A 137391-nucleotide genomic window follows, 5' to 3' on the forward strand; every position below is an offset into this window, starting at 1 on the left:
GAACCTCCTGGGCAGGCTGGGCGCCAGCCGCCTGTGTCTGAGAAAGTGACATGCGTGCCTGCACACACCACGTCCCCTGCAGCGAGGAAGCGAGCTTAACAACACATTTCTTTAACAATGAAACATCAGATAGAGAATGTAAAAAAAAAAAAAAAATCCTTTTAAAAGATTGCAACCAAAAAAGTTAAAATACTTGGGCATAAACCTGACCAAGGAGGTGAAAGACTTGCGTGCCGAGAACCAGAAAGATTAGTGAAGGAAACTGGGGATGACTGAGAGCAGTGGGAAGACACCCACCTTGCTCTCGGGTGGAAGAATACTGTTAAACAGCCGCACCACCCAAAGTAAGCTACAGGTTTCATTTGAGGCCTATCAAATTACCCATGACATTTTTCATAAAGCGAGAACAAATAACCCTAAAGTTTATATAGAGCCATAAAAGATCCAGAATTGCCAAAACAAACCTGAAGGAAAAGAACAGAGCTGAAGGCATGACTCTCCCAGACTTCAGACAATACTACAAAGCTGCAGTCATCACAAGAGCACGGCGCTGGCACAAAAACAGCTGCACGGGTCAGTGGGGCAGACAAGAGAGCCCGGGAATGACCCTCACAGCTACAGCCACTGCACCTTCAGCACAGGAGGCAAGACCATACGGAGCGGAAAAGAGCAAGTGGAGTCGGGAGCGCTGGACAGCTGCATGGAAATCAACACAGCCTCACACCACACACACACAGAGACCCAAAATGTCCTAAAGGCTTAAACTTAAGACATGACACCATAAAGCTCCTAGGAGACCGCACAGACAAATCATTCCCTGACATAAACCATCCCAATGTTTTCTTAGGTCAGTCTCCCAACATGAGAGAGAGAAAATAAAAGTAAACCACTGGGACCTAATCAAACTCATAAGCTTTTGCTCAGCAAAGGAAACCATAAGCAAAACAAAAAGACAATCTGCAGACTGGGAGAAAATATTTACATGACGTGACTGACAAGGCACTAATTCCCCAAATATACAAACAACTCATACAACCCCAGAACAATAAAGCAAAAAACCCAAGAAAAAAAAATGGGCAGAAGACCGTGATAGACATTTCTCCAAAGAAGACATACAGATGGTCAACAAGCACATGAAAAGACATTCAACATCAATAATTACTAAAGAAATGAAAATCAAAACCACAATGAGGTGTCTGTCACCTCACACTGGTCAGAATGGCTATCATTCTCCAAATGAACTTTACTGGTCTTCCAGTGGTTAAGAATCCGCCTGCCAATGCGGGGCACACAGCTTTGACTCCTGGTCTGGGAAGATTCCACAGGCTGCCAGACAACCAAGCCCGCACGCGTAGAGTCTGTGCCGCACAGCAAGAGAGGGCACTGCGGTGGGAAGCCCACTCGCCACGACGAAGAACGGCCTCTGCTCCCACAGCTGGAGAAAACAATGATGACCCGGTGCAGCAAAACGTTTAAAAATAAAATAAAGGAGAAAAAAATTTTTTTGTAAAAGTGTACAAACAGCAAATGCTGGAGAGGGTGTGGAAAGAAGGGACCCCTCCTCCGCTGTTGGCTGGAATATACACTGACGCAGCCAGTAAGGAGGACAGTGCGGAGGTCCCTCAAAAACTAAACTGGAGCTAATATACGGTCCAGCAGTCCTGCTTCCGGGCAAATGTTTGAGAAAAACGGAACTCAGAACGATACATGCACCCCAGTGCTCACTGCAGATTTCACAACAGCCAGGACATGGAGACAATCTAGACGCCCACGGGCAGATGAACGGATAAAGAAGATGTGGTGCCTATATATACGGCGGAATATTACTCAGCCACAAAAAGCAAAATAACACCATTTGCAGAACATGGATGGACCTAAAGATGATCACACTAAGTGAAGTAAGTCAGAGAAAGGCAGACACCGTTGTGACTCCACTTATATTTGGGGTGTAAAACACAGCACAGCTGAACCCATCTATGAACAGACTCACAGACACACAGAGCAGACTTGGGGTTGCCAAGGGGAGGGGAGCGCAGAGGGAGGGCCTGGGGGCTTGGAGTTGGCAGACACAAACCAGCATACACGTGCGGGTAAACAGGCCCTCCTGTGCCGCACCGGGACCCGTGCAGCACCTGTGATAAACCCTAACGGGAAGGGCTCTAACACACGCGCGTGTGAGCTGAATCACTGCTGTACAGCCAAGATCAACACAACCCTGCGCATCAAGTGTGCACTTCAATTATAAAGAAGAAGAAAACAAGCAACATGACCCAGCGTGGCTGTGGCTAGAGGCCAGCTGGGGTGCTAGAGAGCAATCTTTGGGGTCGACAGACCCAGGCCTGGAGGAGGCCAGCTGCGAGTGGGGCTCTGCGCACTCATCCCAGCCCCAGCCTCAGACATGGAGGATTTCCGTGGGAAGGAACGCAACGGCACGTAAAGTACTGACAGACAGGACACAAGAAGGCTGGCGTTCCCTCTGCCGGGGCACAGGGGCCGCTGTCGCCCGCCCTGCAGGCCCCCACCAGCAACCACCGCTGCTCCTGCCCTGGGACGGCGGCCCTTCACCCACTCTTCCCTGTGGGAGAGTGCCTGACTTTGCGGCCTTCACTCTGCTCCTCACAGCCTGAGATCCACGACTCTGAGCGGGCTTCTGCCGACAAAAGAGCTGCTTCTCTCTCCTCCACCTGCCTGCCTGCCTGTCTTGTTTGTCTGTCTGTCTCCGCAGGCCCCAAAGCCACGGGAAGGAATTACCCAAACACATGAACCCTGGCTCCAATCCTCCTGGTTTGCCAACCTCTGTGGCTTTTCAATTAAATCACCTGACGGACAGCATGTTACACATATATCTACAAACCATGGAGATCCTCAGTTCAGAGTTTCTCCCTAAAAGCAGACAGGCCTCGTCCCCATTGTTCAGAATTAAGTATAATAAATCCACTAAGACAATCCAGTTCTCCCTGAGCCTCTCAAAAATGTGAAACAGGAACACCCTGTGACTGGGAAGGATGGAAGGACATTTTGGTGCCACATATAATATCTTTAATAAAGGACAAAAGTGAGTAAGTGACAAATAGCACACTGGCACGCTTCTGGTGGGAAAAGGGACTGACCGGAGGAAACTCTCCTTACCTGGGGAACGTCGTCGAATAGCCGCTGAGCAAAGTGCGGAAGGACATCATCCACTGACTTCCCGCTGCCAAACTGGATTGCCGCGCCCGTGGCCTCGATGACGGCCACGCGCACCTTCCAGTGCTGGTGGGAGATGGACTGCATCAGGGGGCCGATCAGGGACTCCGACTGCATGTGGAAGTGGTCTGTGGGGCGGGGAGGCCACCAGTCACCAGGGGAGCCTGTGGGCCTCCGCTCTGGCCTGGCTCTGCTGGGAGCTTTGCACCCTCAGCACTGGGAGAGGCACAGGGACAGGACGAGCGACTCAAACAGCACCTCTCTCGGAGGACTGGGGCTGGACCTCATGTCAGCTGAACACAGCAGCTGGGAGGGGAGAGCCTGAAGCTGCCAGTGGCTGCGACAGGTGCCCGAAAGGGACGCCGAGTGGGGAGAGACCGCGCCTTCCCAGGTCCTGCAGAGCCAGACACGCAGCACGGGAAACCGCACCAGCATCGCCTCAGGCAAAGCCACCCCGCTTCTACGGGCCTCACAGAAAGTCAGGACCGGGGGGGTCTTCGTGGGACCCAGATGGACCCTCCGGCTTTGCAGTTCTGCCGCTGCTTAAGACCTGTATGAGGTCGCTATTTCAGTGGTACTTCCAGCGAGTTCTCTCAGCGCTCAAGTCCTAAGATCAAGGCAGGCTCTGGCTCACTGCTGCCCAGGGTGCGGGAGCCCAGAGGAGAGGCCCGGCGCGCAGGAGCGGCGCTGAGACCGGGAGATGTGGCGCTCGCTGCGGGCAGGCGCTGCGCTCGGGCTGGGGCCGCAGGAGGGCGCGGGGAGGGGGCCACCGGGGAGGGGACGGGGGGCTGGCACCTGGCGTGGCGCGCGCCAGGCCGGCGGCGCACTCGCAGCTCTCGCGGCGCACGGCGGCGAAGGGGTCAAGCAGCGTGCAGCGCAGCGCGCGCACCGCGTCGTCCAGGTGCGGCGCGAACGCGGCGCCGGTGAGGCGCACGGCCAGGCCGAGCAGCTGCACGAGCGCCAGGCGCAGCTCCTCACAGGCCTCGGGCGGCGGGCGGCGCGCGGGCTCGGGGCTGGCCAACCGCGCGGCGAGCGCGGGTAGCAGGCGCGGGAGGGCGTCGCGGGGCCGCGCGGCGCGCCGCAGGCCCAGCCCCAGCAGGTGCACGGCCAGCGCGCGGCAGCCCTCGGCCGGGTCAGTCAGGCGGCGCAGCAGGCGCGGCAGCAGCAGGTGCACCCACGGGCCCTGGAAGGCCGCGGCCGCGGCGTCGGGGTCGGCGTCGGGCGCCTCGGGCTGCGCCGCCTCCAGCACCCGCTGCAGCGCCTCCAGAGCGCGCCGCCGACCCAGCTTGCTGTCGGCCTCCAGCCCGGGCAGCAGGCGGCTCAGGGAGCGGCTCAGTTCCGCCGCCTCGGTCGTCTCCCCAGCTTCTGTCGGGCCCTGGGGCGCCGCGGCCTCAGGCGCTACTAGCGCCGCCATCTTCCCCGCGTTGCTAGTCACTAGGGGAGACCGGCGCTTTTACGACGGCCGCGGTGCGGATTACGGCACGTTTTCCGGTCAGCTCCGAGCGCAACTTTATTGGCAGCTCGGGCGTGGGCAGGACACGGCCGGGGGCGGGGCGGGACGCTGGCCAGGGCCGGGGTCCAGGTCTGCTGGCTGCTGCGGACCTGTGTTCGGTGAGGCGTGGTGGTCGTGCCCTTTCGTATTCTCGAGTGACTTCTGTGACCCTCGTCTCCTGCAGGCCCGGGTCGGGCCAGCCTGGTCTTGCCGGCTGGGGTCTTGGTCTAGTGGGTGGCAGGTTAATCAGCGTGAGGGATGAATGGCAAGGAACTTTCTGTAGGCTGGGAAGGCTTCCTGGCGTGACGGCCGTGGTGGTGTTATAAGGGGTGAATAATAGTTAACTCTCATAAAAGTTAACTTTCCTGGTGGCTCAAATGGTAAAGAATCCGCCTGCCGTGCAGGAGACCTGAGTTCGATCCCTGGGTCAGGAAGATCCCCTGGAGAAGGGCATGGCAACCCACCCCAGTATTCTTGCCTGGAGAATCCCATGGACAGAGGAGCCTGGCAGACTACAGTCCACGGGGAGAAAGAGCTGGACACGACTGAGCGACTGAGCACAGAGCACACGATAGTTAACTAGGTGAAGGGGCGGGAAGCAGAGGGAGGGGACAAGATGCAAGAGGCCTGTGGTGGGAGTGTGGCTGCGCAGTTGTGTTGTGCCCCCCAAAGTTCATGTGATGGAGTCCTGACCCTCCCTCCCTGCCCCGGACCTCAAAAGGGTATAGGACCATAGAGACTCATCAAGTTAGGACCACGTCTTTAGGGTGGGCCCTAATCCGTTTGACTGTGTCCTTATGAAAAGGGGAAATGAGACAGACAAGCACACAGGGAGAAGCGCGTGAAGGCAGGGTGGTTGTCTGCAGGCCCAGGAGAGGGCCCGGGACACACGTCCTCACAGCTCTCAGGGGAACCAGGCTCCGACACTGTGATCTTGGACTTGGCTTCCAGGACGTTGAGATAAATTTCTCTTGTTTAAGCTGCCAGGTTTATAGTACTGTGTTTCTGCAGCCACAGGAACAGATACGGGGAGGGGGCCTGACACCGTTCGACCCTGCGACGGGAGCCAGGGCATCCAGGGGGAGCAGGGTCCTCTGGGTCCCAGTGGGGGACGCAAGGGAGGGTTTGAGGGGGGAGGGTTTCACTAGGAGGTTTGTGTTTGTAGGAGACTACTCTGGCTGTCAGAGAATGGGTTGGAAGGGAGCCAGGCAGGCGCCACGTGAGGCTGCTGGGAAGGCCTTGGCTGTCATCGAGATGAGAGCGTCAGCACTGAAGTGAGGGTGCTGGGCTCCCCTGCTCCAGAGGTGGGGCAGACTCACTTTCCTGGCTACTCCCCCGCCCAGTTACAACTGAACACCTTGCAGCTAGTTCAGCAGACAATGGGGAAAGGATCTCAGCTGGAAAGAAGGGGGCAAGCTGATCAGGGACACCACACTAGAGGAACAGCTGTGGGGTGACCCAGGGGTTTCTCTTCTGGCTTCCAGGTTCCTGGAACAGGCACTAGAGGGGGCTGTAACCCAGACCTGCTGGCAGGCCATGGGAGGAGTAGCTGGCCACTGCCAGAGGCCGGATCGCTGCCTCGGCGGCATCTGTTCTCAGTGGCCTGGTGCCTGCGGGGCCTTGAACTGGCAGGAGCCTCTGCAGTGCGTGCCCTAGATGACAGCCTGCAGGGTCACCAGTAAACTGACGTTCCCAACGTGACCCCCCCACCCAACGCCAAGTGAAAATCATAGAACTGGAAAACACAGTAGCCATATAGCATTGTGTCCATCACCGGACACAGGGATCACTGCCCACTACTGGATGGACGTGATGACAAAGCGGAGGTGACAGGAGAGAATCAGGAAGTGCACAGATAAATAGGTAGAGTCTGCGCAATCTAAGCAACAGAGAGAGAAGAGACTGAAAAGAGACACACAGCCTCAGATCTGCAGGAGAGACCCGGAGCAAGAGGAGGGAGCACGTGGGCTGCAAAGTGTTGCAAGGAATGATGGCTGAAAACTTCCTGAATTTGGTGAAAGACAAACTCGTAGATGTAACAGACTAACAAAGCCCTGTGTAGGCCAGTGTGCCGTGTTTGTCGCTCAGTCGTGTCCAACCCTGTGACACCATGGATGTAACCCCCCAGGCTCCTCTATCCATGGGATTCTCCTGGCAAGAATACTGGAGCGGGTAGCTCTTCCCTTCTCCAGGGGATCTTCCCAACCCAGGGATTGAACCCGAGTCTCCTGCATTGCAGGTGGGTTCTTTACCATCTGAGCCACCAGGGAAGAGTTAAGCCCTCTAAAAATCCACACCAAGACACATCACGATTAAATCTCTGAAAAAGAATCACAGAAAAAAAAAAGTGAAAACAGAGATCCGGTGTCACCTCGAGAGGGACACGAGTGTGAATGAGAGATTTCTTCTTGGAAATCACAGCGGCCAGAAGGAAGTGGCACATTTTTTAACATCTGATGGTTGCAGCAAAGCAGGGGGCTCTGCGTGTGTGAGAGAAGTGAGAGGGGTGAGGGAGGACTCTGCGCCACACGATGTGGCGGAACGTCGGTGCCGTGGACTGATTACTGCGTGTGTACACGGGCGTGTGCAGAGCGCAGCTCACAGAAGTCGACAGCGATGCCCTCAGCACACCATCCAGTGGGATTCTGACGGATATCCAGGTACCCGATGCTGTGGCACGAGAGAGGACAAGCACCACTTGAGCACTAATCATCCGTAGTTACTGCAGATGTGAATGGCGTGTACACACCGGTGAGAAGACAAAGATTTGCAGGAGGGATAAAAACCCATGACCCAACTTTAGGTTTTCTGTCATATGCTGAGACTCACTTCAAATGTGATAACGGGGAGGCTGAAACAAAAAGGATGGGAAAAGATCTATCATGTAAAAATTCTTTTTGAAAAAGTAGGATGATGACTATCAGCCAAGGTAGACGTCAGAGCAAGGGGAATTTCCAGGGGAAAAAACAGGTTGATTGTATAACAATAAAAGGGTCAGTCCACCAGGCAGATATATAGCAATCACAAATGTTTATGACCCAAACAGATCTTTAAGATACATAAAGCAAGCACTGGTGGAGCTGAAATGAGAAAGACAAACCCCCCAGTTTTAGGTGAGGACCTCAGCTCCCACTCTTCACAGCTGCTGAAACTATTGGACATTCGGAAAGGACATGGAACAGTGTTGATCGGAGGGATCAGTGGACATTCATGGAACCCTCCACCCAACAGGTGTGGAGTGCACGCTGTTCACAGGTGTCCGGGGACATGCCAGGAGAGACCGTATGTATCCTGGGCCATAAAACAGACCTCGACAAATGTAAAGGAAGTGAAGTTGGAGCATAAAAATCAGTAACAGAAAGACACACTCCAAACGTGGACGCTAACTCAGTTCTACTCAGAAATGAAGGGGAAGGACTGTTGATACAGGCAGAGACTCGGGCGCACCTCCAGGCGTTGTGCCGAGTAAAGGACAGTTGTGACAAGACACTGCGTGAGTCCCTGTAGACAGTCCCGAGATGACATTTACGGGAGTGGAGGACCCGGAAGCGTCTCCGGGGTGGGGGAGGGGCTGGGTGTGACCGCACGGGCGTGGCGGGGGAGCCTCCCGAGTGTCCTGATTGAGGTGGTGGCTCTGTGAGCGCTCGGGGGGTCCGGCCTCCTGTCCCCTGTCCCCAGACACCTTTGCAGACTGAATAAACAGGAGCGTGGGACAGAGAGACCAGTGCTTAGACGGCACCTAGAAAGGAGCAGGAAGCTGCATAAAAGAGCGTGAGAGATGGGGACGGCAGAAGCAGAAATGCTCGAGTCAGGTGAGTAGACATTTGGAAGGACGTGGAGAGTTAGGACCCTGAGTCTCACGGGTGGGAATGTAAGACGGTGCAGCCACTGAGGAGCCCTGTGGTTCCTGAAAAAATTAAGCAGGATTCGCAAGTGACCCGCCAGTTCCACACGCGCGTGCGAGAAGGGGAAGGCGGGGAAGGAGAGGAGGGGAGGGCTCTCGGGTCTGCCCTCCTTGTTCACAGCGGCCGGAAGGTGAGCCTGGGATGTGCTGCGTACACACGTGTGCGTGAGCATGCGCCGTGGCGCAACGCCGACCCCGGCCGGTGTGCACGAGTCGCAGCCGCGCTCCGCGTGGTGAGAGGAGCCCTCGCGCGGGGCCGTGAGTCTGCGTCCTGCTTCCCTGAGGCACTGAGGCTGGCGTGGTGGCTGGGGGCTGGGCATCCTAGCTACCAGAGGCTGTCCTGATGCGATAGGTGGCGAAGCCCAGTTGGCAAGTTTGTGGGGGGTGGCTGCTCGAGGAAGAGGAAGAAAGCCCGGTCCCGGCCTCGGCCCAGCCGGACAAGGAGAAACACTTTAAATCAGGTTGCAGTTGTGACTGTTCCTGAGCACTGGACACTTAAAGTGACTGAGTTGACACTGGGTATATATGTTGACATAACGGTAGAACTTTGAAATTCTATACGTTTGAGCCAAAATGTGATGGAATTGCCCCAATTGTATAGGCAGGAGTCAGGAAGGAACCTCCTCCTCCGAATGGAGTTTAGAGACCCGGCCAGGGTGGGAAGGAGTGACTTCAGGTCTGTTCCAGGAGCCCCCGTTCCGTGTCCTGGTGACGAACGTCGTGAACTGTGTCATTTCAGCAGCACAATAAACCGCCACGAGCCGGTGTGCTTGGTCGGTCTGTTCATTGTCTCCTCTAGCCAGTTCTCGTGGGATGCTCGGGGTCCCGGCATCCACAGCAGCCCCTCCTGACAAAGCTGAGGGCAGAAAGCCTGTGGATGGCAGGGATGGAGAGGAAAGACCCCAGCTGGTGCAGATGAGGGGTGATGGGGCCGGGGCCTGGGGCACTGGGGACAGGCAAGCCTTGCTGCCCGCGGGCGTCACTGCCTTTGTCTTCTGCAGATGTTGTCGGAGTCACCGCAGACGCAGTGCCTCACACTCCCAATCATCTCGCGTCAGTGGGTCAGGAGTCCAGCAGGGCTCGGGTGTGTCCCCTGAAGGCAACCCTGGAGGCCTGGGCAGGTCCTCCACTGGGGGCCCCGCGCCTTGGGTGGGCTGCTGCCTCTCGGAGTCCCGCCCCGACCTACAGGCCGGGTCCCCTGCTTGGGCTCCTCTTCTGCACCCTCACAGGCCCTGATGGCTCTGCTCTGTGCGGGGGGCTTAGCTTGCCCTCCCCGCCGCCCCGCCAGGAGGGTCGTGGCTGGATGAGCTGTAACTGGTAGCCTTTCGGTCACTGGGTCCCTTTGGTTCCCCGTCAGCAGGTGCGAGGAGCCACGCCCACCTCCACGCCCACAGGTGGGAGACTGGAGGGTTTTCCAGGTGAAGCCCCCCCAGCTCCCACGCTGTTGCTGGTTGGGAAGCAGGACCCACCTAGGAGTCCGCCTGCCGAGCCCAGCTCAGCACCCTTGCGTGGGGGGACGGTGCTGAGACCTCCCTCGCCTGGGCAGGTACCCACGTCTGTCTCCTTGCCCCTCAGGGTCTAACGCAGTGTCCATGCTTCCCAGGGCGCTTGGCACAGCAGGGGGCAGAGAAGGGGGCAGGTTCAAAAATCGGCCTCTGGCACGCTTCATACAGAGCCAGGGCTGCAGGGAGACCCCGGAGGCACCCCCAAGGGCCCAAGCTGGCCTGTAGGTGTGAGGGCCCCAGGCAGGGAGGGTTCCTTGCAGAAGCAATGTCCCTGTTGAATCCTGGCTGGTGAACTGGACTTGGCATCGCCAGGAGTCTGGGGCAGGGGAGGGGGTGGTTGGAAAATAAGGTGGTTTTGAAGCTGGACCTTTGCAAGACTTGGAGACTCAGGTTCCAGGGTGGGGTGAGGATCCCGGGCTGTGGCACATGCAGCCCCTCTGTGGGGAAAGCAGGGGGGCTGCGCTGGGGGGCCCTTCCCTGTGGGTGGAGGGGACCTTTGCTTGACAACATGATCCCCGCCTCACGTCTTCAGGACGCCTGGTCAACCAGGGCTTGTCACCGTCCAGCCCAGCGAGGTAAGGGACCTTGACCCAGCTATGCATGGCAACACTGGTCCACACAGCTCCCTGACCCTGCTCCAGGAGGGGCATCCCTGCTGTGCCTCCACGTGAGGCCACTGGCCACCCTCGGTCTACTCTTCCCTGATGGACCCTGTGCTCAGCCCCCGTCTCGGGGAAAGGGGCATAGGTCATGTAATTCAGGGTGGAGTCACTTGGATCAGCTGCCAGGAACCCCTGTGCCATCAATGGGAACATTAACTGGGCTGCCCTGGTGGCTCAGCAATAAAGTTCAGGAGATGTGGGTTCAGTTCCTGGGGTTGGGAAGATCCCCTGAGGGGGAAGTGGCACCCCACTCCGTACTCTTGCCTGGAGAATCCCATGGACAGAGGGGCCTGCCAGCTACAGCCCATGTGGTCGCAAGAGTCGGACATGATTTAGCCTCTAAACAACAACAGCTGGTCTGTGCCGCCCGGTTCTGGACACGGGGAGGCTGGGCCTGGTTTGAGGGCCCCTGGCTCCCTGCCTCAAAGCAGTGAGTGCCTGGATGAATGGGAAGCGTTTCCCTTCCACCCAAACGGCTGGCAAAGGGGGCTGGGGCCCCAGGAGAAATGAGGGGCCTTGCCAGCAGGTTGAACTGTGGGCAGGAGGGCTGGCCCTGCACTGTGGCCGGAGGGGGCGGTTCTTAGGGTGGCCCACCTGCAGGCCCTGGACGTGGGGACCCTGAGATAGGTGCCCGAGGGGCCTGGAAGGGTCTGCAGGGGAAAGGCTGGTGGGAGCTGCCCCCGTGGTGGCTGGAGGACGGGGCTCATTCAGTCCCAACTGAGACGGGCCGGGGAGCAAGGTTCTGGGGGGCTGGGCACCCAGTGACTGCCAGCCACTGCTCCCGGACCTGTCCTTGTCTGCCAGCCACAGTCCAGGGGGCTCTCTGTTAGGGCAAAGCATCCAGCAAGATAAGGGTGTGTGTGTGTGGGGGGGGGTGCTGGGATCCAAAGGCCATTCTCAGAGAGGGTCCCCCTCTCGTGGACCGTGCAGGGGGAGGGCCCCGCACAGATCTCGAGGAGACCCAGGAGACCATGAGAAGAGAAGCCTGCCTTGGAGCGTACACTTCCCCCCCAGAAGTCTGTCACGTGAAACCTGGCCCCCGTTTTTGTCACCCTCGTCACCAGGCCACCCTCCTCCGTCCGTAGGATTCTCAGGCAAGAATACTGAAGTGGGCTGCCTGCTTTCCTCCAAGGGATCTTGCCAACCCAGGGATCGAACCAGCGTCTGTTAGATCTCCTGCATTGGCAGGAGAGTTCTTTACCACTAGCACCATCTGGGAAGCCTCCAGGTAAAGGGTGGGACCCCCCAACTGCCTGAAATGACGTTTCTGCCACTACCCAGGCAGAATGGGGGCAAAATGTGATGGTGGTGGTGGTTTAGTTGCTAAGTTGTGTCCAATTCTTGCAACCCCCTGGCAGGAGTCCCGCCAGGCCCCTCTGTCCATGGGATTCTCCAGGCAAGAACACGGAGTGGGTTGCTATTTCAATCTCCAAAACGTGCTGTTGCTGCTGCTGCTGCTAAGTCGCTTCAGTCGTGTCCGACTCTGTGCGACCCCATAGATGGCAGCCCACCAGGCTCCCCCATCCCTGGGATTCTCTAGGCAAGAACACTGGAGAGGGTTGCCATTTCCTTCTCAAATGCATGAAAGTGAAAAGTGAAAGTGAAGTCGCTCAGTCGTGTCCGACTCTTAGCGAACCCGTGGACTGCAGCCCACCAGGCTCCTCTGTCCCTGGGATTTTCCAGGTGAGAGTACTGGGGTGGGTGCCATTAAACGTGCTGTCAGGCAACTGGAAAACACGGGTAATGGACTCCCATTGCTGCCAGCCTAGCTGGCAGGTTAGGGGCTGTGCTGGCCTCTGACTTCTGGGACCCCTGGGCTGGGGGAAGAATTTAGGGTGATCCTGTGAAGACCTCCCCCCCTCTGCTGGGTATCTGGGTGAAGCTGGTGCCCCTGACTAGTGGCCACCAGTGCAGACCCAGTGGCCCAGAGGTGACACCCAGGTCTGAAGGTTGTGTGGGGGGGTCCTCACCACCACCCCCAAGGCCCCAGGGGGCTGCCACCAGCCAGGTGGGCAATCTGGGGGTGGAGGTGTGCGGCGGGTGCGTGGGGCGGTCGTGGAGGTCCTCCTGGCAGCGCAGCAGCGCACTGATGTGTGTCGGTTTGTCAAACGTGGGGCTAGTCAGCCTGCACGTCTGGGGCGGGGGTGAGGAGGCGGGGACTGGAAGGGGAGGGGGGCAGGGGTAGTCTGCCCAGGCGGGAGATCTGGGCGGCAGGGAGAGGGGGTTGGGGGTGGGCCGGTAGGAGGGTGGACCGCGCGGCGCGGGGGCGGACGGAGGGCGGCGCCGCTGCAGTGCGGGACCGCTCGCCCGCCGTGCCCGCGTCCCCGCGCAGCCGCCTCCGGCCTCAGGCGCCTCGCATCCAGGTACGCGGGGCTGGGAAGGGTCGGCGACGGAGCCCTCGGCTGCCCAGAGGCCCCGGGAAGCGTGGGCCCTGGGGGAGCCCCCGCCCCTTAGCCCGACCCGGGCCGACGTGCCGCGGTGGTCTGGGCGCGGGGGCCGGGGTCGCCGAGCTGCGTGCAGCGCGGGCCGGCAGGCCGGGTTCCGGGCGGGTTCCGAGCTGTCATTGTGACCTAGCCGAGCGCGGGCCGGACGCGCGGCCCTGCCATTGTTTTCCGGGTTCGTCTTCCCGGGAGGCCCGGCTCCAGGCATCGTTCCTTTCCCGTTTCCCTTCCTTTTCCTGCGGATTGTGTAACCGCGCCCCGCCCCCATCATCTCCCCGGGAGCTCGCGGGAGGCCCTCCAGCCAGGAAGGTCCCGGGAGGGGAGGGATGGTCACACGTGAGACCCCTTACCGGCCGGCTGCGCACACAGGCCGTTCGCCCCGCTTCCCTGCTTCCTTCCGGGCCCTGGCGGGACCCCCTGCGCCCCCGCGAGTATCTGCCTAGAGGTGAGCTTTGCCTCGAGGACGAGAGGCCTCTGGCAGGACAGACGCCCCGGTCGCCAGGCCGGGTCGGGCCCCGGCGCTTGCTGGACGCGCGCGGCCCGCGGACTCGCTTCTCTCGCAGGACGCGCCGCGCGTCGCCATGGCCGCGCCGGGGGCACAGCAGCTGGACGAGGACGACGGCCTCAGGGCCTGCGAGCTCTACGTGCAGAGGCGCGGCATCCAGCAGGTGCTCAAGGACTGCATCGTGCAGCTCTGCTTGGCCAAGCCCGAGCGCCCCATGCGGTTCCTGCGCGAGCACTTCGAGAGGCTGGAGAAGGTCAGTGGCTGCGCACCTGGTGCCTGCGGGCAGGGGTGGCGGGGGAGGGGGGGGCGCCCGCCCGGCCTCCCTTCCACCCCAGCGTGCTCAGCTCGGGCGGGCTGGGCGGCTTCACGCCCCCACAGGACCCGGTCTTATCTGGCGGCTCAGGCTCTCAGCGCCTCCCAACCCTGGAAGGCTTGGGGTCGTTTGGGAAGTGGTGGCTGTGACTGTCGCTTGTGGGGTCACCAGCAGTTCTCAACTCAGGGACCGTCAGAGATGCGCTCTGCCCTCAGGGTGGAAGCCAATGGCTTACAGGAGCATGGTGGAGCTGCAAAGGTCCCCCTTAGGAGGGGCCTGAGTCCTGAGACCAGGCCGGTGCGGGCCCCTCAGACCCACGGCTGCCCGCCCCGCTCCCTCCTGCCTGGATGACCCCCTCACCCCTCCTGGTTCCTGGTGTGGGCGGGGGCTGGGAGCAGGAGATGGGCAGGAGCCCCCAGAGGACCCTCAGCCCTCATCCCCCCCACCTTCCCCCTCATCCCCCCCCACCTTCCCCCTCATCCCCCCCACCTTCCCCCTCATCCCCTGTCTCTTCCCCCTCATCCCCCTGCTCATCCCGTCTCTTCCCCCTCATGCCCCTGCTCATCCCCTGTCTCTTCCCCCTCATCCCCTGTCTCTTCCTCCTCATCCCGTCTCTTCCCTCTCATCCCCCTGCTCATCCCCTGTCTCTTCCCCCTCATGCCCCTGCTCATCCCGTCTCTTCCCCCTCATCCCCCTGCTCATCCCGTCTCTTCCCCCTCATCCCGTCTCTTCCCCCTCATCCCCCTGCTCATCCCGTCTCTTCCCCCTCATCCCGTCTCTTCCCCCTCATCCCCCTGCTCATCCCCTGTCTCTTCCCCCTCATCCCCCTGCTCATCCCATCTCTTCCCCCTCATCCCCCTGCTCATCCCCCGTCTCTTCCCCCTCATCCCCCTGCTCATCCCCTGTCCCTTCCCCCTCATGCCCCTGCTCATCCCGTCTCTTCCCCCTCATCCCCCTGCTCATCCCCTGTCTCTTCCCCCTCATCCCCTGTCTCTTCCCCCTCATCCCCCTGCTCATCCCGTCTCTTCCCCCTCATCCCCTTGCTCATCCCGTCTCTTCCCCCTCATCCCCCTGCTCATCCCCTGTCTCTTCCCCCTCATCCCGTCTCTTCCCCCTCATCCCCCTGCTCATCCCGTCTCTTCCCCCTCATCCCCCTGCTCATCCCCTGTCCCTTCCCCCTCATGCCCCTGCTCATCCCGTCTCTTCCCCCTCATCCCCCTGCTCATCCCCTGTCTCTTCCCCCTCATCCCCTGTCTCTTCCCCCTCATCCCCCTGCTCATCCCGTCTCTTCCCCCTCATCCCCTTGCTCATCCCGTCTCTTCCCCCTCATCCCCCTGCTCATCCCCTGTCTCTTCCCCCTCATCCCCTGTCTCTTCCCCCTCATGCCCCTGCTCATCCCCCGTCTCTTCCCCCTCATCCCCCTGCTCATCCCGTCTCTTCCCCCTCATCCCCCTGCTCATCCCCTGTCTCTTCCCCCTCATCCCGTCTCTTCCCCCTCACCCCCCTGCTCATCCCGTCTCTTCCCCCTCACCGCCCACCCCCCGCCCCCGGCACTCCCTCTGGGGTCACCCCGGGCTCCTCCTTGAGGTCCTGTGTCAGGACCTGATCTGCCCGCCCCTCTTGGGGACTGAACGGGACCTCAGTTGGGGCCCAGCTCTGTTTTAAGCACCTCTGTGTCCCTGAGCCCCGCAGTGTTTAACTTCTGATGGGGGCTGGATTTATTTCTTCCCTTTGAAACAACCCGATAAAGCACATTTTTAAGTAATACATGCCTTTTAAAGAAAATCTGGAAAGTTCAAAAGTGGAAAGAAGTAGAAATCACCTGGAGCCCTTCCCCCCATCCCTACCCCCGCCATTGTGGTTTTGAAACAAAGCTGGAATCGTGTTGTGGACGCAGCTTCACGTTCTGCATTTATTACACATTCCTCGTAGTCCTCTCTGTGAATGGTTGTGTAGTGTTGTGTGGAGAAGATTCACCAGTTTTCTCAACATTTTCCTCACGATTGGACAGTTGTTTCCAGTTTTTTTTTTTTTGGAAAGTAATGCCATATGAACATACTCATACATAGATTTTTTTTTCTTTCTGCATGTAGCATTGTTTAGAGGTGGAATTACTGAAATTCCAGGTGGACTTACCGGGTTACAGAGATCTTGTTGGTGTGGGTGGTCAGGGTCTCTCCAAAGGCAGCATCAGTTCAAGACCCACCAGCAGATGGTGTGGTTGTGGCCACCCGCTCTAGCCAGCTTTCACCGTGCTTGCCTGCCTGCACACGCGTGCGAGCAAAGTCGCTTAGTCGTGTCCGACTCTTTTGACGCCATAGACTCTAGCCCGCCAGGCTTCTCTGTCCGAGGGATTCTCCAGGCGAGAACACTGCAGTGGGTTGCTATGCCCTTCTCCATGGCTTTGGCTGATTTAATGTGAAGAGCTGTTTTTCAGTTGATAGCTGAACATGGGCATGTGGCTTTCATCTGTTTTTCTTTGGTCCCTTTCAAGATCACTGTGTAGGAGAGGCATCTGGTGTCCAGCCGGTGCCCAGCTGGTGCCCAGAGGACGGGCCAGGGCCGTGCCCATCTTCCTGCATGTGTGAGGGGGGAGAGTCAGGCGCTGACAGTGCGTCTTGACTCAACTTGTTCACGACAACCCCAGCCAGGTGACACGTCCCATGGGATGTGAGCTCTCAGCAGGATGGACGCAGGCAGCCTGCTTGGAGGCCAGAGGCAGGGTCCGGCCAGACCTGAGGCCTCAGAGTGAGACCTGAACAGAGGGTCCTGGCGGGGGGGTGGGGTGCCCTCTTGCCCCCAGGGGACATCTGCAGTGGCTGGAGACGCTTGAGGTTGTTACACCTGGCAGGAGAGGGGGTGCTTCTGTCCCCTGGGGGGAGTGGACGTGGAGTGAGAGGCTCGGGGGGCCTTCCCGGTCCTGCTGGGGGATGGGGGTAGGGTGAGGAGTGAGGCCTGGCCCATGACTCCTAGGACTGGCCCGAGTCCCTAGTGAAGGGGTGCCTCTCGCCAAGAAGGGAGTGGTGGGGAGAGGCAGTGTTGGACAGAAAGACAAGAGAAGTGCCTTGGAGGGTCTGAGTCATCAAAGAGACTGTGGGTTCAGAGCCTGCGGGGGAGAGGCCAGGGCGGGCACAGAGGTTTAGGAGGATTAATTGATGGTTCTCGCCTGGAGGGGTAGTTTCCTACCTGCCTTTGACAGGTGAGGACTGAGGTTTGGAGAAGGTGGGTGACCTGAAGGCCGGGTTCCTGGCTTCAGGCTGACTGGGTGGAGTCTCTGAAATCGCCTGTGAGCTTTTATAAGTGGGTACGTTTTCCTGGGGAGAGTCCCCAAGATTTGCAGTGGGCGCTCAGATGGACCCGAGATCCCCAAACGAGAAGCGCCCTGAGGTGTCCTCAAACCCACGAGTGTCTCACTCCCTGCTGCACCTGCAGACCAGGGTGACGGGGGGCAGGAGAGGCTCTTGCTTTGGGGCCTGGTCCCGGGCCCTTTCCGCAGGAGGCCGGCAGGCCGGAAGCCTGGGGAGGAACACGTTTCTCCCCTCGTGTGGTGAGGCGGAAGCATATGTCCATGGCCTTGATAAGCGCAGAGGTGGCAGCTGTCCACACAGGCCTGCGGAGATGGCCTAGCTCCTGGGGTGCTGCCCTGGCTGGGGTGCGGTGTCCTGCGCCCAGGCCTCAGTGAGGGAGCCAGTGAGGAGGCAGACTTGTTCTCAGGTGGAGTCTTGAGAAAGCAGAATAGTCCATGCTACTGCTGCTGCTAAGTCGCTTCAGTCGTGTCCGACTCTGTGAGACCCCACAGACGGCAGCCCACCAGGCTCCCCCGTCCCTGGGATTCTCCAGGCAAGAACACTGGCGTGGGTTGCCATTTCCTTCTCCAATGCATGAAAGTGAAAAGTGAAAGTGAAGTCGCTCAGTCGTGTCCGACTCTTCGGGACCCCATGGACTGCAGCCCACCAGGCTCCTCCGTCCATGGGATTTTCCAGGCATGAGTACTGGAGTGGGGTGCCATTGCCTTCTCCGAGAATAGTCCGTATCCCCCAGCAAAGCGCAGCCTCGGAGCCGCTCAGGGATTCGTTGCGTTTAAATAGAGCAGGAGAGATTGTGGAGTCGCACCCGTGTGCCAACCCGACGTTTCCCCCGGGACTTCCCTTGCTTGCAGGACGCACTTACATACAGATGTGGATAATTGTGTGTGTGTGCACTTTTGTTTGATTTTTCTTTTTTTTTTCAAACTTGTCATTTATTTATCTCTGGCTGTGCCGTGTCCTTGTTTTGTGCGCGGGCTTCCTGCGGGGGCGGCGGCAGGCTGCCCTCTAGGCGGTGCGCACGTAGACTCTTTCCGGGTCAGGGATCGAACCCACGTCCCCCGCGCCAGCAGGAGGATCCCTCACCATCGGCCACCACGGAAGGCCCTGATGTTTTTCTTCCTAGTGGCGCTTTTTATTGTGGTAAATCACGCATGACGTAGAATCCACCGTCCTGGCCCTTCTCAGCTAGCGTCTCGGTGGCTTCTCGCGGTTCCGTCTTCCGTCCTGTGGGTGTGTCCCTGCTCTACTTTCTTTCCAGCATTTCCTGTTTGATGGCTTTCAGTTGTTTTTTTTTTTCCCCTCCAGAAAGCACCTTTATGCCCAGGAAATGATTTCAGAGAAATAAGCAGCTTTGTAGCAGGCTTATCAGGGAGGACTCGGGGCTGCCCGTCTGCTCCCGGAGGGCCGGGTCAGCCTGTGGGCAGAGCCCGCACCCTCTCCCGAGCCCTCGCTGCCACTGCTCTGCGTTGCCTTGCGGGCCTGGACGCCTCATCCAGCCGCTCCTGATCCTGGGGCGATGGTGGCTTCCCTCTGGTCCGCTGGTCAAATGCCCGCTGACCCAGGCTCGCTCTGTGCCTTTAATGAGACGAGCAGTCACACTGGCTCGGGAGAGCCGGCGGTGGCTTCTATGGAAGTGAATCCTGTCCGGGCGCAGAAGGCCGTTCCTGAGATGAGGGCCGTGGTCTGTGCTGGGCATCCCAGGCGTCTGGTGACTGTGGGGAGGTTCACCCTATGTTTGCTGGTGGCCAATGCTGCCTGCGCCAGACAGACGTGTCCATCAGCTGGTCCAGCGTTGAACTCCTCTTGGAGGGGCCGTCCACCCCCTGGCACATCGATGCTCCAGGCCCTCCCTTGCAGGGGACCGCCGGGGAAGCCAATGTGGGGGGCATGTCCACGTGCAGCCTGGGGGCCGACAGTGGCTGCATCTGGTTGGGGGCGGCCGGGGCGTTGTGGGGGAGCACGCTCTCCGTTCTGCAGAGTCGGGGGGAGGCTGTGCCTGCATGGGGGTCTCTGTGCCTCCCTGTGATGTTCAATGTGAACCTGTGACAAGTTGGTGATGGACAGGGAGGCCTGGCGTGCTGTGGCTCATGGGGGTCGCAAAGAGTCGGATACCAACTGAGCGACTGAACTGAACTGAACTGTGACAGCTTAAAAAAAAAGATAGTCTCTGAAATTAAAAACAAAGTGGGGCCCTCATATCTTCGGCCCTAATGATTTCTCCCCTGCTCTGCTGAGACGTCTGCTTGGCTGCGTGGAGGGGCTTGGGGGGGGGTGGGGCTGAGAAGATGGAATAAAGAGGGTGTGGAGACCAGTTAGAGGTGGAGGAGAGGGGCTGGGCTGGGTCCCCAGGCTTCTGGCTGGGCGTGGGAGGGTCCTGGGCCGTGTTAGCACCAGATAGCTGGCCCCAAGGTCTGGAGGAAGGCGGTGGAGGCAGCAGGCTTTGGGGGAGGCTGAGGTTGGGGTGCAGGTGTGTCTGGCAGCACAGGTGTGTCTGGGTGGCCATGTGCCTGGGCTGAGATGGGCCTCGGAGCACCAGCGGGTCAAGGGAGTGACCAGCAGTCCTGCTCCATTATTACTGACCAGAGCCCACAGTTCACCTGAAGGTTCCCTCATGGTGCACGTTCTGTGGGTTTAGACAAACCCGTGGAGTGCCTCCATCGTCACAGCGTCATGCAGAGTCGCCACGGCCCTAGAAACCCCTGTGCTCCACCTGTCCACCACACCCTCCCCCAACCCTGGTGGCCCGGTTCTTTCCCGGTCTCCAGTTTCCAGAAGGTCATGAAGGTCACAGCACATAGTCTTTCAGACCGGCTTCCTTCACTTAGTGATTCGCGCTGAAGCGTTCTCTGGGTCTTCTCATGACTTAATAGCCCATTTCTTTTTTATTATCTAATAATATTCTCTTTTCGGGATGGACCCCAGTTTATTCATCACCGGCTGAATGGCTGTTTCCAAGTTTTAGCAATTGCAACGAAAGCTGCTATAAATGTCTGTGTGTGGGATCTTATGTGATGTAGGTTTATCTCGTTTGATAAACACCAGGAGCGCAGTTGCTGTGTTGCGTGGAGACAGACGCCAGAGTGTCTTCCAGAGCGGCTGCCCCGTTGTGCGTCCAGGCGTTTCGCGGCCGTGGGTGCGGGTTCCTGTCGCTCGGTCTCCTTGCCGGCGTTTGGTGTTACCAGTGTCCTGGGCTCCGGTCGCCCCGCGGGCCTGCAGCGGCAGGTCTGTGTTTCCTAGACGACACGTGAGGAGAGGCGGCGTTCCTGTGCTTGGTTGCCATCTGCAGAACTTCCTTACAAGGGGTCTGTTCGGATCTTTGGCCTGTTTTCCATTCGGGTTTGTTTTCTTACTATTGAGTTTTAAGAGCTTCCTAGGTGGCGCTAGTGGTAAAGAACTAGCCGGCCAATGCCAGAGACGTGAGAGATTCTGGTTTGATCCCTGGGTTGGCAAGATCCCTTGCGGGAGGAAATGTCCACCCACTCGAGTATTCTTGCCTGGAGAATCCCATGGACAGAGGAGCCTGGTGGGCTGCACTCCATGGGGTCGCACAGAGTCGGACAGGACTGAAGCAACTCTGCACGCACGCACAGAGCTTTTTGTACATTTTGCATACGAATCCTGTCTCAGATATATGTTTTGCAAATATTTTCTCCTAGTCCACGTCTTGTCTTTTCATTCTCTTGATTATATACAATTTTTTTTCTTTGGCCTCGCCATGTGACTTGCAGGATCTTAGCCCCCTGACCAGGGGCAGAACCCAGGCTCTGGTGTGAAAGCACAGAGTCCTAACCGCTGCACCACCATGGAATTCCCTGACTGTGCATAATTCCGAGTCCTGCTTCTCGGCGTTTTAAACCAAACTTTACACAGTTACTAAATTTATTAAAAGTATGATTTAATGGTGCAGTGTATTCTATTATATAGATGTTTCTAACTTGATTTAAGCAGTCTCTTATTATTGTTGGTTGAAGTGAAACATTTTTACGCCCTGCAAGGTTGTTCTGGCACAGATACCTTGTTGACGCCTCTCACTGTTTCCTTAGGATGTGTTTTAAGAAATAGAATTAGGAAGCTCAGAAGCACCCACTGATAATAAAGCCACTTCTCCCAAAAGGTTTCACTCATTCATTCCGCCAGTTTTTATCGAACAGCTCTACGCGCCGGGCACTGTCCCAGGTGCTGAGGACGCGCTGGTGAGCCCCATGGGAAGCAGTGACTCCACGTGGGTGTGCGCGACGGAGGCTGCGTGCGACTCGGGGGGACACGGGACCTGCTTCGCGTTGTCACTGAGCTCGGTTTCCTTTTCCGGTCTCTGTCTCTCGAGACCACAATCGGATTACATCAGAGACCCTAGAAAGATGTGCATGAATCAGAACTTTAGAATTTGAGAGTGAAGTACCAGTGTGACTTGTTATCTCAAGGGACCCCAGGACGAGTTTGTCTTTTTCTGACTCAGAAACCAAATTATTTTACTGTAATCCAGTCAAGTTACAAATTATTAATAAAAAGCCAGAAAAAAGAGAAGGAGCCAGAAGCCCCTGCATATGTTTGAAAATAAGTAATGAGCTTTTGTCTGTTCATCAGTAAAAGAAGATTGTCGTGGTAAAAAAGTTATGAATATTTCAGTTGCGTGACAGTGAGAGCATTGCATATCAAAGCATGTGGAGTTAGCAAAACTGGTACTTAGAGGGAAATGTATAGCCTCATTAAAAATGAGATAAATAAAAAATAAGATGAGAAATTAATGAGCTGTGTGTCTGAGTTTCCTCCGGTGCCATAGCAAATTGACAAGAAATTGGGCAGCTTAGAACAGGTATGTATTACCTCAGTTGTGGAACCCAGAAACCCCAAATCAAGGCTTTGGCAAAGGCAGTTACTTCTGGGGGCTCTGACGGGGGTCCATCCTGGGTCTCCCCTGCTTCTCAGGGCTGTGATGGGGGTCCTCCCTGGGCCCCCTCAATTTCTGGGGGCTGCCCTTGACTGGCAGACCCATCATCAGACGGTCCCATGTTCGTCCCTGTGTGTCTGTGTCCAGACTTCCTCCTAAAAGGACGCATGTCGCTGGATTAGGGCCACTCCGATGCAGGATGACCTCATCTTAACTTGATTGTTTCTGCGAAGAGTTATTTCGAAATTAAGCCACACTCTGCAGTTCTTGATGGGCATGAGTTTTTGAAGGGCCCTTTCAACCCACTGCCAGGTGCTACCTGAGAAGCCAGGAGGAGAGAAAGAAAGCAAGACAGAAACATGGGAAATCAACAAGGATAAAAGCAGAAGTCAGTCTAGCAGAAATCGAAGAAACAGCAGCAGACGATAAAGTCAGAGCCTGACTCTGACGAGACGGGCGAAGCCAGCATCCCAGAGGGCCGCCACACTGTGGGCTGCACACACTGTAATTTGCCACACGCAGGGGAGGACAGGGTCGAGGAGGAGGAGGGTGGTGGGGGGTGGACTCAGAAGGCATCTCCTCCAGGAAGCCCTCCTTGACTCCTTGCTGAGGATGGTCCAAGAGCCCGCTGCTGCTGGCACAGCCCCTTGTACGTGGCTCTCTAGTGGAGCTCACCCGCCGTCTTGCTGAGCCCTCTTACCGTCTGTCCTTTTCGAGCTCTGACAGTAACCTCCTTCATGACAGAACCATGCCCTTTTCCCCTGTTGCATTTTGTGTATGAAGCCTCGTATACAGAAGGTGCCCAATAAATGATCGAAGCCCTGTGTTTCTCTTTTTGCCCTGCAGCTGAGTGACCGGGTGCCCTGGACACGCCCCTTACCCTGGGACTCTCCTGCAAGGGAGGGGGTGGGTGGTGTTCCCGCCCAGTGAGTGGGGGGTGGGGGGAGGGGTTCCACTGTCCCAGGGTCCCAGGCGTGTGGGGTGTTGGGGGGTCAGCTCAGTTATGCAGCATCTCCCTAGACCCCCCGTCATTGTCTCCCCTTGGGCTGGAAGCCTGCACTTCAGCCCCTCGTGTGGGAAAAACCCGGTCAGAAGATGAGCTGCCCACGCTGCGTCCCAGGGAGCCCCTGGCCCCGGGGGCAGGACAGACGGTCCCTGGAGCTGTCTCTGCGTTAGGGGCAGATTCCGCAGCTTTCTGGGAAGGCTGTTCCCACACTCTGGTTATGAAGATGCCTTTGGCCTGGATTGCCTGTCCTGACCCTGAGTCCTCCACCATTCTGCAGCCCAGACAGCTCATCAGCCCGGAAATGGGAGACAGGAAGGGGAGCTCCGAGAGCCAGAGGGTTTCCTGGAATCTCCCGGGTAGGGGGGGTGTCATCCAGGAATAACGGTCTGGCGTGGCAGAGCCCTGGGGGACCATAGCTCCCGGGAACACCCCTGGGTCCTCTTAACCCCCCTGAAGCGGCTCCATGCTTGGAACCACCAGTATCCTGCTTCATTTGACTCTTTGCTGCCAAAGATGGAAAAATCATCTCTGTGCCCAGCCGGAGCTGCTCACAGGTCCAAGAAAGTGAGGGCTGGCCCTCAGCTTCCTGGAAGAAAAGCGGCTTCTCGCGGCTCCCACGGGGAGCCCCGCGTCCTGGCCGTGACCGTGGACCTGAGTCAGCCTCTGTCCACAGTGTTGTGGGCCACCCCCAAGGCCAGGTCGCTCATTATCTCAAATCAGTGTGTCCCAAACCCATTCAGGTTAACCAGATCGAAACCAAACAAACACACAGAAAGTGGCAAGGGTGCCTGGGGATTGCACGGCTGCTGGGAGCGTGGAACGGGGCGCCTGGTGGACACAGCTTAGAGGTTCTTCACTGAGCTAAGTGTGACGCCCCGGGGTGTCCCCAGGAATGGCACACAGCACTGAGACACACACCCACACACTCAACATCCACGGTGGTTGAGGGGTGGACCCAGCCTGTGTCAACCAGCCATGAACGGGCCGTCCAGATGTGATAGGATGGAGTCTGACTCAGCCACGGAAAGGAGGGGCGAGCTGGCACCTCAGCAACACACGCACCTTGGAGACCATCGGAGAGGGAGGGGCCTGGCACGCACCATGGGACTGCTCCTGTGAAACGCCCAGAAGGGGCACGTCCGTGGGCATGGCAGGTGGGCTGGTGGGGGCCAGGCCTGGTGGAGGGCGCAGGGGCTGCCGGGTGTCTGGCGGTGATGAGATGCCTGGCTCCAGGTGCCAGTGATGGTTGTGTAACGTTACGAATGCACTGAAGACCACAGAACCGCACACTTTAAGATGATGGGCTGTTAATTTTATGTTGTTCGAGTTTCACTTCAATGAAGGAAAAGGCCCCTCCTTTGCTCAATCACTTCTCCGGCCCCTTGCTTCTGCGGGAAGCCCCGGGGGCATTTCCTCCTGGCCTGCTCCCGCCTCTCTGCCCCGGGTCACCACCACCACGGAGCCCGGTCACTTCTGCGTGGCCTAACTCTGTGGACCTCCTGCGGTGGCCAGGGGCCTCTGCTGGCTCCTCTCTTCTGGATGCTGGCAGAGCCTGGAGTCACTGTAGACGGTCTACACTGCAGTGTGGGGGCCTTTCCACGGTGTCGCTTCAGTATCCCACTGACTCACTTCTGCCTGTAGTACTGTTTTCTCTTTTCGGCCACGTGGCTTGTGGGATCTTGGTCCCCCCAACCAGGGATCAAACCCGGGCCCTCATCAGTGGGAGCGTGGGGGCCTAACCACTGGACCCCAGGGAATTCCCTTGTTCTTGTCTTCAATAATTTCTAAGAGCAAAGGCCCAGAGTGTCTCACTTGAGATGCAGCTGACATTTCTAGTCAAAATTCATGGTTTATAGGAACAGTCGGTTTCATTTGTAATGATTTCTGTAAAAGTGGGACAGCCTTACCGACAGTTTTTTAAATTCATCTTTGCTGCTGTGTGTGGGCTCTCCCTCGTTGGGGTGTGGGGGCTGCTCTCCAGCTGTGGCTTCTCTACTGAGCACGGGCTCAGTAGCTGCGGTGCATGGGTTTAGTTCCCTCGAGGCACATGGGATCGTCCCAGGCCAGGGATTGAACCCATGTCCCCTGCGTTGGCAGGTGGGTTCTTCACCACTGGACCACCAGGGAGGCCCTTCCCGACAATCTTAATGTTGAGTAGGAAAATGACATTTCCCTGGTGGCTCCGTGGTAAAGAATCTGCCTGCCAATGCAGGAAACTTGGGTTTGATCCCTGGGTTGGAACGATCCCCTGGAGAAGGAAATGGCAACCCACTCCGGTTTTCTTGCCTGGGAGATCCCATGGACAGAGGAGCCTGGCGGGCTGCAGCCTGAGTCGCACATGACTGGCGACTAAAGAGCGGCAGCACACTCTAGTGTGTTGACATTCATCTCTCACCCAGTGAACTGCAAACGGCACATAACCCAGGGACTCCTGGCACCAGGGAGAGATTGATGCCAGTCTCAGGGAGGATGGGATGGCTGTCGTCATGGTAACAGAAAAGCGGCAAGGCGTGACCTTGGAAGGCAGTTCTGGAGCCGTCGGTGGTGGCTGGTGTGTCCATGGCTGCCCTTCGGGGAACCCCTCTCTCCCACGAGGCACGGGGCTGCTGCTCAGCCTTGCAGACGCTGGGTTTTGGATGAACACCATTTACGGTAGCATGAGTAAAGCATCTGTCCTGCTTTGGCTGTCCTCTGGGTCTCTGTAGATGCAGAGCTTGTATGGAGTCAGTCATGCTGCTCAGCCTGTGCTGCTGTGACTGCCCTGGGCCATGTGCTGGGAAGCCCCATCTCCATCTGGGGACTCACTGGTCACCAGGTTGCTCTGGGGCTGAGAGGCTGCGGGGTCGGCCACGGGAGACCTCCACGTCCCTTTGCACGTTTTGGATTTGGGGCCCTCTGTGTGTAAACCTAGTTTTTAAAAAGCAGTGGCTTTTGGGTCTGTCTCCCTGTTATGCACCCAACTCCCATCTCCTGCGCCTCAGGGAGCAGAGCGCGGGCACTGCTGCCCTCAAGGTGAAGCCTGGGGCCTGGGGGCGCCCCACGTGCTTGCTGGGGGCTTGGGTTGACTCGAATTTGGTTCCAGGACACGTTGCTCAAAGTGTGAATGAGCAGACAGCCTCCCGGAGCCAGGGTGCTATGGCTGCCAGAGCTGTGGGCTGGGAGTCCGGGCCGGGGCGGGGTCCGGGACAGGAGCCCGGCCAGGGTGTGCTGGGTCCCCTGCCTTCCCGGGACCCCATGGCCTCCTGGACGACTCTGGGGTTCTGCCAGGACGGCCTCTCCTCTCACCCCTCCCCGTTGCCCCCCTGCCCCCCAGGAAGAAAACAGACAGATCCTGGCTCAGCAGAAGTCTGCCTCGCAGTCGGACTTGCAGGATGAGGATGTGTCTCCGTTGCCGCCCAATCCCGTGGTGAAGGCCCGGCACCGGCGCGGGGGTGTGAGCGCAGAGGTGTACACGGAGGAGGATGCGGTGTCCTACGTGCGGAAGGTGGGCCCGGCCCGGCCCGCACCCTGCTCCGCCCCGCCCACACCCTGGCCCAGGCCGCGCCCCGCCCGCACCCAGCCCCCGCCCCACCCCCGCCGCTCCCCGCCCCACCCCCGCCCACGCTGCACCCACGCCCACCTCCCCCCACCCCCTCCACGCCGCGCCCCGCCCCACCCCCGGCCCGCGCCCCGCCCCAGCCCACGCCGCGCCCCGCCCCCGCCCGCCCCCGCCCGCCCCCGCCCACACCCCTGCGCACGCCGAGCCCCGCCCACGCCCCGCCCCGCCCACACCACCGCCCCACCCCCGCCCACGCCCCGCCCCACCCCACCCACGCCGCGCCCCCGCCCCACCCCCGCCCGCTCCCCGGCCCACGCCCCGCCCCAGCCCACGCCGCGCCCTGCCCCCGCCCGCACCCTGCCCACGCCCGATACTCCGCTGACCTCCCTGCTTCCGGGGGGGTCCTTGTGGTCCAGGCTGGCCTGAGCCTGGCGCTGCACTTACCTGAGCTCCCATGGGGCCCCTGCCGCCCGCGGTTCTTGACGCCAATAGGCTGGGGACAGGGTGGGTCACCCAGGTTGTGGGGTGTAGGGGGAGGAACCCCGGGTCTGTGGCCACGGTTTCCTGGCTTCCTGGCTTCATCCTGGAGGCTAGACCCCGACCTCGGAGCCTTCTGGAGGGAGCCCGCCCCCCCTGGCCATCAACCCCCCTTCCTCACCAGCGGAGCAGGGCTCCCCTTTGCCTTGTCAGGGGCCTGCCTGGTGAGCCAGTGCTGGTGGCCACGTGACACCCAAGGCCCCCTCGGACCTGTCAGTCCATCTTATGCATTTCTACAGCCAGCTTTGCTTTAAAAAATTTTTTAAAATAGTTTATGGCCATTAAAATTTTTTTTAAAATTATAGGAAAATATGAGTAACATAAGGTGTACTGCCTGTGTCTGTTTTGGCCGCTATAACAAGAGACTGGGGGCTTACACAGCAGACATGTACTGTCACAACTTGGGGGCTCAGGGTCCCAGACCAAGGTGCCGGCAGGCCACCCTGGTGAGGACCCTCTTCCCGTGTCCCCAGACAGTCGTCACCTTCGCACGTGTTCTCACGTGTTGGCGGGGAGTGTGTGGAGTGAGCTCTCGGGGTCTCGACTTACAAGGGCACTGATCACATCCTGGGGGCCCTGCCCCCACGACCTCTCCCAAAGCCCCATCACCGAACCCCGTAACCCAGGGACCGTCCCTAGGCCGTGGTCCTTGGGCTTCGACATAGGAATCTGGGGACAGAGTGGCCGCAGCACTTCAGCCACCATCATGCCACAGTCACCACCATCTCCAGGATGTTTGCATCTCACAAAACTGAACCCCTGTCCACACGAGACCACCCCACCCCCCAGCCCTCCCCTATGATCAGGGCGTGAAACCCGTGCAAGTGCAGTTGAGAAGCCCACCAGGACACTTCACTCTCGTGGCCTTTCTCCTAAAGCCCAGGACTCCTGTCTAATGGGGAGTTCCCCAGACATACCCAGAGGGAGGGACGCTCTGCAGAGTAACTGGCCGGCCCTCCTCCAAGGAACTGTCCCCAACCAGAGGGGCTGAGAGGTGGTGAGGCCTGGTGTGGCCCAGGTGGGGTCTGAGGAGGGGGGACAGACGTGTGAGTTCAGTTCCTGGGAAGGGACCGGCCGGGTCCCAGGTGGTGGGGGGTGCTGCGGGGCAACCCCGGGTGTCACAGGAGGGGCGAGGTGCCTTCGGTGGTTGGGCCTGGGGCGGCTTTTCCAGAGGCTCCGTCCTGCCCCCCAGGGGTCTCTTTATAAAGGTTCCATGGTTTCAGGAGACATAGTGCGCCCACCTGGGGGTCCTGACGTCCCCCCTGCCCCAGCCTGGAAGAGACTGAAGGGCAGCTGAGCACGAGGCGGGGCCGTGTCGCGGCACAGTCAGCCTCCCCTCGGTGTCCTTTTTAAAGACAACGTTTCTTTATTGAGCTGCTTTGGGTTGTAGTTGCCACGCACGGACTCAGTAGCTGTGACATCAGGATTCAGCTGCTCCTTGGCTTGTGGGATGTTAATCCCCCGACCAGGGGTCAAACCCACTTCCCCTGCATTGTGAGGCGGGTTCTTAACAATTGGACCGTCGGGGAAGTTCCCCTTGGTGTCTTTTAAGGGAAGAACCTTGGCGTTGGAGATGCTGGTGCTGGTCATCAACGGGACACATCGTGAGCTCCGCGGGCTGGTCCTGGAGGGCGTGGGGATGGGTTTTTACTCACATTTTGGCCAACTGGGTCCAGACCCCCACCCGGCCCCTCCATCACCACCTGGAAGTGTGGAGCCAGTCTTGGATCAAGTTATCTTTTGTTCCCCCAGTTTTCAAATATTTCAGTAAGTACTTATTACCTGAAAAAAAGCCAAAGAAATAAAGAAAACTTAAAAAGGCATCATAATCCAGGGGCCTGGAGGTCTGTAGTGTCTTTTAGAGGCTCTGACGGCTGCCAGCGCCTGTCCACCAAGACCCTGAGTTCACAGTCTTAGGCCAACTTTGAGTCGCTCTCAGCCCCTTGTCTCTTCTTTACTTTTTAAATTTCAAAAAGTTGTGACACTCAGCTAGCATTTCAAGTTTTCTGTCCACCATCACTGGTAGACACATTTTGAAGGCTGGGCAGCAGCATTTCTCGGGGTCTAGCGGGTACCCAGAGGCTGGCAGATTCAGGCCCTGGGCTCGGCCCTGGGATGCTGCCCGTCTGACTTCACCTGGCCTCCCCGCAGGTCATCCCCAAGGACTACAAGACCATGACGGCGCTGGCCAAGGCCATCTCCAAGAACGTGCTCTTCTCTCACCTGGACGACAACGAGCGGAGGTAGGAGTTGGGGGTGCTGGCGGGACGCCAGTTTTGGGAGCACAGGCTCACGGGTGGGGATGGCCTCCAGAAACGAAGCGCCGTTTGCACCTGGGCTGCCTCCCAAATCTGGGTCAGGATCGGAAGTGGCTGCAGGCCAGCCTTGTCACAGAAAGACACCTCGTCTGCTTGCGGAGGCCAAACACACTGCCTCCTGGGGCCGCGGGCGGAAGCACGTCTGTGCATGCGGCACGGGGTCCTGAGAGGGTGTGACTGAGCTGGGAGAGGGGCAGCACTGGCGGGAAGGGCCTCGGGGACGGACGTGGGGCAAGGGTGCGGGTGACCCCAGGGGGCGGACGTGGGGCGAGGGTGCGGGTGACCCAGGGGGTGGGTGTGGGGTACAGGTGACCCAGGGAGTGGGTGTGGGGGTGTGGGTGACCCAGGGGGTGGGTGTGGGGTGCGGGTGACCCCAGGTGGTGGGTGTGGGGCTGCGGGTGACCCAGGGGGTGGGTGTGGGGGTGTGGGTGACCCAGGGGGTGGATATTGGGGTACAGGTGACCCCAGGGGGTGGGTGTGGGGGTACAGGTGACCCCAGGGGGTGGGTGTGGGGTGCGGGTGACCCCAGGTGGTGGGTGTGGGGCTGTGGGTGACCCCAGGTGGTGGGTGTGGGGGTGCGGGTGACCCAGGGGTTGGGTGTGGGGGTACAGGTGACCCCAGGGGGTGGGTGTGGGGGTGTGGGTGACCCAGGGGGTGGGTGTGGGGGTACAGGTGACCCCAGGAGGTGGGTGTGGGGGTGTGGGTGACCCCGGGGGGTGGGTGTGGGGGTGTGGGTGACCCAGGGGGTGGGTGTGGGGGTGCGGATGACCCAGGGGGTGGGTGTGGGGGTACAGGTGACCCCAGGGGGTGGGTGTGGGGGTGTGGGTGACCCCAGGGGGTCGGTGTGGGGTACAGGTGACTCCAGGGGGTGGGTGTGGGGGTGCGGGTGACCCAGGGGGTGGGTGTGGGGTGCGGGTGACCCCAGGGGGTGGGTGTGGGGGTACAGGTGACCCCAGGGGGTGGGTGTGGTCCACGAGTCCTGACGGCGCTGGGGTGCTTTGCTTGAGAATTGAGACCAGGTAAGCGAGTGAGTAAGTGAGTAAGTGAGTGAGTAAGTAAGTAAGTGAGTGAGTAAGTAAGTAAGTAAGTGAAGTTGCTCAGTTGTGTCTGACTCTTTGCGACCCGGTGGACTGTAGCTTACCAGGTTTCTCCGTCCATGGGATTCTCCAGGCAAGAATACTGGAGTGGGTTACCATTTCATTCTCCAGGGAATCTTCCCGACCCAGGGATCGAACCCAGGTCTCCCGCACTGGGGGCAGATGCTTTAACCTCTGAGCCACCAGGGAAGACGTAAATAGTAGGGAAAGCTGGGACGTTTTTCACCCTGCCACCCGGGTGAGAGGGTCCCTGGGGTATTGGGCGCAATCCTTCAGGGTTGACTCCGTGCACACAGCTGACCCTGTGCAGAGTGGAAGGACGCCCCGGCAGAGCCTCACACCCACGAGGAGAGCAGCATCTGCCCGCACAGCTTCTGCTAGGCGTGCTCCGGGGGCCGTGTCACGTGGCTGCTTTCCTTCCCTGGCTCCTGCATTTTTTAGGACATGCAGAAGACCTCTTTGTTTTTTTAATAATGACAGCTTTTGAAAAACTGATTTTATTTGTTCATCTTTGGTTGCACTGGGTCTTCGTGCTGTGCACAGGTTTTCCTGTAGTTGCGCAGAGCGGGGGTCCTCGGGGTGGAGCGTCTGGGCTTCTCACTGCTGTGGCTCTCCCTGGTGCGGAGCTTGGGGTCTATGTCCATGGGTCAGTTGTCCGTGGAACGTGGACTCTTCCCAGACCAGGGACTGAACCCCTGTCCCCTGCATCGGCAGGCGGATGCTTATCCACCGTGGCACCAGGGAAATCCTAAGAAGGCCTCTTTGCAACCCCTCCCCACAGTGACTGCCTGCTGCAGCCTGGGGTGGTCCCTGCAGGCCACTGCCCGTGTGCGCGTTGTGTGGAGCCGGACGGGACACACGGATGCTCTGTGGCGCGGGCCGGGGCTCCCCTGTGAGCCGTCTGGCTGTGGGCCTGCTGCTCCACTGAGGGGTGGGCTGGTGTGTCTGCCACTGCCCGCACCAAGGTCGCTGGGACTTCTCTCCGAGTTAAGGGCCTCGGTGGAGACCGAGGTCGCTGGGCCATCGCTCCTGCGTCAGGGGTGGAGCCTGAGGAGTGGTCTTCTGCAGGGTCAGCTCCCAGACGAGTGTGGCGGCACTGGCCAGGTGCCAGGCTGGGTTTTCAGGCTTGTGGTACGTTGTGCTGGCTGGTCGCCCAGGAAGGCGGTGGGGGTGTCCAGGAGACCTGAGTTTGGGGTTGGTCCCTCCTGTTCCCCAGCATGGGGACGAGGCTGCTTCCCAGGGCGGGTGGGAGGTTGGCATTGGAGAGGCTCGGTCTTCAGACGCCCGTGGGGCCAGTCCCCCCTCCCGGGACTGCCCGCCCCACTCAGTCCTGCCTGGAGTCGTGGGCTGCCCTCTCACTCTGCTCTGCGGCTCCTAGCAGACCCGTGGAAGGTGGATGCGGGGTGGACCTCACAGTCAACCCCAAACCCCCTCTCTCTCCGCTGAGTAGCCTTCCCAGTGCCAGCATCCCGGGTGCGATGACCTGATACCACGTTTGAGATGGGAGGGCGTCATTTCTCTGATAACTGCTGACACCTGGGCTCAGTTCACCGGCTTCCCTGGAAGCTGCTGAGCAGGTCTGCAGCCTGGAACAGGTCTTCTGCCCAGAACAGAAGGGTTTGGGCTCAGAATTGCAAGGCTTCTCTGCAGGTCCTGCCCTTTCACAGCCCTGCCAGCCCAAGGCAGCGGCTGGTGCAGCAAAGCCTTAAGCTTAGGGCCGAGGCAGTTGAGCGGGACTCCTTCTCCCGGCGGTTTCTGGCAGCGTATGTCTGGGAAGCATCTGGGTGGGGGGGGTCCTTTGCCCTTGACCCTAAATTTCCAGAGCCGCGAGTCTCCCTCTGCCTCTGACTTTTCTGTGTCTGAGAGCCAGGTGGACAAGAAGTGGAGGAAGCAGATGGTTGGATTAAAATTCCTCTTTGCGAGGCTGGCTTGGAAAGAAAGCTTTCCACAGGGTGTGTCTGCTTCAGATCTTTTGTTTTGCTCAGAGGAAAACTCACTTTCCAGATCGGAGCCCGCATGGGCCCCCGTTTCTGGCCACGGCCTCAAGGAGATGAGTCGACAGCTCAGGAAGCGGGTCCAGGGGGCGTGGGTGGGAAAGGTCCATTTCCTGACCTTCCCTGTGATGGCTCCTCGTGCAGTGCCCCAGCGTCTTTGCTCTTCCCAGCTTGGTGGACGTGGGGCTTCACGGCTCCGTCTCTGCTTGCCTGTGGCCTGGCACATGCCACCTGTACCCTGAAGTTCGTGGAGCGTCTGGCGAGCCCTGATGAGCAGGCGGCCTGCTGCTCCCTCTTCTTCCCTGGGGGGAGAGCCACTGGCACATCCCTGAAGGCAGATCCTGGGGGGATGCTGCTGCTCCGCAGCCCTCCCGCTGACCTCAGAGGTGACACAGGCCACCCCATGGTCGTGGGCTGGGCGTCGTGGCTCCCACCGGCGATTCCAGCTTGTGTGGAGGTCCACCCGCGGGGAGAGCAGGGGAGGCTGTGTGCAGGCTTTGGTCTAAGAGAAGGAGGGTGTCTCTTGGTCAAACCACAGCACCCGCCAGAGCTGGGTCCCGGCGCACGCCTCGGGGGCTCCGCAGCCCGCGTCCCACCCTCTCCTGGTTGACGGGTCACAGGGTCACGCACCTGTGATGAGAGGAAGGTGTTGGCCCAGGCGCTGCCCTGTGATCGGGGGGGCCTGCTGTCCTGGGGCCCTGGGGGTGCAGGGAGCTGGCCGCGCCCTGCTAGGTCTTGGGAGCACCAGAAAGAACCAGGGAGCCCCGTGTGCTTGTGCTGGGGGCAGGGGTCTGGCTGCGGCCTCTGTGCATTGGGCCCTGGGTGGGGGCCTCCTCATCCCTGGAGCCCCCAGACGGGCAGATGAGCCTCTGACCGCGGGCGGCTGCGCTGGCGGCAGGGTGTGCTCTCTGCAGCTCTCATCACGGCGGCCCCCGCCTGTGCCCCGCCACGCGGCCGTCTGTCCCCGCCCACCCGCGCACCTCTGCAGCTTGTTTGTCTGTACACTGGCCCGGCCCCGGGTGATGGGAAAAACACGCGCGGCCACGCTGCGAGGCGGTGCAGCTCCGGGCGGGCTCTGCTTCTCTGCCCCCCGCCCCCCAGCCTGGCTCCAGCTCGGGCTTTGCACTGCCTCCCAGTCAGGCGACCTTAAAAGACAAAACTGGAAAACAACGCTAGCGTCTCGGAGGAGGCAGGACCTCGTCTGAGAAGCTGCTTGACGGCTTTAACATGCGAGGCCAGGCTCTGGGCCGAGGACGCCTCCAGGCAGCACATCCGGGCTGCGTGGCCCAGCGCGTGGGTCTGTGTTCTGTGGGGGCTGGGCCCAGGGCTCTGGCGCCCATGTCCCTAGGTGCTCCGAGCCAGACGGCAGGTGGCAGGCCTCGTGGGCGCATCTTTTAAGGGCCGCGCCGGCAGTGATATGGGCCCTGGGGACGGCAAGCAGGCTGCCCACGGCCCCCCACGACCCCACGCCCCCCCATGCCCCCACGCCCCCCATGGCTCCCCACGCCCCACAACCCCATGGCCCCCACAACCCCCCACCCCCCCATGGCCCCCCACGGCCTGGCGGGGTGATTCGGGCCGTGGGTGCAGTGAGACCACCGGGCTGACCTGCTTCCTGCCGTGACCGCACTGCCGGCCCCTGAGCCTTCTGCTGGCCTCGTCCGTGGTCTCCCTTGCCCGGCGCCGTCGTGACAGCTGCTGGAGTCCGATGGCGAGAGGTCTCCAGGATGCGGCCGACGGGTCTGCGCACACCTGCCAGGCCACTGTTGATGTCCCCTGACGGTCGCCCCCTAATGTGATTTGAAGTGCCAGCAAGCCATGGGTCCCCAAGGCCCAGAGAAGTGGGAAGTAGGACCATCTGTCTGGAAAGGAGGGGCCCTGCGGGGTGTGCCTGCTGGGGAGCTGGCCCCGGCGCCCCCACAGTGACGACGGGATCCCTGGACTTAGGGACCCCGGGGGCCCTGGCTCCACTCCTGAGCCCTGTCACTGCACAGGGAGCACCTGAGCCGGCTGTGGGGTCGCCGGCTGCCCGGGGCCCGTCCCGCCTCTGCAGGCGCAGACTGCCTGCCCGTTTGTCAGGTGGGTGCGGCCACACGGCCCTGTCCGCGTCCCTGAGGCGAGGGTCCCCGAGCGCATGAGGCCCTCTGAGGCCACATCCGCCCACCCCCACAGCAGCCCCCCAGAGCCCTGCGCCTGGAGGGGAGGGCAGCTCCTGTCCCCCGGGCCTGGCCCACCCCCTGCCCCCCGCTCCCCGGCCCTGCCGGCTCGGCCTTGCCATGTCCACAGACGTGGGTCCACAGTCAAGCTGCAAGGAACCCAGGACGTTACCGGGCAGGAAGACCCCAGGGCGCCAAAGAGTTAAAGCCTCCGTTTCCGACGGCGTGAAAATCAGGGGCCAGCAGCTGGTGGACACGGTGCGCATCCCCACAGCTGTTCCCGGAGTCACAGCATCTCTTTGTTTGCCCGACTCTTAGCAACTGTTGCTTTTTCTGAAGGACACGTGTGAACCAGCTGTCCCCTCCCAAGATGCAGCCAGGCGAGGTAGCCTAGATCCTCAGTGGGGCAAGAGGAAAGCGCGGCTTGTCCAGGGGATGGGGGCTGCCGGCTGTTCCCAGCCTCGCCCTCGAGTGCCGTGAAGGGGCCCCACCCAAAGGCGGCTGGTTGAGCGCAGACGGCACACGGCACGCGGCCGGGCCCGTGGGCGGGACCCACGTCACAGCCAGGGCTGCACACGGTGGCCGCAGAGCAGGCCTAGGGGCGACCCTGGGAGCCCCTCAGGGGATCGGCTGGGCCCCCAGCTCAGCCTCTCGAGGTGGTGGGGGGTGGGGCCGCAAGCCCCATGCCGGGACCTTAGTGTGGCGGGGGTGCCTCCTGCAAGGGCTCTGGAGGGGTCTCCTATGGAGTGTTTGCGGGACCCCTGAGGGGCCCCCAGAGCCAAGGGCTCTGCAAAGGGTTTGGTGTCTTGGGTCCCTGCGAGGGGGATGTGGCTGGTGTTGACCCTGCGTCCGCCAGACCTTCATTCGCGCCACCCTCTGGTACCTGCCACCCCGATTCCGTCCAGGTCTCATGGTGACCCTGTGCGTGTTGATTTGAAGCAGCCGGCACGTGGTCCTTACTTGGCCAGGCCAGGGTCCGGCTGGCCCACAGGGCTGTTCCCCGCTCCCCACTGGGGACCCCCAATGTGGCCACATGCAAGTCCAGGGGGGCCGCTTGGGGGAGGAGCCCAGGGAGGTAGCAGGGCCTGTGTGGGCTGTGAGCCCCGGCCCCTGAGCTCCTGGCCCAGACACGTGGTGATGCTCAGGGCTGCTCTGCCATCCGGAGGCGGCTAAGACCTCCGGCAGCAGGGGTGGGGAGCACGGCTGGGCCCGGTGACCTTGGATTTCTCCTGGCCTTGTTGTTTGCCGGCCAGCGACGTAATCTCTGGAGCTTCAGGAATGTTCTGCCAGCCCTTGAAGGCAGGAAAGCCTTGGTCGCGAGGCAGGAGCTCACTCCCACGCACCCATCCGTCCATCAGGTGTCTGGTGCTGTCCTAGGGTGGTGAGCAGGCGGCAGGGGAGAAGGGTGCTCGGGAGATGCGCCTGAGTGGGGTGGGAGTGGTCTCTGCAGGGCCCAGTGGCCGGTGGGGGGCTCTTGGAGGACGGGCTGTGTAACCCAGACCTGGAAAGTGCACGGGCCAGAGGTACGGTCAGGGCCATGGTCCTGGCCCGCTGGCCCCTGTGCGAGCCTCCTGGGACTGCTCAGACACAGTGTTGGTCTCTGGCTTCGAGCTCTGGGGCTGGCCTGCCGGGGGGCCAGTGTCTCCCTCTCCTCCTCAAGATCAGCCTCTGTCATTCGGGGGCAGGGGACGCCTAGCTCCCAACCCGGGTTTCCCCTGACTCCACTGTGCCTCGGGGCCTTGGGCTGCCGAACATCGGGACAAGCAGGTTGCTTGTAATGAGGCGCTGTGAACCAGCATCGTCCCGATATTTTAAATGCTGCATTTCGGAAACAGTTCTATCTTTTCAATGTAATATTTATCATAATCTAATGTATTTATTTTTAATCAGCTCCGTACCAATAATTAAAAAAAAAAAACCCTCAATCTTGAAGGAGGATTCTAATACTTAAAGTCTTGGAGTCACGTGTTTCTCCCAGGATAGCATGTCAGGGAGGTCGATGAAACATCTTTAAACGTAGATGTTTTTACACTAAGGCAAGCCACAGGGAAAAGAGTAGAAATGTCCATTCAAGAGGAGGAGCAGTGCAGCTCCAGCCAAGACGGCTTTTCACGTCTGTCTCCTGTTTAGAGAGCTGGCGGGTGTGCAGTCTGCGTGGAACACCAGGCTCCCCCAGAGACACGGAACCAGGAGGACACAGACGCGTCCGAGGACGCTTATGCTGGGGGCTCTTGGGGTCGTGGAGGCTGGGCAGCTCCGTGTGCCGTTGTCTACCCGTGGAGTGCAGGGAGCCGGTCCGAGGCTCGAGAGCCAGGAGGCAGGGGTCCGAGGGCAGGAAGGTGGACGGCGGCTCGGGCGGAGCGCGGGTCTCCCATGGCCTGCGTCTCTCCTCTGCTGGGCCCACGAGGGGCAGCGCCGCCCTCCCTGGGGAGGCCCATCTCACGCTTTCTGGATTCAAACGCCCGTCTTGTCCCAGATGCGCCTAGAAATCGGCTCTCACAGTGGAGTGGGCGTCCCTTCGCCCAGACAAGACGGCACACTTGAAGCTACGGGTTTTTATTTCACGGTCTGTGCTTAAAAGAATGACACAGCAGTTTCAGCCGTTAGAGTAGGCCAGAAATTCTTCCCTGTGGAGACATTTGAAGTGTTTCCCATGTTTAAGGACAGCGTGTGCGGCTGCATTGAAGGACCTTATCGTTAGGGGACCGGGTTGGGGCCGCTGGGGTGGCTGGTCAGGTAGGCCGCCGGGGAGGACGGTGGACGGCTGCTGGAGGGCACAGTGGGCACGTCGGTGTGGCCCAGCTGGGCTGATGGACTGGGGAGCGGAGCGGGGGGGGCGGAGCGGGGGTGCGGAGCGGGGGACGGCTGCAGGCTCTGGGCTGGTGTGTTCTCCAGGGCACAGGTGCTGGTGGGCAGGTGGGATCTGGCCTCATGAGCTTGACTGGCCCTGCCTGCTGGGTGTCCGGGGGGAGCTGTCAGGAGACCGGGGCGGCCCTTCACCACAAGCTCATTTTCTCCCCTCATCTGTCCGGAAGCACTGGAACTATTCCTTTCACATTCCCGTGAGCTGGGCTCGTGGTAATGAAGGGTCCCTTCAGCCAGGTCTTGGGCCCCAGTCTTGTCTGTCCAGTGTGAACCTGGGCTCCACTGGCCCATTCTGTCCTTCCCTAGATGTGTGTCTGCTCGCAGATGGCCTGGTGCCTACCTGGAGTTGAGTCCGGAGTCTGGATTGGAGCCTGGATTGGCGGCGGGAGCAGGACTTAGAGCTTCCTTGTCAGATCAGGGCTCTCTTGGACTCCAGAGCCGTCGTCTCAGTCCGGTTGAGCATCTCCGCGCCCTGGTCCATCCCCCGCCTGCCCCCCTGGTCGGCCCCATGCGGACCCGAGGCCAATTGTGCTGGGTGACAGCGCCCAGGGCTGCTGGGTTGGGCAGGGGCTCACGGGCCTGTGAACACGCGTGTACGCGTCTGTGTACAAACACGTGTCCACCTTCTTGGGTAGACTCCTGACGGGGTGTCTGGGCCAGGCTGCTGCACTGGCCCTCTAGCTGTGGAGAGCGGGGCTTTCTCTGCTTCTGTCGTTCAGGCTTCTCACTGCGGTGATTCTTCCCTTTGCAGAGCATGAGCTGTCGGGCGCAGGGGCTTCAGTAGTCGCGGCCTGTGGGCTCAGCACCGGTGCTGCTCGGGCTCTAGAGCACAGGCTTGGTTGCTCCGATGTTTGTGGGATCTTCCTGGATCAGGGCTGGAACCTGTGTCCCCTGTGTTGGCAGGCAGAGTCTACCCCTGAGCCACCGGGGAAGCCCAACGAGTCTTTTAAAGTCCAGTTATCTGTCTTTTCTTTCAAGAATCGAGCTTCTGTTGTTTTCAATCTAAGAACTTTGCCTAAAGCACATTAACAAAGACTTACGTTTTCTTCTAAAAGTTTTGTCTTTTTAGCCCTCCCGTTGAGGCCTGTGACCCACTCTGAGTTACCGTGTGTGCCGTGAGGTCAGCGTCTGAGGCTGCGTGGTTGGTTATGTGGATGTCCGGGTGTCCAGCTCCACTCGCCAAAGAGACTGTTACTTCCTCATGGACATGTCTTGGCGCCTTGTTGATAATCAACTGGCCATCAGGGTGAGGGTTCATTTCTGGGCTCTGGGTTCTGTCCCACGATCCGTGTGCCGTGTCATCACACCAGCCCCACATTCTCGACGGGCATGGCTCCACAGTGAGTTTGGAAATCAGGTCATGTAAATCCTCTCACTTCATTCTTCCTTTGCAGAATCGTCTGGGCTATTTTAGGGCCTTTGCGTTTCCATATGAATTTTAGATAACTTTCTATTTTGAAAGTCCGCGTTGGATTTGTAGATTGGTTTGACACAGAACTGGCATCTTGTCGGCATTGAGGCTTCTCAGCGATGGACAGGAGCGTGTCTCCGGATCTGCACCTTCGTGGCAGGCTCCTGCAGTTCTTGGTGGACAAGCTCTCACTTCTCTTGGCAAACGGATCCTGCAGTGTTCATCCTTTTCCATGCTCTCACGAAGAAGACCGGGTTCCCAGTGGCGTGGACTGGCTGTGGAGGCCCGGGGGCTCCGGTGGGCAGTGGAGGCAGGCGGCAGGGCGGGGCTAGCCAGGAGGGGCCAGGGGTCCTGCCCCTGGACACCCCTGCGGCAGAGGGGCACAGAGGACTCTGGGCTTCAAGCCGGGGCTTGCCAGCCCTGAGCCCTGGGGGACAGCCTATTGGTCATAGCTCAGCGTGTGCCCCCCAAGGAGCAGGACAAGAGCTCCAGATGGTCTCTGTTATGTGAGCCGTGTTCTCCGACCTCTGCTGGTGCCTCTGGGACTATTTAGGGGAAGAGTTCCTTCGCGGCTAAGCACACAGGGGCTCTTTATCTGGGCGTAGGAGTGAAGTTTAAATGAAAGTGGGCCGCGCCAAGGAACTCAGGGCTTTCTGGAGATAACCGCCCCAAGGCTTTTATCCTGTGTCTGCTTGGGGCCTGTATGCACTTGGGTGCTTCCTGCGATGCAGGGTCAGCGGATACACTGTCTCCAGTGACCTTTTCCTCTGGAGGGGCCAGCATGAGGCACGTGGGATGAAGGACAAGCTGCCGATTCACGTCTAAACGAGGACTAGTATCCAGAACATGTAAAGACCTCTGTCGATTCAACAACACAAAAACCAAGGAGTCCAGTTAGAAATTGGACAGAGAGTCGAAGAGACGCTCGACCACAGAGGACCCTGGGATAGAGAACAAGCCCTGGGAGATGCCCAGCTCCTCGGGCAGCAGGGAAATGCAGAGCAAACCCCAGGGGACCGTCGGTCCACGCCCATCGGGACGGTCAGAGTGAAACCCGCCGGTGCGGACTCGGAGGAGCTGGGCCCTCGTCCGTTGCTGCTGGGAATGGCAGCCATAAGAGCCTGGAAAACATGAGTAGGTTCTTAGAAAACTAACCACGTAACTGCCGTGTGACCGGCAATTGCACTCTTGGGCATTTATCCCAGAGAGATGGAAAATTATGTTCACGTGAAAACCTGTACATTAACTTGTCATAGCAGCTTTCTTTGTAAAAGCCCGAAACTGGAAACAACCCAGGTATCCCTCAGCGGGCGAGTGGATAAATAAGCTTGGGCGCCGGGCCGTGGGAGAGCGGCCGGCCAGAAGAGGGGACGAGCTGCTCACACACACGGTGGGCGGGGTGAGCCTCCAGGGAGCTTGCTGAGGAGAGAAGCCGGCCCTCGAGCTTCCATCCTGCGGGACACCATTTAAGTGACATTCTCGCGGTGGCCCCCAGGGCTTAGGGGCTGGGTGGGGCCCCGGGGGTCTTCACGGCATCACCACTGGCACCCTGGGTGGCCCCCGAGATGCCCCCTTTGGGGAGGTGCTGACCACCACACGGGCGTCCCCGTGGCAGGGCCGGCCACCTGGGGTCACTGTGCTCCAGCGTCGGCGAGGGCGGGTGTCGGCTCAGCTTAGAACCTGCTGCAGGTGGGGTCGGGGGGCCAGCCGCAGACCCCCAGCCCCCCGGAGGAGCCTGGGCCTTGGTGAGCGTGCTGCCGCCCGCGGCTGGACGTGGCGCTCAGGGCCGGCGGGGCTGTGCCGCCTGCTGGGTCCGTTGCTGGCGCCTCCAGGTCTGTCTGTTGCCCCGTTTGCAGGTGATGGGATGAGGCCCAGCGGTTGGCTGGCCAGGCCCTTGGCTGGTCAGAGAGCCACGAGGTGCACCCTCTGCCTGGCCCCCAGGCCCGTCCGCCTTCCACCTTGCCTCGCTGTGCCCGGAAGACCGAGGGCCCTCCATTTCTGCTCGTCCTCTGTCCACCTGCTCCCAGGGTGCCTGCAGCCATCACGGGGTGGGGGAGAGGCTGTTTCTCTGAAGCTGTTCGTAGGACAGCATCCCGGGGGGTCCCAGCGCCCCAGGGAGCAGCCCACGGGGTCAGGGGGCAGGGGGCAGCGGGGTCGGGTCCTCAGTGTGGCAGCCCCTCTTGGGTCCCTGTTCTCTGAGGGTATTGGGGCCCCTGGTTTGTCCACACACGTCTGGCCAAGCACCTCCGTGGACCGTGGCCTCTGTGCACCACCTCCTCTGTGGGCTGTCCCCTCCGTGACTGTGGCCTCAGTGGTCTGTTGACAGCAGCCTCTGTGATCTGTGGACTGTGGCCTCTGTGACTGTCGTCTCTGTGGACTGTGGTCTCAGTGGTCTGTGGACTGTGGCCTCTGTGACTGTCATCTCTGTGGACTGTGGCCTCAGTGGTCTGTGGACAGCGGCCTCTGTGATCTGTGGACTGTGGCCTCTGTGACTGTCGTCTCTGTGGACTGTGGTCTCAGTGGTCTGTGGACAGTGGCCTCTGTGATCTGTGGACTGTGGCCTCTGTGACTGTCGTCTCTGTGGACTGTGGCCTCAGTGGTCTGTGGACCATGCCCTGTGTGACTGTCCCTTCTGTGGACTGTGGCCTCAGTGGTCTGTGGACAGCGGCCTCTGTGATCTGTGGACTGTGGCCTCTGTGACTGTCGCCTCTGTGGGCTGTCCCCTCCGTGACTGTGGCCTCAGTGGTCTGTGGACCGTGGCCTCAGTGGTCTGTGGACCGTGGCCTCTGTGATCTGTGGACTGTGGCCTCTGTGACTGTTGTCTCTGTGGACTGTGGCCTCAGTGGTCTGTGGACTGTGGCCTCTGTGACTGTCATCTCTGTGGACTGTGGCCTCAGTGGTCTGTGGACAGCGGCCTCTGTGATCTGTGGACCGTGGCCTCTGTGATCTGTGGACTGTGGCCTCTGTGGGCTGTCCCCTCCGTGACTGTGGCCTCAGTGGTCTGTGGACCGTGGCCTCTGTGGTCTGTGGACTGTGGCCTCTGTGACTGTCGTCTCTGTGGACTGTGGCCTCAGTGGTCTGTGGACCGTGGCCTCTGTGGACCGTCACCTCTGTGGACTGTCCCCTCTGTGGACTGTGACTCTGTGGTGGGAGTGAGAACGTCAGGGAGGAGGAAGCCTTTGAAACGGGAGGCAGAGGCCAGAAGCTGGCCGCTCTGCATGCTGTGTGCTGATGGCCTTGGAGCCTGGCCAGGGCGTGGGTGGAAATGGTGGGGCTTTGAGTGGGGTGACTCTGGTGTGGCCGCGCTTGGGGTGGGGAGAGGAGAGCCTCGGGGCCTGGGAGGGGCTGGGGTATCCTGTCCCTGCCCCGGGGCGCCTGCCTTGGGCTCCCTCCTTGCCTGCAGCCATCCAGAGGCCACAGGGACTTGTGGACAAAGCCCACGAGGGAGGACGGGCCCCACAGTGCCCAGGCGCAGATCTGTCCACTCAGGAAAGAGCACATTCAGGTCTCAGCGCAGCTTAGGAAGAACCACAGGCCATGGAACCCAGCACACGATCTCTGGCCATGGACCGTGGGGAATACAGAGCATGGAACCCAGCAGGTCTGCAGGTCTGTGGCTGTGACGGGCGGGGGCGTGGATGGCCAGACCCCGGGCCGGGTCAGCGGCACGCCTTGAGCCCTGCCCCTTGCGGACCCTCATCGCTTCTGGTTTCCTGGAGCCGCGTCCACCCTGCTCACCGTCCCTCCCCAGGCCCCCGGCTTGAGTCCACGCAGGTGTTTCATCCACTGCAGGTTTTATCCGACCGGCGCCCGAACAGCCGCTCTGTGGCCGTTGTTCCTCTTCGTGAAGCTCCTGCGTCCTCTGGTGCGACCGCGTCGTTTTTGTCATTTTCCTTGCTTTCTGGTACTTTGTGAGGTGGCCGGCTTGTCTCGTGTTTCCTTCCTCTTGGTGGGAGGCTCTGTTTAGAGACCATGTTCTGGGGGGAGTCACTGCTTTGTTCTGTCCTTGTTGCTGGGCTTTTTCTGCAGACAGAACCAGGACTGCTTTTAAGATAAAATATTTCATGCGTTCATGTTGATTCTTCCAATGTCAATTCAGGGCTACAGGGTGGCTTCCTTCCTTCCTTCCTTCCTGTTAAAGTAATGTGATTAATTTTGTCTTTATCTCTTTTCCCACATGCTGACTATCTCAGCTGTCCATGATACAAGCGAAGGAATTCTTTGTTTCATTTCACCACAGGGGTGCACACACACGCACACACCTGACCTTCGAATAACAACCAGTATGGTCAGCAGAAGCATCGAAGGTTTAATTCTGGCTCACTTTGCCCTGAGGCGTCTGCAGCTTGGAAGCTGGTGCTGTCAGTTGGGCACGCTTTTCACTTCCTTTTTTCTCTTTTCCTTGGATTTGTAAGTATTATTTTTCAAATCTCAGGCTTGCTTTTAGAACCATGTGAAATATTAACATAGTTCATGGTTTCAAGGTCGTCACCACCAGCATGGCGTGTCCTGGAGCCTCACTTACCTTATGTCCCCACCGGACACTCAGCTTCCTTCCTATGGCCTGAGGGGGTCTTTCCGCTCCGATTCGCCTGTGGCTGGAGCAGCAGACGAGTGGGCCAGTCGGTCCACATGCACAGGTTCACGCCCTCGCCCCTTGCTTACACACACGCCTTTCTGTCTGACATGTGTCCTGGAGCTCACGCTGCGGCTCTTTTTAGATGGTCTGGAAAGCTCTGGGTCTTGGGCCATCCCAGCGCTGTGTTGGTAGGTGGGGAGGGGGGTACGTAAATCTCCTCACATTGTCTCCTTGGTTGCGACTCGGCCCCTTTCATGGAGGAGAAAGCCGCCGGCCAGGCCTGGGGCGGGTGGGCATCAAGGCGGCACTGAGCGTGGCGCCAAGCCCAGGCCCGTGCCCCGGGGGGCCCACAGGGTCCAGCTTGAGATCCGCCCAGGGCCGACGCCTGTGGCTCCCAGCCTGATGGGGTGGCCGTGGCCCCCGATGGCCCCGGTCCTCATGGCGCTGCTGAGCGTGCCGAGGCGTGGCTGCTGGGCCGGGAGAGTCAGGCGAACCCAGCCCCGGCACTTTCACGGGAGAGCCAGCGTGACTCGGCCGTGCCCTGGGCCTTATTACCTTGTGGGAGAAAAGCAAGTGTGGGCGGACACGGTGAGATTCTGGCAGGGAAGGGGCCGGCGTGTCCCGGGCCTGACCTGGCGTGGACCGAGGTGGCTTCACCTTGAGCACCCGGCCCTTGGATCCCAGGGCCACTGGGGGCCTGGGGCTGTTGGCGCGGGTGGACACAGGTGTCCGTGATGGGCTTGAGCCGGGGCATGGAAACAGCCTCTCCGGGGTGCTGGGTGTGGGATGGGCGGCAGCCATAAGGCTGGGCCTCGTCTGCTGCCATGTCTCTGTGGGGCTGGCGCTGCCCACGCAGGGACAGGGTCTTGAGCGGCACCCGGAAGGAGAGGGGAGGGGACCTTTGCAAACGTGGGGCTCCAGGTGCGTCTGTGTGCTCACCTGCTCACTCGGTGGTCTGTGATGACGTCGTGCGTGGCAGGGCGCGTGCTGGCCGGGCCTGCGGCGGGTGCGGGCTGCTGCCTGACGAGGCCACTCTGGGGCTCCACCCTGTGCCAGCGGTCCCACATTCTCTGCCCCACGAGTGGCTCTCACTCTGCGGTTGTCCCTGGGATTGTCTCCGTTGGTGACAGAGCCTCCCTGCCCTTTCTGTGCTGGGCCCCGGGGCGTGTGTGGAGGGCACCCCAGCGAAGGGCAGGCCCATGCTTCTGTGGCTGTTGGGTGTGGTGCTGTCTTGGGTTCCACTGGCGCCATGACCGTCTGGGTTCTCTGCCCTCTCTGCCCTCCAGCCTCCAGCCCTGCAGGCTGCTCACCTGTGATTGCCAGCTTCACCCTCACTGTTCCTGCCCCACTGCCCCCTGGCCAGCCTGGCTAGGGGCGTCCGAGGTGCCTGCTGCAGGCCTGCGTCTGGTCTTTTGAGGCCGCGCCTGACTGGTTCAGCAGCCGTGGAAAGGACACGCGTCCCCCGCCCATGAGACCTGGGGGGTGTCCTGGAGCTGGCGGACTGCCATGGCCTCCCCCGCGCATGTGCTCAGAGCTGGTCTGGAGGCTGCAGTTGCCTGGGCCGCCCGGGTCTCGTGATTGATGCCCAGGCCTGCTGTATTAATAAGCGAGATGCCACTTATCCTGGAAAACATTTCCTATCTTGGGAGGTGAGGAGGAAGGAGGAGGGAGCCAGGACCCCGTGTTCCACGCCTGACCTTGGACGTGGCCTGCACGGGGTGGGGTCACAGGGACGGGCTTCATGGCTGCCAGGGTTCACACGGGGTCTCACCGGGGACGGAGCTTCGTGGGTGTCAGCGTTCATGTGGGGTCTCGTTGGGGACAGGGCTTCGTGGCTGTCAGTGTTCATGCAGGGTCTCGTTGGGGACGGGGGTTTGTGGCTGTCAGGGTCTACATGGAGTCTCACTGGGGATGGGGCTCGTGGCTGTCAGGGTTCACACGGGGTCTCATTGGGGATGGGGCTCCATGGCTGTCAGCGTTCATGCAGGGTCTTGTTAGGGACGGGGCTTTGTGGCTGTCAGGGTTCACACGGGGTCTCACTGGGGACAGAGCTCCGTGGCTGTCAGCGTTCATGCAGGGTCTTGTTAGGGACGGGGCTTCGTGGCTGTCAGGGTCCACGTGGAGTCTCACTGGGGATGGCGCTCGTGGCTGTCAGGGTTCACACGGGGTCTCACTGGGGACGGGGCTCCGTGGCTGTCAGCATTCTTGCAGGGTCTCGTTGGGAACGGGGCTCCGTGGCTGTCAGGGTCCACACGGGGTCTCACTGGGGACAGGGCTCCGTGGCTGTCAGCGTTCTTGCAGGGTCTCGTTGGGAACGGGGCTCCATGGCTGTCAGGGTTCACACGGGGTCTCACTGGGGACGGGGCTCCGTGGCTGTCAGCGTTCTTGCAGGGTCTCGTTGGGGATGGGGCTCGTGGCTGTCAGGGTTCACACGGGGTCTCACTGGGGACGGGGCTCTGTGGCTGTCAGTGTTCTTGCAGGGTCTCGTAGGGAAGGGGGCTCCGTGGCTGTCAGCGTTCATGTGGGGCCTCAGTGCACTGTGCTGACGGCATCCTGGAGCCCACGCTGACCTGGGGTTCCCAGGGCGCGGCGTCCGTGCAGGCCGGCTGGGCCCTCAGGAGTCATCCCGGGGAGGTGGGACCCCAGGGAGGTGATAGGAGGAGCCGGGGGTCCCTAGAGGTTGGTGCAGGGATGCTGGGGAGAAGCAGCGGAGGCTGCAGAGCTTGGGGCACCTCTGGGGTGCTCGGTGAGGACACCCCACTGTGTAGCTGAGGATTCTCAGCCTGCAGGGTGGCCATGCCTGGCTCTCTCCAGATGGTGGGGAGGCTGCGTGACCTCGGCCTGGGCCTCAGATGGGCCCCAGCGCCCTCCCGTGTGCGCCTCTCGCTGGTCTGGGGGCCGCTGCTTGCCTTGGGCCCTGCTGGATGACCGTTGGCTGCAGCTCTTCTGGAAAGAAATCCTCGAGGAAGTGTCTAGACCCCAAGCGTCGTGACGCCCAACGTGGCAGAGTGGGGCTTTGTAGAGGCGGAGCTGCATGCAGGGTTCCCCTGGGCCCAGGGGAACTGGGTTCTGAGCCACGTGTGGGGCTCCTCTGGGCCCTGGGTTCTGAACCACGTGTGGGGCTCCCCGGGTCCTGGGTTCTGAGTGAGGTGTGGGGCTCCTCTGAGCCCTGGGTTCTGAGCCGTGTGTGGGGCTCCCCGGGCCCTGGGTTCTGAGCCGTGTGCGGGGCTCCCCGGGCCCTGGGTTCTGAGCCGTGCAGAGGCGGTGGTGGTGTTTGCAGCCCTGCTCAGCTGCAGTGTGGGCGCAGGCCTGATGGGGCCTCCGCGCACCTTCCCTCCATCAGAACCATGGCTGCCACGGGGGTTCTGGCCGCTGGCTCCGGGGCCACGGGGGCCACAGCCCTAGGATGGCCGTCGGTCAGGAGGCAGGGGCCTTTCCGCGCGGTCTTTGCTGGGGGTGAGAGGGGAGGTGGCTTTCTCCCTCTGGCTCTGACCAGAGCTGTTGCCCGGGCCGGGGAGGGGGACCGCACGATGCTTGTTTAGTTTTTCAATTTTGTTCGTCAGTTTGGTAGTTCCTCATACAGATCTGGTATACATTTCGTTAGGGTTTCACCTCAGTGTTTTATTTTTGTGGCGTGCTAACGTAAATGGTGTGGTAATTTTTTTTCCATTTTAAATACTGGAAAGTGATTGCCTTTTGCACAGTAGCTTTGCATCCCACAGCCTTGTTGTAATGACATTAATTCCAAAGGTTTTGTTTTGTTGTTGGTTCTTCAAGATGTTTTTACATAGTCATATTTTCTGCAAACAGTTTTATTTCGTCCTTTCCAGTCTGTAGCTTTTTTTCTTCGCTGCACAACACCGCTTGCAGAATTTTAGTTCCCTGACCAGGGATTGAACCCAGGCCCCTGGCAGTGGAAGCCAGAGTCCTAACCACTGGCCTACCAGGGAATTCCCTCCAGTCTCTATAGCTTTTATTTCCTTTTCTTATCCATTATCTTATTGCATTAGCTAGGGATTTTCCAATGTGACGTTAATGAAGAGTAGTGAGGGAAATATATTTGGCCTGAGTCCCCACCTAGAGGGAAAGCATCCCGGTTTTCAGCACCAGGTGTGGTGTGAACTGTAGGGTCTCTGGAGCTCTTTGTTAAGTTGAGGGACATCTCCATATTCTTATTTTTCTGAGAGTATTTTTTTTTGAATCATGAATGGATATTCAGTTTTGTCAAATGCTCCTTATGCATTTCTTGATATGATTTTTCTTCTTTACCCCTGGTATGTGATGCATTACCTTTGATTTTTGAATACTGAGCCCACCTTGCATGCCTGGAATAAAGCCCACTTTTCTGTGGTGTATAAATGTTTTAATACAGGGTTGCGTTTGATTTCCTGTGTTTTGCTGAGCATTTTTACATCCACGTTCATGAGACAATGGTCTGTAATCTTCCTTTCTTGAAGCATCTTTGGTTTTGGTATGAGGGTAATTCTGGCCTCACAGAATGAGTTAGAAAGTGTTGCCTCTGCTTCTGTGTCTGGAAGAGACTGCAGAGAATGGGTGTAATTTCTAACTTAAAGGTTTGGTGGAATTCACTAGTGAGTCCGCCTGGGCCTGCTGCTTCCTGTCTGGGTAGTTGCGTGTTTATTGATTCGGTTTCTTCCTTTGGGTGTGTCTTGGCAGGTTGTATCTTTGAGAGAACTGGTCTCTTTCCTCTAAGCTGTCAGGCCTGTGGACGCGCAGTTGTTTGTAGTCCCCCTTTATGAGCCTTGTCAGTCCACGGGGTCTGTAGTGACGCCTGCTCTCTGGTTTGTGACGTTGGCTATCCGTGTATTCTCTCTGTCTCAATTTGTCCTGCCCACCTTTTTGGTTACCATGGCGAGGGGTTTACAGGTCTTTATTGATCTTTCCAGAGAACCGGCTTTGATTTCGTTGATTTCCTCTGTTAATTTCCTATTTTAAACTTTGCTCTAATTCTCTCTTTTGCCTGCTTTGGGGTTGGCTCACTCTTCCTTTTCTACTAAGTGTCCTTAGGTCTTTCCCCCTTTCAGACCTGCACTTTCAGCGCTGCGCGTTCCCCTCCAAGTGCGGCTCTTGCTGCCTCCCACAGATTTTGTTAAGTTGCCTTTTCATTTTCATTTAAATACGTTTTCAGTTTCTCCGGAACCTTCTTTTAACCGTGTGTTATTTAGAAGCGTGCTGCTTCGTCTCTGGGACTTAGGGACCTGGTCACCTTTCTGTTGTTGGTTTCCAGCTTAGCCCGCTGCGGTCTGAGGGGGGCTAGGTGTGGTTCGCTGCGTTAATTTGCACAGGTGTGCCAGGTGCAGTGGGACTCGCCTGGTCGTCCGGGGCTCGGTGAATGTGCTCCCCATGCAGTCACGCCTTCGTGTGCATCTCGGAAGTGCCCAGCATCGTGGCTGAGGAGGCAGCCACAGACACGGTGGCTCCGGTCCCCGGAGGCGGAGGCTCCCGGGGTTTTATAAACACCGTGCTCTCGGCCCTCCGGCAGGGAGCAGGAGCCCTGTATCCACGCCGTGAACAGCTACGCCTGAGTTATTGCTGCTTAGAGAGAATTATTTGGAAACTTGCAGTCAGTTTAGCCCAAACAGTGGAAAAGCCTAAACACAAGCCAGGCACCCTGTCAGGGCGCTGGCTCCAGTGGACAAGAGCCCCCATCCCCGGGGCTGCGACAGGCGGCAGAAAGCAGGGCGTCCCGCGGTGTCGGTCCCCGGGGCTCTGCCTGTGGGCCTGGCTCCTGGAGCGTGAGTGACGCTGACGTGAGCCCAGGGAAGCCGCGGCCTCCAGGTCAGGTGTGCCCCTCCCCTTTCTGGCATCATTTCGACGTCGGAAAAAACACTCTATCCCTCGAACGTGCTTTCTGCACCCGGGGCCTTTTCCAATTCGCGTTGCGCTGGCGCTCGTCCCGCACGCATGCGCCCTGTGCGCGCCCGTGGCGGGAGCGTCCGTGCCCGGTTCTGCGCTGCTCTTGTGACCTCAGCAGCGTGGGGCAGAAACACACATCCTGGCTCTGACAGCCCCACCCCCGTGCTTCGGAAAGTTGGACATTTTTCAGAATAAAGTGTTTAAAGAAATAAAGACACAGAAACGTCGGAACTGCTAATGCAGGTTTTCCCCTTAGGACTGGAGGTGGTCCCGTGGTCACTGTCACAGCGCTTGCTCAAAGTCACAAGAATTCCCTCTCCCCACATTTACAGAATGCTGGAGGAAGGGCAGATTGTTGGGGTTCAGGGGACTCCCCTCCCCATGAATACAGAATGCTGGAGAAAGGGCAGATTTTGGGGGTTCGGGATTCCCCTCCCCACGTTTACAGAATGCTGGAGGAAGGGCAGATTGTTGGGATTCAGGGGATTCCCCTCCCCATGTATACAGAATGCTGGAGGAAGGGCAGATTGTTGGGGTCCATGGCGGGGTGCAGGGGGGTTCTCGCCACCCCACCTGCCGAGTCCGCCTTGGAAGGGGCAGGCGCGGCTCCGTTGGCTGTGGGCGTCTCCCTCCGGTCTGGGTGGCCTCTGGCCTTGCTCGGAGAACTGGTCCAACCTGTTTGCTTCCACAGGTTTCTTTGCAGGGGTTGGGGGTGGGGGTGTTTACCTGTCAGGCCACCTGCAGCAGCAGTTCGGCAGTATATCAGAAATGTCAGCCAATAAAAGGGAATAAGAAGGCCATAACCGGATCACGAGACTGGCTGAGCTCCAGGGGCGGAGCGCACCGCTGGCGTCCCTCCTGGGACTGGTCGAAGGAGCCCCCGTGTGTGCAGGGTTTGGAGCCAGCAGGAATCGCCATGGTGGCTCCTGGTGGGACAGACAGGGCTGTTGCCATCTTGGGTGCTCTCCTGCGGTGCCCAGGGCTGTGCCCGATGCCCTGCGGGCCAGCTCCTTGGACGCTCAGCCCCCGGGTCCCTTCAGGCCCCTTGGTTGCCATCGAGGGAGCACTCGTCACAGGGACGACCCCCGCCTGGTGAAGGCCACACGTACAGCTGTCATTGGCTCTGCACAGGGGGCCCCTAGGGCAGGGGCTGCAAACAGAGGCTGGGCTCCGAGGCCGGAGACGGGGTCGTGCAGACACAGCCTGTTCTCCCACCAGGTGGGGAGGGGGCCTGGTTCTTGCTTCATGAGAACAAAGGCCCCATGTTGCTAGACATTCCTTTTTTTTCCATCCAAAAAAAACACAAAAATTATGATATTTATAGATCTCTCAATTTTTAGATATTGGGAGCTAACTTTGAAAATGGGGCACCATTGGCCCATGAACAATCAATAGAGCACTCAAATTTCAGTGGTGACCTCCCTTCACAAAGAGGCCCAGGTCTCAGAGGTTTTATGGATGAATTCTGTGAAAACTTCAGCAAACCGTCCATCCTTTTACAAGTGGCTCCAGAAAATAGAGAATGAGAAAGCTGCCCAGCTCATTGTGTGAATTTCAAATGAGTTTGGAGGGGCACGCCCATCAGGCCGTAAACCCCGGATGGAGTGATCAGTGGATGTTGTTGGGAATGTCGGCTGACCCTCGGGGAAAACAAGCTGGACCCCCTTCCTATGGACAGAAGGTCTGAATGTGTTCATGGAAATATCTGGCAGAGGATGCTCTGGACCCAACCGTGTGCCCTGGATTCACCTGCTGAAGTAATGCCTTCCTGGAGGCATTTGGGGGGCGGTGGGGTTTAGGTGAGGTGGGACTCCAACGATGGGATAAGAAGACACGAGGGCTCCCCTGTGGTCCAGAGGCTGAGACTCCGCCCTCTCAGTGCAGGGGCTTGGGTGCAGTCCCTTGTCAGGAAACTAGATACCACATCTCCCAACTAAAGATCCAAGTAAGACCCGGCACAGCAGGTAAATAAGTATATATGTTCTTTAAAGAAGACACCAGAGAGCCTCTCTCCCTGCCCACGTGAGGGTACAGTGAGAAGCAGCCAGATGTGCTCCTGAAAAACACAGAAGAAACAGGATGGGCTCCGTGGCATGATGCCGCCTGGGGGTTTGAGGCACACACACACCTCCGGGTTCCGTGTTGTAAGAGAAAACGTGCAAAGGAAAGGTGGTGGTGGTGGTCTAGTCACTCAGTCGTGTCTGACTCTCACCACCCCATGGACTGTAGCCTGCCAGCCTCCTCTGTCCATCGCATTCTCCAGGCAAGAATACTGGGGTGGGCTGCCATTCCCTTCTCCAGGAGATCTTCCCGACCCAGGGATCGAACCCACGTCTCCTGCATTGCAGGCAGTTTCTTTACCAACTGAGCCATCAGGGAAGCCCACAACCCAAAGGAAACCTCTCAAATCTCAGTACAAGCCCCAGAGCTCAGGGAAGAAGGGAGAAGGGGGAGGACTCTTCAACAAGAGCGATCCCCACTGCTGTGAACTCAGGGCCGCTAATCTGCATCTGGGCTTTAAGACGCCTGTGGCTCCCAGCGGTGCTCGCATGCCCGTCGGAGGCAGTGGGGGCCACGGCACCGCCCAGGCTGGTCCGGGCCACCACAGAACCCCTCTGCTGGGCCCTGGGGTTTGGGGCCACGCCAAGCCCCCAGCTCCACGTGGTCGAATCTGGGAGGCCAGCCGTCCTGAGAGCAGGTTTGAAGTCAGATCACAGAGGCTGGAAGGACTTGGCTGATATTTCACCCCAGGAGTGGGGGCTCTCCGACCATCAGAGAGAACGTTTCTCGTCTGCAGAGGTGGCCCTCCAGAAAGGCCTGGTTTCCATGGCAGAGTGCTTTCACCCCAGGGCTGCAGGGCCAGGGTCTGGCTTCTGCCAGGATGGGGACAGCAGGTGGCTGAGAACCCTTCATGGCCTGGGAGGTGTCAGCGCGGTGCGGCCCTCCCGGGGGTGGATGTTCTGGGAGCTGGGACTAGGCACGCCCAGTGCCCACCCCCCAGGCTGGGGGCATCTCAGGGCCGAGGCCCACCCCGACCCCAGACAGCCTCTTCCCGCCTCGTCTCAGGACTGTTTTCCCAGGCACCTTGCTCGGTGGCCTTGGCCACTGGCTTGACCATAGTGGCTTCGGACGTCTGGTTTCCAAGGTCAAAACAAGTAACTTACCAGCAGGATGTGCTCTAAACATTTAGTTGCAAGTCAAGAATTAGCCTTATTTTAAAATGGCGCTTGGGCAGTGGGGTTTAGATTTAAAATAAGCAAAAGCCAAACAGTCTGTGCTGTTGGAATTAGCTCTGACGAACATTTAATCTACTTTCGGGCTGAGAGTAACAAGCCCAAGATGGAACGGCTCTGTTTGCATGATTCTTTTTTTTTCCCAGAAATGTATCGAGTTGGGATTCTTCAGTGCTGTTTATTTAATTGAGTTCTAGTTGATTTACAATATGTGTTCCAGGTGTACAGCATGGTGATTCGTAATTTTTAAAGGTGATCTTCCATTTATAGTTACTGCAAAATACTGGCTGCTTCCCCTGTGCCGTGCATCCTTGTGGCTTATTTAGTTTCTACAGAGTCTTTGTGCCTCTTTCTTCTCTGCCCGCACTGCCCCCTCTTCCCACTGGCAGCCACTAGCCCTCTGTACCTTTGAGTGCTGCTTTCTCGATGTATTCACTAGTGTGTTCTTTTTTCTAGGTTCCATATATAAGTAAGATTATATGGTATTTTTTTTATCTGACTTAGCCTAAAGCTCTCCAAATCCATCCATGTTGCTGCAAATGGCAGGCTTTCATTCTTTTTTATGGCTGTGTAATATTCCAGGGTAGAAAAGACCCTGATGCTGGGAAAGATTGAAGGCAGGAGGAGAAGGGGACAACAGAGGATGAGAGGGTTGGATGGCATCAATGATTCAATGGACATGAGTTTGAGCAGGCTCTGGGAGATGGTGAAGGACAGGGAGGCCTGGCATGCTGCAGTGCATGGGGTCGCCAAGAGTCGGACACGACCGAGCAACTGAACGACAAAAACAACAATACTCCATCGCGTAGATGCACCACGTCTTGCTCATCCGTCCCTCTGCTGATGGGCACCGAGGTTGCCTCCTCGTCCTGGCTGTTGTAAACACTGCTTCTGTGAATCGTCCCTCTGCTGATGGGCACCGAGGTTGCCTCCTCGTCCTGGCTGTTGTAAACACTGCTTCTGTGAATCGTCCCTCTGCTGATGGGCACCGAGGTTGCCTCCTCGTCCTGGCTGTTGTAAACACTGCTTCTGTGAATCGTCCCTCTGCTGATGGGCACCGAGGTTGCCTCCTTGTCCTGGCTGTTGTAAACACTGCTTCTGTGAATCGTCCCTCTGCTGATGGGCACCGAGGTTGCCTCCTCGTCCTGGCTGTTGTAAACACTGCTTCTGTGAATCGTCCCTCTGCTGATGGGCACCGAGGTTGCCTCCTCGTCCTGGCTGTTGTAAACACTGCTTCTGTGAATCGTCCCTCTGCTGATGGGCACCGAGGTTGCCTCCACGTCCTGGCTGTTGTAAACACTGCTTCTGTGAATGTTGGGCTGCACGTGTCTTTTTGAATCAGAAATTTCTCCAGTCCCGCTCTCAGGAGTAAGATTGCAGGATCATATGGCAGCTCTATTTTTATTCTTTTTCGGGAACCTCCATACTGTTCTCATAGTGGTGGCACCAATTTGCATCCCCACCGACAGTGTCGGGGAGGCGGGGCTCGGGGGCTGAGGTGTGTCTGGAGGCAGGAGTGAGACTCAGCCAAGCAGAGGACGGCGTCCGTGCGGGTCGGTCTGGGGTCTCCCGCACCCCACCCTCCCTCACCTGCTCCCCCCGCCCCCTCCTCCAGGGAGACAAAGAAGCGTTTAAATAGACGAAAGCAACGGCTTTCAGACGTGTTTATATTTCCTGGGCCCGGGGAGCGGGCGGGCGCAGGCCGGTTGGGTTTCTGGCCCTGTGTTTGTTTCCTGGGGGCTCCTCCACTGACCCATTTCCAAGACCCCTGAGAACCCCCTGCCCAAGGGGCCCAGCGTCTCACTTCTCTTCTGGGGAGACATGTGCCCGGGGGTTGGTAGCCTCCCTAGGGATGGTGGTTGGTGGTTGGATTCCAGTGTCTGGACCCTGGCGTTTGCACCTGGTTGCTGTCCAGAGCAGGTAAAGGCTCCTCGGCGGACGTGGGTGCTCCCCCACATCCCCAGCTCCCTGCACCCCCATCCCGCTTGAGGGTCCATCTCACAGCAGACTCGGGAGACAAAACAGCCAGGCTGCCTGGTGGGCACACCCCGCGCCAGCCTCGAGCCTCTGTGCCCGTTAAGCGAGCAGTTAAGAGAGTCTGGTTTCTTCCTGTTTCTGTGTCCAGCATCTCAACTCCCTTAGATGGAAAGGGTTTCCCTGGAAAAAGGTAGAAATGGAGTCAGGACTGGTTGCCGTGTCCTCGTGGGAATGGTCCCCTTATGCTTTGTCTTCTGTGAGTGGAGTCTGTCCCGAATGATCCCGTCTTCATAAATCCTCAGGCTGTGCAGGGCAGGGGTCCCTGGGGTCTTCACCTGCTCCGAGCCAGGGAGCAGGAGCCGTGTGGAGGGCAGGGCGGCCCCCAGCGCCCCCCCGGCCCCCACACTTCATGCTTTCTTTTGCAGCGACATATTCGACGCCATGTTCCCCGTCACACACATCGCCGGGGAGACCGTCATACAGCAAGGTACGCCGCCAGGAGCCCCTGCGAAGGGCTGGTTATTTACTTACGGATGTATTTATCACGACACTCTTATTGTCTGTCCTTGAGACAGGTCACTATGAGCCTGCGTAACAGTCCACTTCACAAGTTAGCATGTGTGAATGTGGTCTGACAGCCTCGGCACTCAGTCATGTCTGATTCTTTACGACCCCACGGGCTGCAGCCTGCCAGGCTCCTCCGTCCATGGCATTATCCAGGCAAATACTGGAGTGGGCTGGCATCTCCTCCTCCAGGGGATCTTCCTGACCCAGGGATCGAGCTTGTGTCTCTCCTGCATTGGCAGGCGGATTCTTTTTACAGCTGAGCCACGGGATAACCTTCTCATCGTTAAAAAAATTGAGGAGCTGTACTGAGTCCTGGCGGCTCGACGGCCGTGGACTTCAGATGGCAGTGGTGTCAGGAGAGGACGCTCTGCCAGCCTGACTGTGGTAACCGTTTCCCGACGAGTGTGAAGTAGGTCACTGTGTTCACCACCTTCGTACGCACAGCTTCCACTTAAGTATTTTTAAAGATGGGTGAGACTCGGCCTTGCTTGGCAGAGATCTAGGAAGCAGCGTCGTAAGATGGTTCGTTACCAGAAAGACGAAAGCCCGCCTCCTCACATCACGCGTCTGTTTTTCTTCCCTCGCAGGGGACGAAGGGGACAACTTCTACGTGATCGACCAGGGAGAGGTGGACGTGAGTATCCCCGACGTTCTCTGGACGGCAGCGCCTGTCTGTGCCCACACTCAGGCCTAGAAGGCCGGTCTGGGCGGTGTGTTTCCGGTTTTTCAGCCCAGAAGCCACAGAGTTCACGTTAAAGGTACTGCAGGCACATCCAAGCGAGAGTGGGGTAAGGGCAGCCGGTGTCAGTCCGGCCACGGCCCCTGCCGTCAGTTCCTGCTGAGCCGACCGCGGCCCTGGGGGCCCGACCCGACAGGCTGGCGCACCTCACGCGCTTCGGACGCCCAGGGGCCCCGTGGCTCTGGCGTTGTGGTGGAACCAGGCTGTGTCCGTCCCGGGATGCTGTGCCCTCCGATTCTGTTCGCGTCCACTCTTTACTGCCCAGTCTCCAGCGGGGGGGCCCAGGCCCTGTTTGGAGAAGCACCTCCTCCATCACCTGACTGCAGGCTGAGCCCCGACCTCCCCCGGGGCCCCACGTGGGCTCCTCCGAGCGTGCGACTCAGCCTGTGCTGCTGTCTGCCCTCCCGCGCCCCCTCCCGCCTCCCCGTCGGCTCGATGAGCGTGTCCCCCACGTGGGCTGCCAGCCGTCCGCCTCCCCTGAGGTTCTGCCTGTAGCCGTGATTCAGTCCAGCTTGCACACCTGACCTTGGGGTGTCTGTTTAAGGCTGGCTGCACACGTTCTGGAGCCCCCTGCCCCCCACACGCAGGGCGAGTCTGTCCCGGGTCCCGCAGAGTCAGCACGTGTCCTCAAGGACCCTATGTTGGACTTGGGTCCCAGGCGCCAGTGCTGGGGTGGTGGCTCCCACACCCCCGTCCGAGCCTCCATGAGACGGAGCCCCCTGGCTCCCACCACCTGCCCATCCTCAGGGCAGCGGCCAGCCGGGCATCCCAGGTGGGGGGCACTTTCTCCTCATGTCCCCCAGCAGCAAGCCTGTGTCCACATGGCTGTGGCCCTCATCTTCTGGAGCCACAGGAGGTGACAGTGTGGGGACCTCTGGGCGAGCCGCACAGGCTTGGGGTTTCTCTCATCCCGGGCTCAGGCCTGGAGCAGTCCTCAGGCAGGGGCCATCCTGTCTCCCCCGACAGAGGAAACTGAGGCGGGAGCCGGAGGGAGGGCCCCAGGGGAGGCGGTGGGGGAGGCCGCAGGCTGGCTGACCCCGGCTGCCAGCCGGTCACAGAGCCAGCCTCAGAGAGAAAGATGGGCTGCAGCGCCTCGGACCCGGCCGCCAGGGCCCCCGCAGGGCTGCGGACTCGTGGCCCGGGCCCAAGTCACTCGGGGCCTGAGCTCTGCCAGTTTCTCCCGCTCCTAGGCCTCTGCCCTCCATCTGGCCCTCGTTTTCTGGCTCAGATGTCTAGCGAGCGCTTGTCTCCTGCTGGGCACTTGCAGAGCCCTGAGGATACACTCTTGGGGACATGGCCCTGCCCTCGGGGTAGTGGGGGTGGGGGAGACGGCTGAGAAGGTAGTTCCCAGTGAGCCTCTGGCCGTCCTGTCCTGTTCTTATCCCTGCTCTGCCTTGCAAACTCCTACCCATCCTTTAGGACCCCACCCAGGCAGAGCCATTGGGCTCCCCCAGAGCATGGGGCTCCCTGAGAGTTGAGATGATCAAGCCTGGGTTCTCCCTGGCCAGCAGACATGGGCACGGCCTCCCTGTGGCCCAGAGTCCCGTCCTTGTCTGTCTAGCAACCTGAAGGGTGTTGGGGTCCCGTGAGACATGCGCCCCTGCCTACGTCCTCCACACAGACCTGGGCCCGCATGCCTGAGCCACGGCATCTCTATGTCAGCCCAGAAGGTTAGCATGGAGCCCCACCCCCGGCTCCTGGAGCCCAGATGCTCAGGCCCGTGGGCGGATGCTGCCTCCTGGCTGTGGTCTCCAGCTCGGGCTGTCGGCCCAGATGGGGCAAGGTGGTGACTGCAAGGCTGTCCCTGTGTCGGCCTCAGCGGCTCCTCCAGTGGCCGGTGGGTGCGGGGTGGCTGGGAGCCTGAGGTGTGGGCCGTGGGGGCGGCCACGTGCAGAGGACCAGAGGTGCTCCATCAGGAACCCGGGGGCAGAGTGGCCGGATGCGTCCTGACCCTGGCTGTCGTCCCTGCTCCGGGTCTGCAAGTGCAGCTTCTCCTGGTCTGGAGCCGTGCTTCTGGCCCTGCCTTCAGGGGTGGGGAAGTGACCGTGGACCATGGACCGGAAGCGTGTGAGGGTCCTGGGGGCTCTGTAGGGGCCTCTGGGGAGCAGAGGCCAGGCCCACTGCACTGTGACCCTGAAGCCCTCAAGACACCCTGGGGCCCCCCTCAGAGGCCCCACTCTGCCTTTAACAGGAGGGCTTGGGGGTGGCCATCCAGAGCCCCCTTCTGAAAGCTGCCCCCTCGCCAGCAGTGCCCTGGGGGCAGTGGCCGGCTGACCGGATGCCAGAAGCACCAGCTCGGTTTAAATTACGGTTTTCCAGGGAGATGCGGACAGTGCCGGCCGCAGCGTGTGTACCGCCGAGAGCTATAATCCGTCTTCCTAAGTATAAAAATATCTCCCAATTTGTTTTATTCATGGAACATAGCATTTCCACTTGGAAGGGCGCTCCACGGCCAGCTTCGTGGCTCAGGAGCACTTTCCTTCCCGCCAGGCCGTCCGGGCACCTGGTGCTTTGGGGCCTCCTGGGGGGAGCCTGCCGTACCCGGGCTCTGCCCTGGCCCGGGCCCCTCCCACCTCACCAGACGTCTGTGGGCACAGCCGCGTCCAGCCTCCAGAGGTGGGGGGGCCTCGGGGGACAGGGCGCCCCAGGCCGTCTGGCTCCGTGGGTCACGGCCGGTCAGCCTGCTCACCGGGTGTTCTGGTTTTTATTTTTCGGTCGGTAAAGTACACACACCGTAAAAGCTGCATCTTGACCTTTAGGTGTCCAGTTCGGGGCCGTGAACACATTCACATTGTCACGTGGCCCTCCCACCACCATCTCCAGGACATCTCGTCTTCCCAAACTGAGACTCTGTCCGCGTTAAAGTCTAACCCCGGGTCCTCCCCAGCCCCTGCCCGCTGTGTTCCATCATCTCTGTGAGCCTGATGCCTCCAGGGGCCTCGTAGGGGCGGAGCCACACGGCGTCTGCCCTGGGTCGGGCTCACCCCACTGAGCGTCGCCTCCCAAGGCTGGTCCATGCTGCAGCAGGTGGCAGAGCTCCGGGCCTGTCCGCCGAGTCACGGAAAGGACCCCTGTCTTGTTCATCAGCGATCGTGCCCGCCACGTGGCTGCCGCTGTGACCAGCGCTGCTGTGGACGACGGGCCGTGTGGGACCTGGGCATCCTGCTCTGGGTGCTGTCTGCTGGCTGGTCACTTCCTAGGTGCAGGGCGGCCGTGGCCCCCAACTGGCTGTGAAGCTTTCCTGCAGTGTCTCACCCACAGAGGGCAACTGGGGAACCTTCACCCTCCTGGGTCTCTGAGGAGGCCCTGGAGACCCCACTGTGGCCAGAAGCTGCTCTGGAATGGGGGAACAGGTGACCCAGAGCCCCCCCGTGGTGCTGGTGACGTGACGAGAGCTTGGGGAGGGCGTCGGCCCCTATGCATACTCCACACTGGGCCCCCGACAGGCTGCGCGGTCACCCTGGAGCACGTGGCCCTCCAGACGGGACAGGGGCCCGATGGGGTCCTGCCTGTGGACCCCCGGGGAGTGTGAGGTTTGCTGGGGAGGGCCGAGAGCGTGGCGGGTCCACAGAGTGGACCAAGCTGGTGGCCGGTCACCGGGGAGAGGACGCTGACCCCATGTCGTCACCCACGTGGCTCGGGCTCCACAGACGGGGTCCAGCAGAGAGACTTGGGGGAGCTGCTCTCAGGCGAAACGGGTCAGTCAGCCCCCCAACCCCTCCAGGCTCTTGGACTAAAGAGGCCTTAGGCTCGCGACCCGGTTTACCCTGGAAGAGCGGCTGTGGACCTGGGCTCACCTGCCCAGACGCCCCCACTTTTTGTGGCTGGAGCCCGGGACGCGGAGGAGCTGGGCCATTAACTTTTCTCATCGCCTGTGGAACCAAAAACAACAGCAGCTGGCACGCCCGGCTTGCTTCCTCGCCCGGGCGGCTCCGGGTTACGTGGGAAATACCTGCAGGAGGGGGCAGGTCTGAGGTCGTGGGACAACACCCCCTCCAGCAAGTGGGTCACTCGGTGACTGTCTCCAGTTACCCAGTTGCTTCAATGGATTTTCTATTTTCTGTGGCATCGCATGTTGAACTGAAGTGTCCTTGTGGGTAGGAGCAGGCGGGCAGGCAGCCTCATGTGTTCTGGCTGTCTGGATAGGTGGGGCTGGGACCGTGGTGCTGCTTTGGGGGTGTCATCAAGCAGATTCCTGTGTCTTTAGTCACCACCTCCACCTCTGTCCAACGTTGGAACAAGAGCTGGTCCATGGTGGGTGGGCATCAGCGTCACCTGCCGACATCCTGGGCCGCACCCCCGGGGCTCTGGATCGGTCGGTCGTTGTTGGGGGGCAGGTTCCCAGGCTATGCTCTGCACCTGGTTTGCAGACCACCTGTCAAGGAACCTGGTCAAAGTCTGGGACACCCCTCACTGACCCTTGCTCTCCTCTGGGCGCCCCAAGCTGGGCTCCAGCTGTAGCAGGGGGTGCGTCCTGGCTGTGAGCTGGCCTCAGCCCTGCCAGAACCTTCAGTGGTCCCGAGACACACCTCTCCCTGGTGGCCCGTGTAGCCTCCCCACTTGGCCCCTTGTGGCCTCCCCTCGTGGCCCCCACGTGCCCCCTCGTGGCCTCCCCATATGGCCTCCCCCTCGTGGCCTCCACCTCGTGGCCCCTATGTGGCCTCTCTGCGTGGCCTCCCCACATGGTCTTGCTGCATACGGATCTTCCGAGTCCAGTCCTGCCTCGGGCTTTTTGCACGTCCTGTCCCATCTGCCTCCAACTCTCTTCACCCCTGGTCTTTGCACAGGACCCCTTGGGCTGGGCTTGAGTTTGCCCCTCGAAAGTCTCGTATGGTGGCTCTTCCCTGAATCATCTTCCTCCTTTCTCTCCGGTGCCTGCAGCTTGTTTTAAGGACAATTGAAAGTGAAAAAGTCACTCAGTCGTGTCCGACTCTTCGCGACCCCATGGACTATAGTCCGTGGACTTCTCCAGGCCAGAATAGTGGAGTGGGTAGCCTTTCCCTTCTCCAGGGGATCTTCCCAACCCAGGGATGGAACCCAGGTCTCCCGCATTGTGGGTGGATTCTTTACCAGCTGAGCCACCAGGGGAGCCCTTAAGAACGATCACATCTGGATAATCATTGCTGAGCCGCTGGTCAGTGAGTCCCTGTGAACTGGAATCTGCGTGTTTTCTGCTGCTGAAGCCAGCGGTGAGAACACGCAGGGCACCCCGGGTGCTGGGGTGACCCGGGGTGCCAGTGACTGAATGAGCCTGCGGGAACAGCGGCTGGGGTGCCTGGAGACCCTGCAGTGGCGCCGGGAGCGTGGGTGCCGCCAGTGCGGCCTCCCGCCCCTCCCTACACAAGAAGGAACAACAAGAATGAAACAAAGCCCGAGGGAGCCCCTGTGCGTGCCAGCCGGGTGGGGCCGGGCGCTGCGCGGCCGTGCTGACAGCGGCCAGTGTCCCGAGAAGGATGGGCCTTAGTGCTCGGGGGGCGGCCTGGCCCCTCCTTGGTTCTACACAATGCTTTTCTCTGACGTCTCTGAGGATGCGGTCGGGGCTTAGTGAGGAAAGGGGTCCTCATGGCCCCCAGGGACGTGCTCTGGCCAAGTTGCCCTCGCTGGGGTGTGCCCTGCAGTGGCGGCCACCTGCCCGCTCTTCGGGGCACCATGGGGGAGCGGGGCTGCTGAGCGCCTGCCCTGCTCCCGGGGCCCTGTCTCTTCAGGGGGTGATGGGGCGGCCGGCCTGCCCCACAGGCACCCGAGGCAGTGGCTCCCTCTTCCCCCGAGGCTGCGGCGCTGTGGTGACCCGGTGCCAAGGGGGAGGGTGAGCTGGTGCAGACTGGGGGTGCTGCTCAGCGGACCGGGGGTCCCCACCTTGCCTCACGCGTGAGAGAGGAGGGCACTGAGTCACCTGCGGGGAGCTTCGTGGCCGCATCAGAGCTGAGGCTGGGCGGCGTCCATCACCCACGGGTAGTGCTGGTGCGGCCGTGAGAACTGTGGGCCAAACCCAGCACTCGGCATGCAGCGTGGGGGCCCAGGCCAGCTGCCCCACGGACACCCTCGGGCACGAAGCGCGGGAGGGCCCTGGGAGATCCTGGCCCCGGGAGATGTTCAGTGCCTGACCTGGGTGGCGGGACAGCTCAGCGCTGCACACATGGGGTCGTGTCCAGGCAGAAAGGGTGCTACAGACACGCGAGCCCCGCGTGGGCTTTACGGACACGACATGTGAGCCGCGCACGCTCCGCGGACATGTGAGCCCCGTATGTGGAGGGCCGGCCAGGCCAGGCCCCGGCGCCGTGCCTGCCCCTCTGTGGACTCTGGTCCCTTTGGGACAACCGGAGGCTCCGGGGACGTGCCGGTGGAGAGCATCTCGGGGCAGAGCCTGGCAGATACGCGCCCTGCCTGTGGGAGGATGGGCCTCGTCCTGGCCCCAGGGCCTCGCCGCGTGGGAGCTGCTGTGTCTCCTCTGGCTCCTGGCGGGTCTGTGCAGGCCGGCGGGGCGGGCCAGTGCTTGTGGGAGGAGGTCCCCGCCTGGGGGGCTCCCCGAAGGGTTGCGTGTCGTATCGTCCTCCTGACGCCCTGTGCTCAGCAGGCCGGCCCTTCTCCCCACCCTGCTCACACCGCACACAGTATCACCGGCGTGGCGCCCACAGACGGGCGATTCTGAGCCTCAGTCATGGTCAAGATAATGTGTCATTGAGTCTATAAGAATTGCTTCCATGATTCGTCGCAATCCATTCTTCCCCGACACGCACGCTTTTTGCCAATGGGAGCCATTCTTTAAGCTCATTGACACCGAGGCAATGAACAGAGGTTGTGTTAGCTGATAGTAAGCGAATCCACATAATGAACAATCCGGGCCATTCTGGCAGGACGAGGACCTGCAGTCAATGCATAGTCGCGACACTGTACGAGGCCACCGCCCTCGCCAGCTGAAAGGGAACCTTGTCCGCCTCTGGGCTCAGCCCTGGGCGCTGGCCTCCACTCCCATTGACCGCAGGCCTGGGCGCTTGGGCGCTGCCCGAGGGACGGGGGGGCCCCGGGGGACTCTGGGGGCCTGGCTCCTCCTGGGCCGCGGGGCCTGCTGGTGGAGGTGAGTGAGGGCCCAGCTGCTACATGGAGCCTTTACGGACAGGAGGGCAGCTTGTGAATGAGGCGGCTGGGTTGGAGGGGTCGCCTAGGTGGGGCGCGAGCATCCCGGCAGGGTGATGCCTGGTGGGGTGGCCCCCGCCCGGGGCCCGGCAGGCGGCCGTCTCCGGCTGGTGAGGAGCGGAGTGCGGCCTGGCCTGGGAGGTGGGGTCCTGAGTGGTGCGTCCCCTGGGGCCTGGCCGGGGTCGGCACCGACGGCATCCCCACCTTTGTGCCTCTCCAGCCTTGGTCTGGGCGGGCCTGGGCGTGAGGTGGGCACCTTGGCTGGTCCTGGGCAGGGCAGAGCACAGCTGAGTCCCACCACCTGTGAGGCATTGGGGGTGCAGGGACCTCCTGCCCCCGGGGGTGCTGTGGAGGGTTCCCCATGCAGCAAGTGGCAGAGTGACCTCAGCCCCCAGTCCCCATGCCCTGCAGGTGTGTGTGGACAGAGGGCGGGTGACCCCAGGCCCCCGACACTGTCCCCTGACCCTTGCAGGTGTACGTGAACGGAGAGTGGGTGACCAGCATCAGTGAAGGCGGGAGCTTTGGGGAGCTGGCCCTCATCTACGGCACCCCCAGGGCAGCGACCGTGAAGGCCAAGACGGACCTCAAGCTCTGGGGCATTGACCGGGACAGCTACCGGCGTATCCTCATGGTGAGCAAGTGAGCGGCGCCTCAGGGGTGCCCCACCAGGGCTGGGAGGGCACCAGTTGAGTCTGACACCTGCCAAGCATCTCATAGGAACCCTGGTTGTGTCCGGGTGGGATGAGGTGGGATGAGATGGGGGGCGAGTGTTGGGGGGTGGTTCTGGAAATTTACCCAAAAGACAGGCAGGCAGCTGGGGAGGCTCCTTTGCTCTCCTTCCCCTTCCCCTTAAAACAGTCTGGAGTGTGGTTGTGATGACTGGAGCTCCAGCTGCCTTTCTGTGCCATAAGGTAACTTTCCCCAAGGGGGTGGAGTGAGTTCCCGGGAGGAGCCCAGCGTCTGCGGGGGCAGCAGGAGGACCACAGTCCTGGGCAGGCTGCAGGCCTCTCTGCTTCCTTACTGGGCGACAGTCGTTCTAGGTGTTCTTACATGCAGCCACCTCCTCTCTTCACGTTTTGGGTGTAGCCGCGCACGCCTGTGCATGTGGGGCTGTTGGGAACAACAGGGCCAGTGTTCACCAAGGGCTCTGGAGATGAGTTCCTGGGCGGAGGGGGCCCTTCCCAGGCAGAGGCGGCTGGGCCTTCCCCTGCCCACTCGGTGTTCATCCTGCACACTCACTGCCTGGCCCTCGTGCAGGGACCCGCCAGGGGTCGGGGAGGCTGGCGTGCTGGTGGAGGAGACAACCGAGCAGGCATGTCTCCTGGCGACGTTTCCAAAGAGGGAGACAGAGAAGAAGGGGTAGGAGGGGGCAGGGCCCGCTGTTTCACGGAAGGCCCTGAAGCCCCCTCCCCAAGGTCCCCCGCGACACGGTGGTGTTGAGAGGCCTGCAGCAGGGAGCCCTTGGCTGTCCGGGAGGAGAGTGTCTGGGCAATGGGAGCAGCTGCTGCAGAGGCCCTGGGGTGCAGGCCTGGCTGGTCTGTGTGTGGACCAGTAGGGAGATGGCCAGGATGCCGGATCTCAGGGAAGGGGCAGTGGTGGGAGGGCTGGGTCCTTGGGCCCTCAGCCCCCAGGGGTCCTGGGCTCAGACTCCCATTGCACCAGGCGCCCCTGCAGGAGTGTGGGCAGAGGAGTGGCAGGGGCCTTCCCGGGCCTTCCGGGTGAGCGTGGAGAGCCTTCTGGATCGGGCAGGGTGAGGGGTGCCGCGCTGGTCTCGGGGAGTCCCCTCATGGCCCAGGTCCCCGGCCTGAGGCCCCTGAGAGCTGAGCACCGGCTCGTCGAGGGAGTCACGCTCCTTGCCTGTCATCTTCCCCTAGGGTGACTGCTGGCTCAGGTGCTTTTCTGAGCTGGTGGCACTGGAGGGCCTGGGCTGAGGACAGCCCCCAGTGGGCCTGCCGGCCTGGAGGGAGGTCACCGAGGGGATGCGTTGCCGGGAGACCCGGGGGCTTCACGTGCCCTTGCCACGGGCCCTCAGGCCTCGGTCGTCTCCCAAAGACAAGCTGGGCCCTGCAGCTTCCGGGGGGCTGTGGTTGGGGCAGCTCCGGGATGTGCAGGACAGGCCCTGTGCGCTCAGTCTCGTCTGAGCCTGCACAGCGGTCTTGTCCTGGGGGCCCCTCTAGAGGGGCCCACTGTTGCGCCTGGTCCTTTGTGATGCGCTGGGGTCCAGTTCAGTCCTGGAGGCCTCTGTTTCGTGCAGCTCCTCATCCACACACTCTGGGGTCATCCGCTGGCCGCCCGCCGTGTGCCCGGAGGCCCTGCCCTGCCCTGCCCAGCGAGGCGCGTCCTCGTGGAATGCGGCCCCCTCTCTTTGGTCTCAAACCTGCCTGGTCCTGCCTCCCCCGGAGGGCACCCTCCCCCGTGCTGGCTGCTCCGGCGCACCTGGCCCCGTTGCATAAGCCATTGTTCCTTTACCGCTGTCCACACCAAGTCGTTCTTGGCTGTGGGATTTCCGTGCCTGGAACCTTATATTCAGGGAAGTTCCCAAACCACCAAGGCAGCCGGCGCTTCCTCTGTTTTAATTCTGGATCCCTGGGCACTAAGAATAGCCGCGGCCGTGCCCGGAGCCGGCGGAGCCCTGTGTTTCGGGAGGACGATGACAGTGCGGCCCACTCAGAAGGGAGTGTCCGTGACGGTGGCCGCTTCTGCATCAGACTGTGGCCTGGGCGGACATGGGTGTGCCTGCTGCGCGATGAATGGACCCTGAGCTGGACACGCGTGGGGGACGCCGGGTGGGGGCTGGTGTCCCCAGGGAGAGGACCACCCACCTCTGAACCCCAGCACGCCCATCCGGGACGTGCCCCCGCTCTGCATGGTACAGACGGATGGATGAAGCTCGGTGAGACCAGCCACACCCGCCACTTTCGAGCAGAGTGGGGCCTGCCCCCCGAGGCCCCGGACAGGGCCCAGAGCCCCCAGCCTTCTCTCCTTCCAGTGTCAGGACCGTTTGTTCACCCTGACTCTTTTACATGAGGCCTCCAGTTGGAGCTGACGCGTGTAGAATCCTGTTGCAGAGGCTGGGCTAGGGGTTCCAGAGCCCCGCTTGCCTGGGGTGACCCGAGACCCTTGGAAGTGTGTCCTGAGCCCCCACTCCTCGTGGTTCGGCCCCTGCTCCCATCCGTGATGTGGGGCAGCGGGGCCTGGGGCCCACTCCTCGTGCTTCAGCCCCTGCTCCCATCCGTGATGTGGGGCGGTGGGGCCTGGGGCCCACTCCTCGTGCTTCAGCCCCTGCTCCCATCCGTGATGTGGGGCGGTGGGGCCTGGCGTCCACTCCTCGTGCTTCGGCCCCTGTTCCCACCCGTGACGTGGGGCGGCGGGGCCTCAGGCCCACTCCTCGTGGGAGCTGGCCAGGTGGTGGGGGCTTCATTTCGCGCTGCAGGGCTGGCTGGGCCTTTGTGTACAGGGGACAGGGTGCTAGGGGCAGTCGGTCCAGCTTGGAGAGTCACCTTAGCTGCCGTAGACGCCTCCTCAGCCTGGCGGGCCCACACCGTCCCCCGAGCTGCGCCCCGAGTGCCTGGCAGGCAGGAGCGCTGTGAACGCTTGGGACTCAGGTGTCAGGGGTTGGGGGTCGGGAGCCTCCAGGGGCCTCGGGCAGCGCTGTCCGGGGTGTGTGTGCTTTGACCAGAGCCCTGCTGTCCCCCAGGACCCGGGTCTCCTTCCCATCCTTAGGGCCAGCTCAGACCGTGTGGCTGGGACAGGGCAGGGGGCCTGCATGGACGTTTTAGGTTCCCGTCTTAGGACAGGCCTGCTCCTGGGCCCGCGGGGTGCAGCAGCAGGAGCCTCTCGCTGGGCAGTGGGTTCGGGGTGGCCTCGGGCTGTGCCAGGCGGTCGGGGCTGGGGGGTCGTGCCCCTTGCTGACAGTGGGGCAGGCCGCCAGGAAGCGCGTTCTGACCCCCGTCCGTCTGTCAGGGTCAGCGGGGGTCCGGCTGGGCTGTGCTGGGGGGCGGGCGTGTGATGGGTGGGGCGGGAGGAGGCGCAGGGTAGGTACCAGGTGGGGGATGTAGGTGGCCTTGGCCCGACGGGACCGCAGCACAGACTTGGGACCAGGCCGAGGCTGCAGGTACCAGGGAGGCAGAGCTGAGAGGGGCCAGGGCCCACTCCTCCCGATGGCCTGGGTCCTGTGAGCAGCACTCAGGATGCGGGTCTAGGCCCCGCTGGCATCTCCCACATGGCCTCGGGCAGGCCCTGTCCTGGCGCTGGGGGTCCGTGTAGCGCCATCTCACCAGACATGAAGCCCCCTGCACTGCTGGCAGACAAGCCCCCAGGTGTGGGTCCTGGCTGGCCCCCCGCCTCACCCTGGAGGAGAGCTCCAACGGGAGGCGCCTTGGTCAGCCTGGGAGGCGGGTCTCCCTATCCGCGGGTCCCGGGCGGCCGCCTCCAGCTGTCGTCCTGCGGCGGGAGACGGATGGGCCGGTTGTGGCGGCTTTAATGTCTGGAGTTGCCGGGCAAACACGCCTGCATTCCAGCGGGCGGGCGTAGCTGCCGGGAGGTCAGCGGGAATATAAATTATCCTTCAAAGAAACGCCTTTCTCTGGGCCGGCGCGGTCTGAGATGGCTCAGCTCCGGCTGGGGGCTGTGCTGAGCTGAGCAAGCCGCCCCCGTGAGCGTCCAGACCTGCTGGCCATGGGCACGCCGGGCCCCACTAGCCCTGGCTTCTGCGGCTGACCTCCTGGACGCCGTATCCCCTGCATGGCCACCACCGAGCACTTCAGAAGCCTGGTCCCTGCCCTCTTGGTCAGCTATGAGGGAGTATTGGATCCCAGCCCTGTGGGGGCTCTGCTGGATGAAGGGGCCCTAGGGAGTCTCTGGGCTTCTTGGGGGCAGGCCGGGAACCTCCAGAATTCTGAAATCGAGACGCCGCCTTTGCAGTGCTGGTCTGGCCCCGAACCACGGAGTCACGGGAGCTGATGGGGAGGCGGGGCCCTGGGGCTGGGAGGCTGGGGTTCCCCCACCAGGCCGGTTGACTGATGTTTGCTCACCTAGCCTTCACGGAGTCCTGTGGGGACAGGAATTAGGATACCCATTGTCCAGATGAGGAAACCAAGGCTCAGGGTGGGCAGCTGGTCAGGGCGTGCAGATATCTAGTGAGGGGTGGGCTTTGGGCCCAGCCCTTCTGAAGCCCCCTGAGGGTCGGCCTCGTGGTGCCCCTTCCCGCGTGAATCTGGGTGAGGCTGTGCGTCGTGTGAGACCCTGGGGGGAGCGGGCGGTCTGGGCCTCATGGCAGCAGCCCCTCAGACCCCTGCTCGCTTGAGGGGCTTGCGGGACATGGAACACCCCGAGGGCCTCCTTTCAGGGGTTCAGGGTCACTTGGGGATTTGGAGATCGTGGGAGGGATTGGGGCGTGAAGCCCTCTGAACACCTGCTTCTCTGTCTCCTCCCTGCAGGGCAGCACGCTGAGGAAGCGCAGGATGTACGAGGAATTTCTCAGCAAGGTCTCCATCCTGGGTGTGTGCCTTCCCACGCACCGCGCACGCCTCGGACACACACACGTGCACACACACACGATTGCTCTCACACATGCACACACACATGCTCACACACACGTGCACAGATGTGCTCACACGCATGCACACACACACGTGCTCTCACACATGCACACATATGTGCTCACACACGTGCACAGATGTGCTCACACGCGCGCACACACGTGCTCTAACACACATGCACACACGTGCGCGCACACACACGTGCATAGATGTGCTCACGCGCACGCACACACACATGCTCTCACACACGTGCACACGCGTACTCACACACACACGTGCACAGATGTGCTCACGCGCATGTACACACACACGTGTGCTCACGTGCGTGCAGTGCCACCCCACACCATACACATGCTCATTGTGCACGCAGGCGTGTGGGTTCCCGTGAACACGCACACACACTGTCGTGTGTCTGCCTCTGTCCGTCCGTGCTGTGTGTGTCTGTCTGTCGGCCGTCGGAGCCGCTCTCCCCACGCTGGTCTGTCTGGAGGTCTCGCATGGGCCCCTGTGTTGAGTGTCTTTCCTGACCTCTCTGGGGTTTCCTCTGTGGGCGTTCCCCCCGCTCTTCTCGTCCTGGGGTCTGACAGACACGTCGACCGCACCCCCACTGACGGTGGCGAGTGTCACAAAGGCCCCCAGCTGCGTGTTTTTGCTGTTTGGACCTTGCTCTGAGGTTCAGAATGGAGCACTGTCGTCCTGGCCCAGGCGCCCAGCAGTGCGGAGTCTCCACGCCAGTGTGGGGCACTTGGGAATTCCGTGTCGGGGTGTGAGTGTGTGTCGAGCAGCTCCGGTTAAGGGCCAGGAGGGCGACCTGCTGGGCAGATGTCAGCTCAGAGCTGAGACCTGGGAAACCACGGGGAATAACCATCCAGAAACAGTTCCTAGGGGAACGTCTCAGCCTTAAGCCCCAGGCTGGACGCGGGCTTGTGGGTGCAGGTGGCAAGTGGGGCTCAGCCTCCTTGTCTAAGACCCTGTGGGCTGAGGAGGAGGAAGGTGCGGATTCTGGGGCGCTAGGGCAGCATGGAGGCAAGGACACCCGATGAGGAAAAGGCAGTCTCTTCAATAAGTGGTGCTGGCAAAAGTGGACAGCTGCCCGTGAAAGAGTGAAGTCAGGGCTTCCCTGGCGGCTCAGGGGCAAAGCATCCGCCTGCCAAGGCAGGAGACACAGGTTCGATCCCTGATCCGGGAGGATCCCACACACCACAGGGCAACCAAGTCTGTGCGCCACAGCTACTGAGCCTGTGTCCGGAGCCGGCAGCCAGGAGGACTGAAGCCCGAGAGCTGTGGAGCCGGAGCCTGCTCTCCCCAACGAGGAGTTACAGTGAGAAGCCTGCTCGCTGCAGCGAAGAAAAGCCAAGCAAAAGCAGCAAAGACCCAGCCAGCCAAAGATGCATAAACAGACAAGTCCTAAAAAAAGAATGACATCAAAACATTCTCTAACACCACCTACCAAACCCCTCAAAATGGATTGAAGACCCACATGTCAGACTAGATACAATAGAACTCCTAGAGGAAAACATAGGCAGAACACTCTCTGACATAAATCTGAGCAATATCTTTTTGGCTTCATCTGCTAGAGTAATGGAAATAAAAACAAGAATGAACAAATGGGACCTAATTAAACTTAAAAGCTTTTGCATAGCAAAGGAGACCATAAACAAAATAAAAAGACAACCTACAGACTGGGAGAAAATATTTGTAAATGATGCAATAGACTAGGGATGAATTTCCAAAATATCCAGACAGCTCATAGAGCTCAATATAAGAAATAACAAACAACCCAATCAAAAATGGGCAGAAGATCTAAATAGACGTTTCTTCAAAGAAGATACAGAGATGGCCAACAGGCACATGAAGAAGATGCTTGCAACTTTGCTGATCATTAGAGAACACAAACCGAAATGACAGGGAGGACCACCTCACGCTGGGCAGGGTGGCCGTCATCAAAAGTCTACAAATAAATTTAGGGGAGGATGTGAGAAGGGAGCCCTCCTACACTGCGGGTGGGACTGTACACCGCTGCAGCCACTATAGGAAACAGTGCGAGAGTCCTCAGTGAACTGCAAATAGAGCTGCCGCACAATCAGCAACCTCACTCCTGGCCGTACATCCAGACAAAGCTCCAGTAGAAAAGATGGGCCTGCCCCTATGTTCATAGCAGCATTAGTCACGAGAGCAAAGACATGTCCATCGACAGATGAATGGATAAAGAAGATGTGGTGTATACACACAAATGCACACACACACAATGGAATATTACTCGGCCATAAAAAGCATGAAATAGTGCCATTTGCAGCAACATTCACGGACCTGGAGATTATCATACCAAGTGAAGAAAGTCAGAAAGAGAAAGGAAAATAACATATGATATCACTTATATGTGGAATCTAAAAAAACGAACGTACTTGCAAAACAGAAAGATGTTCACAGACATAGGAAACGAACTTATGGTTACCAGAGGGTATAGCGGGGGGGGGGGGGTGGGAGGGGAAATTAGGAGTTTGGGATTAGCAGATACACATCACTATATATAAACTAGATAACCAGCAGGTCCTACTGGAGAACACAGGGAACTCTATTCAGTATCTTGTAATAACCTACGAGGGAAAGGTTTTGAAAAAGACTGCGTAGGTGTAACTGAATCGCTCTGCTGTGCACCTGAAACTCACCGCCTTGTAAGTCGAGTATGAAAGGAGAGTGTTAGTCGCTCAGTCGTGCCCGACTCTTTGCGACCCCATGGACTATACAGTCCGTGGAATTCTCCAGGCAAGAATACTGGCGTGGGTAGCCTCTCCCTTTTCCAGGGGATCTTCGCCACCCATGGATCAAACCCAGGTCTCCTGCATTGCAGGCAGATTCTTTGCCATCTGAGCTACCAGGGAAGATGGATAAAAATAAACTGTGCTTCGGTTTTAAAAATGGTTAATAAAAAAACAAGGGCATGGCTGGGGACGGTCCTTTCAGCAATTCCCACGATGACAAGATGGGAAGAACCTAAAATCTGCCACCACAGGAAGGGACTCGCCCCGGGCGTCTGTGGTGTGGGTTTGCCTCCAGTGAGGCGCGTGGACGAGGCCTCTGCACGCCAGCACGTGTCGGGACGGGTCGGTGACACGCGTGTGCGTGCACAGTTTTGGCAATGCTGTGTCGTGTTTACAAAGCCAGATTACGGTAAAGGTGTGAGACCACCGATGGGAAGAAACCAACCAAACCCTTTAAGATTAAAAAAAAAATTCCACCAAGTCCTTCACAGTCGCAGCCTCCGGGGAAGGAGAGCGAGCTCAGGCTGAGCCGGAGGGACTGGGCCCTGTCGGTGCCCAGCATGTCTGCGAGGAGCAGCTCCGAAGCGATCGCGGCCAAGTGGTTCTGCGATTCCATTCAGGATAGATGCTGCCTGTGTCGTCCGTTCCAACGTTCTGATTATTTTTTCCACATTACAATGGGAAGGGCACGACTGTGGAGTCAGGGCCCTGGGCACTGTGAGCGGTGGAGGCAGGCGGGTCCCTGCCGGGGGTGGCGGTGGCAGGCCTGCCCGGGGCAGCCCTGCAGCTCCTCGAGCTTCACGGGGGGAGCAGAGACGCCCCGTCCCCATTTCCCGGGGAAGAAGCAAACTGCAGGCCAGGGCAGGAACGTGAGGTCTCCTGGGAGGGGAGTGGGTCAGGCTCAGAGCTGGAGGGCAGTAGCCGGAAGTGGGGCCGGAGGGCTGTGTCCTCCTGAAGCATGGCCCCGGCAGGTCCCTTCCCAGCAGATGTGCCTGCTGCTCGCTTGGCTGCGCCTGGGGGTGCCTTTGGGGCACCTCTGGCGTCTCCTGTGGGGTTTCCACCATGTTCCCCAGCAGCACTGAGACTCCCCCAGAAAGGTTGCTTTGGGGTGACTTTGGACGTGGGCTGGCTGACTGCACCTGGATCCCAGGGAGCTGAGCGTAGCAAAAGTGCTCTGAAGCGTCCACCTCGGAGGTCAGGGCCAAGGAGTTGCCCACCGGCTTCCCCCGACACTTCTCTCCTGGGATTTGCATCATCGGGGAAGAAGCCCTGATTCTCCGACCTCGGGATGTTCAAGGTCTTAAGCGTAATAGAAAAACCTGCTGATCAAACACAAGGAAGTGAGCTTCCTGAGCCAGAGGCTGTAAAGTCAGAGGCTCTCATCGCCTTGGAAGGAGACCAAGCGCCAGTCGTGCATTTACCGGCACCGGTTTCCTCATGGGGACAAACCGTGATCCCCGCCAGAGTCACCTGTGGTCACGCGGTGGCCCCGCCGCCTCCTGCGGGTGTGGGGTGTGGATCGCGGGCAGGTCCTGACCCGGGTGGTGGCTGGCGGGCAGCCTGCTGCCAGGGGCTCCCCACCTTCCCTCCCCCCCCAACACAGAAGCCGCTCCAGCCCGGGCTCGGTCAGAAGCCTGTCCTTTGTGACGTACGGCCCTGGCAGGAGTTTTCAAGCCGAGAAATCCTGCTCCTAGGCGAGACCTAAGATAGGTGGTCTGCTCTGGGTTTTAACGGCTGATACGTAAGTGCGTCTGGTGAGCACAGGCCAGAGAAGTTTCCTTGACCAAGAAAGAACTGATCAGGCGATCATTAATTTCTTATAAGAGGAGCTGGTTATTATGCTTTTCCTTCCAGAGGGCTGAGAGGGGACAATGATGGGGAGGGAAGGCGTGAGGGAGCGGGGACAGGTACAGAACCTGCAAGCGTTAAACTTGCCACTGGAATGCAGCACCTTGACCTCAAATAACAGAAGGTAGTCCACGCCTCTCACAGCGTAAACTCAGTCGTGCGCTCTCTGGGGCGCTGAACGGTGTCCCATAAACAGCGGGTTGCTTCGGCCTCTGAATTATTGAAACCCCTGAGTGCTGAGCTGCAATGATACTGTTTGCAAAACTCCAGGCAGCTCTGTTCTCTCGAAGATAAAAGCATTTCAGCCCACGTTGCGCTGGACTCGTGCCCGCTGCCCGTGTTCATGGTGTTTGCATTGTGCCTGTGGTTGACGTGGGCTAGGGTCGGTCCGGGTTCTGCCTCCTCGCCCGCCTGCTGGGCCGTGGCCGCCTCCTGGCCCGGTGTGCTCGTGGAGATGCCCGCGCCTCCTGCCGGGCCATAGCCGCCTCCTGGCCCGGTGTGCTCGTGGAGATGCCCGTGCCTCCTGCTGTGCCGTAGCCGCCTCCTGGCCCGGTGTGCTCGTGGAGATGCCCGCGCCTCCTGCTGGGCCGTAGCCGCCTCCTGGCCCGGTGTGCTCGTGGAGATGCCCGCGCCTCCTGCACAGAGATGTGCTATCTTGTTCGTCCCTGTGAATTAGCAAAGCCTCGTCACCCCAGGCCTGGCCATGTGGGCGTTTCCTGAGGTGGTCTGGGGAGGGGCGCTGCTCCCTGGGACCCCACGGCCTCCCATGACCCCCCGTGTCCCCCCTCAGCATCCCTGGAGAAGTGGGAGCGTCTGACGGTGGCCGACGCCCTGGAGCCCGTGCAGTTTGAAGACGGAGAGAAGATTGTGGTCCAGGGGGAGCCCGGGGACGACTTCTTCATCATCACGGAGGTGAGTCCAGCTCAGGCGGGCGGGGGGCTCCATGCGAGGGCCTCAGAAGGGGGGGCGCTGCGGGGTCAGGGGTGAGGCCTGGTCTGCACGTGCCCCCCCTGGGGCCCGCTGCACCCCGGCCCAGCGCTCCATGCCCGCCGCCTCCATCGGGCGTGTGGACAGCGGCCTTGGCCCCGACCGATGTCCTTGCCCTGGGACCCATGGGGTCTCCCCTGGCCCCTGGGCCCACCCTGTGCCGATGTTGCAGAGACCAGACACACCAGCCATGCGTGTGAAGCTGGAGGGCCAGGCTTGGTCGAGGGAGGGGAGGGGTTGCCCCAAATAGCACCCGGGGGGGGCATGTGCATCCTCCCGGGGGGAGCGTGTAAGCTGGGGGCCCAGGGGGGGGTCTCCCTGCGCGGCTTCTCACAACCGTGTGAACCGGCCGTGGTCCCTGGTCGAGTTTGGTGTGAGAGGTGGGTGCCACCTTCCCCCACCTGGGCCCGTGTGAGTCACCGGCTGGCCCGCTGCCACCCCCCCAGCCCCCCGCTGTGGCGACAGCTGGCTCCGCCGTAATCCGTGGCGGCCACGCTCAGCCTGCCGCTGACGGGCATGGGCAGCTGCGGGGCTGTGCGTTCCCCCACCTGGGGCTGGGCTCGGCCGTGGTCCCCGGAGAGGAGCCACAGCCGCCCCCGTGTGGACGGGGGTGGGGGGGCGCTTGGCCATGGGGCCCTCCCCGTGACGCAGGCCCAAAACTATGCGTGTCTGGCTCCCTTCCTGCTGCGCCGGGCCTCCTGGTGGGAAGCGTTTCTGTCGCCCGCCCGCCGGGAAAGCACGTGCTCCAGCCCCGCGCACTGCCCTCGGAGCTCACAGCACCACGGAGGTCAAAAAGGGTCCCTGAGCCATCCAGGGAGAGCCAGCCCCGCCTGGGGGCAGTGCGGAGAAGGCGCAACCCGGGGACAGGGGGCTGGCACCCTGGACTTGGAGCCACCGTCTCAGTTTGAAACAGCGGAAGGGGCCTCCCCGGCTGCTGTGGGTGAGCATGTGTCCTCCCGCGGACAGTCCCCTTCTGTGCCTCGGGCCACACGCTCGCCCGAGGGGGGTCCTGGGGGGCTTGCCCTGGACTCCTGCAGAAGCCCCTCCTGGGAGAGTGCCTGTGGTTCTTCCTTCTGCCTGCCTGGCTGCTCCCACGGGAGCCGTTGGAAGGCTGAGGGATCAGGAGAACCACCATGGGAGGGTCTCGAGGGGGCAGACACGAGCTTCACAGTGTGCACTTGGGAACCGGGGCCCCGGCCGCCTCCTGGTCCACGCGTCGGGCACACCAGAGCCCCCGGGCCGGGGAGCCGTCCACAGGAAGCCTTCCTGTCCTGGGGCGGGCGACTCATTCGACAATCATGTTTCTTGAAAGAAAGGGAAAGAACCCCAGACAGAACAAAATACGATTCCTGCCAGCGAGGTCTCCACTCCGTAGACCGAGAAGTGGCACCCCGCGTGTCGGCCCCGGCCCCGGCTGTGGCCTCGCAGGAGGCTCCCGCTTGCTGGCGCCAGAGGTGAGCCCACGATTGGAGACCTCAGCTTCACTCGGAGCACTTCCAGGGCCTTCCTCGCAGGACTCAGGCTGCTGCGGCCCCTGCAGGGCCCTGTTCCACTCTGGATCCTCCTGCAAGTCCGCAGACACACGGGGGTCTGGCTCGTGGTTTCTGGAGAATGTTCCAGCAGAAAGTTGCCCACGTTTCTGAACATGGCCAAGGAGGGCGTGGTGTGCACTGGCCTGCACCATGGGCTTCCTTTTTTAAACATTTAAATTGTCAATATTTAAAAATCAGGCTGAGTGCCAACCAATTGATGCTTTTGAACTGTGGTGTTGGAGAAGACTCTTGAGAGTCCCTTGGACTGTGAGGAGATCCAACCAGTCCATCCTAAAGGAAATCAGTCCTGGGTGTTCATTGGAAGGACTGATGCTGCAGCTACAATACTTTGGCCACCTGATGCGAAGAGCTGACTCATTGGAGAAGACCCTGATGCTGGGAAAGATTGAGGGCAGGAGGAGAAGGGGACGACAGAGGATGAGATGGCTGGATGCCATCACTGACTTGATGGAGCTGGGTTTGTGCAAGTTCCCAGAGACAGTGAAGGACAGACGAGCCTGGCGTGCTGCAGTCACGGAGTCACAGAGTCAGACACGACCGAGCGACTGAGGAGCGACACAGTCAGGTGTCTCACGTGAGAGCTCGGATCCGGCTCTGGACCGGTGTCCCTGCCTGGGTGCTGTGCTCCTTGCCGCGCCCGCTCCCCGCCCGCCACCTTGCTTTGCTCTGGGCTCTGCACCCACTCGCAAGCCGTTGAGTTTGCAGCCGTGGTTCTTATGGTCTTGAGGCTGAGGGGATGAGAGCGGTTCTCTGGGGCCAAGGGCCGCCTGTCGGGTCCAAGGCCACGGGTAGAGAAACCACAAAGCTGTGACAGCTGGAGCTGAGGGGTCCTCACGGAGCCACGGGGCCCACGGCAACGGGGGCTTCCAGGGTGCGCCCCACGGGCAGGCCGTCTGACCTCGCCCACGAGGGGCCGTCCTTCCCCAAGGACACGTGGAGAGCAGGTGGCGGGCCCCAGAGGCTCCACTGCACAGGACCCTCACTGTGGGGTGCGGTTGTGTGTGTGCACACGTGTGTGCAAATGAGCAGTGTGAGTAGTGTGCGCGCTGCTTCCTGTGTTTCCCGGTGTCCCTTGGGTTGATGCCCTTCAGCTGGAGATGCGGGTGGGTACTGACCGCTTGTCTCAGCTGCTCCAGGGCCGGATGTTTCTTGGCGCTTCCATTAGAGGCCGTGAGAGCCGAGTTCCGTGGTCATCTTCCGGGGCACACCTGGCTGCACGGTGTGGTCTGTGTTCTGGGCAGCGGGGGGTGGGGCAGGGGCATCCCCGGGGGCCCTGACGCCTCCTGCGCAAAAGCTGTCCAAGAGGGCCTTGGGAGAGCGACTCCGGGCTCTGTGGGAGGTCGGCTGTGTGACTGAGGGCCCCCCTGCTGACTGGGGTGGTGGAGGTCAGGGGAGGCGTGGGGGGCTGACTCCCAGGAACCGCGGTGGTGCTGGCCCCAGAGGGTAACCCAGCCCCCTCGGAAGGCACGGCTTTCACAGTGTTGTGCGATGTATTTGAAGTGGTCTCCTTGGCAACTTGGGTATTTTTCGCTTTTCTTCTGTGATCCACCAAACTGGGGAAGTCACAGTGGGGCCTCAGGGTTCACAGGCGTCACGGGCTCAGAGCTGAAAGGCGGGTTGAGCGTCCGCAGCCTCACGCCGTGTTTCCTGCCTGTGGCCCCGGCCACCTCTGAGGGGGCGTGGTGTCTCCCCACGCCAGCCCTGCGCTGCCCCGAGCCCCCCGGGGCCCTGATTCCTCTGGAGGATGTGCTGGAGCGTCTGAGTAGATTCCTTATGCAGGCTGTTTGCTTGTTTATACGATTCAGTGCAGCGTTGGCCCACAAAGCAGACAGCCAGACAGGAAAGGACGTTTGCCCTGTGGATGTGCCGGGAAGGACCCAGGCTGCTGGACCCAGGGGCCTGGCCCAACGTGGGTCTCCAGGTGTTTCTGCAAAGGTGTTTCTCTGATGCAGTTGACACCGACATCCGCTGACCTTGAGGCCGGGCCCCCAGCTCCCCAAGGAGCGGGGAGTGTGACTGTTGGAGCCCTGCCCCTCGGGGTGGACCTGGGGCCGTGCCGGGTGCAGGCTGCCCCTGGGGCCGCTGCTGCCCAGCCCCACCTTCCGCCAGGCCTCTTTCTGCCCCCTGCTCTTCGGGTGGGTGTGGGCTGCTTTGGGGGCTGCATCCCAGGTGTGAGGGGCTGACAGGGACCCCCACCTGCACAGACGTGAGGACCGGCCCTTGCACACACTGGACACGACATTACCAACGCCTGCTGGGTGCCCGCCGGGGCTCAGCGGGCCCTGGGGCCTCTGCGGTGGGCACTCCTTGTCTCTGGGGTCTGTGTCACACCAGCCGTCTCTGAGACTCTGGGGGCCTGCCAGCCCCTTGGACAGTGGACCCCAGCGCTCCAGGAGTGTGTTCTCTGGCGGCCAGAGCAGGCATGCGGCCGTCAACCTGGGGCTGCTTGGACACGAGGACAGAAGGCACAGCGGGTCTCCCGGGGCCTGGCCGGCAGCTGAACGTGGCGTCCGAGGTAGCCCGGCCGCTCTGGGACACCCTCTAGTCACCGAAGCCCTGAAGCGCCTGGCGGCCCGAGGGGTCTTGGCCCCCGCTGACAGCGGGAGCTGCGGGGCTCCTAGCAGCGTCTGCAGGACAGAGCCCAGGGGGCTGCCCAGGGAGGGGTCTGGCAGGCAGGGCCCTGTGAGGAACATGGGCCGCCCAAAGCCCTGAGACTCAGTTTACCCCCAGGAAGGCTCTGGGCGCAGGGTGGGGCCCAGCCTGGGTCTCAGTCCTCAGTCTTGACACAGCCCACCCTGTGGGTGACTCCACACGGCAGAGCCTTGGGGGCCTGCGGGCAGCTGGGCAGAGCCGGTTCCCTCCAGCCCGCTCCTGCGGCCAGGAGGCACTGCCATGGAAACCTGAGGTTGGACACGGCTCCTCTCTTTGCAAATCACTTTTTTGAACGTCCCTGACGTTAGTCAGCGGCCACTTCGAAGCCACCTCTGGAGGGGTCTCTGCGTTTACCGTCATCTCGGGAACTTTTAGGGAGACCCCTGAAAGCCCCCACTGTGCTCTGGGCCGAGGCTCACTGGACTTGCGGGAGCGATGGCCACCACTGGGCTGTGTGCGGGGTGTTCACTGAGGCGCGAGCACGCCTTGCTGCAGACCCGCCCTGGTCCCGAGCGGAGATGGGGAGGCCGGGGTGGAGCCGGGTCCCAGGTTTCGGTGGGCTGTGTGTGGACGTGTGAGTGGAAGTCCTCCAAGTGGGGAAGGTGGGCGGGATGTCCAGAGGAACCTCGGGCCCAAGGCCATGGCTGGCAGGCGTTGGGGGCAGGCCGGACCAGACCCCTGCCCTACAGACAAGAGCTTTGGATGCCCCCCGAGACCCCTTGTAAGGGCAGGGACGTTGTGTCCAATGCCCAGGCTTCTTATGAGCTGGACAACAGTGGTCCCGCCCAGGACTCCCAGCTCCTGAGGGGCCTCCTGTGGGCCTGGGGGTCTGCCTGTCCTGGACTGCCCCCCACCATGGGCCTGTCTGACAGCTCGCCCTGGCCCTCCCCCACCAGGTGATGTCCTTCGCGGCTCACCCGCAGGGGCCCCACGGGGAGGTGCCCTAGGGCGGCCCACATCTGCGTGGTCCCACCGCGGTCGGTGCCAGACTGTCATGTCCGGGGAGAGAGCGGAGCCCGAGGTCGGTGTCGGAGCACGGCTGTCTCAGTCCAGAGGCAGCAGGAAGACACTCTCCGCTTCTGGGCTGAACCAGGAGAGTGCTTTTCCAGAAGCCCGCTGGGCTGAGCGCCGTCTGCCCACGCGTCCACCCGCCCTGCCCACTCAGCTGACTGTCCTCCCTGCCGGCTCGGTCACCAGCACCCTGAGGGCTCCCATCTGCGCTGTGTCCTTTCTGCGTCTCTGAAGGGTGGCTTCCGTTCACGGCAAAGTGGAGGGAACGTACAGAGGTCTGCCACGCACGGCCTCCCCACCAGGCAGCCCTACCCGGCCATGGGCCTCCCTGCACGCGGCCCCGCGGCCCAGCCCAGGCACTCAGGCCTGCATTGGCTGCCACCGCATCACACGAGCGGCCTCCTTGCCGGGAAAGGCCTCACGCTGTCCCTGCCCCTGGCGCTCCCATGCCGGCGCCCAGCTCTTCAGCGTCCCCGGCTCCCGTTTTCCAGGTGATCCTGTAGCTGAGATCACGGGGTCTGAGGCCCTCTCCTGCCGGTGCCTTTCACCCCGTGATCGCATGCGCGTCTCCTCCGGGGCTCTTCAGGGCTGGACGGCTCTCGTTTCTAGTTCTGAATACAGTCTGCCGTCTGGATGTCGGTGGTGTTCAGTCGCTCAGCTGTGTCTGAGTCTGGACCCCGCGGACGGCCGCACACCGGGCTCCCCTGTCCTTTGCTACTCTACGCATCTGTCACCTACGGAAGGGCATCTTGGTTGCTTCCAGCTCTTGACACTTAAGAAGGAAGCTGCTCCAAGCATCTCTGCAGATTTTTGTGGCCTCATGACTTAAGCCTCACCTCTGGGTAGATCCCGAGGAGCTCCACGCATGGCCGAATCTCAGAGGTGGGGACCCCCGGTGTGGTGCCTGCTTGCTGCTCGTGCATGCCTCTGCTGACTGTCTGCGGGGCTCTCACGCCCAGATGGCACAGCCCCGTCTTGGGCGGCTCTGGTGTCCCCTGCGAGGGTCCTAATTCATCGCCCAGTGGCCTCGTCCTCTGGGGGCCCCCCTTGTATAGGCCCTAGCCTGTGCACCTCAGTCGCCCTTTCCTTGGGGAGGACAGCTCCCAGTGCCAGCTACGTCGGCACTCCTAGGCTCCAAATGACCTGACCACATCCCCTTGTGAGCCATCCCCGGCTCTACTTTCCTGGTCCTTGAGGCAGTGGCGTTCCCAGACCATAGACGTGGATCCCAAGGTCCCGTTTTCTCCCCGGCACCGGGGGGAGGGCAGAGATAAGCAGCGTGCACAAACCATGGCCGTACAGATACCTGTTTTGGCTGAGGACGATCCCACAGACGCGCCGTCCCGGGCTAATCAGCCCATGGGAGTGTCATCCCCCATCCCCGCCGCTGCCCGCTGGCCGGGAGGGGGGCGGCCCGAGGGCGGCTGCCCCCCCAGTCTCAGCCAGGCTGCCCTGGGCCTGCGCGCCTGGCTCCCCGTGTCTGGCAGTGGCTGGAAGCCTGCCTGTCCTGCAGATGAGGAAACTGAGGCTTGGGCGGTGCCTGGCTCTCCCCAGACGGTGGCCAGCACGCGGAGGAGCCAGGCCTGAACCGCGGGAGCCGTGCGGAGCTGGCCCAGGCTGCATCGGGGGCACTTCAGGTGGGGCTGGCGCGTCATCACGCCTCCCTGTACCCACACCCCATGTTCCTTCTCAGTTGCTCTTTAATTTATGGGAAGTGATGCTGGTTCCAGTTTATGGCCGTGACGTTGTTTCTTTTAAAATATATATTTGTTGAAATAAGTGCGTTTCCCTGGTGGCTCAGAGGATAAAGAATCCGCTTGCAATGCAAGAGACCCCGATTCAATCCCTGGGTTGGGAAGATCCCCTGGAGAAGGGAACGGCCACCCACTCCAGTGTTCTCGCCTGGAGAATCCCAGGGACAGAGGAGCCTGGCAGTCTATAGTCCATGGGGTCATAAAGAATCAGATGCGACCGAGCGACTGACACTTTCACACTTTCTTTTGGTTTAAATAGCGTTTCCTCTCCCTGAACTTGGTGTCAGCGGGCCCTGAGCCCGTGTGCTCGCTGCAAGGCGGGCCGGGGCTCAGGTTCACCCCTGTGTACTGACAGGAGCGTGTGTCCCTTCCCTCGCCGGGCTGGACGCGCACGAGGGTTGTGACAGACTCCGGTCTGTGCCCAGCGGCTGGGAGCCTGGGCGGGGGCGTCTCTCTCCCTGGATGCTGTCTGCCCAGCCCCTAACCCTGACCCCCTGGGGCTGCGCCTCGGGCACTGACCCGTCTGCTCTGTCGCCCCAGAGTTCTGGGGGTGCCTGTGTCTGCCGGCCCTCGCTCGTCAGTTTTCTTAGTCCTTAAGCAGTATCCGACTCATAAGCCAGAAGCCTGGGTGACGGCCTGCAGGATGGGGGGGGGTCCCTCAGGGGGCGAGGCTGCCCTCCCTGCCTCGCTGGGCGCAGCCCCCACGGCCGGAACCGCGACTCCCGACGGCCATCACCTGCACTGTTGGGGGCTCTGGGCTGGGCTCGGGGGCAGTTTTGGGGAGGGGGAAGCCCGAGGCACTGCTTCAACAAGCGCGTCCCCCTCAACCTTGGCATGCGTGCCCATTGTCGAAACCAGAGTTGATTTGGGTTTTGCCTCTGTAGAAAAATTTTAAAGTGAAAAATGTTTTAAGGAAAACGGGTCTCTTATAATAACCCCATCTCCCCCAGGCTCTGGCAGGGACATTTTTATCGTATGTCCTCCCGGGCTGACTCCTATGTGACCTGGTTTATTTTTAGAGCTGGGCTAGAATCAATGAGTGAGAAGTTTGGGGAATATGATCTGGATCCTGGCAAGTATGTTTTTCCAGCCCCCGTAGTTCCGGTGCTCAGTCCCTGGAGGACGTCTGTGCTGCCTTCTCTGCCGTCTGGGAAAGGAGCTCGGACAGGCTGGCTGCTCCGGGCCCGCGATGGTCTCTCTGGGGTGGGAAGAGCCAGGCGTGTGCTGGGCACGCCGGGGCCCATGTCGTGGGAACGCCGGGCCCTGCTGGCCGAGGCCCCACCCTTTCCGAGTCCATCTGCGCGTTTCCCTCGCTCCCGCCCCCGGCTTGCTGGTTGTGCCTTCCCAGGACAGGGACCGCCTGCCTTTGCATCAGGGCCCGGGGGTGGCGGCTGGTCAGCCTTGGCTGCTGGAACGGAGACCCCCGGGGCTGCTGCGGAGCTTCCCTGCCTCGTTAAGCAGTGACCCAGGGTCGTCACAGGCACCCTGGGGCGTGTGGCCCTGTCCCGTGGCCCAGCCGTCCTGGCACCTGTGGCAGACATTCCCTGGTGGAGGCGGGGCTGCGGTGGTGGGAAGAGAGTTGGTGCAGCGCACAGCCTGCCGGGGACACGCGGTCTGTGGCCACGTGCCTGCAGCCCGGACGTGTGAGGACCTGGTGGGGGCAGGCCTGTCCCCTGTCGGTCCTGCTCGTTCAGGGCTCCTCCGAGGGCCCTCCTGTGTGTCCATGCTCACACCATCCAGCATGGAGGGTCTGTTATGACCTCAGTCTTCTGAGCCTCCACGTCAAGGCCCTGGTGGGAAAGCTCTGTCCATCTGTCCCAGTGGAAACCGATTTCGTCTCATCAGCCTACGTGGATCATAAGACGGGCTGGTCCATGCATGACCGGGAGAGATGCTGTAGTGACCGTGGGGGACTCGCGGGTTCCAGAGAAGACAGGAATCCGGGAGGGGTCCACACGAGGTTGGGGGGCTGCATGAGGGGAGACGGTTGAGAAACAGAACGGTGGCCAAGCTGAGCCCATCCCTGTTTTCTGTGCCCCAGACCTCACACCTGTCCCGAGTGGGCAGGGCAGAACGTGGGGAGGGGAGCCAATCACTTTGGCTGCAGGTGAACTCATGACCTGCTCTGACCAGTGAGGTGTGAGGGGATGGTGCCCGGAGCTTCCAGAAGGGTTTCTTATGGATGGCATGGGGGAGGCATTTGGCGACTCCTGGAACCGTGGCAGCCATGGATGCACCATGAGGGTCCGACTGAGCCCACCAAACAGGAGGCAAGGCCAAGCCTAGGTGCACACACGCCTGCGGGCCTCTGAGTCGGCCAGCCCTGAAAGCCCTCCTGCATCTTCTGGTTTGGGGACAGCGGTTGCCCTTAGTAGCCTTCAGACACATTGAGTTGGGTTTTCCTTGTTTGGGGCTTGAAGCCTCCTGGGTGCTCTAAGCCTTGAGTAAAGCAGGAAACTTCAGATCCATCCCTGGGGTCCTGATGAGGACAATGATCCAGCTGTAAAGTGGAAAATTGTCTAAAATGGGAACGTAAGTTGTATAAGTGAAAAGGCATGAGTGTAAATGATAATTAGCTAAATGCAGCATTGTCTCCAGAGAGTCGCTGCAGTCCCTGTGGGATTGTCAGCCCTGCACTGACTGCCCTCCCATCCAGGGGAGCGGGTCTCTGCTCCTCTCCGTGGCATCAGCGCGAGACCATGTGTCCTGCAGGCCCTGCCCCTCAGCCCGTCTGGCCCAGGGAGCACTCCCGGGTGGGTGGAGAAGCCTGCTGCTTCCAGGTCCCTCTGTCCGTTCACCAGCGTTGTAAGCACCCCAGACACCTGGGAGCCGAGAGGCCCTAGGGTCGGAGGGGGCCCAGCATGGGGCTGCCCAGGGCCGGAGGTCCCAGGCCTGGCGGGCGTGGGCAGGGTCTTCTGATTGTGTCTCTCGCAGCCCAGGCAGAGGGGTTCACTCGTTAACCCGGCTTCGGCCGGGCCGGCACGCATGTTTCTGGGTCCTGGTGAGCCAAGTCCACAGGGAGACAGACTGCGCTTGTCTGTGTGGCCGGGGTGTTGGCACTGGCTGTCCAGACTGGGGACACGCATGAGCAGCGGGTAGCCGAGGGCCCGGTGGGCACGAGAGGACCCCGGTGCCACAGGAACCCTGTCCTGGGGCCCCAGCTGCTCGGCTGTGATGCGGACGTGCCCTGCTGGGGGCCAGCATGGATACAGAGGGCGCAGTGCCCGTCTGTGTGGCTCAGAGCTGCTGGAGGCTGTGCAGGCCGGTGGGGCGGCTGGGGAGGCCTCGCTCTGACTCCTCAGGTGCGTGGGGAAGACACCAGTTTGGGCGAGGCTCCAGCCGCCGACCCCAGGTGACAGGCCAGGGTCTCTGCCTTTGGAAGCCCCCGGGGAGGCCGCAGCTGCCGAAGCTCCCATCACTCAGCGGGGGGAGTGCGACCCCCAGGCCACACTGCTCCTGTCCTTGAGACTTAGGCCAAGGTCGGCTGGGAGGAGTGCTGCCCAGGAGATGGCCCTAGATTCTGCCGGCACCCGGCCCTGGGGGTGGCCTGGGTGTGCCCTGTGCCGAGCACGGCTCCCGGCGCCCGCACCTTGCTCCAGGTCGGGGCGTGCGGAGCTGGCAGGAGGAGGGTGTGGACAGCACGCTCAGGGGTGAGCCCAGGAACCCCCGCCCTGGCCTGCTGGGCCCTGGCTGGCGGACCCTCACGCGCCCTTGGCTTCCGCAGGGCACGGCTTCCGTCCTGCAGCGTCGGTCCCCCAGCGAGGAGTACGTGGAGGTCGGGCGCCTTGGGCCCTCTGACTACTTTGGTGAGTGCGGGGCTCTGTCCTCGGGGTGGGGGTGGCTGGCTTGCGGGGCCCCAGCAGGGCCTGGGCGGGGCCGTGGGAGTCCCGGGAGGCCTGGGCGCCGTCCCCCTGGGGAGGGCACCCCGATGCCCGCAGCCCTGACGCCCCTCGCCCTCAGGGGAGATCGCGCTTCTCCTGAATCGGCCCCGGGCGGCCACGGTGGTGGCGCGGGGGCCCCTCAAGTGCGTGAAGCTGGACCGGCCCCGCTTCGAGCGCGTGCTGGGGCCCTGCTCCGAGATCCTCAAGAGGAACATCCAGCGCTACAACAGCTTCATCTCGCTCACCGTCTGAGCGCCCTCCCGCCCTCCGGGAATAAACGCGGTGCCTCCCGGAAGGCAGCCCTCTGCCCGCCTGCCTGCCTGGTCTCCCCTCGCGGCCCCTCTCAGGGAGCCCACCCCACTCCCCCATCTCCTGGGACGCAGGCAGCTCCCCAGCCCAGGCCTGGTAACATGATGCCGCTGGGCTGCAGTTGGTCTGGGGCGATGACGTCCCTGTTCTTGGAGCTGGAAGCTGAGGCTGCAAAGCTCAGGCCCCTCCCTCAGACGTGTGCCTCCCCCGGGCCCCCCAAGATGCCAGGGCTGGGGATGCTCTGGTGGCTTCAGCCAGGCTTGGCCTTGGGGCAGGGTGCGGAGCAGTGAACTTCCCCTTTCCTGGAAAGCCCGGCACAATGGCTGGTTTGCCTGACCATCAGGGTGGGGGCCGCCTCGCTGGGCTGGGATGCCCAGCAGGGAAGGCCCCGCTGTTTGAGTCTGGGGCTTCCCTGGGCACGGGAGCCCTGCCCCCTAGGTCAGGAGGAGCCCCTTTGCCCCCACTGTTCCACAAAGCAGCCTCTTGGAGACTTGGAGGGAGTGCAGGGACCTTCTGAGCATGCTCTGGATGCAGCTGTGAGCCACCCTCCCGCAGACAGGCCTCCGTTATCGGGAGCATCGCCCTAGGAAGGCAGGTATCCGAGCCTCTCCCCAAGCAGGAGCGTGCGCCAGGCCAGCCCGTGGCCCGCACACCTAGGTCATCCATCGATTGACTGCCCCCCGGAAGTGCCGCCAGGCCTGCTCTCAGCGGAGCTGGAGCGGCTGGGGCCTGTGCGCATGGGACTCCCAGTGACCTGAAGTACCAGCGAAACAGCGTGGTTACCCCGCTTGGCTCCCGCCCGTGCGGCCCAGGGAGGCTGCCCGGTCTGAGGGGACCCCTGCCTTTGCCTCTGAGTGTTTCTGTGATGTGTGGACCCCACCTGTTTATCACGATGTTCTGAATGCTGCATGCGCTATTAAATGTGCAGTGAAATGCATCTTCCTGACTCCGGGTTTTGGTCTAAAATTTTTAGAGAAGATTTTCTTCCTTTTGTTTGTCTCTATTGTGGTCAAATAGTCATAAAACTTAGCGTCTTAACCATCTGTAACTTCAGGGGCGTTAAGCGCATTCGTACAGTTGCTCAGCCGTCGCCACCCTCCGTCTCAAGAACGTTCTCATCTTCCCAGACTGAGACCCTGTCCCCATGGACGTTGACGCCCCTCCCCCAGCCCAGCCTCCTCCTCTCTGTCACCGTGGCCCTGACTCCTCCCGGGACCTCAGAACTGGGGTCAGACACTGTCTGTCCTTCCGTGTCTGGCTCATTTCATGGCTATGTCCTCAAGGTTCATGCGTGGTGGAGCCGGGTCAGCATTTCCTTCCTTCTTAAGGTTGAATCATAGCCCGTGTGAGCGTGTAGCACGTCTCGTCTCCATTCACCCACTGACGGCGATGGTCCCTGGGGCTTTCAGCCTGTCACCGTCATAGCTGACGAGCTGGCTGCGGCCCCCAGGGGGCGGGGTGCTGGCAGCTTTCAGGGTGTGAAGCCATGCGGCAGGAGGCAGGCCCCGGGCCCACCCTGGGGGACCGCGCTCTGACGGCTTGGGGGCAAGTTTCTGAGCAGCGGCTCGGGAAGGGGGTGACGCTGGGGAGCATGTGCCGCCCGACCCTCCTGTCCAGACTTCGGGGAGCAGCAGGCCTGTGCCTCCCCTAGGACGGCTAGCTTGAGACCACCGTCCACCCCCCTCCCACGTGGGGGTGCACCTCGGCTGCACCATTCCCAGAGGGCCCTCAGGCCAGCTTTCAGGCTCCTGCTGTGAGGGTGCGAAGGGCCCACTGCCCAGGACCTCCCAGACAGGCTCCCCGGGAGAGTTGGGCACAGCTCCAGGATGAAATCTGAGCCGGGGCGGGGTCTTGACCCGCAGAGAGTTGCTGCTGCTGGACTAGGCAGCAGCTTCTGGGTCGAGGACAGGCGTGCAGCCTGTGGGCACCTGCCCTGGGCCTTGTCTCGAGAGCTGTGAGCGGTGGTCCCTGGAGCCAGGATGGGAGCTTTGGCTCAGCAAGCCCTGGGGGAGCTATCATGAGCCCTGTCTGTCCAGTGGCCAGGCGTCCACTGTGTACGGCGCGTAGACGGCCCTGTTTGCTGAGGGCCAGCTCGGGGCCTACTCCACACGGTCCCGGAAGCTCTCCCAGACCCCGGGGCTCGGGGGGCTGTCCTGCTCTGGGGTCCTGCTGCCGCCACATGCTTCCCAAGGACAGAGAGCAGCCACCTAAGACCCCCGCTCCTCCTGAGGGCCGGGTGCACTGTCCAGGACGCAGGGAGGGCAGAGGCCGTGGCTTCTCTGCAGCAGGAGTGAGGTCAATGCGCACAGCCTTCAGTTTCCTTTGAAGGCCGTCTACTGAGTAATCAAAACCACCACACACCGCAAAGCGCCGCACACAATCACACGTGAGCCACGCGTGTAAAACAGGCGGGGTTCTGTGTCCCCCAGTTTAAGCAGTTCATGGATATAAAACAAGCGGGGTTCTCTGTGTCCCCCGGTTTAAGCAGTTCATGGATATAAAACAAGCAGGTTCTCTGTTCTGTCTCCTGGTTCTAAGCAGTTCACGGATATAAAACAAGCAGGGTTCTCTGTTGTGTCCCCTGGTTCTAAGCTGCCCGTGCCTGGGGGGCCCGATGTCATCATGAAGGACCCTCTGGGAGGAGGTGGGGGCCCCGGGTCAGAGAGAGGATGGGGGAGGAGGCAGTTGGGGATGGAGAAGACACCAGCTCAGGACGAGGATGGGCCACGGAGCACGGCGCCTCCAGGAGCTGGGAGAGGAGGAAGCGGACCCTGCCCAGCGCCTCCGGAAGGAGCCAGGTCACGGGAGCCTTTCAGACCGACCTCTGGGTTGTAGGGTTAAGTAGCGGTTGAGCTGCTGAGTTTGGGGCATTTTGTTACAGCACCTGCAGGACTGTCATACGAGGCCCGCTGGGGCTGGACTGGAGCTCTGCCACCGCGAGGGCAGGTTCCTCCCCAGCCTTGGGGTGTGCTCCTAAGGCCCAGGGTCTCCCTGGACTGGGGCGCAGAGGGGTGTGGCCTGCCCGCCTGGGCGCAGGCACCCAGGCGGGCGGTTGCAGGATGCCTCTGCCCACCGCCCACTGTGGGGGTGGCCGGAGCAGTATCTTCCCCAGCTGGGCACTGGGCCTGCTCCCTCTGGCGCCAGGCGGCACAAACCCGGGGCTGTGGGCTTGTGAAAGCGGGCTTGTGTCCGCCTGAGACTACAAGCCGGGCGATTGTTCCTGCCCCGTCGCGTTCCCCAGGGTGGTGCCAGGGGCGCGGGGCAGAAGGGGCCAGCAGGATGAGGTCCAGAGGGACAGCCCCCGGGTGGCTCGCTCCCCTTGGCCGCTCTGGGGCCTGACGTGGATACCCCACTCTGTCCCGAGGCCACATCTGGGAGGGTCAGGCTGTGGCCAGTTGAGGCCCGACAGTGGGCTCTGGAGGGCAGCTGGGGTCTCACACACTCACCTGTGGGCCCCAGGACCCCATGGCACTGGGCACCCAGTGGGCAGCAGCAAATATTTGAATAATGAATAGAAGTGGATAAAGTATGTATCATTGGAGGGGAGGTTGGGGAAATTCAGGCTCTGGCTTCTACAGGCCAAAAAATCGGAACCTTTGTTCGAAGTATCATATTTTCTACAAAAATGAACTCAGAATGGCTCACCGATTCACACACAAACATAAAACCATAAAACTTGCAGGAGAAAGAAGAAGACATCCTGGGGCTCGTGGGCCAGACAGCCTGTCCCGCACAAGCCCTGAAAGGAGAGCTGAACCAGCTGGAAGTCCTGACAGTTGAGAGCACTGCCCTGAGAAGGACCCGAGACGAGGTGGAGGGGACAATGTCCCCCTCGGGGCCTGCACCGGGACGATGAAGCTCAGCGGCGAGCACACACGGAGAGGACACGCACACCGCGGAGGAGGGGGCGACCCCGGGAGCCGGGGCGGGAAATGCAGCCACACCCAGTGCTGGTGAGGAGGCGGGGGACGCGGATGCGAGCCCGTGTGGCTGGGTTTCTGCAAGAAAAGAAGGACACAGAGCTAGGACCCCCCTGGTGGTCAGTGGATAGGAATCTGCCTGCCAGCGCAGGGGACATGGGTTCGATCCCTGGTCTGGGAAGACCCCACATGCCGCGGAGCAGCTAAGCCCGTGTACCACAGCTACTGAGGCCTGTGTGCCCAGAGCCTGTGCTCTGCGGCAAGAGAAGCCCCCACAGCGAGAAGCCTGCGCTCACCACGACTAGAGAATGTCCACGTGGCAATGAAGACCCAGCACTGCCACCAAAAATAAATTACTTAATTAAAAAAAAGGCAAGCTACAAAATGATATAAAACCCCCCACAAACCTGAAGTAAACAGAGAGCTCCGCAGGTCGCAGCCAGGACAGCTTGGGCACTTAGCCCAGAAAGATGTGGACCTGCTCGCCCGGACACCCTCACAGGGAGCTTCCCGAGGCCTCATCCTCAGAGCTGGAAATGCCTGGACGTGCTAGCGGGTGAGTGGCTGAGCACAAGGCCCCCACACCCCGCTGCAACTCGGGTACAAGGAGCAGCCTGTGGATTTAGCGGCTGCCTGGGCCGGTCTCCAGGGAATGGAGCTGAGAGGAAACGCCGACCCCCAGGGGTGACCAGGTACACAACAGCCTCGAAGTGACAAACCCCCAGGACGCAGGGCTCAGGCGGGGGCGGGAGGGCCTCACGGTCTCACCCCGGAGTCTCACGAGACGTCACCGCGGGGGCGGCCGGGTGCAGGTACCCCCACCGCCCGCTGCACCTCTCTCAGGAGGGACGGAGCCTGGGTGTCCGAGGGTGTGGGGAGGGCGGGGCGGCAGCATGTGGGAAGGGGTCTGCGCCCCCAGGAGGCTGGGGGGCGCCGCTGCAGAACTTGGGGCTGGGGGAGTCTGATATGTGCTGTCGGAGGACCTGGGACTGAGTGGCCAAGGCGACCTTCGGACTTCCCTTCCCTGGTGGTGTTCCCGGGATAGGAGAGGCAGGCAGAGGGGGCACCCAGGCCTCAGCAAGCTTTCCCACTCCCAGCACCCCTCCTTGCTCTGCCCCGGCCCTTGTCCACACAGAGCAAGAGCTCTGCCACTCGCTGTGTGGCCTTGGACAAGTCCTTGACGTCTCTGGGCCCCACCCACCCCTCCTTTAAACCCCCTAGGAATGTACTCCCCATGTTTCTGGAAGACAGAGTGGTCCCAAAGCCCCTCCCTGACCTGGGCTCAGGTGGGGCCAGGGCTGGCCTGGGGGGCTGCCCTGGCCAGGAGGACAGCAGGCTCGCCCATCTGCTTGGCATCAGTGTGCCCTGTGCCTGGCAATCCCGGTGGTGGGTGCCAGCCTGTCTCCTGCAGAGCTGGGAATCCTGGCAGGAGGACCTGAAGACAGGAGCCCACAGGAGGCTGTTGGGCGCCAGCACTCAGGGCTGCCCCAGGCTTCCTGTGCAGCTCTGCCCTTCAGGTCTCAGGACTGGGCACTGTCCCGACCTCCCCGTCTGTCAAAGGGGGGCAATTTCCCCCAAAGTGCCAAGAAATGAGGTCCTAGCTGTCAAGAGGGGCCCTGCAGGGTGTGTCCAGCCCACACACCCTGCTGGGTGAGCTGGGCCTTCAGTGATGGCCGTGCCATGGCCAGGCCTGGCCTCACCCTGCTCCGTGGCTGAATCACCCAGGCGGGTGATGACTCACTTTGGGGTCGGGTACTTCCCTCCCAGCCCACCACTGCCAGGCTGGGGAGAGCCTGGCACCCCCGTCCAATGTGTGGGGCCTGGGGGAGGGGTGGCCCCTGGGAGCAGCCTTCCGCAGGGGCCAGCGCGTCTGGGTGGCTAGGGGGTCCTGCGGGCCACAGGGGTTCAGACCCAGATGGGCCCCTGGGGTCTGCCTTTTCCCGTCCGAGTGCGGGAAGACAGCCCACGTCCTGCCAGGAAGAGTGTCCCGATGCCACTGACCACAGCGACCTCTCGCCCCCCTCTGGACCTCTCTCGCCTCCTGGGTTGTGACCGCTCTGGGAAGTTGATGACTCACGCCTCTGCTGCAGCCCCACCTCCTGTTGTGCCGAGCAGCTCCCCTCTTCCAGGGGTCATCTGGTCTGTTCAAACTGGACTCCACCGGCAGGAGGACCTTCTTAGTGTCTTAACCTGGGCCTGGAGACTCAAGGCCGGTGGTGCTTGTGGGGGCCACCGAGAGCCTCAGAGCTTTTCATGGGTGCTGCCTAGCGAAGGCAGCTCCTACATGTGCGCAGTGCGCTTTCCAGCCCACACGTGGGACTTGAATTCAGCCATGTAGAGGGCCGTTGGGTCACTCTGCTGCTCCCAGCGGGGCCCACTCCAGCTTGGTATCAGGTCTGCCTCGAGGACGCAGCCTGGTGGCATTCCAGTGGAGACCTCTCTTCCAGTGCAGACTGGAGTTCCCTCACCAACCTCACTGGCCACACATTCCTTTTTATGGCAGCTGGAAAAATAAATCAGGCTGGAGTATTTCAGGAACGCAGCGGACAGTGAGCCAGGCAATCCCAGGCCCGCCCCCAGTGTGACGCCCTGGGGCTGGCACTCGAAACACTGGTCCTATTTCGTGGGAGCTCTGTGGCATCGGGCAGCTCCTTCAGCTCCCCGGGGCTCGGCTGGCTCGTCCGTAACGTGGGACTGGCGATGCGCGCTTCCCGGGATTAGCTGTGCCCGAGAGACGGGATCACGCGTGTGAAGGCCTCAGCACGGGGTCAGGTTTGGAGCTGCTGTGACACAGGACGTCTCACCGTGTCACCCACATTCTCGATGACGGCCAGGCCCCAGCTGTGCCCAGACATGGGGGGCTCAAGCCCCGCCTTGGGGTCCTCGGGCTCCACCTGGGCCCCCTCTTGGCCACGCTTGGCTGGAGGCTCCTTCCCCACCCACCTCACCCCACCCCGTCTGCCCTCAAGGCAGCTACAGTGCCCCCTCCCCAATAAGCCAGCGGGTGGTGAGCCCCCGCGCCCCCTCTTCCCGCCCCTGGGGCCGGGCTTCAGTTCTGTGCAGGCGATGAGCGTGTCTTCTCCAGCATGTGCGGCTTGCCCTGGGCCGTTTGCAGTTGCTCTGTGAAGTCACCCCAAATCCTGGAGCTTGAGACGACTGCTCTGGCCCCTGCAGGTGGGGAGGGGGCTCCTCCCAGCTCCAGAGCCAGGGCTCCGGCTACAAACACTGAGCGCTGGGAGTGGCTCAGCACTGACACGCCACGTTCCCTGGAAGCCCAGGTCCCTCCACGTGGCTGGGTTTCCGCACCGAGTGGTAGCCTCAGCAGTAAGACCCTCTACAGGGCCCTGAAGCCTCTGGGAGCAGCTCTTCCAACCAAGCGGGAGCGGGCCGCTCCCTCCTGGTACCTGGCATCCCAAGTCACCCAGGATCACCTCCACCAGCCTACCTGAACTCAGGGAGGGGATGTAGACCCCACCACCCCACAGGAGAGTCATCAGAGAACTGGCAGCCTTGTTGTGAAATTGCCGCCATCTCCCAGTTTCCAGAACTCCGTCCCCACCCGAACAGGCTTCAGTTCGCGTTGGTCGAGCATGTGATGATGAACCTTGTCTCTGCGTCCTGCTGGCTGGGATCCCTTCTGGTCCAGGCCTGGCCCAGCTCCTCCAGGAGGTGTGTCTCCCCTGTGGACTCTGTTCCACGCTGTCCCCCAGCCCCAGACATACAGCAGGCACACAAACGTTTGTTGAATGGAGGTGTGATTAACTAAACCTGCACAAAAGCCCTTGCAAAGAGCAGAATGAACTGGATTGCTCACTAGGGAGCCCAGGAACCTTAGACGGGGTCGCAATACTGAGACCCAGAGGCAGAGGTTGGGTGGGGAGGCCTGAGCCCAGATTGGAGGCCCCCTGTCCCCTGCAACTCCTCCAAGCTGCTCCAGTCAGAAGAAAACTTGTTATTTTGCTTTTGGTAAGATTTTCATCGTTTCCAAACACACTCCAGCTGAATTTTTCATGCTTCAGAAGGAAAAGCCCCTGAGTGTGCATGGGAACTCCTAGGAACTCCTGCTTCATTTTTTCTGTAGACTAAATAAACCGTGACAGGAAAACTTCACGAATTTAGATAATCCCAGTGTAAATGCTCCAATTAGCCAGAGTCCATGGATTCCCGCCCAAGTCTCTGTAGCACCTGCCTGGAGGAGTCACCGCGGGCAGGGGCAGAGCCTGGTCCCCCCACCCCCGCCCAAGGCCACGGCCGCTCCCTGGGGTCTGGGTCAGGGATGCCCTGGGCCAAGAGACTTGGCCTGAGGGCTGTTTGGGAGGTGGGGCCCCGGGAGCAGTGGCCAGAGTCTGGCCATCCTGGGCTGGAGAGGGGTTTTCTGGAGGTCATGTCCTCTCTCACTGTGCGGAGAAGCCCAGGCCTCTCTGCTCACGGCCCCCATGGGTGCTGGCCCCAGACTGGCTGGCTCTGCCTCCCTGCTCTCCCCTCTGCGCCCTCCCAGAGTCCAGGCCCCGTGGTCGCTGGTCACTGGCTTCCCGCTGTCTCCTGGCCCCCGCTTCCCTCCCTAGAGCCCCACCCCAGGGAGCCTACAGCCCTGCCCCTCTGTGCCCACTGCAGCCTCCCGGGTCCTGGACCCCCAGGCTGGGGAATCCCAGCTCCTCCCGCTCCCTGGATCCCTGCCTCCCAAAGTGGGGGGTGTCGGGCCTTCCTGGTGGGGGTGAGCCCAGGACCACTGGTGGGAGTGGGGGGCGGGTCTCAAGCTTCTGTGGCCTCTGCAGGGGGCTTCCTGCATGGTGTCCTAGCGGCTGGGGCTGCAGAGGGAGCTCCAGGGACTCAGAGCCCAGAATGGAACCGTGGGCCCACAGCCTTCTGGAAGCGGATGCCTCGCCTGTTGGTGTGGACGCCATCCCGCACAGAACCTTCACAGGCGGTCACGCTGAGGTCGTGAGGTGGGCCGTCCTGAAGACACTGAGTGTCTGCGGTGCTGGGAGGGGGCCAGGGTCACCGGCCCCAGTCCTGGACATGCACTGTCCCCGTGACCCAGGCTGCGGGTGCCAGGGCAGGGGACCCTGGGTCTGGACTCCTGGTCCAGCGAGGAGGAGGGTCTGATTACCCCTGATGGGGAGCCAGCGCCCTAGTGCGGGGCCCTGGGCCCCTCTGGGCCCCTCAGGCGTCTGCCTCTGTGTCCTGGCAGGGTTGCCCTTGGACTAGCGCTGAGGGGCTCAGTGGACCTGTCAGAACCCAGCTCCCAGGAGGCCACCGGGAGGGCAGGCTGGTGCCTTCACTGCTTCACTCACTCGCCGATCCCCTCTCTCAGCCATTAGTGAGCACCCCAGGGCCTGGCCAGGGTTGAGAGGGTCTCTGGAGTGGACCGCTCCCCACTCCCACTGCCTGACTTCCGCCCCGCAGGCCCAGGGGCCTCTCAGAAGTGTCCTTCCTCTCAGGGAGTCTGGTCTCGAGGGGGCAGAATGTCGGCACAGAATGGCCACCTGAGTGCAGCAGCCCATGTGCTGAGCCCCTAAGGCCCTGCCTGCTGCCCTGAACCCCCCAGCTCCCCACACGAGGGAGCCGCTCAGAGAAGGAAGTAAGGGCGGCTGCTCAGCAGTGAGCGCTGACCCACTAGGGACCAGCTGTTGGGCCAGGTGAGGCCTTGGGGAGTCAGATGGCTCGGGGGGAGCCTCCCAGGTGTGATCTCCCCCACAGGAGCCTGAAGTGGGATCCGGACCTGTGCCCCTCCAACTTCCTGCCCCTGGTCACCGACCATCCTGTTCTGGGCCGGCTCCCACCTAGGACAGCCGCCCAGGCCCCCTTGGGGAACCCCTTGCCACCATGCAGGTCACATGCTGAGCAGGGAGGCTGGGTGGTAGTGGGCAGCAGGCAAGGACCTCCCAGGCCTGCAAGCCCTCCTCTCTGCCGACCTGGCTCCCCCATGAGGACCCCCCACAGGTACAGTCTCCTCTCCCCTGTGAGGACCCCCCACAGGTACGGTCACCCCTCCTCCATGAGGACCCCCCACAGATACAGTCTCCTCTCCCCTGTGAGGACCCCCCACAGGTACAGTCTCCTCTCCTCCATGAGGACCCCCCGCAGGTGCAGTCACCCCTCCTCCAGAGAGGACCCCCCACAGGTACAGTCACCTCTTCCCCATGAGAACCCTCCAGAGGTGCAGTCACCCCTCCTCAATGAGGACCCCCCACAGGTACGGTCACCCTTCTTCCAGAGAGGACCCCCCACAGGTACAGTCTCCTCTCCTCCATGAGGACCCCCCACAGGTACAGTCTCCTCTCCCCTGTAAGGACCCCCCACAGGTACAGTCTCCTCTCCCCTGTAAGGACCCCCTGCAGGTACAGTCTCCTCTCCTTCATGAAGAGCCCCCCACAGGTACAGTCTCCTCCATGGGAGCCGGAATCCCATGAAGAAAGAGGACCGGAGGTGCAGGGGCCGTGGGGTCTTCTGCCTGGCTGGCTGAGCTGAGTGAGTGGCCTTGCATTGGGCCCAGGCTAATAGAGGGTGCTGACTCTGCCCTTCAGGCTGGAGGGAGGCCTGTGGGGAAATCTCCCCTGACTGGGAAGGTGCCCCTCCCTCTGCCCGGTACCTGGTTGGGGTGGGGCTGTGGTCTGCAGACCCCCAGACCCAGTCTCTGGGCCAGGTGGCCGCCCTGGCACGGCTGGGTCAGGTGATGGGGGGGTGGAGGGGGAGGGGCAGGTGGGGGGATGGGGGAGGGGAGGGGGGAGCCGGGGGAGAAAGGGAGCTGAGGAGAAGGGGAGGGGAGGCGGCACAGGGGGCGGGGGAGGCGGAGGAATGGAGAGCACATTCCAGACGGGTGACACACAGCTCTGCAGTGTGGGGCAGAGAGGCGGCGGCTCTGCTGCCCTTCACAGGAAGGTCCCTGGGATCCAGCTCCCCTGAGAGGAAGATAAGATGGGTGGAGCATGGCTGGAAGCAGAATTCCTGGCAGAGGCGCCCTGCTACTGGCTGCCATCCTTCAAGGCTCCACTCAAATGCCACCTCCTCCTTAAAGCCTTCTTGGATTCATCCTGGGCTCCCTGGATCAAGAGGCGCTCCTGGGGAGCCTGGCTACATCCTCCTGCTAATAGACCTGGGCTGGTGGGGAGCTCGGGGTCACGTGCAGGCTGCTCTTCTCTGGCCCTCACGGTGGCTGAGTGCCAGAAGCAGCCTGGCTGGGGTGTCGACTGTCAAGGACGGCCTTCGGGGCCCCTGGGGACACCCTGGGCTGGGAGCTGCTGCCCAGAGCCTGAGGAGCACTGGCTATTTCAGTGCCTGCCGGCACCCAACTCATACCGCCCACACCCTTGGATGTTTGCATGTCCCTCAGTCTCCTTCTTGCAGGAGTCCTGTCCCAGGCAGATGGCAGGCAGGACAGATGTGTGGGCCGCTCCCGCCTCAAACCTACAGGTAACCAGGGGATCAGAGGTGGGTGGGTGGGCATCTTGGGGGAACTTCAGGAGAGTATAAGCCAGCTCTCCCTCTGGATATTAGCCTGCCCACCTCAGCCAGACTGCTGGTCACTGCTTCCCTTGGTCTGGAAGATGAGTTGCCCACTTCTCAGGCCTGGTGTTTGTAACTCCGGTGCTTCTCCTGAGAGGCTGAGGGGGCCCAGTGCTGGGGCTCCCCCATGTGCCAGAGCCAGTGGGCACCTCTGAGTCAAGGGGGGCCTGGTGATCCCCTTTGGGTGGAGTAGGGCTGGCCTGAGTCACCAGTGCCAACAGTGGCAGGGACTTCCCAGGATCAGCCGTGGGGGCTGCCTCAGCCCTGCCCAGCTGCGGTCACTCGCTCTGGAGGAAGCGGAACCGAGGCCTCCAGCTCACAGCCGCAGAGCCCCCACTTCCTGTCAGGCTGATGGATGAAGGAGCCCCCACTCGCTGTCAGGCCGACGGACAGGAGGAGCCCCCACTTCCTGTCAGGCTGGTGGATGAAGGACCCCCGACTTCCTGTCAGGCTGACGGACAGGAGGAGCCCCCAGTTCCTCTCAGGCTGATGGATGAAGAGCCCCGACTTCCTGTCAGGCTGACCGACAGGAGGAGCCCCCACTTCCTGTCAGGCTGACGGACAGTAGGAGCCCCCACTTCCTGTCAGGCTGACGGACAGAAGGAGCCCTGACTTCCTGTCAGGCTGGTGGATGAAGGAGCCCCCACTTCCTGTCAGGCTGACCGACAGGAGGAGCCCCCAGTTCCTGTCAGGCTGACCGACAGGAGGAGCCCCCACTTCCTGTCAGGCTGACGGACAGTAGGAGCCCCCACTCGCTGTCAGGCTGATGGACAGGAGGAGCCCCCAGTTCTGTCAGGCTGATGGACAGGAGGAGCCCCCAGTTCCTGGCAGGCTGACGGACGGGAGGAGCCCCTTCTTCCTGTCAGGCTGATGGATGAAGGAGCCCCCACTCACTGTCAGGCTGACGGACAGTAAGAGCCCCCACTCGCTGTCAGGCTGATGGACGGGAGGAGCCCCCACTTGCTGTCAGGCTGATGGATGAAGGAGCCCCTACTCACTGTCAGGCTGATGGACGGGAGGAGCCCCCACTTCCTGTCAGGCTGGTGGGTGAAGGAGCCCCCACTCCCTGTCAGGCTGGTGGACAGAACCACCAGCCCGGTGCTCAGAGCCCTGACCTCCAGGAGCTCACCTCTCTGGGCTGTGGCTTCACTGTCTGTCTTGGGATCACTCGCTTTGTGGGAATAGGGAGCTACAGCAGACTATCCTCCTGGGATACTGAGACCAGGGCCGGGGAGACCTGACTCACACCCCGCACACACTAGGAAGAGTCAGGCCGGATTTGGGCAGGGTCTCCCGGGGGCTGAGCTGCCCTTGCCCAGGACCCCACAGCTGCTCTGGAGTTCAGGGTCCTAGTCAGACCCTCGGTGACATTGGAGGCCTCTTCCCGGCCACGTGGGGCCCAGCGGCCTAGTCGTGGTCAGAAGGCGTGAGGCTCCCTGAGCTGTGTGGAAGAGCTGTGTGCGGTGGGGAAGTCAGGCTGCCTTCAGAATCCGGGTGGTCCTGACTCCCGGGGTCTCTCGGGAGACAGAGCGGGGCCAGGCTGGGCCGGACTCTGACGTCTGCAGATGGAGCACGTTGCTGGACTCCAGGGGAGGCTTTCTCATGGCCTGCATCTGCCTCTGCCCGTCAGCTTTGGCAGAGGGAGCTGGTGGGGAGTACAGACTTATCTATAACCTGTTATCTGCCGGGGAAAGCGCTTTGTAGTTCCGGGGAGGGCCCTGGTGGTGGTGAGGGAGCCTGCTGGCAGAGCCCTCTCTCCATCATCAAGGCTGGACTCGCCTGCAGCCTGACCCTGCTCTCATCTCGCACGAGGGTGGGCGTCATTTAAGCATCTCCTGGTGGGTTTCTCCAGCCCAGAGTTTATTAGGGTAACGTCGGAGCAGAAGTGACCTGGGCGGATTCGCCTCTGAAAGGATCACTGACTGTGCAGTCTGGGGGTGCATGGGATAAAGGGAAGGGGTGGGGCTGCGGCTGGCTCGCAGGCGAGGACTGGAGACTGGTCAAGTTTCAGAGAGTCAGTTGACAAGGCTTCCTGCCCGCTCAGAGGTACAGAGTAAGAGAGAGTTCACGGTTGGCTCTGAGACTCCTGGGCCTAGCAGTAGGGGTGGGGTGATGGTGTCCCCAGAACTCAGAGGTAGGTCTCGGGGTTCGTCTTGGTTGGGGAGGTGCTGGCCTGAAGGGCCCTGGGGTTCAGAAGGGAGCTCTGGGCTGGAGACCCCACTGCAGGATGGTCAGCGTGGAGGCCATGTGGGAGCCTGCAAGGCTGGGGGTGGCAGACCGTCCAGGGAGGGGAGACGGGAACAGCCGTGGACCCAGCAGCGTGCAGACGCTGAGACTCGGCCTCCAGGGAGGATGGCCATCCCAGGACCGGCCTGGTCTCCCGCCGGAGGACACAGGAAGGGGGCTCCTGTCCAGGTAAACGTGAGCTCAGTGGCCCCAGCCCAGAGGGAACCAAGAGGCTGCCGCTGTCCCCAAGCCCAGGGCTCCTTTCGCAGGGCTGCTGAGCCGGGGGTGGGGCACTCTGTGCTGTTACTGAGCACCTGCTGTTTACCAGGCTTGGCGTCTCTGCAGATAGCACCCTGTGCAACCTGTCCGTCACCGGCCACAGAACACCAGCTGTATTCAGACACATACCCAGCTCTGCACTGAGCACTTACCTCTCGGGCATTACTACAAACATCACGACTCTACTTCCGCTGCCTTGCCCACTCTGTCTTGAGGCCAGTGAAGGAAGCATTTGCTAAAGGCTGTACAACCGGCGGGAGCGGAAATGCCCTTAAACCCAGGACTGGCTCCTCGGGCCCGGGCCCTGTCCTGCCCACGCTGGGGTGGGCCCCTGAGCCCCCACAGGGACGCGCGGAGGTGTCCAGAGGTTGCAGGGCCTCCCTTGCCCCAGGGGTGCCTGCAGGTCACAGCAGGACAGGGATAAGACTATCTGACGCACTTTGCTCTCTCCTGCTGAGAAAAACAACTTGGAGGCAGAGGCTGTCTCTGGCAGTCACACCCGGGCCTCAGCTCACTCCTCCAAAGGGCAGCTAAGAGTCCCCAGGGATACAGGTGTGAGCCCCGAATTCCAGGGTGCTCCAGGGGGCTGGGATCAGAGGCTGCCCAGTCAGGGCAGGGCAGCCTCTCAGGGAGGCTGGGTGCAAGGAGGGGCTGTGTGGTCTCATCAACCTGGGGGCTGAGGGCAACCCAAGGAGTTCTGGGCACTGGGTCCGCACCCCCCGGACACAGTCAGCCCCAGGCGTGGCAGTGAGACAGAGTCCTGAGAAGTCCAGGGCTGCACGGGGGTCAGGCTGGGCTGCTGGGCGCTGCCTCCCACTGCAGAGCGAGTTTGAGACGAGGCCCTGATCCAGCTGTACCTGACGCCGCTCACCCTGGCTCAGCCGTCCCCTGTCTCCTTGGGCACCGTGAGCTGGGTCCTTGTCACAAGAGTTCTGATCCAAAAACCGGATTGTGGGGCTGGGCTGACTGCTCTTCCTGTCTGGAAGCTGTCACGTTCTGGGAGATGACAGGGAATGGGAGGCCTCCTGTCAGTTCTCTGACCCAGGACTTGACTGACAAGGACAAAGGCAGCCTGCCCACCCACCCTTCCCCTCTGAGCCCCCAGGCCGGATCTCCGTGCACGGGGGTGTTCATGCATGAAGGTGTTCGGGGGCCCCCTGTGATTGGGGTCCGATGTGTGCAGCCGTGTCCCTGTGTGGCTGCCGAGAAGGGTGGGATCTTCATGTCCCACAGGCACACACGGGCCCCCTGCAGAGGGGACGCCATCGTGACAGTGACTGGCACCGCCATCCTGCTCAGGCTGACGCAGGAGAGCGTCCTGTGACCGCAGATGCGGGCAAGGCGGGGAGGGTGCTCCGTCCTGCCTCCCGCTCCGCGTCACCTCACCCCTCATTCCTCTGCTTCTGTCCTCCTCTCCCGCTCCCCTGACCCCTCTTCCTTACCCCTCCTCTCCTCCCAGGCCTTCTGGCCTCAGGAGAGCTGCCTTCCACGTCCCCTGGGGTGTGCCCAGTGGGCCAGGCTGGTGTGAGGAAGCCTCTTTTACAAGGAAGTCCTGTGCCCCGGACCTTACTTGGCCCCAGAGGGCAGGACGCCTGCCCCCAGGAGGATTCACAGAGCCCCCCTGACCCAGACCAGCCTGGTGCCTCCCCCAGATGCCAGCCCACCAGGCTGCCGACGCTGCCACAAGACGGCCCTGTCCTCCGACGCAGGTCACAAGCAGGCGGGAACGTGCCGGGTTGACGACACAGCCACGGGGAGGAGGCCACGATGCTCTCAGGGTCTTTCCATCACTTCTGCCTTTTCTTTCCACAGCAGTCCTGGAACCGAGGTACTGGCGTCCTGTTTTCCCTGATGGGGAAACTGAGGCTTGGAGCTGTGATATGATTTGCCCCGTCATAGGGTGAGCAAGAGGCTGGGTCTGAAGCCAGCCCTGGGATGGCTTCCTGGAGGAGGAGGGCCAGCTGGCGAAGCTCTGTTCACTGAACTCGAGGCCCAGGGAGGTTAGAACGGCTGCTCCCAGCCCAGAACCCCGGTTTCTGATCTCACATGGCTCGTTCCAAATAGAAGCGACTGAGTTTCTTCAACAAGAAGATTAACTCATTGCAGGACTGAGAGAAAACGATGCCAGACAAGCCTCCCCCCGCAAGCGCCCCTCACGGACAGTGCCCTGTCTCTGCCAACACTGAGAAGAGCAGGGCGCCCCAAACCCGGTGGAGAAAACAGAGGTGAGACTGCTGGACACATTGCTGGAGTTTCCACGGCAGGAAGCCATCCTCCCCCGTTTCCCACCGCAGGGGAAGGGTCAGGGAAACAGTCGGTTCACACCTGGGTTTTTCGGTTGTTTCCAGTGTTTGCTATTTCAAGTTGTGCTGCCCTGAACCGTTTAGTCTGTGGTCGTTCTGTATCTGGGTCATTTTCGTGGACTAAGTGCCCAGCCGTGGGATGACGGGGTCAGGGGCCGTGGCCACTTTCATGGCTCCTGATCCAAGTAGCCACTGGCTTTGACTGCGACTGGCCCCCGCTGAGAAAGCAGCCCTCTCGGGCTGGCGCCTGGCACCCTCCCTGCACGGGAAACAGCAAACCCCCAGGGCTGTGTCTGAGGTGTCGGCTGGCAGTGAGGTGTCCCCATGTCGCTTCTGTGCATCTTTCCTGGTTTTCTCGTGAGAAAACATGAGCAAAGACCCTGGCAGATATGTTTGAAAGTGTTGGCTTAATACACTTACTCTGTGCAGATGAAAATACACAGGGACAGCAGAAACGTGATTATAACACACAACGAAAGGATTCCCTTTGTTCAGGTTTTAAAATGTTTTTACTTGTTTTCAATTTCTAAATCTGACAGTCTGTTTTGAAGTCTGAAAATGTGACGCATAGCAAATATAATTTGTCCTGTGTCTTCTAGAGCTCTGAAAGTTCTCTGTGTCCTAGAAGTTTGATCAACCATGGGAAAGCTAGAAAATAGGAATTGGCAGTTTTTCATAACTTTCATTTTGAAACATTTCGACCTTTCGGAAAAGTGGTAAGAAGAGTCCAACGAGCGGCCAGACGCCCTTCAGCCGCATCCAGCGCCCGCCCGCCTCCCCGTGTGCGCACCGCCAGCCAGCCACCGTCACCCGTCTGTCATCTCCCGGTCTCCACCCAGGGATGCGTGTGCCGTCCTCCTGTGCGTGCACATGTGCATCTGTCCATCAGCTGCCAGCGACACTGCCCACTCCCCGAGCCACGTGAGAACCAGCTTTGGCATCCTGACCTTTCACCTGCAGTAATACCATGGTCTCCAAGGACAACAGAGTCCGCCCATGTCACTGTGACACCGTCACCACACCCAGGAGTTTTTCCTGGATACAGTCACCTAATGTTGGTCCCACGGACCCAGCTGCGTCCCGCGAGCTACTTGCCGGTCTAGACGGAGGAGTCAGTCCAGGACTGGGAGCTGCGGTGACCTCCAGCTCTCTCCGTGTTCTGTTCACGGCGGTGATGTTTCCGAGGGGTCAGGAGCAGGTATCTGCTGGAGTCTCTCTGAACCTGGGTGTGTCCTCCCCTCCTCAAGAATGGTTTTGGTGAGAACGCTGCAGTGGAGGGCGGGGGCCTCCCCCAAGACATACATGGTGAAGTTTGTTCCAAAATGTTTGCTTACCAACTTAGTTTCTTATTCCTTGAAATGTACTTCGCGGCAAGGAGAAGTGAGGATTTAATCAGGTAGTTTCTCTAACCTGCCCCAGTGGCACTGAGTGAAGGACTCTTTCAACGTCTCTCGTTTCCTCCTCTGGAGTCCCTTTAGCTTTTCCGGGCTCTGCGTGTCCTGGCCCATTTGTCCCGAGCTCCATGCTGTTCTGATGACCCCAGCACCCTGCCTTCCTCTTCACGCTCAGAGCCCGTGCACCTCTTTGTTTTGGGAGCGTGGGTGCTCACCCTGCAGCCCCGCCTCTTCAGGGCACTCTGATGTCCTCCCCACCCCCCTCCCCCGCCTGTGAGCCAAGGTCACCTCCCTGCTGACCCCACGGGCTCTGGTCTGGCTTGTGCCTTTACTCAGGGAGGTGCTGCCCTCCCTGCATGGGAAGCCTTTCCATCCAGTGAGTCCCTCTCTCTGGAGGACACGCTCTCACCATCTTTCCTCTGGGAGGCCTGGGAAGCCAGCAATGCCTCTCCCCAACCAACCTGTGAGCCCCAGACTCCTGCCTCCCTCTGGAGGCTGAGTCCCATCAAATCTGAAGGCCAAGGGAGACTGTCGACCCCCCTCACCCCATCCACAGCCAGGACAGAGGGACGGGGCCTGCCGGGAGCCCCCGGGGAAGGAGGTGTGCACTGGCTCTGGGCTCAAGCCAGGTGCCCACCAGACTTGAACCTTGGAATTCACACCTAAGATGCAAACTCGGCTATAAATCCTGAAGACAACTGTGGGGTGAGGTCTGCCACTGGGGCCTGGCCAGTTGGCAGGCGGCCCTGGGGGATCGGTTTCTCTTTCTGTCCCCGCATGTGTCCGAATCCATAGCCCACCAGTCGGCTCTGTCCCCCTAGAACAAGTGCACACCCCTGACACGGCCTCGAGGTCTGTGGGACCTGCCCACTGCCCACCGGTCCCAGCTCATGCCCTCCTGCTGGCCCTCAACACGCCTAGCCGGTTCCTGCTTCCAGGCCTTGGCACAGGCTGCTGTAGGCTGCTGTGAGCTTTGCCTAGAAGGTTCCATCCTGATCTCAGCACTGACTCCTTTAGAAACAGGCCTTCCTGACCTGGAAGCGTGGACACTAGCCACTCGTTTACTGTTCCCTGGAGAGACTGTAGGCTCCGTGAGGGCATCGTGTTAGTGCTGCATTCCTGTGCCCGGCACAGAAATACCTGTTGTGTGAATGAGGATTTCCGAAAGCAGCCCCCCTGGGCTGGCTATGACCAGAGGCGGGAGCTGAGGCTCCAAGATGCTGAAGAGTTTGCTCAGGGTCATACGGCAGACGAAGCAAGCCCGTGTGGTGGGCAGAGCAGGCCCCGGGCTGTTCTGGTCTCCGGGGACTTTGGGCTTCCCAGGGCAGGACTTCCGCCCCGCCCCTGCCCTACTCATACTCACTGGCTTGGCTCCACTGAGGAGATACGAACTCCAGATGCCCAGACCAGCTGTGTCCAGTAGAAATGTCACTAAAGCCACACACAGTATTTTAAATTTTCTAGCCACCACATTAAACACAGGAAAAACAAATGTGTGAAATTAATTGCAATAATACAGTTTATTGAATTCATATATCAAAAATGTTATCATTTCTGCGGGTAACTAATGTAAAACTTACTAATGAAAAATTTTGCACTCTTTATCTTCATACCAAGTCTTGGAGGCTGTGTGTATTTTACATGAACAGCACACACCAGCCACGTTTCAAATGCCCAGGGGCCTCTCGTGGCAGGGGGCTCCCATCCTAGCCAGACTAGGTCTGGCCTCGATTCCTGAAGCCCCCAAGTGCCCCTTCCCAGAGGTCTTCATTCACAAAATATTCATAGAATGATTGTAGGCCCATATGCTATGTAAAACTTCATTGCGGTTTGTGTGTTTAAAAGGAAAATATTTAATAGGGAGTTAAAACCAGCACTGAGCATAGGGAGGGCAGACTGGAAAGGCCTGATCCTGAACCGGGGCCTGGGGCGGCTGAGATGATGACTTAATTAACACCCGCCTGGCACTTTTGATCTTCAAGGAGAGCTGCCCACTCAGCTGAGGCCGCTCCTGGATTAATTGCCCTGAACCAAGAAATCCTTGCCCAGAGATAAAGGGAGATGTGGTGTTTCGTCATGACAAATTGTTTTGAGATCTGCTTTGGCAGTGGGCAGAGACCTGGGTCTGGACGCCCAGCTGGCCACCCAGGAGGAGGCAGCTGTGCCCGAGCCTGGGGTGCCAGGACCTGCAGGTGGTGCGTGGGGATCGCCTCCCTGGGCAGGAGGCTGGGTGGTGGGAGACAGCCGTGCACAGCAAGGTTGCCGGCCCCTACTCTTCAGATGCAAGGCAGGGCAGGGACAAAGCGCTCCAGCAAAGCCAAGGTCACGGGGCAGAAGGCAGCTAGCGCCCCTCGGGATGGGGATTGAGCAGGTGTGGGCTCCAGCCCTGAGGCCCTCACTGCCAGGAGGCCCCACCATTCTTCGTGCCCCCCTGAAACCTGCAGGGCCAGAAGGCCTGAGACGGCGCCCACCCCCAGCACTGGGAGAGCTGGCCCAGGAGTGGCTGTCCGGGGCTGCACTCTGGGGCTGCGGGCAGTGCCCAACTTCCTGGCATCTATAAGAGGGGTGGTGGGGCAGCTCTCCTCCCCCAGGGGCCACTCAGAAACCGAGGTGTCCAGTGGACGTTAGTCATGACTCCCACTGCAAAAAAAAAAAAAAGGATGGTAAAAGGGTGACAGCAACAATGGAGTGCCAACGGGTGCCAGGCCCCAGGCCAGCACTGCACACGTGGCGAGGCGGGCTGTGGGGTGAAGGGTCCTGGGCTGGCCTCAGGTCCTTAATAAAGGAGCCCCCCTCTCCAGGAGTGGCCAGGCCCTTCCCGCTCCTTCGTGGGTGGGGGGGGGGGGTCATGGGCGGTGCCCAGAGGAACCAGAGAGGGGCAGACGCGCAGTCACCCAGCTGCACCGGGAGTCCCTCTCTGCACCTATTTGTAGCGCCTGACTCACCTTAATTATGGGTCCGCTGCACGTCGGGGCGCGCCGCCGGGACGCTGGAGATAGCCCGGAAGCACCGGCTCCGGGGGCGACCGGACATCCCGGGCTGCCAGGTGCGCCTTCACCTCCCACCAGCACTTACCCTCCCTGGAGCTCCCCCCCAGCGCCCCCTTCTTCCGCCTCGGGGCCTTTGGTTGCCAAGGGGCGCCCACAGCCTGCCAGGGCCGCGTGTCCTGGGCCTGGGCTCCCAACTGTGTGTGTGTGTCGGGGGGCGGTTGGGGTGGGAGCACCGGGAACCTGGAACTGGTCGGGGTCGAGCCGGACTCTCGGCCTGGGCGGGGATGCCCCGCGGAGCCCCGCCTTTGCGCTCTGCGAGGCCGCCCACGCCTCCTCCGACTCCAATGTATATTTAGCCTCTTTATCAAATGTTTGCAGTGAACCGTGTGAACCGCCTAATAGCGGCTGGAAATGAAACTCGATTCCTGGGCAGAAAGGAGCACGTGACCACACCTGAGCCGCCAGGATCGCAAGACAGGCGGGCTGGGCAGGTGCCGGAGCCCCCAACGTGCCTGGCTTCGGGACCCAGGGTCCCCTCTCCCGCAGCCGAGCCTCCATCTGAAACCGCCTCCCCACTCAGCCCCTTCCCCAGAGATGAAGACGCCGGGATTTGAAAGGGGAAGGGGCCTTGGAGAGAGGCGCCAGGGCCGGGGAGTCCCCGCACGCGTGGGTTCCCGTCCTGGTTGGTGATTCTTGCTCAAGTCGATTCAAGGTCTAGGAAACAGCGCCTAGGGATCTCCTTCTGCCGGCTTTTCCGGAGGAGGGGGGAGGGTGGGGGCGGGCTGTCCTTGGTGGCCCAGTGTGAGTCTGCCCTGAGTCTCCCCCAAAAGCGGCTGTCACCGGCTGCACAAGTTTGTGCCACCCTGGGCAGCGGCTGTTGTCGTGGTCGCTATGACAACGAGCCGAGGTTTTATTTTTAATAGCCGCTAGCGATTAGAAGGATGCCTCCGTCGGGCCCCCCACCCCCATCTCGCCTGCTCTCTAACTTTGGTCTGGGCTCCCGTAGAAGATGCCCCCATTCCATGTTCCCAGATCTCTTCTCTTCTGCCCCAAACCCACATTTCTGTCCCAAACTCAAACTGGGAGCCACTGAATTTCCAGGCTGGGATGGGGCACAGAGTGAATCACTTGCTCAAAGCTGGTGGAACCCCCCTCCCCAGGAACTAGCGAGCCTCTGTACAGAGGTTGGAGCCAGAAGAGCCCCCACCCCAGCCCTTACAATACAATGCGACCTTTCCTCATTCGAACACCGGCTATCAAACCAAGTCCTTCAGCCCCAAAGACGTGGGGGTCCTCAGGTCCCCTCTGCCTGTGAGGAACTCGATGCTCAAGCAGGTGTGATGCAGTCAACTCTCAGGAAGTCTCTGGGCTCCGCCAGGGGTGCAGCCTGAGTCCAAGCAGTGTGCTCTTTGCTGCCTTCTGGAAACCATCCAGCGGACTCCCTCCAGTGCAATGGAAAGTCTACTTGGGTGGACACGGACAGTACCAAGGCTTCCCGAGCTCTGCCTCAGCCCTCCTTCATTCTGAGCCCCGAGTGCGTGCTTTGGGGGGAGGGGGAGGCTGCAGGTGAGGCTAGCAGGGGAGAGAGGCAGGTGCGCTGGGGGGCTGAACGCTGGGAGACCCTGCCCCCTGGGAATCCCAGGAGGGGCCCACCCCTCCTCCCCGGAATCTGGGGGAAGCTGAGGGCCCCCCCGCCCCCCACCGAGGGCCCACTAGACTCGGCCTTTGAAATGCTGGAGCCCGAGGAGCCGAGGATGAAAGAACGCCTGGAGGGTTGCGCCTTCACTGCCTTTGGCCGGAGGGCAGCCAGGGTGGGGGCAGGGACCTAGCCCGGAGGATGGGGGTGTGGGATGGAGGGCTCGGGCCGGCGGGGTTCTGTTTCCTCAGCCCACCCAGCCACTTGCAGTCCCTAGCCTTTAATGGCCTTCCGTCTAGCTGCGGGGTCACTTGGCTCGTTACCCATCTAGCCCTGATCCCGGGGCTTCTCCGCCCCTCTAGAGACCCGTCGCCAGGGTGCGGTCCCACCTGCCTAGGCAGGCGGGAGGGACCCAGCTCGGCGCACCGCCCTTCGGTGGCGGGGGCGCCGTCCAGCCCCGCTCAGGCCTCGGCCTCCCTCGCGTCGCTCCCCCGCATCGCTCTGTGCGGCGCCGTGGCCGGAGGTGGCGCTCTGTAGGATCCCGGCGCGGGAGGCTGAGACGCCCGGGCTCCTCTCGAGCGGCTCTTTTCTTTTCCTCCCTTCCAGCCCTCGAGTTTCTGGCTCAGACCGCCGCCAGGCCTTCCACGAGGGCGCGGGGACTTGGGGGTGCGGGACCCCAGGGCGGGGACGAGGTCCGCGGCAGCCCCCTCCTCCGACCGGGGCGCCCTCGTCTCCCGGAATGTGGGTGGAGGTTCCTCGTTCAGACGCCCCAGGCATCGGATTCCGGGCGGGGGCGCGTGGCAGCCGCCAGGTGAGTGTCCCAGACGCGCCCCTAAACCCGCCCCACCTCTCACCAGAGCCTCACTCCCCCTCCTTTTATGGCGGGGGAGCCGGGGGCCCGGGATCCAAACCGTGCAGAGGCCGGAGCTCCAGGGCGGGGGGCGGGAGGCGGGGGCCGGCTCGCTTTTGCCCTTTTTGGCGTAGCAGCTCTGGGCGCTGCCCTCTGCCGCCGCTGGGGCCCGAGAGAGGCGAGCCGGCGACGGCGGCGCTTCTGCGGCCGCCTCCTCCCCTCCCCGTCCGGTGCTGCAGGGCTGCAGCTGGCACTGGGGGGTGGGCAAACTCTAGGGAGGGGCGCCCGGGGAGCCCCGGGCAGCGCGCGGAGCCCCGGCGGCTGTGCTCGGGGCCAGGCCCGGGGCCTTGATGGGTTTTACTGCCTGCGCGAGCGCGTGTGTGTGCTCACTGCGGCCGCGGCGGGGCCCTGCCCGGCCCGTTCGGCCCCCACGCGCTTCCGAGGTGCGGGTCCGGGGCCCGGAATCCGGGGGAGGCGAGGGGGAGGGGGCGGGGGAGGGGCGCTGCGCTGCGCTATAACCCCCTCCCCGCCGCCGGCCGGCTCCACACGCGCGCCCCACGGAGCCCGCACAACTCCGGCGAGCCGGGCCTGCCCGCGCCGCCTCCTCCTCCTCCTTCTCTGCCGGCGGCGGCGGCGGCGCCGGCTCGGCCCTCAGGCCCGCGCGGCGAGGCCCCGGGCGGGCGGCGGCTGCCAGGCGGAGCGGCCGCGGGCGCTGCCCGGCTCGGGCCGGCGGAGGGCGGAGCGCGGCGCCGGAGCCGAGGGCGCGCCGCGGAGGGGCGCACGCAGGCCGCCGGGCCGCGCCGTGCTGGGCCGCGCCGTGCCCGGCCGGGCGGCGGCGGCGGCGGCGAGAGGAGGCCGGAGGCGAGCGCGGGGCCGCTGGTGGGCGCGCAGGGCCGCCCGCAGCCCGCAGGGAGAGCGCGAGCCCGCGCCGGGCCTGGCCGGGCGTCCAGACAGGTGATGGGTGGTGCGGCGGCAGCGGCTCCAGCCTCGCTCGGGGGTCCCTTTCGGGGCTGACGCCCGCAAATATGCAGAATTACCGGCCTGGTCGCTCCTAGAGCCAGCGCCGGGGAACGAGCGCGGCGGCGGCCAGCACCGGGAACGCACCAAGGAAGAGGCCCAGCCCCCGCCCTCCGCCCCTTCCGTCCCCACCCCCTACCCGGCGGCCCAGGAGGCTCCCGGCGCGGCGGGCGCGGCAAGCGCGCACTCCCTGCTCCTCCTCCTCTCTGGCGCTGCCTGCCTCTCCGCACTCGCTGCTCGCGCCGGGCGCGCTCCGTCGGCTCCCTGCTCTCCGCGCCACCCTCCTTCGGGCCGCGTTCCCTGAGGGATGGTACTGAATTTCGCCGTCACAGGAGCCCGGCTGGAGCGCCCGCCCCGCGGCCTCGCCTCCCCGCCGAGCCACCGGTGCCTCGGGACGCGATGAGGACCTGGGCTTGTCTGCTGCTCCTCGGCTGCGGGTACCTCGCCAATGCCCTGGCCGAGGTGGGTGCCACCCCCGCGCCCTGTCCTTTCTCCGACTCCCCCTGCGCACGCCCCCTGAGGCCGCCCGCGGGCCCGAGAGCCCGGGCTCCGGGGCTCTGCAGGGCGCGTTTTGATTTCTGCTAGGGTGGTCGGTTTTTAAATTTTCCTAACTGGGTTCTATTTTCTGCCATGCCTAAGTGTGTCTGGTGAGTTTCCAGCGTGTTGCGTCGCTCCGCCGCGGAGGGACGGAGTGGCGGCTGGGTGGACGAGTGGGGAGAAACTTCGGGGGCCGCGGGCTCCTCTCCGAGGAGGGAGACCTAGGGCGCGGCGGACAATGCAGCATTGGGGTGCGGGAGCGCGGAAGGGGGTGTGTGTGTGTGTGTGTGTGTGTGTGTGCGTGTGTGTGAGCTCGCGGAGCCGGGGAAGAGGGAAGAGCCCCCGACAAACTGGTAGGGGCGGTTGCAGCGGGAGCCCCCGGAAGGCAGGGTGAGCAGCGCAGAGCCGCAGACCCCGGGTCCCGGTCCCCACGCCCGGAGCGGCGGGTGGGCCGGCGCAGTCCCGCCCGCGCGGGGCCTGCTTACAGGTGGCTGAGCTAGGCGAGCCGGGGCCGGGCCGGGAGCCCTCGCCCTCCCACCACCCGCGTCCCCACCCCCACCCCCAATCTCGAATCCTCGTGAGCTGTGCTGTGATAAATGACTTTCTACTCCCCCGTCGTGGGGACTTAGTGCTTGAGACCCCCACGACCCCCTACTCCCTTTAAAAACCTGAAAAGAGTAGGGGGAGGCCGAGAGGTGGGGGGTGGTCTGGGTTGGGACCCGGAGCTGCGAGAGATAGATATTTAACCCTCACGTTCCCTGGCAGCCCCTCCCAGTCGCGGCTGGATTTGGGGCGTCTTCGTCGGCGCTAGGGCCGCAGCTGGGCCGGAGCCCGGGGTGGGGCGAGTGTGAGTGTGCGCGCGCGTGTTTGCAGACCCTCTCCCCCGCAGGTTCGGTCGGGATTCCGGGTGTGAAATTTAAACCTCGGGTAGATTAAAGTGTTAGGGCTGCCGTGACTTTCGTCGCCGGTCCGTGACGCATTTCAACTTGATCTTTCTCGATGTTGATTTCACTATTAGACCAGCAGCTCCCCGGGCCCCTCGCCACCCCTAGACCTGTAACGGACACCCCTGGGCAGAGGGGCCCCGTGGGTTTTGTGTGTGTGTGTGTGTGTGTGTGTTTTAATTTAAACGTGGGGACCCGTTTCTTTTTGTAAAGGGCAGACACGAATGGGGACGGAGAATTGTATTGGGGGTCTCATCCAGCCCCACCCTGGGCCTTAGGCTCCAGGGCCCGGGCTGGGGGTCCGGCGGCCTTCCTGCAAGGCGCCCGCGCGGGCCGGGTGGGAGACCAGGCGCTCTGGGCAGCCACGGGCGCTGACCGTGTTGCTATGCTTGCAGGAAGCCGAGATCCCCCGCGAGGTCATTGAGAGGCTGGCGCACAGTCAGATCCACAGCATCCGGGACCTCCAGCGACTCCTGGAGATAGACTCCGTAGGTAAATCGCGCCCCTTCCCTCGGCGCGCGGGGAGGGCGCGGGCGGGCGGGCAGGCTGTATGTGCGCCCTGTGCCGCCTCCCGTGTTCGGGCCGGGCCGGGCGCCGCGCAGGAGCGCACCGAAAGGTCAGAATCCAATCCCGGGCCATAAAAGCCCAGGCGGATGAGTCAGGAGTTTCTCTTCCAATCACCACTTTCTCTCCCGGCGGCGGCCGGGGCTGCTCACTCGCCCAGGGATTGTTTTTTTGCTTTAAGGAAAATGCCGAATGTGTCTCAGAAAGTTAAGCCGCATAGAGGGCGCCGGCGTCCCGGCCAGGTGTGCGGTCCGGGGCCTGCCCTCCGGCCAGGAGGAGCCAGCCCAGACCTTGGGCGCTGAGCCCCGACCTGGGCGCAAGCTGGTACGCGGTGCCGCCCCCCACCGCCCCACCGAGGGCCCCTTTGTCATCGGTGCGCATTTGCTCTGCTCCTGCTGCCGGGCTGGGCCTTGTGGTTGTGAGTCCTGTGTTTTTCTGTTTTCATGAGCCAATAAAAAAGGCGCGCCTTGGACACTCTGCTGTTTGGGGACTATTTTGGGGCTCCCCCTCAGGCTCTGGAGCTGAGCCGCTTTAGGAAACAGTGTCAAGCAGACTTCTGAAGCTCTTGAGTGTCGGCTGCAGAGTTGGACTGGCCCCAGGTGGGCAGAGGTGCTGACGACCCATATTGGCCTGGCTGGGAGCCGGTGGTGCTGGGTGGCTGTGCTTGCCTGTGGACCAGAGGAAGCTCTTCCTAGAGGACAAGGGTTCTGGCCCGCATTTCTGTGGCAGGAACTCCACTGTGAGTTAGCTAGGGGGATACTCATGTCAGAAAACTTACTGTTGACTGGACAAAAAGGAGCCCCAGATGAGCTTGTCAAACAGGGCAACCAAAATTAGCCAGGGGTTGGCTGGGAGAATTTTAAGTGAAATGAAGATTTTTCTTTCGCTGCAAACTACTCTAAAAAGGGGGGCAGTGGAGGAATTAAGTAAAATCACATGGTCTAGTCATTTGGAAATTTGTACCTAATTATGGTGGTGGAAAGGCCTGAACTATTTTCATTTCATGCCAAAACCATTTTCTAGCAAGGGCGATGGTTTCTGTAGTTTCTTGACCCAGGAAATCCTTTGGCTGATCCTTATCAGGAAGGGGGTAGAATTTCACTTGGAGATCAGAGTGGGGCCAGGGGGGGATTTTGATCTGGTTCCTTGATGTGTAACCCTGGGGAGAAGGGTTTGGCTTTGGTTAGCCGAGGAGAACACTTGCCTGCATTCTGCTGCTCCCTGATGGACTTGGGCAAGGGGGGGACTGGCTTCCCAGAGTTTTTTTCCCTGGGAAAGGCTGGGCCTCCCGCAGTACCGGCTTTGGGTTGTGTTGGGGAAATGGGCCATTCACTTTCTGCTGGGACCATTCTTATTCTGTTTTCTGCAGCCCCGCCTCCCCCCCCCCCCCCCATTAATGCTTTTAGCATTGCAGCTCTGGGGTCATGCTGATAGCATTCCTGACCTGCGGACTTCTGGGTCCATGGCCTCCTTGGAGGGTCCAAACAGAAGAAGCAAGGGTGCAGCAGCCGGTTCTCCGGGCTGGTTTCAAATTGCCCCCTTATAAAAGCCCTGGGAGCCTGCTCCCTCCTGCCCCAGGGAGTGGACAGAGTGGACCGCCTCATTCCCTCCCCCACCTGTTAGGGTAGCTGGGGTCTGCGAGGGAGCTCCTAGTGCCTGGTGAGCTTTGGGCTGAGAACACTCGAGGGGCCCCAGGGTCTCCTTTGTTCAGTAGCTGTGTCCCTCCGGGACCCTTTGTGACACAGACCCCCGGGCCGGCTCCTTCATCAGAGCTCTGGGTGGTCCCCCTCTCAGCTCTGACCTGAGCTGGTTGCTTCTGTAGCTTGTTTTGCAGAAGGAGTGGGCTGGGGGGTGTGGGTGTCTTTTCCCCACCTTCTGTTTCTGCCCCAAATGAGTAGAAATGGATCCCGCTGCTAGGAAAGGTTGTAAACTGCTGTGAGGTTACTTCTCCAGGCCCAGGACTCCCCAGCAGGGTCAGCCAGAGGTGGGATCAGTGAGGGGGCGGCTGGGTGCAGAGAAGACCCGCTAGCCTGGGTGTCCGTCCTTCCTCTTACAGCTCCGAGTGGAGCTCTTGCAGACTTACGCCTGGGAGCGGGAAAGGAGACTCGGGTTTGCAGTGGCTCCTCCCCAGGGCGGGGCCTCGTGACTGGCAGGTGGGCGTGGCCTCCAGGGCCGGGCCGTTCCCGTCTCCCAGGTGAGTCGCTGCGCCCAGGCCCGCAGGCGGTGGATTCCTTGCCCGCGCCCGCGAGCTCCGAGCGCGCTCACGGACCGGACAGTTGGTTTTTCACGTGTGACCTTTGGGTGCAGGGGCCAACATGTGGTCTTTTAATGACCAGTAGCATGGAGTTTGCGGCCTGTGTGTCGGGCGTGCTGAGAGCAGAGCATTCAGCCGCGCGGGAGCTTTGTTCTCTGAAGCCTGGCTGGGCGCCCGTGGCCATTGAGTAAGGATACATAAATATCATCCCATTAGGCCATTAATGCTCCTCCAGGACTGACGGCTGGAAGACGGCTCTCTATCCTTCGGACATCTGTGCAGAAGAGGCAGAAGGGAAAACCAGTTGATGAACTGTCCTGAGAGCCATTTTCGGGTGTGATTCATGTGTGGCCTTCTCTTGGGAAGGGGATCCCTGCCTGTTGCATCTCCACCCACATGAATCAGAGGGCTGCCTCCCCATCAGCGATGTCTGGGCTGAGTTTCCGGACCACCCGTCTCCATAGGGTAGTGGATGAGCTTGTCTGACTGGGAGCTCTTGCTACTCTTGCTGGGGATTGAGTCCTGGGTTCAGGTTGCAGAACAGTTGATTGACCAGGAGGAGGCTTTGTCTTCTCTGCTTCTTCAGGGGCAAGAGACCTGGGTGTGGGGCAGGCAGTCGGGGGCCTCCTGCCGGCCATCGGCCTTGCTTGCTCTTCTGAGCTTTGGCCTCAGTTTCTTCTGAGGTGGGGAGGCGGCAGCCCCTACTGTGTGCACGGCACCACGATGTCGCGGAAGGCCGCTGTTGCCTGGCTGGAGCGCGGGGTGGGGTGCGGCCTGCGTTGCTGCCGTTGCGTTGTCTCCTAGAAGCTCAGGATTGACCACCTGCTCCTGGGCTTGGCGATGGCAAGATGGCCACCACCAGGACGTGACTCATAATGTCACTTTTTTTGTGAAAAAATGCTTCTTGTAACAGTTGGTAGATGGGAAATTCTTACTGCATGAGTAGTTCTGTTCTGATCTTATTTTGGGTCTCAGAAAAAATTAGCGGCAGTGGAACGTTGAGTCATTTGAGGGAAGAGCTGGGTTCCCCTGGACGGCGGGGTGCACGGTGGCGCATCTTGTGCTCCCGCTGCGTTCTCTGTGTTTGCACTTCGTTTCTAGTGAGTGCAGGTTCAGACTGCCGGCATGTGGATAGTCTCCACGGCCTCTGTGTGCTGCACATCGGGGACGGGGGTCCTCAGGTCTGGGCTCATGGCTGGGATACCACTGGAGCTTCTTGGGGAGGGGAGGTGGTGAGAACGGGCTCCCTGGGCAGCTGTGGCCCTGGAGGCGTGCCTTCTCAGAGCCCGCTGCCTCTGGTTAACGGTGGGGGAAGCAGTGACGGAGGGGAGAGGCGGGGAGATGCCCCACCAGGTCTGAGGGCCCATTACCCTGGTGCAGGTGCTGTCCTTGGGCGGGGTCCGCCCAGACGGCAGGTGTGTGTCCCTTCCGAGCCCTGTCTGGGGGCCCTGGGAGCAGAGCGGGTGGTGGTGTGTGTACCGAGGGGGCTATAGCCAGCCTGGGGCGCTAGGCCCAGCGGTGACCTTGGCTCTGGGGCCACTCAAAGCTCTTTCCTTCCTGAGAGCCGTGTCCCCCACGGGGCGCTGGGCTCCGGACGCGCCGCTCCGGTTCTAGCGGACTCGCCATCATGGCAGGCTGACGTTCAGGGACTAGGGGGGTCTGACCGAGGCCCCGTCTGGCCTTGCTCCTGATGCCCCTGCAAGGCCGGGATGCTCAGCCAGGATTGGGTCAATGAGGGCAGCAGAGGAGGCAGCAGAGGTGGTGGAAAAGTTGCGGCTGCAGCCTGTGCGGGTCTGCCGTCCAGCCCGCTGTCCAAGGTGCGCTGTCCAGCAAGCAGCAGAAGGCCTGTCAGCTCAGCCTTGCGGGCAGGGCGGGCTGGCTTCAGGCACCTCCCCTGGGTCAGCCCTCATCCAGCTTCCCTGAGGAGGCGCCCCGGGCGGGCTGGCTGCAGGCCCTTCCCCACTGGCCTGCAGCTTCACGGTGGGGTGCAGGGCAGGCAGGAGCCTCGTGCCGGCCGCATTGGGAGTCTCATCCTGCACACGTCTGGAGGCCCCCCCTTGTGGGTACAGAGGGACCCCCTCTGTAACGAGGAGGGCGGTGGGGTGTGCTGCTGCGCAGGCCCCAGGGGCCCAGGTGTGGGCAGACGGTTGCCATCTCCTCTTTTTCCTGTAGGAGCTGAGGAGCCTTTGGAAACCAGTCTGAGAGCCCACGGGGGCCACGGCGCCAAGCATGCCCTGGAGAAGCGGCCAGTGCCCATCCGGAGGAAGAGGAGCATCGGTGAGTCCCTGTGCTGGGGGGCTGTGGAGGGGCTCCGGGGACACGTCCTCCCCCCCGACCAGGACGCGGGGTCCGTCTCTTCTCTGCTGTGCAGGCCCCGCGCCCCCCTCCCCATTCCCTGCTGCAGGCCTGGCCTGGGCCAAGAGTTTCCAGAAGCGGGGAGCCGCCATAAATTCCTGAGGTGCCCGGTCTTGTTGGGGCCTGTGCTGGAGGCAGCCTCGCTGGAGGATGGTTGTGTTTAATTTGCAGTTCATAACATCAAGCACAGAGTGCTCCCCGCCGCCCCGCGGAGGGGTGGGTGCAGCCATGCTGGGCCTGGGGGGCCCTTTCCGGGGTCCCCACCTCCTGCAGGCCTGGCCCCTTGGCCCCACTCTGAGCATCTGGGGTCTGCCTGGCCCCTTCAGGAGTGACTGGCTGATGGAGGTCTCCTGGGGCCTTGGGCTCAGCTTTGAGGGGAGACCTTGCCCCAGGGGTGCAGTTGGGGGGTGTGACCACCCAGTCCCGTGCCACCTGGGGATCCTGACAGCTGTCCGTCCTCCTTGTGACCTTGGGCATGTGACTCTCTCTGTCTGAGCTGTCTTTCCAAGAATATGAATTTTATAGCTTCTGCCTTTGGGCGTGGTGTGTGGGTAGACGATTCCTGGTTGAGGCCAGCAGGCCCTCCCGGGTGACGTGTGCTGCCTCGAGTCTTCGGGCCTGATGGGGGCCTGTCCTGCTCCAAACCGGGGGCCTGCCCTTGAACGGAACTGGGGCTAGACTGAAGGCTGTGGCCCTGCCTGGCTAGACTCCCCAGATCCTTCCTGCTGGTGGGCGCTGGGTTGGGCACTGTGAGTGGGGCCCCCTCCCGCACTGGGGTGGCTGGGTCACCAGCACCCTGCCCTCTTGATTTGGGGGCCACTGGAAATGTGCTTGTGGGAGGCGGGGCCCTTGGGAGGGGGGGCAGGTGAGAGCTGCCCCCCCGCCCCCGGTCCTGAGTGAAGGTGGTGTCCCAGCTCCAAGCTGGCCTCAGGGGCTGTGTGAGCCCCTTTTCAGCCCCCACACCCCAAGGGAGGCTCTCTGCAGCACCCTGCCCCTCTGGGGTCTCCCCTCCCAGCCCTCAGGTTACCGCTCACCTTCGGGCCAGTCAGCGGCGCCCTGCTGGGGGGTCTTTCTGCCTGTGCTGGACCAGGGGCTGGGTGACATGTCCCGTGGGCGGAAGCCATGGGCTGTGGGTCGCTCCTGCCTGGACCCCTGGGAGCTGCTGCAGCCCTGGGGCTTCCGGCACGTTCACCCGCCTCTCACGTCTGCAGAGGAGGCCATCCCAGCGGTCTGCAAGACCAGGACTGTCATTTACGAGATACCTCGGAGCCAGGTGGACCCCACGTCCGCTAACTTCCTGATCTGGCCGCCGTGCGTGGAGGTGAAGCGCTGCACCGGCTGCTGCAACACGAGCAGCGTCAAGTGCCAGCCGTCGCGTGTCCACCACCGGAACGTCAAGGTGAGCCTGCGCATCCCTGGCCTGCGGCGGCCAGCTGTGGCTGGTGAGCCGGAGGATGCGGCCATTTCTCTGACTGGCACACTGAGGCCCGGGGGCGGGACTGGGGCTTGGGTCCTGGTGGGTAGTTTAGGGGTGGTGTCTGGTCCCCTCTCCAAGGGCCTCTCGTGGGTCTTAGGACGACGAGATCCTAAGATCCACAAGAAAAGTGGTTGGCTTTGCCGACGGGTTTCGCATGGTGTCCAGCCATTTAGCTGAGAGCTGCCTGGTGTCTCCTCCAGGCTCTGGAAGGGTCTCTTGGGCACTTTAGTGGGGGCTCTGGTGGTGGCAAGGGGGCTGGGCGTCCCCTGAGAGCCTCTCCCCACCGAGACTGGAAGGGAGCCCCAGGCTGGGGCTGGGTGGGGAGGCTGACTCCCACCATGGCTCAGAACTTGGCTCAGAACTCAGGCTGCAGGGCCAGGCACCGCCTGTCATGCTAGACCTCTGGCCCCTGTGAAACCTGGGAGGGAGTCCCTCTCCACTGGACGTGCTGTTGATGGGGCGCCAGCCAGGGGGGTCCTTTTGGGGGCCAGGTTGCCCCCTGTTTCAGGAAGGTGTGCTCTGCGTGGAGAACCACAGGCCCTGCGGCTTGGGTCAGATGTCTCTGCTCCCGTGTTGGGCTCCTGGGAACCAGTACATGGCCAGTGCTCACTATGAGGCCTTCTCCCAGGCGGGAGGCTGGCTGGTTTGACCGCTAAGTGCATCACGGGGTCTTGCAGCAGGGCAGGTTCCTAGGACACATACTGGGGCTTGTCCTCTGAATCTGGGGGAAATTCTGCATCCTCAGGTCACTGGGCAGCTCAACTCGGGCCTGGCTTCTGGCCCTATGTCTGGAAGCCTTTCTTAGCCTGGGCTTGCTCCCCTCTGGCTGCACCTGCCTCTTCGGGGGAGTGGGTCTGGGACATGGGGACTGCTTGCCCCCACGGAAGGTCTGTCTCCGGGTGGGTTGTGGTCCCTGTGGCCCTGGGCGTGGACTTGGCACCGTGTCATGGAGGAGCCCCTGCCACCCACCCCCTCGCCCCCCGCCCCACCCCACTCAGCCGGGCCTCCAGTTTTCCTGGAATGTGGACTTCTGCTCTGGGGGTGCAGTAGAACTCTTTTCTCCACTGGGATTTATTTCCGATCACCTGCGAGCCTGAGTCCAGGCTTCTGGCCCCAGAGTGAGGTGTGGAGTTAAGGACCCTGTAGCTGGCACGCGAGAAGCACTTTAGACTCTAACTGGGACTTGACTTGACCTCGGGACTTGGTCCTCTGCGTGCTTTGGAGATTGAGTAAGTGGATTCCACGGCTGGCTGCCTGTGGTCTCAGGTGGACACTCCCCTGGGGCCAAGGTGCCCTGGAGTGCCTGCCCGGCGTGCTGGCTCCTGCCTCAGGCCTCAGGCTCCGGGTGGGGGGTCGTCTGCCCTGGGCACCCCGCGGGCCCCACTGCTGTGTCCTCCTTGGTTCAAGGAGGAAGCAGGCCTGATGCCTGCCTGTGGGCTCAGCGGTGGCCCTGGCTCTCAGCCCAGCCTCCTGGGCTTCCGTTGGGTCTGGGGGTCCCTCCTTGTGGTGTGTTGAGGGGTCTTAGGAGCCCCAGGAGTCCAGGGAACTGAGGTCTTTGTCTCTTGGGCCTGGGGGTGGGGTGCCCTAGATTAGATGGTCCTGCTTACGGATGCTGGAGCCTGTCTGTTGGGCCAGCAGCAGGGGCCTGGAGGTACAGGGGAGTGGAAATGGAGCGGGCTCTCTGCCCGTGGCTCCAGCCTTTGGGGTCCCCCACGGCTCCCACTCTTGCTTCCCATGGTGTGAGGGCAAGGCCATGTCTGGTCCCAGGCTGGGCAGTGACCCTCTGTCTCCCCTGGTCCATCCTAAGGGTGGGCGGGTGGTCCACAGCTCCTCGGGGGTCTCAGTGGGTGAGAGCAGGTGCTCCGTCTGCCGGAGCGGCCTGACCAGTGAGCGGGAGAGCCGAGTTCCATCTGCCCAGAGTGGGGTCAGCCTGCCGCGGGGGGCCTGACCACCCAGCTCCGCATCCGGCACCCCGCACGCCTTCGCCCACCCGCCTCTCCCGGGGAGGGCCCCTCCCACCCTGCCATCAGGAGGTCGGCAAGGAGACATCCGGCCCCAGACCCCGGGGTCCTGGCGGGAGGAGACAGAGGTCAGTGGGAACAGGAGGCCCATTGTAGCATGCCCACCCCCCAGCCTGGCCAGGGGCCGTCCCTGTTCCATTTGGGGTTGAGGCCGAGCAGAGAGCGGCCCTCAAGGCCCAGACTGAACATGGGGTGGGTGCTGGGGGTCATAGGGTGACGCACAGCCCGAGGCCCCTCATTGGGAGGAGAGGGCGGGGAGGCCGGGACGGTCTCCCGGGTGACTGAACCAGGTAGGTACCCTCAGCTGCAGGGGGCTCCGGGCCCGGGGTCAGGACACGCCCAGGTCGGTGGCCTGGCCCCTAGAGCCCTGCTGTGACCTCCATGGAGGGCGGCCTGAGACCTCCGGGGCCTGCCCTGGGGGCGGCTCGTGGACCCTGGAGCCCCTGCAGACCTGCCGTATTGCCACGTGGGCAGGGGTCCCAGCCACTCCCCGGCACCCCGCTCAGCAAGGCCAGCGCCTGGCATCTGCCCCCCCGGTGCGGGCTGACATGCGGGTCCCGCCCCTAGACCTGAGCCTCTGTGGCCGGGACAGGTGGAGCTGGGCGTGGGCGGTGGCGGGTCAGGCGGAAGGAGCGGCTCCCCGCCGCCGGGTGGGCCTCCAGCCTCACGGGTGCTGGGAGTTTGGGGCGGCCCTGCTTTCAGGGCAGCTGCGGGCTCAGCTCTGCGGCCATGTTGGGCAGTTAACTGCAGTCTGACTTCGCCAGACCTCCGGCCTCTGGGAGGTGGGCCTGGCGTGTCTACCCGGGGAAGTCCAGGATGGGCTTCTGCACCCCTCGTGGACAGGGGCCCTGTGCTTTGGGTGGGGGTCCCCACAGGGCCGCATCAGCCGTTGCTGTTCCGGGAGCCAGGTCGGGCCGTGAGGGTGAGGCAGCAGCTCTGGCAGCATGCCTCCGTGCCGGGCTCCTGAGTCCCTGCCCTGTGCAGCGAGGCGCCCGTTGCTTGCCCGACTTGAGCCCTAGTCGGTCAGGGAGGGCAGACCCCATCGGCCGCAGGCCCTGGGGCTGGGTTCTCTTCTCCGGCCACTGTGGCCTCTAGACCGAGCCTGGAGAAGGCCTCCCGCCACCCACCTGGGAGCCAGGTCGGTCTGTCCATCGTGACCCCGGGAGCCGGACTCAGTTCTGAGTGGACTTGGGGCTGCAGGGCCCCAGTGACCCTGCCTGGCGGACTCAGGATGTCCCCTGGCTGAGAGGCACGCTCAGGGGCCCTGCTGGTTGCAAGTCCGGGACCCCTCCCTGTGAACCAGGCCCTGTCCGTGCAGCCTGTTTCTCAGTCTGTGAAGCGGGCCATGGTCGTGCCCTCTCGAGGCTGCTGTGAGAGTCATGGGCCTGGCCCATGGGATTCGGGAGATGCTGCTGTTTATTCTGGACCTGGGACCTCTCGGGGGGCCTCTGGCCTCCGCAGTGCCACACCCCACCTCCCACCTGCGTCAGGGGGCCCTGCAGGGCGCGGCTGTCCCTGGCCCTCCTGGGGGTGTCCTGCTTCATGGGGGCTGGCGGGCACAGGAACCCAAGGCCTGGCTCAGAAGGCTGATGGCGTCATGGGGTGGTGTGCTCGGGTGGGTCTGGCCTGGGACCCCGCAGGTGGGGCAGCTCCATGGCGGGGAGTCCGAGTGTCTGGTTTTTCAGGAGCAGCCGAGACAAACGGCGGGGAGAGCGTGGGGTGTGGGCTCCGAGAGGCTGCAGCGTAGGTAGGTCTGGGGGTGGGGCGCCAGGGGGTGGGGCGCCAAGGACGTCAGCATCTTCATCGTGGCCTTGGCTAGGGCGGAGGACGCTTTTGAGAATTTAATATTCACAGCGCATTCTTGGGGGAAAAATGTAGCCATTTCCTGGCCAGATGGAGGTGGTGGACCAGCCCGGATACTTGCAGGTGCGGCTATGAATCCCTGTTTGTTTTTCTGTGATAAGAAAAACAAGATTTTTCTCTAAAGACTCAAGTGGCCGCTGTTGCGCACCCTTCACTGAGGGGCCCGCTGGGGCAGCGCTGCTGGGCCCAGCGCTGGTCCCCGGGCGGCCTGTCTGGTGGCTGGCGAGCGTCCCCCTCCCCCACACCCATGCCGGCCGTGGGGGCCTGGGTCCTCGTCCTGCCCTGCAGAGGATACCAGGGGAGGCGCCCACTGGCCAGAGGCGTGCCATCCAGAGGGCCAAGCCCTCGGGTGGCCTGTGTCCCCCAGGAGAGGCCAGGGTGGTGGGAAGCGTGTGGGCACTCAGAGCAGGGTCCAGGGCGGGGTGAGGCGCTGGCCTGTGTGCCTGCTGCCTGAGCCCCAGGGGAGTGGACAAGGCTGCTTGGGCCGGCAAGCTGGCCTGTCTGGATGGGGGCCTTAGATAGGCTCTGTGCAAAGGTGCCGACTTCAGTGGTCTCTGGACAGTGACCCAAGTTCCAGGTGCTTATGTGTGCGTGAGGCCGTTTGTCCTTCACCGTGACCCCCGGTGCATGTGACTTATGTCCCCACTTTACAGATGGGAAGGTGGAGGCTGGCTGCCTACCTCTCGGACTCTCCCCGGGGAAAGGGGCAGGGGCAGCCGGGCCCCAGGCCTGCAGGAGCTCCCACCCGAGGCCTCCTCTCTACCCGGTCTCGAGGTCTCGACTTGGGAAACCCTTGGGCCTGGCCCCAAACCCGGCCCAGCTCCTGACCCGTCTGAGCCACGGCCTCTTCACACGGCCGGCAGGCCACCGGCTCTGTTCTGCTTGGTTAATTCACGTGGCCAGGTGGCCGTTCCAGGTTTGGACGGGCCTCCAGGCCTGCTCGCCTATGACGTGGGCAGCCTGGCCACCAGAGTGCAGGGTAACCCCCTGCCCGGGGTCCCCAGGCTGGAGGCTTCTGTTTGTGGCCTGGGGTCCCATTTGCCCTGGTCAGCTGTGGCCCATGAGCCAGGCTTCCCCAAGGCCTCCAAGTGCCGGAGGTGGGCCTTGGCCAAGCCCTGCTCCCCGCCCCGCACCCATGTCCCTGGGTGAAGAGCGAGGGATGGAGAGAGTGTCCCTGGGGGCTGTTCTGGGAGCTGGGTGAGGCTGCAGGGCTGGGGCCGGCTGCACGTCAGGTGGCTGAGGGGTCCTTGTCTGGAGCCCCAGGTGGGCCCATGCCTCCTGCTCCTCCTTGCGGCTCGGGGTTGGGCCGGAGGGCGGATGGTCCCGGGCCTCGAGCAGCAGCCCCGGTCCCTGGCTGCTGATGGTCAGGCGCACCTTTGCCGACCTCTGTGGCTGTTCCACGTATCCCTGAAGCGTGGAAGCAAACCCCTTTCGTCACCCAGAGCCTCCCCCTCCAGGGCATCCTTCAGGGCCTCTCCTGGCGGGCACAAGCCTCTGGGCTCAAGTTAAAACGCTGCACCTCACTGCTGGGTCTCACTGCTTCCTCACTGGTGCCCCTGCTTTTCCCACTGGGAGGAGGTCAGGGGTCAAGGGTCGTCCCGGCGCCCAGGCTCGTGTGCCGCTCGTCCACGGCCGCGCTGCTGTCCCGACAGGTGGCCAAGGTGGAGTACTTCAGGAAGAAGGCGAAGTTAAAAGAGGTGCAGGTGCGGCTGGAGGAGCACCTGGAGTGCACGTGCACGAGCGCCAGCCCGAGCCCCGACCACCGCGAGGAGGAGGCGGGTGAGTTCCAGCCGGGGGGCGGGGCCGGCGGCGGGGCGGGGGGCGGCGCCTGTGGCCTGTGGGAGGGGCGCGGGGTGGGGCCGGCGCCTGTGGCCTTGGGGGGCGGCGGGGGCATGGGGGGCGGGGGCATGGGGGGCGGGGGCGGAGCCCTGTAGCTCAGGCCTGCGGTCACTGTGCGTTCACTGCGCGGCCCGTGCGACCCGGGACCTGCTGTGGCGGGGGGTGTGCTGCCCCCGAGAGCATCGCGGGGACATGGCCACGCGCCTGGAGGGAGGGGTCAGGCCGCCGTGGGGTCCCGTCTCCCGCCCCGGCCCGAGCGGTGAGCTGGAGAGATGCGGCCCGTCCCTGGCGGGTGGCAGGTGCTGGCCACAGTGTTGGCGATCGGGGACCTGGCCTTCTCGGCCAGACTCTGCCCAGAGCAGCCCGGCGTCGTGACCGCCGCGCCGGGCCGGCTCATGGGACCAGGAAGTGTCTCCCTGCCAGCGCCATCGAGCTGTTTTACAGAAAGATAAACACCCCAGGTATTTATTGCTTCAGTTTCCACCCCACACCCTCCCTCAGGCCCACTCACCCTTCCTGCCCTTCTGTCAACAGGAAGGCGTAGGGAGTCAGGTAAAAAACGGAAAAGAAAAAGGTTAAAACCCACCTAACGTGGCCAACCAGGTAGGAGCCACCCGCCAGCCGCGCCGCCATCCTGGGGTGGGAGGCGCAGCGCCCGCTCACTCGGCGAATCACCCACAGGCGAGGACGCGCCCTGATTGGCCTTGATCCGTCCGCGAGCTTCCGCTGTCTGTCCGGCCGGGCTGCGGGTCTCCACGCTCCTGTCCTCCGCCCCTTCTCCTGCCGCTCGGGACGCCTGGCCCCAGCCCCTCCTGCTCTGGGGTGCCCGCTCTGGCTTTGGCCCTCGTTGATCGGGAGGCAGAGATCATAGGAGCGGGGTGATCTGGGCTCCCTGAGCAGCAGTGGAGTAGCTCCCGTGTTTAATTGCTGGGATCACACAGACAGCTTACCCACTCCTTCGACAGATGGAAAAACTGAGGCTTACCAGGATCACAGATGAGACGTTGAAGGCTGGATAGATCCTGTCTGAAATGCTTTGTAAACATGTAGGGCTGTTGGTTGCTGTACTGGAAATTGTGTTTGGCTGCTAACAACACACCAGAAATAAGGGCAAGATAAGGTAGAGACCAGAGCAGGTACGGCAGTCTCAAAGTATCATCAGACACCCACTTCAGGATTGGTGATGTCCGTGCTCAGCCTCGTGGCCTGACATGGCTGCCCCAGCTCCAGAAATTGTGTTACACTCCAGGCTGGAAGAAAGGTTATGGTGGGGAGAACAGTGAAAGGACCCAGTGACTTTTGCTTTAATCGCACTGGCCACCCCTCCACTCTGAGGGGGCCTGGGAAAAGTGGTCTTTTCGAGGGGCTTCCCAGGGGAGGTGGGTGTGGGCAACTGCGGTTGTCATGGAGGGAGGCAGTGCTAAGTCTTCCTGGTCCTTCCTGTTGGACTGTCTGCCTCTGGAGAGCCTGGTCCTTGCTCCTGGGTATGTGGAGCCCATGGCATCCAAGACAAACAGTTGTGAGAGAAACTCTTGGCGACAGGTGCCTGGGAACCCAGGGCCCAGCTGAGTGATGTGTAACTGTAGAACCTGACCAGGCCAGGAGCTTCTCAGGCCTGTGGGCCAGGTCCACTCGGGAGGCTCCTCTGGGAGGAAGGGTCCACGTAGACAGATCCTGAAGCAGCCCCCAGCTGCCGAGCCTTGGCTTCGGGTCCTGAGGGTGTGCAGGGGCTGATCAGTACCTGCCTGTGCTTCCCAGTCTGCAGCCACCGGGCTAAGCCTCCACGGGCCAGCTGATGACAGAGACCCTAAAGGGAGAGTGCCGTCCCTGCCTCCCTGCTAGCATTCGGTCTCTGGGCGTGTGGTGTGAATGTTCGGATGAGCAACAGACGGGCAGTGTAGGGCAGGGAAGAGCTGCTGCATGCTCAGACCCATGTGCCCCGCCTGGTCACAGAGACCCGTGTCTCACTGATGGCATCCGGTGACAGGATTGCCTCATGGCCCAGAATGGCTGCCGGAACACCAGAAATCATACCAAGCTGTAGGCCAGAAGAAAGAGAAAGGTGAGGAGAAAAGCAGAAGAACCCTTCTGGGCCTCAGTTTTCCCCATCTGTACAATGGGAGAATGGGGCTTGCTCTGAAGCTGTGTTCTATGAGATCCCAAGAGCCGAGTGCCAGTTCTGGTCAGGATGTTACAGAAAGGGTAATGGGGCATATTTGATTTGGAAAATTTAACAAAGGCTTTAAATCTTGCGAGCTACCATGCAGCGTGTATGCGTGCGTGTGCGTGCCGTCATGGCTCTTGTGAGTTCGTGGCCTCTCAGTGTCTGTCTCTCTCCTGCCTGCAGATGTGAGGTGAAGATCAGCCAGCAGCCCTCTCCCGGGACACGGATGTACATGGCGTGTTACATTCCTGAACCTACTATGTACGGTGCTTACTGCCAGCGTGGTCTTTGTTCTCCTCCGTGAAAACTGTCTCCATGCACGCTTTGGAGAACAAAGAGACAGTATACGTCGTTCATGTGACATCAAAGCAAGTATTGTAGCACTCGGTGAAACAATAAGACGCTTCCTTGTCAAAAAAAAAGAGAGCAAACAAACCCACGGAACACGACAAACAAACTCACTCACAGAAATATCTGAACAGTTGCCGGAATGGAGGGACGCCCCGAGGGACGGAAGGACTGACGTCTCAGCGGACTGGATCTCTGTCCAGGGTGGTCACAGGTGCTTCTGCCGAGGATGCAGAGCCTGCTTTCTGAAGGCTGCGATCGGAGGCCGCGGGCTCTGCAGGCGCACGCAGGAGCCAAGACTGGGGAACCACATCTCCTTGCCGTAGTGTTTGAGTCTTATCCAGAAACTTCCCTGAGAGCCTTAAGTGGATTTTTTTTTTTTTACATCATAAAGTGATTATTAAGCTTTCCTTTTTACTCTTGGCCTAGCTTTTTTTTTTTAATTATCTCTTTGGAAGACATTTACACCGATAACACCAGGCTGCTGTGACAGTCAGTACAGGGGACGGTACCTTTCCTAGCAGGATGCAAGCGAATGAGCTGTATTAAAATAAACGTGGTATGCCCACCCGTGCATCATTTCCTAAATGTTTCTGGCTGTACGTGTTTCTTCTTGCCCCGTCTCACCCGCCTTTTAATTTAAGCCATTTCGAGAGAACTGCGTGAAGCAATCACATGCCGTTCCCCAGCCTCCTGCCTGCGTGGCCGGGCCTGAGGACCCGGCTTTCCCGAGCTGCAGCCCGGGGTTGCTCCCTGCTGCTGCCGTGTTTGGACAGAAACTAAACTCTTATTTTTGGTAAAATGTTACGCTTTACGTGTATTCAACGGAAATTCTGTGTGTTGTTGTTTGATTTTGTTTTTTTTGTAAAGGTGAAGTTTGTATTTTTGTCTAATATTACCAAGTTTTATATACCTGAGAGCCTGCCATGGTATTTTTTTTTTTTTTTTTGAACCAAAAGGAAAAAAACAAACCCACCAAAATGCATTCACGGTGAAAAGCATTTGTGGCCGCGGCCCATCAGCGCCACATGGCCTGTGGCCTGTGGTGCTGGAGCTCCAGGTGGTGACCGGGAAGTCTCGGTGTCCTGGGCCTGCCTCCGGGATTCTGGACGACTGGGCCGAACAGCTGCACCGGCATCGTGACCTCACAGAGACGCGGCGGCGCGCCCTGTCAGACGCCAAGTGGATGAGGAAGATTTGATTCCTCGGAGTGCGTGGACAGCAGTGTCTGCTGCGCCTGCGAACTGGGTCAGCCCCGTATTGCCCGCGGCCTGCCGCCCCTGTCCTCGCCTCGGAGCTCGAGTGACCGTCGGGACCCTTCTGTTGCCCTGGGGCCGTCTCCGGTGACAGGGAGCGTCCCGTCCCGGGACTCACCTGTCCGTTAAGGAGCTTCCTCCACGCGCGGCTGTAGGACGCCTTTGAGCTAGCGCATGGGGGCGTGGTCGCGGGCCGTGGCCCCGCCCCATGGGGGACCGCCCCTCCCAGGAGGGGTGTCCCGCAGCGGCGCTCTGCGCGATCCTGTGCTGTGGATACGTGTCTGATGTGAGATGTACAAACGTGATCTGTGTATTTACGTCCGGTGAGATGCCCAGAACCCTGCTCAGTTATTCTTTCTTTGGGCAAATGCGTCTGATGGTCTGTCCATTAAAGCAATGGCGCAGAAAGGCTTGGTGTGCTCTTGGGGGAGAGGAACGCCCAGGAAGGGGTGGGGCCCCCAGCGGCAGCCGGGAGGATGTTGGTGGGGAGCGGCCACCACGTGTCACGGGACTGAGGGTCTCGGCCTGCTCTCCGTTCCCTGATAAAGGCACTAGGCCCTGAACGCTGGCCCCTGCCCAGTGCCCGTCCAGCTCCAGGACTCCTGGGAGGCCGCGTCATCGACCCCCGAGGGGTCCAGGTGGCGCGCTCAGCTGGCTTAGCTCCCTTGTCCCCCATCTGTTGTGAACTTCCCTGGAAGCTCTAGACAGAAATGGGGAGAACAGGCCCCCTAAGGAAGATGTGGCCATACAGTGGGGTGCTGGGCCTCCAAAACGGAGCCTGTGAAGGGCTGGGGAGCAGAACGCTTGTTGTAGGGGGCGTCCAGGGGTCAAATGGTGAAGCAGGGAGTTGGGCTCCATCCCGGGGGCCTTGGAAGTGCCCATCAGAGCCGTCTGCCTGGGTTGTGCACCTGTGAACACAGCTCCTTCAGGGCCTTTCTCTTGGCTTTGGGGGAGGTGGGCAGGAAGCCGGGGACCCCACTGTGGTTCTGAGTTTGTCAGCGGGAGGATGCTCTGGGCGCTGCCCACAGCAGCCCTGGCAGAAGCAGGAGTGCAGGGCCACGCTCAGCCCTGGAGGCACTGCGGCCGCCTGCCGGCCTCCCACCCCAGCCCTCTCTGAGAGTGCAGTCTGAAACCTGGGGTGGGCTTTGGGCCCTACCTGGCTGGGAAGTACCCCCAACCTCTGTGCTTTCTGCTGGCCTCGTGACCCCCCATCCTGGTCTCGTGACCCCTCACACTGGCCTCGCCAGTTCTGTCTATTCCGTGGGGTACCAATTACAGCTGAGTCTCGGGGCTCAGGCTAAGTGGGCGGCCCAGGTGAAGGAGCCAGCATTTTTGGAGCCCGGTGGACAGCTGTCCCCCTGTGGGCCCCTGGCCTGAATAGGCGAGCTGGTGCCCTGCGCTACCCAGGCTGGGGAGGGCTGTTTGCCCAGAGGTCCATCTGCAGACCCCGGCTCACGTGCTGGGGGCCGCTGAGCGTGGAGTGTGGGAATATGGCTCTGCCAGGCTCTTCCCTGCCAGGACCACCTGGCCCTGTGACCTTGGGTGACCTTGTGTGTGACCTTGGCAGGTGGTTTCCCTGCTCTTGATTGGACAGCTGTGCTGGTCTCCGTAGTGAATGTAAGAGCTTGTCCCAGAGCGGACGCTCCAGATGGACTCATGGGGCTCCCGACCCTGAACGGGAGCAAGAGGAGCTAGTCTCAGATGGGGGAGCGTCTGCTGGGGCTGTGGGCCGATGGACCCCGGGACCCCTGATGACGGCCCGCCAGGCCCGCTTCCCCAGTGGGGCTGGGCTGAGCATGAGAGCAGGGCCTCCCCGGAGCTTCCTCCCAGTGGGGCTGCCTGCCTGCTCACGGCTCCTTTCTGGGTGTCTCCTCACCAGCCTGGGTCCCTGGGAGACAGGGCCAGGGTTTGAGTCTTTTCTGGGCCCCCAAGGGAGACCTGAGGGTCAAGTGGCCAGGAAGCTGTTTGCTCAGAGCGTGTCCCTGTGTCCCTGGGGCTGCTCTTGAGAGAGGAACCCAGGGTCACCCCTAGGCTGGAGACCAACCCAGCCTGGCCTCGGGGGTCTGCAGCACAGGCGGGGCCTGGCTGTCACCCAACAGTGCCCGCAGCACCCCTCCAGCATCAGCTGGAATCCACCCCTGCCTGCTGCAGGGCCCTGCAATGCAAAGCTGGTGGCTTCTGCAGAATAGAAAAGCGACTATTCAGACCAGGCCCTTCAGCTGCCAAAAATGTGGAGTGTTCGCCGTCTGCCCCCGGCCCGCCAACCAGACCCTGGCCCTGTGCCCCCGGCCGAGGCCCCTGCCTGGCACTCTGTGGGTGAAGCACCCCATCCCACCACTCTGGCCCCGCGGCCTGCGCTGGCACCTGCCTCTGCAGGGCTGGCCACCTCAGGCTCCACCAGGCGCTGCGCTGTCCCGAAGGCCGCATGTGGTTCTAGTGTGCAGGGTAGACGGACGGAGACTTCTCCAGGTGGGGACGCAGTGCAGGCCCCAGGCAGGCAGCCCAGCCCCGGCACTCACAGCCCTCATGCGGCCCCTGGGCCTCAGGCTGCCCGTCTGGGGACGAGGAGCCCGGAGTCACTAGCAGGCCCCTGGGCCCCGGCCTGCCCTCTTTGCACCTCTAAACTCTGGGCAGCCACACCCTCTGCCCTCGCAGGTGGGCTCACAGCCCGGCCCTCGCTCTTCCTGCTGCCCCTCCAGGGTGCAGGCCTCGCGGGCTTGGGGGATGTCAACCTGGGCAGCGCGGGGTGTCTGGTGCCTCCCTGGGTGCTTTGTGGGCTGGGCCTCCCTTGGGGCTGGCTGGTACTAGGAGCTGGGTCCCTGCCTTTCTGTCTGGTGTCCCCGGCGTCCTTCCTGCAGGGCCTCAGGGAGGGGGAGCGGGCAGAGCCCCCTGCCCGCCGGGCCGCCAGCTGCTCCGAGGAGGCTGCGTTTCCGGAAGGAGAGGGGCGGCTGTGGGCTTGTCTGGACCTGCGCTCCCGGGGTCGCCGGCACCTGTGGGGGAGGCCTGCTGCCGCGTCAAGACGGAGGCTCAGCTCAGCCCGCGGCCGCCGCGGACCCCTGACCCCAGAGCCCTGTCCCTCGTCTGCCCCAGTCCCCAGCACAGTGGAGACCAGGAGCCCGGGTCCCCCACCACCCAGACTTCCTCGGGGCAGGTCGTGGAAAAGCCAAAGCCCGGGTTTAAATGCAGAGGATGGTGGTCGTCGCCACTGGCCCCTGGAGATGTGCTCCTTCGTTCATTCCTGTCCCCGCAGACGCCCTCCGGGCTGCCCCAGGTATCAGACAGGAGCTCAGGGACCTCACAAGGCCTCCCTGTTGCTGGGCTGTTGTCAGTGAAGCTGTTTTCTTGATTGAACGTTTGGGCCTTTGCTGGTGCGTGTTGACCCGCGCAGCTGTGTTTGTATACTGTCCCACAGTCCTGTGGCCTCGTTTTTAGCTCTGACGTCTGTGTGTGTCTGGGTTTCTTGGCATTTTCCATGTACAAGGTTGTGTCACCTTCCAATAGGAGTAGCTGACTCCTTTCTTCTCGGTCTGTTTCTCTTTTCTTCTTTAATCGCCAGGGTGAGAACCTCTGGGATAGTGGGGAGAAGCTGGCGGAGCAGACATCATTGCTCCTGATGGGGGGAAAGTTTTACGTTTTTCTGCCTTAAATATGGTGCCAGGTGTGGGTTCCTTCCAGGGTAAGGGAGTTCCCTCCTGTTTCTAGTTTTCTGAGTGTTTAGCATGAAAAGGTGTTGGATTTTTTCTGGGTGATGCTTTTTCCACAGTAATTGAGAAGATCATTTGTATTTTTTTTATCCTGTGAACATAATGCATGTATATTGTGTGTGTATACACACACACACACATTTACACACACATATACACACATGCACGCACACACACACTTACACACACACACACACATGTACATACGCACATATAAACACACACATATACCCATACATTTACGCACATATACACACATACATATACACATATATACACACATACATACATTTACACACACACATACACACATATATATACACACATACATATACACACACATTTACACACACATACACACACATGGAGAAGGAAATGGCAACCCACTCCAGTGGTCTTGCCTAGAGAATCCCATGGACGGAGAAGCCTGGTAGGCTGCAGTCCATGGGGTCGCACAGAGTCAGACACGACTGAAGCGACTTGGCAGCAGGCATACACACACATTCACACATATACACATATACATATACACTATATATATACACACACATGCACACACACACATATACACACACTTACACACACATATACAAACACATTTACACACACTTACACACATACACACATATACACACATACATATACACACACATACATATACACACACATTTACGCACACACACACTTATACACACTTATACACAGTTACACACAATGTACACACATACACATATACACACACATTTACACACACACACATTTACACACATACACATACACACACATTTACACACACACACATACACACACACACACCCCCGTGCTGACTGGATTTGTTTGTTGCACCACACTTGTGTTCCCGGGATGAACCTACCTTGTCATGGGGCGCGATCACCATCTTCACGCGCTGCTGGATCTGTTTTGCTGATGTTCTGTCGAAGCTTTTACATCTGTGCATAAAGGCAGTGGTCTGTGTTTCCTTTTCTGTGACGTCCTCGGTTTTGGTATCAACATGTAAAAGTAATGATTCTGGGAGAGTGAGTTCCTTTCTCTGATGTTTTTGGGAAGAGTTTGTAAAGCATCGATGTGAATTCTTTTGAGAACTGTTTGCTAGAATTCACTGTGGACTGACTCCATCTGGTCCTGGGGTTGCCCTACTTGCGGAAGACCCCCAGGGCTCAGCCCTGCTCCCTCCCAAGCTGCGGGCCTCAGGGGGCCGCTGTCCCAGCTCAGGCCCCTGGGGACGGAGGGCTCTGTTTGCCCAGCATGGTGGGGGGTTGGCAAACAGCCCCGGGCTCCGGCTCCGGCCTGGGTGGCGTCCATCGGGGGCCTCGGCCTGCATACCTTCCTCCCCCACCTCCTCACTGCTGACCTGCAGTGACCCCGAACAAAGGAACTCCCTGACGCCGACGTCCGCGGGCTGCATGTGGGGCCTGGCCGGGGCCTCCTGGGAAGTCACACGGCTCCGCTCCTTAGAGGGGCATGGGGCGTGCGCTGAGCCCTCAGGGCGAGCTGGCTGGTCCAGGCCCAGAGAGGAGCAGCAGCCTGTCTGGGCACATGCAGCAGCGCGCAGTCTCCTCTCACGGCTGCGGGGCCCCCGGAACCCCCCATCTCGGAGCCCCGACCTCCCCCAGCAGCACGTGGCCGCTGGGGGCCCGGCACTGACCGGGGAAGGGGGGACCATGGGGGGACAGACCCGCTTCCCGAGGCGCTGGGCTCCTGTCCAAATTCATAACAGCCTGAGAAACACCCTCTGGAAAAAAGCAGCCCAATCATCGTCTCGTGTTTAAAAAATTCTGGCGTTTTCCCCTCAAAATCTGTCCTAGTTATGCTTGAGATCTCCTGACCCCAGAATACTTTTATTTATGACAGAAAATTCGTCTCCATGGCAACGCCTTAGGAAGCTGCAGTCTCGAGATGATAACTTCCCAGGCAATGCAGACAGTAAATGGATTTCTCAGAGAAAAGCGGACAGTGACTCCATCTGCACTGGCCGCTAGGCAGTCTGGGGGGCACTCGGGGGAGGCGCTGGGCAGGCCTGGCAGGGGTCAACAAGGAAGCCTTGCACGGAGCGGCCAGCTCTCACCCTCCATGCTGAGCATACAGTGGGTGCAGGGCCACCCCTACACTGGGCACCTGACTCTCCCAGCCCCCTGCGGGCCGACACCTGTGCCCCGTGTTCCTCCCCTGAGCAGTGGGCACAGGGCAGGAAGAGGCGGGACGGCCCTTGGGAGACCCAAGACACTCTCCCTGCAGCCCTGCTCTGCACCTAGGCTCCCGGGTCAGCTCGCGTTCCACAGCAAGGGAGAGAGCACCGGCCTCGGCCACAGTTAATCCGTTGATCAATCCACGTGTCCTCACCCGCCCGTCCATTGATTCTCCTCAACACTGTCCACCCACGTATCCACTCACCCACCCACGTATCCACTCACCCACCCACGTATCCATACGTCCACCCACCCATTTATTCTTCTAAACACCACCCACCCATCCATCCATCCAATAGATATTTCTTCAGCATCTACCAGGGCTTGTCACTGTGCTGGGTACCAGGGATATTTGCCTTTGTGGAGCTGATCATTAGGGGAAGAGTCAGGCATTGCTCACACACACACACACACACTCACAATCGTGGACTGAAGTGGGGGCCTGCAGGGAAAATGAAGCAGTGGCTGTGTTGCAGGATCCTGACGCTGGGAGAGATGATTTATATTTTAATCCTCATAGCTGCCCTAGGATAAGGGCCCCCAGCAAGCTGTTTTACAGGAGGGTTCCGTCTGGAACGTGCCTCACATCCGGTAATTGGCAGAGTCAAGGTCTGAACCTGAGCCAGGCTGGGTTGGAACCCTCAGGGTGTGCTCTGTCCGCGGCTTAGGGGGCTGCTGTGTGTGGAGGGCAGGGGCCGTGTGGGGCGGCGGGAGGGGCTGCCGGGCAAAAGGACCTGTGGTGGCCCTTCAGCCTGGACAGACTTGGTGAGTGGGGGTGGTGGGGAGGGGCAGGGGACGGAGGAGGGGGCGCGGGGTGAGAAGGGGGCGGGGGGTGAGGAGGGGCTGCGCTACCCACCAGGGCCAGCCCCTATCCCGGACCACCTGTTATCAAACTCTGCTAATGAGCTGCCTTCTAGGAGGGGAGATGGAGAGATTAGGGGAGGGGAGCCTTTGGTTTCCAAACATCAGGACAGAAGGTAGACAAAGCTGGTCTTCAGAGACGCCGCTGTCTGGAGGCCTGGCGCTTTGAGCCATTTGAAGCAATTAATTAGCGGGATCAGGGCCTGGCTTCCTGCCCGCGGTGCCAGCCCCACCTGGGCCTTCCTGCTTCCCCTGGAGGCCGGGCCCCCATGGGCGCTGCCTCCAGGGTGTGAGGCGCTTGGCCCGGACGCAGCGTGGCTCTGGCAGGCGCTCGGGACCCCGTGGCCGAGGACCGGAGGACGGGGCGGCTGCAGAGGAAGCACTTTCTCCTTGGGCTCTGCCCGGTGTTGGCTGGCCCAAGGCTTGCTCCTGGGCCCATCCTCGGCCCGTCCTCCCGGTCCTCAGCTGGGCCTGTGGCCTCCATCCTGCTGAAGCCGTGACCTCCGTGCAGGAGCTGGGAGCCTGGCCGCCCTGGGCCCCGTCCCTGCGCAGTGCCTGGGACGGGCCTGCAGCTGGGGGTCTGAGCGAGGCGTGGGGTCGGGTGGGCACGGGCCTGGGGCTTTGTTGGCTGCGGGCAGATGTGCGAGGATGAGGACCCCGGACCCTGACTGCTGCCCCCACCTCTGGGCTAGTCCTGGTGGCCCTGGCTCTGGGTTTGGCCCTCTGGCGGCCCCCGAGGTCCTTCGTCTTATGTTGTTTTCTCCGCACTGCTCGTTACTTGAGACTTTTCTCCAAGTGTTGCAGTGCAGCCGGCACATGCTGTGCATGGTAGAAAATGAACGTGAAAGTCCCGGCTGGGTCCTCCGTGAATTCATTAAAGGAGCCTGTCCTAAGAGCCACAGCTTTAATGCAGCAAGGCTTGCCAGTCCTCCAGAGGAGGTTATTCAAAAGGGACGTAGAAAAGCAACAGAATTCCGGAAGATGATTTGGGTCCCCAGGCCGTGTGGTGCCTCCCCTGGCTCTGCTTTCCATCCTCTGGCTGACGGTGCCCCCAAACTGTCGCTTCCTAGGTCTAGAGGGAGGGAACCTCGACGGGTTACCTGCCCCACGCCCCTCAGCGTCCAGGGCTAAGCGTGTGTGGTCCCCTGCTCTGGACAGTGAGACCTTCCGGAAAGGCTTTCCAAGCCGTCCAGACACCCCTGATGGCCTCGCCGAGGAAGACGTACTAGTGGTGAATAAGCCCAGAAAGATACTGACGGGCCCAAACCCCCACTTCACCTTGTAAAAGCTCCTGCACGGCCTGGTCCTCCCCACGGCCCACGGCTGCTGTCCAGCTGGGAGGATGGGTGTGACTCTGAGGGCCAGCCAAGGATGCTCATCCTGGGGGCGCCCAGACTGTGACCCCAAGGAACGGAAGGAAGCCACCGGGCATGCTTGAGCCTACGTCTCAGAACCTGGTGCAGAGCCCTCAGGCCATCATCTGATCGGCAGACTCAACTACAGACGAGAAAAGTGGGGAGCGGGGCAGGGGTGAGGCCCTGGAGCAGGTCTACACCTTCGGGACCCTTGTCCGCCCGGACGCGCCCACCTGTCCCCGCCCTCTGCTCAGGTTAGGACACCCAGGGCCTGACTCCCCGGGTCGTCTGTGTCCACCATGGGGCAGTCCACGTGGCGGCCCTTCCCTGCTGTCCTGGCCGCGGTGGGGAGTCTGTGGTCTCTGCCTGTGAAGTCTCATTTCTCAAAATCACAGCCCTGCAGGTGAAACAGCCCCATTTTAGGAGGAAAACCCAATTTATTTTTGCACATGTTTGGGAGAATGGGTTCCAAAGATATGAATAATTCATGTCTCTACTCACTCTGCTCCTCCGACTTTTCGAGGTCAGGAGAAATGGCTGAATTAATTAATTTTGTGTTTTAATAAAAACAACAAGGGTACTTCAGTCTTTTCCCTCATCATGCAAAATGTTTGACCAAAGGGGAGGGCGTGCTTGGCACTGTGGCGGTGCTCCGGCTGGCGAGGGGCAGGCAGCCACTCCTCCCAAGACCAGCTCCCCAAGGGGCAGAGTGACCCCCTGTGCAGACCAGACCCATGGACTCAGATCCCTGAGGCCCTGCCTCTCAGCCTCAGTGAGTCAATGCTTCTCTTCTAGAAGGAGCCAGGATGAGGCTTAAAATCCTTCTGGCTGCCCTTGGAGCCCTGGAAACTGCTTCTGTGGGAAGCAGCCGCTGTGCAGGTGGTCTGCTGCGAGTGGTGTGGGGTCGCGGTGTGTTAGCAGGACCTTAGACCCAGGATTTGTGTTGGGCTGGCTGCGGCAGCTTGAGAAGACAGACAGATGCTGTGTGGGCCTGCGCGGCCCTCCGCCCTCCCGACCCTGCCTGCCACTGGGCCGAGGGGCCGCAGAGGGACCTGGGGAGGTACAGCAGCGGTCATCTGGGCCTGGGTCCCTGAATGAGCATGCGGGCTGCTGCCCAGTGACCAGAACATCGGAGTTGGGCTCAGGAGAGTGAGCCCAGGCCAGCCCCTGGGCGCAGCCTGGAGAGAACCCATCTTCTCCCAGATTTTCCTGGCACACCCTGGCATTGCCCTGGAAGGACCGAGCCCACAGTTTGGAGTCCAGAACCTGTGCTCTACTGAAAAGAGGGTTTCTTTAGAAAAATGACTTAATTTTTTTCTTATTACAGAAAGAATAATTGTTCAGTTAGCATAAAGAAAAAAGCAACCCTTCTGTAACAATCTTGGCAATAGAACTTTAGAGAAGGCTGCTGAGGATTCCTGGGAGCATCCTCTTGGCTCTTTAAGCACCGGCCACAAGCGGGTGTGTCTTCAGAGGCTGGCGGATGAGGGTGTGACATCCTGAGCAATGGCAGTCGTCTTGCAACCACGAGAGCCAATCCCGAGGACTGAGGCCAAGTGAGGATGGCAGAGCAGAGAGGAGGGACCCTGGGTCCCGTGATGTCACGCCACCTCTGTGCACTAACTTGAACGTTCCTGTCATATGACATATATTTTAAAGCCGCTTCAAGCTGGTTCTTCTGTACTTGCAGGCAAACATCCTAACTGGTTACTTGTGTACTAAAATTTCCCTTCTTAGCGTTAAGAGGGAATCAAAAGATTGCTCCTTGGGCAGAGAAAAGGCAGTTTTAGGAGAGGCAGTGACGAATGAGGGGCCAGAGAAGCATGGCCAGACGTGAGCCCCAGGCTGGCCGGTGCCCTTGCAGTGGGGCTCCTCCCTGTCACCAAGGCCAGTGCAGGACCCCCACCCCCGGAGAGCCTCCCATGCTTCCTCCATGTGCTGCAAGAGCCCCGGGTGAGCACGGGGCCCTAGGGTCAGCCCTCCGGCTGCCGG

The 137391-nt window shown here is 61.3% G+C and overlaps 3 protein-coding genes across 9 annotated transcripts in view; 2 read left to right on the top strand and 1 right to left on the bottom strand.

The window, feature by feature from the left end:
• The window catches only part of DNAAF5 (dynein axonemal assembly factor 5), a 24061-nt gene extending 19426 nt beyond the window's left edge, over positions 1–4635 (bottom strand). The window contains exons 1-2 of the mRNA XM_070780368.1: positions 3982–4635; positions 3130–3314 (exon numbers count right to left, since the gene is read on the bottom strand). Coding sequence (XP_070636469.1) covers positions 3130–3314; positions 3982–4600 — 804 coding nt within the window. The 5' untranslated portion in view covers positions 4601–4635. The remainder of the gene's footprint in view (positions 1–3129; positions 3315–3981) is intronic.
• Positions 4636–12411: 7776 nt separating this feature from the next.
• PRKAR1B (protein kinase cAMP-dependent type I regulatory subunit beta) lies at positions 12412–86466 on the top strand. Of its 2 annotated transcripts, none has more exons than XM_070780370.1 (11): positions 12412–12432; positions 13754–13948; positions 26524–26694; positions 29437–29528; positions 55218–55279; positions 55947–55993; positions 63705–63863; positions 68671–68731; positions 74173–74294; positions 85064–85145; positions 85300–86466. In XM_070780370.1, exons 2-11 carry the CDS (start codon positions 13772–13774, stop codon positions 85470–85472), a joined length of 1146 nt encoding a protein of 381 aa, XP_070636471.1. In that variant the 5' UTR covers positions 12412–12432; positions 13754–13771; the 3' UTR covers positions 85473–86466. The 2 variants fall into 2 exon arrangements, with proteins under 2 accessions (XP_070636471.1, XP_070636472.1); XM_070780371.1 differs by lacking the exon at positions 12412–12432 and adding an exon at positions 12960–13112.
• Positions 86467–108044: 21578 nt separating this feature from the next.
• Positions 108045–133859, top strand: PDGFA (platelet derived growth factor subunit A). 6 transcript variants are annotated; one of them, XM_070780375.1, is made up of 8 exons: positions 108051–108594; positions 109983–110112; positions 111527–111623; positions 116122–116226; positions 117516–117703; positions 123318–123444; positions 124039–124107; positions 125852–127680. In XM_070780375.1, exons 2-7 carry the CDS (start codon positions 110050–110052, stop codon positions 124092–124094), a joined length of 636 nt encoding a protein of 211 aa, XP_070636476.1. In that variant the 5' UTR covers positions 108051–108594; positions 109983–110049; the 3' UTR covers positions 124095–124107; positions 125852–127680. The 6 variants fall into 6 exon arrangements, with proteins under 6 accessions (XP_070636474.1, XP_070636476.1, XP_070636475.1 ...); XM_070780374.1 differs by lacking the exon at positions 108051–108594 and adding an exon at positions 108939–109076; XM_070780376.1 differs by lacking the exon at positions 108051–108594 and adding an exon at positions 109471–109587.
• The last annotated feature ends 3532 nt before the right edge of the window (positions 133860–137391 follow it).

This window comes from Bos indicus, chromosome 25 (assembly GCF_029378745.1).
Source record: "Bos indicus isolate NIAB-ARS_2022 breed Sahiwal x Tharparkar chromosome 25, NIAB-ARS_B.indTharparkar_mat_pri_1.0, whole genome shotgun sequence".
NCBI lineage: Eukaryota > Metazoa > Chordata > Mammalia > Artiodactyla > Bovidae > Bos > Bos indicus.

Excerpts from the sequence above, each read along its gene's own strand:
- PRKAR1B (XM_070780370.1), top strand. The coding sequence starts at position 13,772 with ATGGCCGCGCCGGGGGCACAGCAGCTGGACGAGGACGACGGCCTCAGG. Across the intron at positions 68,732-74,172 it reads CAGCAAGGTCTCCATCCTGG|CATCCCTGGAGAAGTGGGAG; the intron begins GTGTGTGCCTTC and ends GTCCCCCCTCAG. Across the intron at positions 74,295-85,063 it reads ACTTCTTCATCATCACGGAG|GGCACGGCTTCCGTCCTGCA; the intron begins GTGAGTCCAGCT and ends TGGCTTCCGCAG.
- PDGFA (XM_070780372.1), top strand. The coding sequence starts at position 129,501 with ATGTGGAGTGTTCGCCGTCTGCCCCCGGCCCGCCAACCAGACCCTGGC.